At 35.6% G+C, this 141,466-nt stretch overlaps 16 protein-coding genes and 1 long non-coding RNA gene across 22 annotated transcripts in view; 14 read left to right on the forward strand and 3 right to left on the reverse strand.

The window, feature by feature from the left end:
• Positions 1-6,400: 6,400 nt before the first annotated feature.
• LOC110856396 (carbonic anhydrase 1) lies at positions 6,401-11,954 on the reverse strand. Of its 2 annotated transcripts, XR_004836303.1 has the most exons (8): positions 11,743-11,954; positions 11,641-11,676; positions 11,098-11,262; positions 10,889-11,033; positions 10,713-10,827; positions 10,091-10,315; positions 7,547-8,476; positions 6,401-6,704 (listed from the first exon to the last, which is right to left on the reverse strand). XR_004836303.1 is itself a non-coding variant. In XM_035857037.1 (7 exons), exons 1-7 carry the CDS (start codon positions 11,861-11,863, stop codon positions 8,171-8,173), a joined length of 1,113 nt encoding a protein of 370 aa, XP_035712930.1. In that variant the 5' UTR covers positions 11,864-11,954; the 3' UTR covers positions 7,546-8,170. The 2 variants fall into 2 exon arrangements, 1 of the variants encoding a protein (XP_035712930.1); XM_035857037.1 differs by lacking the exon at positions 6,401-6,704 and having other exon boundaries at positions 7,546-8,476.
• Positions 11,955-14,891: 2,937 nt separating this feature from the next.
• LOC110856285 (toll-like receptor 3) lies at positions 14,892-24,597 on the forward strand. 5 transcript variants are annotated; one of them, XM_035856840.1, is made up of 19 exons: positions 14,892-15,052; positions 15,318-15,467; positions 15,553-15,609; positions 15,680-16,344; positions 16,431-16,575; positions 16,646-16,710; positions 16,850-17,475; positions 17,659-17,834; positions 17,902-18,110; positions 18,478-18,748; positions 19,074-19,340; positions 19,403-19,654; positions 20,127-20,428; positions 20,561-20,732; positions 21,037-21,231; positions 21,304-21,526; positions 21,726-21,898; positions 22,634-23,340; positions 23,780-24,597. In XM_035856840.1, exons 8-19 carry the CDS (start codon positions 17,667-17,669, stop codon positions 24,102-24,104), a joined length of 3,264 nt encoding a protein of 1,087 aa, XP_035712733.1. In that variant the 5' UTR covers positions 14,892-15,052; positions 15,318-15,467; positions 15,553-15,609; positions 15,680-16,344; positions 16,431-16,575; positions 16,646-16,710; positions 16,850-17,475; positions 17,659-17,666; the 3' UTR covers positions 24,105-24,597. The 5 variants fall into 5 exon arrangements, with proteins under 5 accessions (XP_035712733.1, XP_035712732.1, XP_035712731.1 ...); XM_035856839.1 differs by having other exon boundaries at positions 16,431-16,726; XM_035856838.1 differs by having other exon boundaries at positions 16,431-16,710.
• Positions 24,536-26,318, forward strand: LOC110856397 (intraflagellar transport protein 22 homolog). The gene is made up of 6 exons (XM_022104884.2): positions 24,536-24,671; positions 24,742-24,920; positions 25,001-25,112; positions 25,197-25,293; positions 25,356-25,488; positions 25,572-26,318. The coding sequence occupies exons 1-6, from the start codon at positions 24,636-24,638 to the stop codon at positions 25,891-25,893; spliced, it is 879 nt and encodes a 292-aa protein (XP_021960576.1). The 5' UTR covers positions 24,536-24,635; the 3' UTR covers positions 25,894-26,318.
• LOC110856173 (3-hydroxyacyl-CoA dehydrogenase type-2) lies at positions 26,183-28,008 on the forward strand. The gene is made up of 5 exons (XM_022104637.2): positions 26,183-26,354; positions 26,427-26,591; positions 26,669-26,833; positions 26,935-27,172; positions 27,632-28,008. Exons 1-5 carry the CDS (start codon positions 26,331-26,333, stop codon positions 27,820-27,822), a joined length of 783 nt encoding a protein of 260 aa, XP_021960329.1. The 5' UTR covers positions 26,183-26,330; the 3' UTR covers positions 27,823-28,008.
• A 189-nt stretch (positions 28,009-28,197) lies between these two features.
• On the forward strand, positions 28,198-31,164 carry LOC110856171 (acidic mammalian chitinase). The gene is made up of 10 exons (XM_022104636.1): positions 28,198-28,496; positions 28,565-28,638; positions 28,719-28,745; positions 28,865-28,952; positions 29,015-29,183; positions 29,255-29,384; positions 29,703-29,888; positions 30,111-30,239; positions 30,306-30,519; positions 30,587-31,164. The coding sequence occupies exons 1-10, from the start codon at positions 28,232-28,234 to the stop codon at positions 30,946-30,948; spliced, it is 1,644 nt and encodes a 547-aa protein (XP_021960328.1). The 5' UTR covers positions 28,198-28,231; the 3' UTR covers positions 30,949-31,164.
• A 232-nt stretch (positions 31,165-31,396) lies between these two features.
• Positions 31,397-32,440, forward strand: LOC110856261. Its single transcript, XM_022104737.2, has 3 exons — positions 31,397-31,556; positions 31,626-32,025; positions 32,118-32,440. Exons 1-3 carry the CDS (start codon positions 31,478-31,480, stop codon positions 32,197-32,199), a joined length of 561 nt encoding a protein of 186 aa, XP_021960429.1. The 5' UTR covers positions 31,397-31,477; the 3' UTR covers positions 32,200-32,440.
• A 422-nt stretch (positions 32,441-32,862) lies between these two features.
• On the forward strand, positions 32,863-48,807 carry LOC118437715. The gene is made up of 9 exons (XM_035857022.1): positions 32,863-33,369; positions 36,049-36,460; positions 36,919-37,062; positions 38,106-38,390; positions 43,937-44,068; positions 45,002-45,178; positions 46,230-46,343; positions 46,426-46,574; positions 48,548-48,807. Exons 1-9 carry the CDS (start codon positions 32,995-32,997, stop codon positions 48,629-48,631), a joined length of 1,872 nt encoding a protein of 623 aa, XP_035712915.1. The 5' UTR covers positions 32,863-32,994; the 3' UTR covers positions 48,632-48,807.
• A 125-nt stretch (positions 48,808-48,932) lies between these two features.
• On the reverse strand, positions 48,933-52,705 carry LOC118437717. The gene is made up of 3 exons (XM_035857024.1): positions 52,291-52,705; positions 51,857-52,227; positions 48,933-49,253 (listed from the first exon to the last, which is right to left on the reverse strand). Exons 1-3 carry the CDS (start codon positions 52,400-52,402, stop codon positions 49,137-49,139), a joined length of 600 nt encoding a protein of 199 aa, XP_035712917.1. The 5' UTR covers positions 52,403-52,705; the 3' UTR covers positions 48,933-49,136.
• LOC118437718 lies at positions 52,614-55,861 on the forward strand. Its single transcript, XR_004836295.1, has 3 exons — positions 52,614-52,731; positions 52,804-53,091; positions 55,755-55,861. It is a non-coding gene; the product is annotated as an uncharacterized LOC118437718 (long non-coding RNA).
• On the reverse strand, positions 54,136-57,364 carry LOC118437716. Its single transcript, XM_035857023.1, has 2 exons — positions 56,582-57,364; positions 54,136-56,079 (listed from the first exon to the last, which is right to left on the reverse strand). Exons 1-2 carry the CDS (start codon positions 57,015-57,017, stop codon positions 55,748-55,750), a joined length of 768 nt encoding a protein of 255 aa, XP_035712916.1. The 5' UTR covers positions 57,018-57,364; the 3' UTR covers positions 54,136-55,747.
• A 621-nt stretch (positions 57,365-57,985) lies between these two features.
• Positions 57,986-60,429, forward strand: LOC110856398. Its single transcript, XM_022104885.2, has 4 exons — positions 57,986-58,143; positions 58,366-58,535; positions 59,066-59,502; positions 59,892-60,429. The coding sequence occupies exons 1-4, from the start codon at positions 57,986-57,988 to the stop codon at positions 60,297-60,299; spliced, it is 1,173 nt and encodes a 390-aa protein (XP_021960577.2). The 3' UTR covers positions 60,300-60,429.
• A 1,396-nt stretch (positions 60,430-61,825) lies between these two features.
• LOC110856399 lies at positions 61,826-63,394 on the forward strand. The gene is made up of 3 exons (XM_022104886.2): positions 61,826-62,303; positions 62,392-62,546; positions 63,050-63,394. The coding sequence occupies exons 1-3, from the start codon at positions 62,129-62,131 to the stop codon at positions 63,392-63,394; spliced, it is 675 nt and encodes a 224-aa protein (XP_021960578.1). The 5' UTR covers positions 61,826-62,128.
• A 5,070-nt stretch (positions 63,395-68,464) lies between these two features.
• Positions 68,465-71,035, forward strand: LOC110856193. Its single transcript, XM_022104661.2, has 3 exons — positions 68,465-69,078; positions 69,443-69,801; positions 70,151-71,035. Exons 1-3 carry the CDS (start codon positions 68,814-68,816, stop codon positions 70,967-70,969), a joined length of 1,443 nt encoding a protein of 480 aa, XP_021960353.1. The 5' UTR covers positions 68,465-68,813; the 3' UTR covers positions 70,970-71,035.
• A 12,176-nt stretch (positions 71,036-83,211) lies between these two features.
• LOC110856246 lies at positions 83,212-85,875 on the forward strand. The gene is made up of 3 exons (XM_022104717.2): positions 83,212-83,370; positions 84,164-84,379; positions 85,565-85,875. The coding sequence occupies exons 1-3, from the start codon at positions 83,313-83,315 to the stop codon at positions 85,780-85,782; spliced, it is 492 nt and encodes a 163-aa protein (XP_021960409.1). The 5' UTR covers positions 83,212-83,312; the 3' UTR covers positions 85,783-85,875.
• A 14,610-nt stretch (positions 85,876-100,485) lies between these two features.
• On the forward strand, positions 100,486-111,668 carry LOC118437726. The gene is made up of 10 exons (XM_035857043.1): positions 100,486-101,520; positions 103,608-103,669; positions 105,730-105,917; positions 106,606-107,052; positions 108,142-108,298; positions 108,387-108,563; positions 108,638-108,796; positions 109,159-109,319; positions 110,087-110,243; positions 110,316-111,668. The coding sequence occupies exons 2-10, from the start codon at positions 103,612-103,614 to the stop codon at positions 110,456-110,458; spliced, it is 1,647 nt and encodes a 548-aa protein (XP_035712936.1). The 5' UTR covers positions 100,486-101,520; positions 103,608-103,611; the 3' UTR covers positions 110,459-111,668.
• An 11,338-nt stretch (positions 111,669-123,006) lies between these two features.
• Positions 123,007-133,612, forward strand: LOC118437706. Its single transcript, XM_035856999.1, has 10 exons — positions 123,007-123,125; positions 126,803-126,905; positions 127,095-127,306; positions 127,655-128,116; positions 129,338-129,497; positions 129,585-129,761; positions 129,825-129,983; positions 130,074-130,225; positions 130,898-131,078; positions 131,463-133,612. The coding sequence occupies exons 2-10, from the start codon at positions 126,809-126,811 to the stop codon at positions 131,588-131,590; spliced, it is 1,728 nt and encodes a 575-aa protein (XP_035712892.1). The 5' UTR covers positions 123,007-123,125; positions 126,803-126,808; the 3' UTR covers positions 131,591-133,612.
• Positions 133,613-135,006: 1,394 nt separating this feature from the next.
• LOC110856400 overlaps positions 135,007-141,466 on the forward strand; it is an 8,008-nt gene continuing 1,548 nt past the window's right edge. Inside the window, exons 1-2 of the mRNA XM_022104887.2 lie at positions 135,007-135,363; positions 140,806-141,372. Of these exons, the coding sequence (XP_021960579.1) occupies positions 140,862-141,372 (511 nt within the window). The 5' untranslated portion in view covers positions 135,007-135,363; positions 140,806-140,861. The remainder of the gene's footprint in view (positions 135,364-140,805; positions 141,373-141,466) is intronic.

Below are 141,466 nucleotides of genomic sequence, written 5' to 3' on the forward strand. Positions count from 1 at the left end.
AGAGGTGATGTGGAAGTGAAGGCGGAGTTAATTTGTAGACATCTTTGTAACATAAAAGTCGTGTACATTTCCAAATGACAGTCAGTAATAAAGTAACCTTCGGACCAGCAACAACCTTCTCCTTCCTCCAGACATTTCTTATTGCCTGGCCTAACCCGCCGCCAGCATTTCATCATCGCATTATCATCGCCATCGCATCATCATCAGCATCAAGGGTCATAAGGCGAGCGAGGACTGGGTCATCGGGTAGTAAAGTAAGGGGGGACATTGGGAATGAGCCACCCAGTGAAGGGAGATGAGGTTTCACGCTACATAATTTTATATAATAATGTTCTTAATTTTATTTTTTATTCAATTAATGTACTAGTTTTTAAACCAAATGTGAACCTAAATTTCTGAAAATTACGCACTTTGCTTTGCAAAAGTGCAAACTTTGCAAAGTTAAATTGTATACAGTTTACCAGATTAAAAATATTAAAGTAAACATCTTTAAAAACCAAAACAGAGGGATGCATGACTTCTGTGGGACTGACCTATAAGCTTTTATACTAAAAATATACAGTGAATTTCTAAATGGCGTACAAATCAACTGGTTTACAATCCGTGACACTAAAAGCTAATTCTCTATATAAGCATGTATCTATATTATCTATTATTAGTAGTAAATATATTCTTCATTACGTCTAGAAATTATCCATTCACGACTCAACTGAACAAATTTAGGATAAGTTATGTTACCTTCCCAGTCGCGTGGTAGCGAGTTCCATAGCTTAACAGACCGATAGTTTATGCTTTTCTGGGAGAAAGTCGTTTTAGTTCTGGGAACAACTAACAGAGGAAAAGTACGCCTAGTTGAGGATACAGATTTAAGATGTGACAGGTTCTTAAACGCATATTTAAGTAAAAAAAGGTCTCTCCTCTCTATAACTGTTAACATATTGCACTTTGCTCGTAAATCAACGATATTTAATTTGTGTCGGAGGTCTTTGTAGTGTCGAGATTTGCGGATACGTGCTTTTTTCTCAATAATAGGCAAATAGAAATTTAATAGGTAACTGTCAACTTTTCGTTGTATAGTGTCAAGTTGTGGAGTTGTTAGCGTTGCCCATATGTCAATGCAGAAATCTGCAATCGAATGTAAATATATGACTATTCAACATAACCGTCATTACATTTTCACTTAAATAACGCTTTAACCCATATAAATAACCTAAGTTAACGTAAATACGCTTACTTACTGATTCAAAGTGTTGTTTGAAACTCAGTGTCGAGTCAAGTTCCACACCAAGATACTTAAAACAAGAAACTTGCTCGATAACATGACCGCTATCTAACACCAATGGCGAGTTTATAAATTTGTCCGGGATGGGGTCTCTACTTTTATGAAAAATTTGGTATTTAGTTTTGTCGTAATTTAGTGTCATATTATTGTCAGTATACCATTGTTGAATGCGAATTACTTGGTCTTTCAGTGTTTGTAGTAATAGGTCCAAATCTGTTCCTGCAGTGTACACAACGAGATCATCGGCATATAATAGGAACGGCAATGTAATTATATCAGCGATATCGTCCTGATAAGCTCCGTAAACAACAGGTCCGATCGTACCACCCTGAATTATACCAGTAGAATTGATGTAGTATTTATCACTATTTTTAAATCTAAATAATGTATCGCTAACACAATTATGTATTGTTTTGATATAAATGGGGTGTAACTTATACTTAAACATTAGCTTTTTAATTAATAAAGATCTGTCAATACTATTGAACGCTGATTTAGCGTCGAAATAAATAGCTACACATTTAGTATTCGGATTGATCAAATTCGAGAATTTCACATTCGCCATTGCGCCAAGAGTGGGATATTTTGTAAAATTATTATTGTGCAGTTTTATAAAGTTTACAAAGACTTGGCTGAAATATGTTTATACTAAACACAGTCTAAACTTAAAATAAGGAGAAAAATAGAAAATCTGAATTTTTATTGCGGCAAAAGTATTTCAGAAAATATTTAATGGCTTACAAATCTAACAAAAGTTGTCAAAGTCAATTTAAAGTTGACGCTTTTGAATTTTAAAAATTTCACAAACCATAAGATAGCGTGTTTTTGTAAAAGATTAACAATGCGCCATTTTGCTCGGAATGCTACATAACTTTGCATATAACGGTATTACATTTATTTTGTTATTCCATACTTTTTATAAAAAAAAAATTTAAACCTAATTTTTCCAAATTTACACACTTTGGAAAGTATAATTTTAAAAAGTTTGCACATATTACTTACGATAATCGTGATACGCTTACAAGCTTATGTGCCCTAAATATCTGTATTTTATTTAAATAAAGAAAAAAATACTAGAATTTTATAAGTGGCGTATAAACTTGACAAAATGAAAATGACTAATTTTCAACTTTCTTATGAAGTTTACGCACATTCGAGTGCATTAACTTGCACCCTTATTACTCAATTAAAAATTATTATTATTATTATTAATTAAAGTATTAAAGTCGCTTATGGATTTTTGAAGTCATACTCAAAAACACGCCTGTTAACTTTCATTCATTTGACTGATTATGATAGTGAATAAAAATGAAATTCCAGTCATTTGAATAAAAATGACCGAATGATTCCGTCATTTCAGATGAATGACTGTGAATGAAAGGATTTTTCACTCTTCATTTTTGACCCTATGCTTAAATAATACATGGGGTGAGTAAGAAAAGAAATCAGATGCAGTATAAAATGAAATGGATTTGAACGAAAATCTTCAATATGAAATCGGGATGACTGACTTTGAATGAAAACTGAATTTTTGAACAGGTATGCTCAAAAAACATATTATGTTTTTTGTTTTTCCTTATTAAGGAAATTATATTCCTTTCAAAAATTATACAAAATATGCCAAGTCAAAATTCACAATATTGCTCGAAATGCTAAATAATGTTATATATTAACGATATTTTGTAAATACGTATGTTATTAATGTCATTTTGCCGTTGTCGACCTCAAGGTGTCAGGGAGACAATGTACGCCGCTGCACGCCGTTCACGGAAATGAACATAAAAAACAACTGCTACACTCACATACTATTATGTTATTAATGTCATTTTAATGTCATAATTTTCATACTAAACTTTAACCTACATGTTCCAAATTACAGATTTTGTAATTCTGGCTTAGCTTAATTTTATAAAATTTTATAAATTGCAAATATTCCACTAACCTTGGCTCAATGCAAACTTCCTCTAAATGATTCACCTAACTTCCCGTTTAACTATAAAAATTTACCAGTATTTTCTAATGGCGTACAGACTCGACAAAATTACCAATTGCTCAATTTTCGACTTTTTTAATTGCTCAAAAATCATGCAGAAATTATATTCAATTCCAACATTAAACAAAAGGGTGCAAATTCAAAGTCGAAATGCTACATAATTTTAAATAATAATGTTCTTAATTTTATGTTTTGTTCAATAACCAGTGTGTGCAGTGCTAACCCTTTTGCTTTTTCTGCATGCCTTTTTGCCTTTTTGCCTTTTTCAATGCCCTTTTGCCTTTTTGCGTGCCTGTTTACCCATTTGATGCCTTTTTGCCTGTTTGATTCCTTTTTGCTCGATTTTTGACGATTGAACCCGATTTATGGTCGTTTATAATGTATTAAAGAAATTGCAGAATCTGCAATAAGTTTTTAAAATGTTTTTAATATTCCGACGAAGCTTCCTCAAATTTTTAAAATGGTGTTGGAGGGTTCTGACTTTCACTAAAACTTCAAATTAGTTGAATACTTTTCCCTAGATGTCTTCAGCGTTGTTTGTACACCACCATCAGCTTAATTAATCAAATTTTGACTCTAAAGCTCATAATTGCGAAAAGTATAAAGAATGCAATGAATAAGTTTCACTTTAATTTTATCACGGGGGTTTCGTCCCATCGCGCCCCAAACTAGCAAAAGGCAAAAAGGGACAGATTTTTGTGGGGCTAAAAGGCAAAGAGGCAGGCAAAAAGCCACTGCCTGCCTTTTTGTTCTGCACACACTGGTTTCAAGGATATATTTAGTTCCCCAAAGAAAGTTCGGCGTGGTTAAGAAATACTGCGGATCAAGGCGAGAAATTCGGGAATAACAGATTCGCCATTGCGCCAAGAGTGCGACTTTAGTAAAATTATGTATTCAAATAATTTGCACAGTTCTATAAAGTTTACAAACATTCGACTTACCTGCTTTAATCCACTTTAATAATGTGAAACATCAGTAATTGACGTATGACTTAATAAAGATTGTTGTGCATTGCATAATCTGCATGACTTGAGTAAGTTTATCAATTAAGGTATGATTCAAAGACTTATGTACACAAAAATAAACAGTAAAATGACGTTGTGCAACTATGTATGTTTACATATTCACATTTATTGATGCAGAATCGCAGTGATACTACTTTGCATAAGTTAATTAGTGATTATTTCACATAGATCTTTTTACTCTTTATTTTTGTACACATACACAGATCTCACACGACTGGGATACGGTCTTTTGGAAGAAGTACGACAACCTATCCTCAGATACTGATTTTTTTCTTTACAGAATATTTTTACCTAATATTTTTCAATAATGACTGACAATGGAGGTCTCCCAATGTATGCTCACATATTTGGACCAAACTGGTGTCAATCGATCGCAAATATAATTAGTATGAAATTTGCAAATGGAACTATCTGCCAATGCTTAAGTTTTGCGGAGATATTTGCATCCAAAGAGGGGAAAATGAGCAGCAAAATTGAAAAATGTAAAATTTGCAGGCCGGTGGTAGAGGTGAGTCGGGCTTGGGCTTTAATCGGGCTAGCCCGAGCCCGCCCAGGCCCAACGGGCTTTGGGCGGGCCGGGCTTTTGAGTTTGGCCTTTGAGTCGGGCCGGGCCTGGGCGGGCTTTACTTGAGTAGGGCTTGGGCGGGCCCGGGCTTTTGAGCTGAGCCCATGAGTCGGGTCGGGCCTGGGCGGGCTTTTCTTGAGTCGGGCTCGGGCTATACTCAAAAGCCCGACTAATATTTTTCGTGGAGTTAGGAGTAATATGAGAGTCAAAAGTTTGGCCAAAAGCGCACCATTTGTATTTTATACTTGCAATTCCCAATTCATTATTGTATTCTCATAGGATTCTCATTAAAAAGTAATTCCAATATCACAAATTTTCAAAATGGAAATGGTTGTTGTTATTGGTGTGAAACAAATTACTACCAGGGTTGCACATCTAAAGTGTGAAAGGACGGAGAATACAAAATAAGCTTACTGTGCAAGAGGATACATACTCAAAGAAGATGAGGCTATTGGATCAAGCGAGGTCAGCATATCCTGAAATTTTGGTGTGGCGCCACACAATTTCCATTGATGCAGAAAATTATTCCAAGGATATTATCAATCCCCGCATCACAAGCTAGTGATGAGAGAGTGTTTTAAAGCACCGGTTTAACGTTGACCGCCAGTCGCACTGAACTTAGGATTAGTGGCAGTAGTTTATCCAACCTGAGATTAGTTCATTTGTTTACTAAACATCATTGACACTAACAGTTTTGGGTTTATTTATTTTTGTACCCTGTGAAAATAATTTGTTGAATACTAAACCTTTAAAATGTGTTTGTTAAATAATTTGAACTTCTTTATTTATAAATTCGTGTTTCATCATGCGTAATTTAGAACGCTCTACAAATTTTATTTTTAATTGTATAAATTTTTAATTGTATAAATAATTTGTCACGCTATAACAAAAAAGCCCGATTAAGCCCTATGGGCCCGGGCTAAAAGCCCGATGGGCTCGGGCCTGGGCGGGCTTTCTCAACGCCAAGCCCTATAGGGCTTGGGCGGGCTCGGGCTTTAGAAATCTGGACTTGGGCGGGCCCGGGCTTTTGAGTTGGGCTTTGAATAGGGCTTGGGCGGGTCGGGCTTTTGAATAGGGTTTTTGAGTCGGGCTTAAGCGGGTCGGGCTTTGAAAATCTTAGACCCGACTCACCTCTAGCCGGTGGGTGCGTTTTCTCATCCTTTTATGAAAATATCTCCGCAAAACCTGCGCATTGGCAGATGGTTCCATTTGAAAATTTCATACTAATTATATTTGCGATGGATTGACACCAGTTTGGTCCAAATCTGTGGGCATACGTTGGGAGACCTCCATTGTGAGATGAATTTAGCGATTAGCAACATAGCTAGGTGAAAAATAAAGCTACAATTTCCTCCTCATTATCATGATACATTGGTTTATTATTGATTTATTATTATTAATCAAATAATTGATTTATTATTTCATTAATTAATGACCATTTTAAATGTACAAAAAAATGCACTTTTTCAATGTCATCAGGAAATTATTTTGTAACGCTTTTACGTAAAAAATGAGAATTATAATTCTCATTTTCTTTGGATTACGTAAGTATCACCAGATTTTTGACTTACGTTGCTCTTCGCTTGTTTATTTTTCTTGCAAACTTTCCTTTTCTTACAGCCAGAAAGCAGTAGGTTTTCGGCTTTTTTGATATTTGAAGATTTAGCATGATACATTACATGCGATTTGGTAAGATCGCCTTGTCTTCGATAGTCACTGGCCCGGCGTTTAATATTGACCGTGGCGCCGACCCTAGTCGTCTTTTTAGATTTTGCCTTCAATTTCAATTCTGCTTGGGACACGCACTTGATTACGGGTTTGGCAACTTTCTTCTTGTTCCTGGTAAAATATTGGGTCAGTCAAAATAGTTAAATCTACTTCGCAGTGAAAGTTAATTGAAGTAACTTTTGTGTATTAATAGGTGAAAAAGAATAATGCAATAATTGTGCATTATAAATAATTTTTCTGGTCATATATTTTACGATCTGTGGTAATAATTTGAAACCACTAGATTCGTTTTTACTACAAATATTACTAAAATAATAAAGATTATTACCGACTTTGTAAAAATTTATTACCAGATCTTTACCAAAAGTTAACTAACAATGGAGGTCTCCCAACGAAATTAGTGTCAATCGATCACAAATATAATTAGTATGAAATTTGCAAATGGAACTATCTGCCAATACGCAGGTTTGGCGGAGATATTTGCATTCAAAGCAGAAAAAATGCACAGGAAATTTGGAAAATGAAAAATATGCCAGCCTTTTAGTGCGTTTTCTCCTCCTTTTATGCAAATATCTCCGCCAAACCTGCGCATTGGCAGATAGTTCCATTTGCAAATTTCATACTAATTTTATTTGTGATCGATTGACACTAAATAATTTCGTCCAAATCTGTAACATACGTTGTGAGACCTCCATTGTAAGTCATATTATTATGGTTTTTGAACAGTCATATACATACGTTACGAATTCGGTAATAAATAATCTTTGCCAAATTAGATATTTACAGTATAACTACTGTTCGTCCATTATTATTAGTCGCAAAAAATTCTGACAGGTTACCTGGCAGATTATTTATTTTTCAATTAGCAACCAAATAACCTCTCAGAAAATTTTCCAAGAAATTGCGACTATTAATATTGGATGAACAGTAGTTAACAATGTTCGGGAACTTACCCTTTGTTTGTCTTTGGGGCCATTTCGATTTCAAATAATATGCTTTTCCACGGTGTTAGCTTAGATACGTATGTTTTATTACGCCGTTTAGAATCGAACGTACTTTAATACTACAATAATACTACTGTACGTATAACCCGGTTCTGACTGAGCAGGATACGTTGTGAGTCATATTTAATTTGATCACGAAAAGCGGATTAAACGTTTGCTTATCTAATCAGGTTTGAACACAAAGATATTTTCTTGATATCATCAAAGCCGTAATTTATTCATTGCAATGAAGTTCAATGAGGGTATTCATGATTCCGTCGTAACCTTATATAGTATTCTTCGTGTCGTAAAATAAGTTACGATATTTAGGAGGGCTTTATAAGCGTGGTAAGATTTTGCCATTGAAAATTAAGAATAGACACGATCAACTTATTCAGGACCGAGTAACAAATTCTGTTGCTAAATGTAAATTTTGCATAAATGTTTGCTAAATTGGTTAATATTTGCTAGTTATAAAATTTTTAAAAAGATTTAAAAAAGTTGTACTACAGAAGGCAGGAATCTTATTCTTTATAAACATAAAAATAGTCGCAAAATTATTTAATGACTTGCAAATCTGACAAAAATTGTTCCTTATATTACGAAGAAATAAGGATTAAATAAAGGAAATAATAAATTGAAAACATTTCCAAATTGACCAACTAATAATGACAAATTCCAAAAAAATTGATTTCCTAAATATTTCAGCGCATTGCTCAAAAGACTGAAAATACTGCCTCCTCCCCCGATTTGTACTAATCCTTGCTTCGTCACGGTTAATATTCTCTTAATTCCGGGAACTTTAAACCACGTAAGGCTCCTCCCATTGAGGGGTTGGGTCGGCCGGAAATTCATGTAAAGGAGACCATCAGGATCCAACACTTGTTGGAAGGACATCAACTAAAAGAAGAGCAAAAGCATGAGATCAATTTTTTGCAGTGTTTCGCTTTGCTGTTTCGGTGTAAACGGGCAAAACGGGCTAGTACTCGGATTTTTCGAGCGAAACGACAGGTTTTCTTTGTTTGTATTAAATTACTCTTTCATTGAAATTACTTGAATTTCACTACAAAGTGCACCGAATGGGATTCAAGTAAACTGCAAAATACCACTTAACCGTCCCTGGGACAGTGAATTTCTAGAAAATGATGTTAAGGGTTCATTTTGGGAGAGAATGGAAAACGGATCCGTAATTCTGTGGAGAAACCCGCATTCCCCACATATTTACCGATCCATTTTCCATTCTGTCCAAAAATTAAGAAATTATTTTTGTGCCTGCGTCCCAGGCAGCCTTAAGGTTCTTATTCTCGTTTTTTAATAAATTTTTTCACATGAAAAATTTACCTTGAGTTTTTGACAAATGTTAGACATAGAATTTTGGACGTCCAAAAGAGTAAATGAGGCAAAATGTTACAAGTTTTCAATGCTCTTATAAATGGTAATAAATTATTACTGCCCGGAGTACAAATGTGACTCTGCAGACACGGGTATCACGGTTCAGTAATCTTATTGATTTGGAAATATTTAAGTGTGATGGATTTAATTTTAATTTCAGCCCGCTCGCAATGTTAAATCAAATAAATTTAAATTCAAATAAATTTTCCAATCAATACAAATAAAATCCGTTATTTTTTTGGCAAACTTGAAAGTCAAAAATTAAGTTTCACGAAAAGTTGCATTTTAAAATTTAATTTTTAGATGATTATCATAATGATTGGAACATACATAGTTATTACGATCAAATGAAATGTCAAAGTAAATCGCTCGGAAGTTTGTAACGTAATAAGAAAAGAAATTCCTCTTCCATGTGAATCTAACTTTCTCTCAAAATAGGAATAAATACGTAATTTTATACACAGTTTACAAACAACTATTTGATTTTCGTCTTGTTTCGACACATTAATGTTGTACGGTTAGAAAGATTCGTTACTTCCGGGGTATTTTCTTTGTTGTACTATTGTTGCAAATAAATTGCACGAGTTTTGGCAAATTTTTAAGTCAAGAATTAATTTTCAAGAATATTTATAACACGAAATAAAATTATTTTTAGGTGCACATCATTTGTAGCGGAATGATTTTTAAATTTTTTAATATTCGATTAGAAAACTGGTAGTAAATCAGTACTACCAGTAAATAGTAATGAATCTACCGGGGTTAAATATAATAATACTTAACGGCAATAATTTATTTTTCATTTAACAATATCAAATTTACCTTTCGGAAACAAACTACTACCAGTCCGGTAGGAAGCTATTACCAAATCAATACCAGTGCGGAGTATATATGTATCTGACTCTATCAGATAGTGAATCTTAGAACAATCCGTTGACGTATGTGTACTTACATGAATTTGCAAAAAAAAGAACTTGTAACATTTTGCCCCATTTTCCAATGTTGGACGCTTTTGGACATTGTGGATATATTTCCAACGTCAAAAATTATTTTGGACAGTTATTTTGACCATTCCAAAACGAAACACGGATTCTTTGACTTTTATTTTGCACTTTTATTTCTCACCTGAGGTAATGAAATAGAGACCGGAGTAGTAAAAACTGTCCACACGACGTTCTCCGTGCACGGTGGGGTCGTCAGGGATCCCATATAGCGGACATAATGAAGCTTAAGTGGGAGGAGGTTTTCAACATTTATAACTTTTTGGTACGACGTGAACACTGGGTCTTCATGGAGAGAAAGCTGGACAACGTCGACGATCGGAGTCATGGCTGGATTGGCAAAACCAACCTGTGCAATTAAATGATGTAATGTACGTATTCGTTTAATTTACTGTTTCGCATGTTCAAGTCGCATCGCAGCATCAGCATTTTCAAAATTTTGAACTAAATGAAGATGCACAATAGTCTGGAAAAATCTGTCAAGCTTCAAAAATTATTTCCCCCATATTTCCCCCTGGAATTTTCGAATATTCCTGGGAATTTTTGAAAGTTTTCGAAGAACGTTTGAATATTCCTAGTAATTTTCGAAGTTTTCCGGAAACTTCAAATGCCTTCCCCAAAAAACGCACTTTCCCCCTGGGAAATTTCGAAAGTTTTTGCCAGACAAGTTCACATTTTTAAGCCAAATATTTTTGCGATTTTTTTTGCAAGTGTTTCTGACCATGTAAACTCGAATACGGCCCTACCTGAAATAATACTGCCAAAACAGCCACAGCTTGGGGATCATTTACTGCCCTCATTGCATCCATGAGGGTCGCATATTTAGCGTTGTGATGCACCATATGCATCTCGAGGGGATATCTGCAAATAATTATGGAAAAGTGTGAACAAATAGTGGTTAGGAGATGGATGAGACATTTACCTAACTCCGTTCAACGTATGTTCAGACCCCCAGTGGAAATGTAGCTGGCTAAAAAGAAATGTGTTCCCCTTGGTAGGACTGCCCCCATCCGTGAACTGTAACCCGGCAGAAGTGGGACTCGTCGCACCGTCGAATTGGATTTGAACTGGGCATTTACAAATTAAAAGTGAAATATTTAGAATTATGAGTAGTAGAATTGTCGCACTTACAAGAATGTCCCGTATTCCTGGCGAAAAATATGGGTTGCGCGACACTGTAGGCCGGATTAAGGGTGAAGTAGCTAAATTTCTTAAATATTTTGTAGCTATTGGATTGAATATCTATGGGAGACTGACGCCCACCCGAGGTGCATGTCCCTGGCCAAAATGGCGGACCTTTAGATTATAATGAGACCACGTAAATCAGTTTTGTATGTATTCCAAATAGTTTGGAGACAAATTGTCGCCAACGGAGTGCTCTATTTATTAAGGAAACGTTTTTGCCACTAATAAAACTTATGTACAAACCAGATGTAATTATAAAAAATTCAATACTTTCAAGAAATCTTATTCAGATCAAAAATGTTCAATTGTTTTAATTGCATCTGTTTAGCACATGATTTTTTTTTACTTATTTTCCTTTGGTGAGAAAACGTCTCCTTAATCAGTACCAATAAATAGAGCACTATTGTACCACCGTTGGTGACAATTTGTCACCTAATTATTCGCATTGTATGCAATCTTATATATAAAAAAATTAAAATGATCTCCTACCGCACGATAAATTTGGATCATAGCAAAATGCAGGGTCTAAAATTAGGTAACAAATATAATCACTCTTAAATAAATCGGGGTTAAAAACGCTAACCACTTTACTTTGTCGATCCTGCACCCATTCAGGATTTGAGACGGATACCACTTCCTGAACAAATAGCTTGAGCCAAATCAAGGTTAGAAATGAGAATCCACATCTCCACGTGGGTAATAATGTTCCCATTATTTGGCTTTAAATTTCTAATCCTAAATTTAAATTGGCACGAAATTCTACAAAACTTATGTACTTCATGCTCACATTGTGTTAACCCCAATGAAAGAATAAACCCAACATGACAAAAATTTGAGTCTGTCACCACCCTATATTTAAAAAGATAAACGAATGTTTTCAAGTATTTCGTTCCTATTACACTCTTAGAAATCTGGTATAGTCAGCGAGGTATTGATTTCTCGGTATTAAACTTGCTACCACTTGGAATTAAAATTATGCATGCCGGTCCATAAAAATTTGCTACCGATGTGGTAAAACTCTTCTACCGAGTGGTGGTATTGATAAGCAATACCGTGTAATAATATTACACTGTATTACTTATAAATACCACTTTGAGTAATATATGAATACCGCTTGGTACTAACTTAATACCGGATTTATACACTGTTAGAAATCTGGCATAATCCGCCAGGTATTAAATAACTTCTCGGTGTTAAAGTTGTTACCGCTTGGTATTAAAATTATACCGGTTCGTACAAATTTGCTACTGATATGGCAAAACTTTAATACCGAGCTGTTATTACACTGTATTATTTATTTGGCAGAGCCATAATATACCACCGCTTGGTATCATTTTAATACTGGATTTCTAAGAGTGTAGATCTGTCTACTTGTCATGCGAGTCACGGTACGGGCATAATATTGCCTGAAACCATGCCCAAGTAAACATCCAAGTTTACATGAGCTTGACCGATAGCAGTGAACGTGCGACTGTAAAAACGACGCAGTGACATCACGTTGGATCAATTAAACAATAAATGTCAAAAAGAGTGACAAGATCAATGTCAACAAAGGGCACGATCAAATTGTGGGTGAGGCAGAGAGGAAATAAATAAAATACGGGTCTGTATCTGCATTTTATTGTCAAGTTTTTGGACAAATACTTGGACATGATTTTTATTTGTTTGGTATCGACATTAATACGGCTACTTGTATTTATGTAGGTATCATGGTTGGCTGTGCAGAATTATTAATTTTGTTAAATCATAAGTTAAGACTTTTACTGATATGTACATATTTAGCTGACATGATTAACGTGGATTCCGGACACCAGACAAGATGTCAATTAATGCTGTCATAAATGAGAATGATGCCATGATACACTGTTAGAAATTTGGTATAGTCAGGCAGATACTGTTTTCTTGGGATAAAGGTTCACACCGCTTGGTATGCCGATCCCTAAAAATTTTCTACCGATACGGTGCAAACTTTAATACGAGCTATTTTTACACGGTATAACTTACCAGTACCACTTTGGTAGAGTCATACATTTATGAATAGCACTTGGTATTAATACTGAATTTCTAAGAGTTGATGTAATAACACGTCCTGATAAATTTCTATTGGAGTGCTGGGAACATTGTTCAGTGGCTTGTAAATCTTATAGAACTGTGGGTTTTTTTTTAATTTTAAAAATATCACTAGAAAAAAAATATATTTCTGTCAGAAAATAAACAAAATATGTCAAATCAAACTTCTACACAATATTTTTCAAATATGCTGCACTCTTAAACATAATGTTACTCTTGTCACTTGTGATAAGTAAATGCACTTTCAGTTATATATGTACATATTAAGTAAACTATATTAAATCAAGAGTAACTTTAATTCGATAAAGAGCAAAGTTTACTTAATTTAAAATTGTGCATTAAAAGTGTGCATTTACTTTTTATCTTTTTATATTATTTTTTAGAGGGTACATATTTTATGTACCTACTACCTGAATTATTATTAATAATAAGAATTATTAGTTTTTTATTCAATTTTTATTACGGGAATTGAACCAAAATTTTCCAAAATGTAAATTAAACTTTATTTTGCAAAGTTTACTCAGATTGGACTATTGGACTAGATAAGCTTCGCCAAATTCAATTATAAAAATACTTGTGGTGCTTCATTATTCTAGAATTTTCTAAATGGCGTACAATCTTGATAAACTTAACAGCACTCAATTTTCATGTTTCAAAAATCATGCAATAGAAATTAATAAATTGCTTCAAATCGAAATTTCATTCAATCTGTAACACCTTTATCTAGAATTTTAAATCTAAACTTTCAAACAATTATACACTTTACAAAATTTTAGTGTATTCACAATTTCTACCCCTTTTGTCTACGAGACAAATTGATGTCAAATAAAATCAATTCCAGAGCCGAGAAATGATTAAAATGGGGTGATTTTGAAGATATTCGCGATGAGTAATTGAGTCCTACGTTATAGTGTTCTCTACAAACATTTATAAAATAAAAATTTGAGATGCTTCATTTCATGAAAGTATTTTCTGAATTTGTTGTTATTGCGGCAGAAAATTTAACAAAAAAAATGCCCAGAATTTTAACCTCTCATATACATGCATACATATGAATATATTATCAAGGGTTTCCAAGAAGGAGGGATAACCATGCACGTGGTTAAAAATATTCTACCTATGCCGAGTAACATAAAAGTTATTATTAACCTTACTATTAGACATTACAACTCAATACATTACATTATTTGTAAGTATGACATGGTCACCATTTTATTCACATTCTGTGATAAAGTTTGGGTTAAAAACTACTCCTTAAATCAGGTCTTCGGGTAAATATGTATACAATTATGAAACCGGTCAATGTGTAATGAAATCATGTACATATGTAAAAATATTAATTTTTGTCCAAAAATTCCAGGCGTTTTTTTTTCATTCTTTGAATCCAACCCTTGTTCCAGGAAGAGTATGAGTTTTTGGTGGCATTCAAGCTTTATTCTGGTCCTTTCTAATTATAATCTACAATTTATAAATATGTACGCAAGTAGTCATACTCATACTTTCCCAAGGGGAGTTTTTCTGAAATGATAGGAAGATTAAGCGTATATGTACATATGAGATCAAAAAGGTTGACATTAATGAAGGTCCGAGCCTTTCGATACCGTCCAACACTGCACGATAACTTAATTATTTCCTTGCACTGAGAAAAAACGCCTAAATTTCCAGTCAGTACGTGGTGTTCGGGACTAACCGGATAAGACGCATTATTCTTTTTTGCTCCGACATTTTAAATAAAAGCTTCGATTTGCAACTTATTGTGGAGTAAAATTATTTAGCAGATCGTATAAATCTAACTAAACCATGGAACTAGGAGGCGAAGCAACGGTATATCGTGAGTTTTATTTAACGAATTTCCTATATCTAATAAAATACAAAGTTGAGAAATTTGTTAAAATCACAAATTCCTAATTGACCCATAAATCTGCATATGCTTATTTTTCCTGCTTATTTTGGACTTTAGTTTTTCTTACCAGAAAGTTTTTCTTACCAGAAAGTGTCCACAGATTCGGCTTGAACAATTTAAATTATTTTATACGAGAAGATGTAGGGGTATCAAAGCTTTGGTAATGTTTTTTACGAGTATTGCTTAATTTCAGGAAGCACTATCGTTCACCTTGCAGAGGAAGTTGAGAAAATGGAAAATGACGTTAGACAAATTCGCCTACGGATTAGCACAAAGAAAAATCTCATAGCTCAGCTGCAGGCCTTATACACCTCAAAAAATCACATAGAGAAAGATCTAATAGGTAACTATTATGCGACACATTTTTATGTAATTTATTATTTTATTCGTGAGTGCTAATAACTCTGATGGCGTTCTTCGTTTTACAGCGGAGGCAAATGTGGAACGTCACCATGCTGGCGCTGTGGCCAGTTCCAGTGGAATTGGTAAGACTTACAAAGTTTTAGAAACTGTAAATTTTTTGCTAAGCTATTCATCACAATTTCCATGATGTAGGAAATAATTCCGGGACGCTAACAAACTCATCAATGAGAGACCAAATAGTTAGCCAAAGCAACAATAGTGTCGCCGACAGAATAATTTTAATTTTGCATTATGCTCATTTTATCATTTTTACCCTAATTTGAAGGTTGAGAGCATTGTCTCATTTTAACATGTGTAGTATGTAAGTTTAATCTTGAGTTTTCAGTATGCAATTTTGTCTCATTTTGTCAAGTTTTATGCGGTATTCAGTCCATGTTGTAGTCAGTTCGATTTTTCAGTCAACGTGCCAGAAAGTCTGGAGTTAATTTGTAGTTTTAAGATTATTTTAAGTGAGTTTATTTGTATAAGTGAACCTTTTTGACCCTTGTTCGTGATTGGTCAGTCAGTTTTTGGGACTACAACCGTGTACTTATATTTGTATGTTTGAATGCATAAAAGCTCAGAAGCAATCTACCATTTGTACCAGCAACATTAAAACTTTGAACCGGTAGTCGTAATAAAACTTTGTGCTTCTCCATTGCAAAGTGTGGTCAAGTTTTGAAATTATTGACATAATTTGCGGTGTGTGAGAAGACTTGGAGGACTTAGTAGGGACCCTGGACTATCACATTTTTGCATTTAACTGGGTGTAGGGAATTGGAAGCCTGCTCAACTTCATCCACTACAAATAGTTACATGTAAGTATTATTTTGACGCTATGAAATATGCAGCTTGATTCATAGGATAATTTATGTGGCTGGAATTTCTCTTTAATAAATTCCAGTCCGCATTCCTCACCCCCTTCGCTTGAACCCTCCCCTGTTACACCACTTGAGCACCTTGCGATGGGAATTAGAGCCAAGTCAGGCGTCGACTTGATCAAAGAGTGTGGACTTGAAGGGACCAAAAAGGCGAAACGATGAGCGCACGTCGGTTCAAACACTTTTAAACTGATTCGAATTCCTATATTGATTTGGAGGTGTAAGTTTGTCCCTCCAGGTTCTACCCAGTTTTATCTTCTCTGCAAGTTTCCCCGTAATTTTTCCATATATACACATAAATATGTAAGTTTACACTCATGTAAGTGTGCCCCCTATCGCCTATCCAAATTTTCAAATTCTCAAGCCTTAAATTCTGTCAAATTCGTGCATTTACATATGTATATATTAGAATATTTTGGCAATAAAATTACGTGTTTTTTAGGACAATTCATCATCACCATTACTATAAGACAACCCCAACTTGATCCTCCAAGATTTTTCGACTCTGTCGCAATCAGTTAATTATTCCCGACGGGAAAAATTAAATACATTTCCGGGTAGTTACTTTTAACATAAACCTCATTTTTATAATTTTATTCGCATTAAAATGTAAAATCTGTACAATAAATGGGTCAAATTGAGTTTGCGGAAAATAAAAATATGCATGTACAAGTGCAGACAATTGTTTTGCATTCAATATACACGCATGTATTATTATTTGCAAAAATATTTTGCACATCCCAGCTTATTACGCATTTTAGTAGCCATAAACTTTTGCAGACAAAGAGAAATTTTACCTGGCAGCCACCACCACCAATCCACCTTCACTTTCTACCTGTTGCATTCACTACGTACATTAAAAACTGTATCAAGAATAACATGGGAAGGATTTGGGTCATTTATGGCAGTATTCAAGTCTTTGCTACATTTAATTAAGTAAAAATAGTAAAGAGAGAAAGTGTCCTTGTCTTATCGACGACGACAACGACGCCATGGTCATCGTCACCTGACCGAGATGTCAATCAAATCAAGACCCACATTGTCCCAGGAATCCGAAGAAATTAATCCGTAAGTCGTAAAATGAAAACATTGTAAGATTTCGCTGGATTTTAGATGTCTGTTGTGGGTGGGAGTCAAGGTTCTGCGTGGGTGTGGATTTTGGACATTATTATTTTCATCACCTCACTAAATACAGAACGGCTCTTCTTGTTCCTCTTCTTATTTTTGATAATAAATTATTATACATTTCAGTTAAGGAGATGATGAGTGAAAAAGTATTAGTTTTCGTATTACTGGTCGCGGTGGGTGTCGTGGTGGGGGTGTATATTCCCCCCGGTCCGAAATGGAAGTGTCCCCCGGCGACGCACGTTTGGCCGTGTGTTTGCCACACCCCGTCCGATTTGGGGATCTCGTTGGATTGCAAAGATGTAAGGAAAAGGGTGGACAATTTTATAAAATTTTATAGAATTTTGAATGAATTGTTTTTATTTTAAGGTCTCTCTCGCCACCCTCTCGGCCGCCATGGCGTATCCCGTGGGGCAAAAAATCCCCATCAATTTTCTCAACGTGACGAGATTAAACAGTAAAAAATTGTATGGACCGATTTTTAACGAGCTGAACTGTACTCGGATAAGGATTCAGGATTCGCCAAAGTTGGAAAAGATTTATTCTGATGTGTTCTTCAATACGAGGCATACATTGAAGTGGGTGGAGTGTTTTTTGTTCTGTTTTTTAGAATAATTGAAGGAGTTTGTTAACGGTGAACGAAAACTGTGTCGACAATTAAGTGAAAGTGGTCTTTAGTTTAGATATTTGGAAAGTTTTGATTTATTTCGAAATTATCTTAAAATTTTGAAATAAGAAAAAACTGTACGACACTTATTAAGTGAAAGTTGGTTTAGTTTAGTATCTGGAAATTCCTTTATTTCGAAAGTTTCGATTTATTTCGTAACTTATCGTAGAATTTTGGAGTAGTTGAAAGAAATTGATTTATAATTAGTTGTCAAATTAAAAATATGTTTATTTAAGAAATAATTAATCAGTTTTAATGTTTATTTATTTATTTTTAAGGGAATTGGAACTTTTTGACACCAAATTGGACGAATTTCCAGTCGAAGCATTCGCCGAGCTTGACCTGCTCGAGAGACTCGTCCTCGACGGTCATGCCATTTCCCATCTTAACGTCCCCATCAGAGGTCTCCCCCTGCTCAAGGAGTTTCGCGTGTCGAACGGAAATATTTCAGCGTTTGGAAAGGAAACATTTTCCGCTCTGGGGGCTAAACTGGCGAGACTTGACCTGCACGGGAATAAATTAAAGGGAGTGCCCAAAGATGCTTTTCAGGTGAATTTGAATTCACACAAAGTTTACAAACTTATTAAACTTATAAACAGCAATCTAATCTACATACGATTTGGAAAATCAATGTTTAATATCACGTCGGCTTTGTAAACTTTGCAAATCTGGTTTAGAAACCGACACATTTTAGTAAAGTAAAATAGCTCTTTGAGAATTTTTCTGTGGAATTTTATAAAACTTTAAACATTCTGGTTTTTGAAAATTTTAAAAATTAGCCTTTCAACTGTTTTCTTCCTAAAATCTAGTTTACAAAGTTGACGAGTGAATACCGAAAATTAAAAATTGCAACGTTTCTCTCATTTTTTTTCAGAACTTAAAAAATTTGGAGTATCTCGACGTCTCTTACAACTCTTGGGATAAGTTGGACCCCACTTATTTCGTCCATTTGAACAAACTGACCTGGTTTAACGGATCGCACAACGATATCCCCGACTTCAAACGGGGCGCATTTGCAAGAAACGGCTTCCTCCGAGTAATTTATTTGACGCATAACAAAATTACGAAAATCGATGCGGCCGCGTTTCGTGGAATGCGACTGTTGGTTCGACTTTACCTGAGTGACAACCAAATTACGGAGGTGATTTAATTACTTAATTAACGAAATTAATTAAATTATGATCAAAATTTTATCCTCGTCAGGTCGGTCGCGCCGCCTTCAACTCGCTGCAACGTATTAAAACGATCGACCTTTCTCGGAATCGTTTGACCCTCGTGGATTTCCAAATGTTTCTCAAGCTTCCGTTCTGCGAGGAGATCCTCCTTCAGGAAAATAACATTACGACAATCAAGGCTGGCGCGTTTAACGAGTTTACCCAAACGCTGGTTAACATTTCGCACAATGCGTTAAGCAAAGTGGAAAAGGAGGCTTTTACGAATTGTGTGAATATTACGGTCAGTTTTTTCATATTTTGAGCAATATTTTAACGGGGACTGGGTGACTCAACGACAAAATCTTCATAATCGTGACTTTGTAGAGCAAATTGTCAATTTATTCAACGGATATACTCCAGAAATTGACAGTTTTTGATATCAAAAAAGAAGCCTTCAGAAAAATTAGGACTCATCGAAACTGGCTTAAAAACTCACCTCAGTTCAATTAATCAACTTACTGACTATAAATTTATCGTTCAGAATTATAAAATGCATTCCCAGAGCCAAGAAATGATTGAAAATGTGCTGATTATGGTGACGAGTCAATTGACTCGTCACCATAATCAGCGCATAACGTAGGACTCGTTAACGAGTCCTACGTTAATGTTTTTCCCTCACACTATTTTGCATCACGACACAACAAGACAAATCTAAAATTTTCGACGAACAAGAATTTTTTCGAACTTCTTGATATGTTTTTTTTTGTACCCAGGTCCTCGACATGAGCCACAACCTTCTCACCAACTTTACACGAGGTGCATTTGACGAGAACAGTTACGCCGACGAGTGGCGCCTAGACTTCAACCTGCTCCAATTAACGACCGATATTCCGCTTAAGTTTATGATCCCGTTACGAATATTGAACGTGAGCTACAACAATTTACGTGAAGTTGGAAGGAACACGTTTCCGAAACTGTATGAATTGCACACGGTAGATTTTTCGCACAATAATTTGAGCAAGATTCACAGTTCCGTGTTCGGAAATATTTTTGGATTGAGGTTGCTCGATTTGAGGTGAGGAAAAATATAATTATGCTGTTCGCTCGGATTTTTGTAAAGTTACAGAATTTACACATATCCGGGCTAATTGCGTAAATATTTTTGGTCAAAAAACTTTGAATTTAATTTGTATTTCTTATCGTAAAGGTACAACAATATGTCGGAATTAACGGGATCCACGCTAGGCACGATGCCCACGCTGTTAGAACTTTACATGGACCATAACAAGCTGAAGGTCGTGAGCAATGCGGCGTTTACGAAATTGGTGTCGTTAAGAGTGCTCTCCCTCGGGCATAATAATATGACGAAAGTGTCACAGGTAAGAAAATTAGCGGAATGAAGTGCACAGAAGTTTTGTAAACTGTACTAATTTGCATAGATTTACATAATTGATTTGGGAACATGAATTCAGATCAGACTTTGTAACTTTCTAAAATTTGGACAGTTCAACAGTCTTCTCGTGAATTGTCTGCTTGTAAACTATGCGATTTTGTAAAAATCAATTTATACAAGCATTAGACACATTCGTATCTTTTAATTTGTTTTTAACTTCACTTCAAAATTTGCAAAGTTTACAAAGCTTGACGAGAATTGTCCCTTATGTAATTTATTCATGTGTCTAGATTCCTGGAAGTTTGAACGATCTCGACCTCTCCCACAATTCGATTACCAGTCTCGCCAAAGCCTGGCCACAGATGAACGCCCTTCAACGCCTCGACTTAAGCTGGAACCAGCTCGGTGGGAATTTAGAGGGGGGCTCATTTTCCGGTTTAGCCGCCCTCGCAAAAATCAACTTGGCACACAACAACATTTCCGAGGTGGGTGTGAAAAACGGAGAAAAATGAAATGTGAAATTGTTGCAGGATTTTATAAAGTCTCCATTTTTTCAGATTCCCATCGAAGCTCTATCCGACTTAAGGACGTGTCAACACATTGACCTCTCTCATAACGGAATTTCATCCCTTGAGAAGGCAGCTTTTGGTCGTTTGCCCGTCGTGTTCACCTTGCTGTTGAATAACAACAATATTTCGACCATGGCACCAAAATCGTTCGAAGGGCTGATCCAATTGTTACATCTGGACTTAAGCAGTAACAAGTTGTCGAATATTCCAGGTTGGTAATTTGATTGCGTCAAAGCGTGGGTTCGATTTGTGTTTTATTTTAAACGGGGAAAATAAATCCCGAAAAATTAACGAGATCTTAAAAAATGCGTCCCGACAAATGCGTTTCTATGTTTGTTCTAGAGATCGAACCCACGCGTCTAACGAAGATTTAAATTAGAAGTTTAACATAAATATTGATTTTTTTACAGCTGGTGCGTTAGCAAATCTGGTGTCTCTGAGGACCTTAAATCTCTCCCATAATGCGATACAACGTACGGAAAATGGGACAAATTCCTTGTTTGAGGACGCTCTCTCTCTCCTCACGCTGGACTTGTCGTTCAACTGGATTTCATCGATTTTTACGAAAACTTTTCCCCAACAGGTATTATATAAACCGAGGTCAATTTTGGTAAAAATTGTCTAGTTTTTAGGAGGAATCACAATAGAGGTATCTCAAAGTATGCTCTCAGATTTTGATCAAACTAATATTAAATTAGCAAAAGATACGTTCTTCCAATGTGCAGTTTTGACAGAGATATTTGTATCCGAAAAGGAGAACACACGCCCTGAAGTAGTGAAATTTTGCACATACAAAAATATATAGTACTGCGGAGAAATGAAATTAAACACCACACATGACATGTGTCATAAGACTGTGCAGTCTTATGAAATGGAAAACTTACATTTAACAAAACATTGAATAAGTCAAGTGCCAATAATAACTTTTGGTGGATGATTAACTTAAATTAGTAATTTAATAGATAAGACGTGTCGACTCTCGAATGTGAATTATTGTACTGATTTTAATTAACGATTAACGATATGATTTTAACTGATACGTTTAAAGTTTTTACTTTGTTACACTTTCCAAATTTAGTACGCGTTTTATCCTCCTCGTATGCAAATTATTGCAAATATCTCTGACAAACCTGACCATTAGGAGATCGTACCTTTTCCAATTTTCATATTGATTAAATTTGTGATTGATTGACACTAATTGGTCAAAATCTGTGAGCATACGCTAGGAGACCTCTATTCTCAGTTTTTGAAATTTGTACCACCATTTTTTAAGAAATTCTCCCCACAAAAATATATTTCATTTCACTTTTCTCTTCAGGAATGGACCAACTACAAACTCGCCCACGTCAACCTCTCTCACAATCGGTTACCCGCAATAACCCGAGAAATCCTGCGAGGCACGACCCGCACCCTTATCTCACTCGACCTCTCGCACAACCAGATATCCGACGTGAAGCCGAACCTCCTCCATCACCTCGCGGTTCTCGAGGACCTCGATTTATCCCACAATTCACTCCACTTTCTCGAACCGGTCTCCCTCGGACCGCCCCCCGCCATAAAAACTCTCAACCTGGAGGACAACTCGTTACGAAAATTCCCCACGGACGTCCTCCCCCTCGCGAAAAACTTGACGTTCATCAATCTCCAGAGAAATCGGATACGACACTTTGCTCCCGAATTTGGCGATAAGATTGAAACCAATGGGAGTCGAATTTTACTGGGAGGAAATCCATTAAATTGTGATTGTATGCTGATTCCGCTGCAGAGATATTTTACGAGGGAGAGGGAAGAGTTGAGTAATCGGAGTGAAGCGTTTTTCCGAGATTTTGATAACTTTGAGTGCATCTTGAGCAACAGTGGGGGTGCGGATGGGGGCGAGGAAAGAGTGAAATTGAGCAATGTGGAGGAATCAAGGTTGATTTGCGATTATAGTGATGACCCTTTAGCGAAAAGGGTGGAAATTGGGAGGGAAGGAGATGTCGAAATCAGGACGGTGCTGCAAGATGGGAGACATGTGCAGATAAGGTGCGATGACTCATCACCAAAATCGACACACTTTTAATGATTTCTCAGCTCTGGGAATTTATTTCAAAATTCTGCACCGCAGATCAGGTTGTTGCCAATCTTTTCAAAAAGATACACTCCAAATTTTGACAGTTTTCGAAAGAGGAGATTTCAAATTTAAGCAGCCTTCAGAAAAATGGGAACTAATCGAAACTTGCTTCTTAAAGAGTAACGGCCATTCTATTAATCAACTCACTGACTACAAATTTGTCATGAATTTTAAAATGAATTCCTAGAGCGGAGAAATGATTAAAAATGTGTCGATTTTGGCAATGAGTTATTGAATCCTACGTTAAAGTGCTTAATTTTCTTAATAAACTTATCAAATGGAAATTTTATAGCCTGCATTTCCTGATTTTCTGTAAATTTTGGTGTCCAATAATTTTCTACTTTATTTTAGATGGCGAGTAAAATCGAAACGCGACATCCTCGGCTTTATCGTGACCGCCGTGGGAGACAATGTCATCCTGCACACGGCCATGTTTGGCTACCACGTTCGCCTCGGGGGTATCGACATGCCGGACGGATCGCGACAAATCTGCGTCCTTCCGAACCTCTCAACCTCACAGAGTTTTGGAGCACCAAGCATCGCAGATGTCGAAGCTGTGGGGGCGTGTCGTTCAGTGGACGAGAGAGCCATCGCAGCAGCGCATAGTTCTGGACCAAGATTAATGACGAGTAGCGTGATCGTGACAGTTTTTGCGGGATGGATGCTGCTGGTTTAAGTTAATTAATTAGTTACTTAATTAATTAATTAGTGAGTAATGATGGTTGTGCTGTAAGGAATGATTTGTGATATTTTTACGAGTTGTTTTACATACGTATCGAAAGACTAAGTAATTTATTTGCGTCTTGACATGAATGAATGATGACAATAATTAAGTTTTAACTAAATATATTTTTGTAACGATTAATACACAAATTAATTAACTTTTGGTGAATGCAAGTGCCAACACAAATAACAAATTAGCATTAATTAACTAATAATTACGGTGTAATAATTTACATAATTTTAATAAGTAACCATTTTTATACGGAACTTTTATACTTTTGCAAATATTTAGCGAACATGAATTGCATGCATTTTTGCACGTGGTAAATACTGTTGTGCCCTCGTAGCCAGGTTACCTTTCTCACGGAAGAATCTCTGCCTTCTTGCTGACACGTTTTTTGTACCGAAACTTTTTACAGAAAAATAAAATAAAATTCAGACAGAAATAGAAATCGAGTTTTGAAATAATTTATTTCATAATATTATGAAGCTAAAAATCGGAATTGTGGGATCTTCCGGTGTAAGTTTGAACCTAAAATTTCAAAATTTCTTAAAAATTATACATACACAAATTCTAATTTTATTTCCAGTGCGGTAAAAGTTTCGTCGCCAACATTCTCGGCGCCGAGGGTGGCGTTGAAGGTAACAAACCACCTTATCGACCCACCCACTCTGTCCGCATCATAGAATTCACCTGCTCCTCGCTCCCCCTCCACAAGTACACGTTGGATGTGGATGTCCAACTCTGGGAAGTTGGAGGAGATCCGTCGTATGTATTTACATAATTATTAGGTTTCAAATTTTTTTAATATTTCCATTTCAAAATTTCCATTTTGATTTTTGCCCCAGAACGAAAATGGTCTGGCCCGGAGTACAGTGGGGGTTGGATGGCGTTATCGTGTTGTATGATGTCGGAAAGGAAGCCAGCGTTCGGGAGGCGTCGACCTATTACATGTCTTGGGTCGGTTTTTAATTTTTCAGTAACTTGCGCACGCTATAACATTGGCGCAAGTTGGTAAAATAAATTTTGACCCTGATTAAATAGGTGACCCATTCACCCACCGGATTGACCCCGGCGCAATGTATCCTGATCGGTAACAAATTTCGAGGATCGGCCGAACATGGGCCGCAAAGAGTCGTAGGTATGCTTCTTGGCTTATCAATTAAGTTGGGTCTTATCTTAATTAATTCCTGTTTTGCATAGGCGTCCCTCCTCGAAGTCATCACGTCGCTGTGAACATCGAAGACGACCCGACCCGATTACGTGACGAGGTTAAGACCTTCATTGCTCGCGTGGCGCAGCAAGTTATCGATTTAGAGAAGGCGAACCTTATCACGTAACCGACACGTGACAGAACTTATCTTATCATTTATTTATTTTATTCCGTTAAAGGATGCTTATTATTAATTTTTTTATTAGTCCTGATCCTTCAAAAACTATGATTTCACGAAAATTTACACCCGTTGAGTTTCACCTGTTCCAAAAACAAGGGGAACCGGAAGGGCAAAAACTAGAAAAGCGACAACAAAAACGACACGATGAATTTATTAAGCAAGATATCGTGCAAGAGTTTCAATTTTATGATGATAAGCATGACTCCAAGATGCCACGCCACAAACGCTCGTCATCATCATCTTATCGAAATCATGAACCTTCTACAAATGTGGAGCGTTCCACCCGAAGTCGAACTATTGTAAATAGAGCTATCATTAACTTAAATCCGAACGTTAATCGGATCTAATTAATTAATTTGTAAATATTTACAAAATAATTAAATTGAATGATTTGCATGCCATTTGTATGAATTTTGGATTATTTAAATTGGTAAAGTTTTAATTAGGAGATAGGGAATCAAATTATATATGTTTATATATGTTTCTTAATTGGTGTATTAAGGTTATCATGTTCATGTTATGCAAACTTAATTGTCCTCTGTTCTTATCATGTTCTTATTATTCTGTCCTGTTCTTCCGATGAGAACACAAAATCAATCCACACTGCCCCAACACACCGCCATCCAGCATTATCTACTCAGCAGTGCACAGATCATAGTCCACCACCGGCATTTAATTTTTAATTTAAAATTATCCTCATTCCTCATCAATTAATTAGTAACCATCAATTAAACAGTAATTTATCACACGTTACTTGACATATTGACGATAAAACTGCGATAAGATGAGTATGGCAGGTGCACTTAAGGTAAGAGTAAAAGAAGAAAAGAAATGTTGATTTTTGAAATATTTTAATTGGATTATTAAACTAATTGTTCAGGGGGCTGTATCCCTCGTCACTGGCGGCGCTTCGGGTCTGGGTCGCGCAACGGTGGAGCGATTTCTAAAGAATGGGGCGAAAGTGGTAATTTGTGATTTGCCAAGTTCCACTGGGGCCGAATTGGCGGATCAGAACAAGGACAATGCAGTCTTTTGTCCCACCGATGTAAGGACAATTCATATTTTGTATTAATTATTTAAGCAATAGTTTAATTTGTCTTAAAATTATAAATTTTTAACCAGGTCCGATCCGAGGCTGACGTGACCAAAGCGCTGGAAGCTTGTAAAAGTAAATTTGGTCGATTAGACGTGCTCGTAAACTGCGCCGGGATCGGGGTCGCCTTCAAAACGTACAATTTCAACAAGAACGTTGCCCACAAGTTGGAAGATTTCCAGAGAACATTAGACGTACGAGGATATTACGTTTTACTCGCAATTACAATAATTAATTATCAACTTTCATTATTAATGAATATAATTAATTAATTCCTGATTATTCATTGTTTTAGGTAAACTGTGTCGGAACTTTTAACGTGATTCGTCTCTCTGTCGGTCTGATGGGGGCGAACGCACCCAACTCGGATGGTCAACGTGGCGTCGTCATCAACACGGCGAGCGTTGCCGCATACGACGGTCAGATGGGTCAGGCGGCTTATTCCGCGTCGAAAGGTGCCATTGTCGGGATGACGTTGCCCATCGCGAGAGACCTGGCATCTCAAGGGATTCGGGTCTGTACGATTGCACCAGGTAGATGATAAGATCCACTTATCTTGAGACGTGGGCAAAATTAATTGTCAAAGTACAGTATTTTGAGCTCCGTTCTTGGATTTCCAGGGGTGTTCACCCACAATAAGACGAAAATCTACATTGAGAATACAGCAGTAGCACGAAAATAAGGTTTTGTGGTGAAATCAACTTTTTATCGCCGTCAAAATATACTGTTTTCGCTTTTTTTTGTAAAATACAGTAATTTGACACCGATAAAAAGTTAATTTAAGGTTAATTTCTTCACAAACCCTGTATTTTTATGCTACTGTTGTGTCCTCGATGTAGATTCTCATCTTTTTGTTGGTGTAACATCCCTGGAAATCCAAACCCTGGGAAGAACGGAGGTCAAAATACTGTATTTTGACCCATTTTGCCCACCCCTGCTTATCTTACCTGTAAATTATAGATACTACAACTAACTAATTCTCTATTTTTCAGGTCTATTCGAAACCCCATTACTGCTCGCACTTCCCGAAAAAGTACGCAAATATTTAGCCACCACGGTCCCATTTCCGCAACGGCTCGGCTTTCCGGACGAATACGCCATGCTGGCCGAGTCAATCGTGGCGAATCCCATGCTCAACGGGGAAACGATCCGATTAGACGGTGCAATTAGGATGCAGCCGTAAAAAATAATTAGTCACGTCACAATCTAGTTGACTATATAACAAACCAATAATTAATTTAGATTGGATATTTGTATCAATAATTAATTAACTAAGTCCGACTTATTTTTGTAGACAATTATTTTCTCCCAGTTGCGGATTATCATGACATTGCGAAATCAATAAAAAAAATAGTGGCGAACAAAATAACAGAAGTGAATTAAATTAACTCTTCTTCACTCGACCTTGGAATAATGCACACTATGCACAAGGGAACTGGATCGCTGGTGTTCATGCCCGATTAATTGGAAAAATTATCACAGAAATTGCACTCATTTGCAAATATAATACAATTTGGCGATAAACCAGACCAGACTTTCCTATAAAAGCGAGGAGTAGGCATCAGCAAGGATTCTTCTTCTAGTCGGACAGGATGCAGACATCGTTACTTTGTGTCGTCGTCGCCGTCGTCATCGCCATGATGGCGGTGTCGCCCCCTCTCGTCGCGGGGGCGGAGAAGAGGATGGTGTGTTACTACGGCGCTTGGGCAGTGTATCGTCCCGGACGGGGAAAATTCGTCGTGGAGGATATCAACCCCAATCTCTGCACTCATTTGGTTTATGGATTCGCGAAGCTGGAAGAAAATGAAATTAGGAGTTACGACCCGTGGGAGGATCTCAAGGATAATTGGGGGAAGGGTGCGTTGTTATCATTATATTTTTGATATATGTGTGACGGTTGTCTTTAAATGTTTATGGCAACGCAGGTGGATATCTTCGCGCGACGGGGTTGAAACAGCGCAATTCCAAGCTGAAAGTTCTTATCGCAATTGGAGGATGGGTAAGCATAATTTGTAACCGGAAGTGGCTTAGATAATGAAGATGATGTCAAACATATGACAATTTTTTGAATTATTGCAGAATGAAGGCTCCCCAAAATATTCGGATGTACAGTTATCACCATTATTTAACTGTCTAACAGATTTATGAACATCCGAACTCCAAATTTATGCTTATCCATCTGCATTTTGTAAAATTTTTATATTTTTTTTGTAAAAATATCTCAGATGGCGTCAAGTTCATCCACGAGGAAAACATTTATCAATAGTGTGATCCCATTTTTGAAAAAGTACGATTTCGACGGGCTAGATTTGGGTAAGTATTTAAATTCTAACTAATTATCGTCACTATTAATTAATTAATAATTAACACTTCAGACTGGGAATACCCAACGACCCGCGGAGGAAAACCGGAAGACAAAGAAAATTTCGCCACTTTGGTCACTGAGTTACGACAAGCCCTCGGATCCCGATACCTCCTTACAGCCGCTGTATCACCAAACATTGAGACGGTCGCGGATGCTTATGACGTCCCTGTGCTGGCGAGGTATGGTATGCAGTAAAACCGGAAGTGACGAAAAATACAAATGTGACGAATTATTACTTTCTTTCTCGCAGAGACCTCGACTTCGTTTCGGTCATGTGCTACGACTACCACGGCGCGTGGGAGGGTCATCCTTACACGGGACATAACACGCCCCTCTACCGTGGTCCGGCGGATGAAAAGTATATCCCGCATTTTAATGTGGTATGTAATTTATATAATGTAAATGTGTGTGGTCACGTCATTATTACACTGTTAGAAAACTGGTATAGTCAGGAAGGTATTGATGTCTCGGTATTGATTTCTCGGTATTAAAGTTGCTACCGCTTGGTGTTAAAATTATACCGGTCCGTAAAAATTTGCTACCGATCGATATGGTAAAACTTGAATACCTAGCTATTACTTACTACACGGTATTACTTACCAATGCCAGTTTGGTAGTCATGTCATATATGAATACCGCTTGGTATTATTTTAATACTGGATTATTCAAATTAATCACGACCTCTATTGTGACCGCAGAATGACACGTTGACCTACTGGCTCGAGGAGGGCTTACCGAAGGAAAAGATCAACATGGGGATGGCCCTGTACGGGCGTGGGTTCACTTTGGACGATCCAACCCTACGTGGCTTGTACGCTCCGGCCAAGGAAGGATTGAAAATGGGACCGTATACGAGACAGGATGGAACCTGGGGGTATAATGAGGTCAGGTCAAGGGTTACAATGGGCAGTTAGCAAACCCACGTTTTACAATTTCCGTAACTTCACTAGAGTTGGTCAATATTTCCGATTTTTCATATTGTCTCCTGAAACTTTGGCCAAACTCAAGTGATAGAGAAAGGTACGGAAATTTTATAAACGTAGTTGTGCTAATTGCCTACATGTTTGATTAACATAACATTAACGTGCCATTTTTTCCTTGTTAAGATCTGCGAAGTTTTCAAAAGTGAAGGATCTGACTGGCGAATTGTTATCGATCCCTACATTCAAGCCCCATATGCGTACAAGGAGAACATGTGGGTGGGCTATGACGACATGGAAAGTTTGTATGTCAAGGTAATTAATTAATTAAAACTTTCCTTTGGTCAGGTTACAAATTTTGTAATAAAATTCTGTCTTTAGGCTAAATTCGCCCGTAATCTCGGCCTAGGCGGCGCCATGGTCTGGTCAATTGAAACTGACGATTTCCGAGGTTTCTGTCACAACCAGAAGTATCCTTTGATCAATACGATCGTCAAAACTATGGCGGGCGGAGGGAAACCTTCACTCCCAGAGAGGCCACAGATCGTCGCGGGTGACGACAATACCGGAGGAAGTGACATCTTCACAACAACTGGTACATACAAATTTGCATATCTCATATCTTCCAATTATTACAACTTCTCACTTCCCTTCCCTCCCAGAACCTGACGACTACTTCGACCCCACTACCACCCGTCTTCCCCCGAAGCGAACCCGCCCCCCACGTCGCACCACGACCCTCTCTCCCGACGAGGAGGAAATCATCGACGCCGAAGACGAACCCACAACCACACGTCGCCCTCCCCCAAGAGGACGCGTCCCCCACGAAAAACCACCCCCGCCTCAATTCCCGACGAAGAAGACAACCTCATCGACGTCGACGAGCCCACCACCACCGTTCGCCCGGCACGACCCCGTCCTCCCAAGCGAACCACCACCTCGACCCCCATCGAATCCAATAACGGCGAATGCACCGGGGACGACCCCATCCAACCGAACGGATCTGACTGCTCGACCTTCCTAATTTGCCAATCCCTTGGGAACGGTGAGTACAAGAAGCACGTGCAAAGCTGTGCACACGGGTTAGTCTTTGATCCAGAAATCAAAGCGTGCAATTTCCCCAGTGCGGTACCATCCTGCACGGATAACAAGAAGAAGACCGGGCTCGTCGCCACGTTTTACAGAGACGTGTCCCTATCCAGACAATAAAAATTGTGATTTATTTTCCACTGCGTATCTATTTTCGAGAAGACTCGTGACTTATTTATTTTTTCCTATTAACCATCCATCCAATCCGCCCTCGACGACATTAATTAATTGCGTCAATTTTATACTTGTGCATGACTCGGGTTTATGTAAATTAGTTGTTGTTCATCATCTCCGTCACTTTATTGATGCAATGCGCATAAATTTTTAATGAGGATGTCCCACTTTTTTTGTACATACGTCAACTTGCAGAAATTGGCAACGGTTTCTTTCCATTTGGTGCAAAAAAAGAGGCACAGTTTGCGAGAGATCGCTCAGCAGTGTGGAGTTGATCTGAAGTCAGCAAAATGTGGTGGGTACGAGTCGTCGTGGTCATATTTTTCGTGGGGTCGTCATCCTCCTTGGTGGCGGCGTCGATAATGACCGGTAGCTAAGTTCCTTACCGTTTTTTGGCCCGATTCTCGCCGTCCTTCTCTTGATTTCGTGTGATTGCAGTTTCTCCAGGGGAGGAAGATGGTGGAATTATCGACATTGACGCCGCATCCACGCCGGGTCGTGGTTTCCTGGAGGAGGAGGATTATTACCCAGTGGAATGGGGCTATTCGACCGAGGAGGACGATGGAGAGTGTGAGGAGACACATTTTTACCATATCCGGGGAAGAATTTGTGTCCCGTATCGATGTCCGAGGGGAAACTCGCAGAGGAATTTTGACACGGGGCAGTGTCTCTTTACGACGGAGGAGGAAGGAGGTGGTGAGGTCAGAGGTCACGAGGTCAAAGGTCATGACGTGGTAAAAGATGACTTATTCGAGGGGAGAATGAAGACACCCTTTGCAGAAATGCCGTCGCGTTGGTGGACCAGTAATGGAGGGGGGTTGAAAGGGTTTGGGAAAATGTGATTTTTTTTATTTTGCAAATTTTTGCGTTTTTTAAGAAATTGTGAATTTTGCACATTTTTGTTTTGGAAGTTAATAATGTTTTTTGTAGGAGGAACGCCGACCGGATGTCGAGGAAGGTCATGAGGACGTATAAAGGGGTCAAGAATGCGAGAAATGCGAATTTAGAGTAATTATCATTGTTGTCGCAATTTATCAATTTCCATTTTCTTACTGTTGCATAAACACATAAAATTATCCGAATAATAACTTATCGAGACGATCCGAAAATAAATACCACACAAGTAATTTCTGCATGTGCAAAAATAAATTGGCATACACGTGTCAAGTATGTACATATTGAATTGAGAAAGACAGATGCGTGAGTGTATATAAATATATATGTGTGTGTAATAAACAGTTGGTCAGTGTCAAGTGGACGCTACTGCTCACGTTCTGCATATAAAAATGTATCATGTCATCTCATCATGCTTGCATAATAATGAGACGTCTGACCAAATAATGACATGGCATGACCGATAAAAAAATTGCAAATCGGTATTTTTTAAATGGTTAAAGTTCTTCCAAAGTCGGGGGAAAACGTGGGATGATTTTTTTTACCCATACAATGTTCAGTCAGACCTTATAAAATGCCAAATGACAACAGTTGTTCTCAAGTGTTACATATGTACCTGCCACAACGCTGGTGTCATTATACCTGTAAAAATGGTAATAAATTTCGCGATATGTTTATGTTAAATCCTGAGAAATTGACCACATGTCGACCCATCATGATTTACATTCAATAAATAAAAGACGGACTGACAATCTGACTTTTTGCTCAGTTTTTCAATCGCCTTCCTTCGTCCCTCCAGAAATGACGATTGTCTGTCACCCCTCCTGTCACTACTTTCTGGCCAGACTGCTTCGAAAACTATCGCACCACCACCATTCGTCCCACCGATACAGCTTTGTTTTCCTACTTGAAGATGAAGATGACCAAGAACTCGTCCACTTTGACCGTGCCGCCTGCCACCCTCTGGTATATCGTCACCTTGATAATAGTGACCATTATCATGGCTCCGTGTCCTTGTAGAGGTCACGTGTCTCTGGTTATTTCGCACTGGAACAATGTTCCCATAACTGCTTCGTCACGTGGCGTCGTGTTGTCCTCGCTGGTCACCGGGCTCCGTCAAGGAGAAGAAGATCATAAGAATCATATTCGTCTTTCTCCGGGGAATTTTCTCCATCCGGAAGACGGATTGTTTTCTTATGCAGAGAAATCTGCGAATGGCACGTGGCGGAGAGATTATTATAAATTGTGGAAAAATCTACTGTGGGACAGGCTCGGTGCGACGGCAGTGGTAATTTTTTTGGGAATGATTTTTTTTTGCATAAAGAAATTGGCAATAATTTGTTTGCATGAAGAAATTGGCATGATTTTTTAAGTGCTTTGTTTCTTGCGGATTTGTTACATTTCTTGTAATTGCAAAGTAAGAAACGGGAGAAATGCGCAAAAAATGCAACAAAGTGCAAGAAGTTTCTTGCAATTTTTTTTTGCAAAAAATCTAGCCACGCGCTGTATGAAGCACAGAATTAGAGGAGTAATACTATATTACCTAGAAGCAGTAATGGGCTACGTGAGACTGTCACTCTGGTGTAGCCCTCCTCCCATCAGCGGAGGAAAAGAACAGCTTCCAACTTCGTTAAAACTGGGAAGGTGGCAGCTGTGTAGCAGGCATGTAGTGGTGCTGAGAGGGGTGTTGTGAGACTCGGAATCTCACATTTTAAAAGTTTGGTGCTCTCACCCGATTGGCTGAAATGTTGCACACTTCGGACGAAAGTGTCGCTCACATTGACATGCTTTTGAGCTTACGCTCAAATACGCATCCCTGCCCTTTGGTATGAAGTATGCTCGGCAGGGCTAGTGGTCTCAACGGTGCGGTTCGGTTCGGTTCTTGGAAGAACCGGTTTAGAACCGAGAACCAGAATTGAAGAACCGAAACAGAACCGAACTTTTTTTAGTTGGAACCGAACCGGAACCGGACCAAACCGTGACCGAACCAGCGGTTCGGGTCAAACCGGTAGTGTTATTAATATGCAATAAACAACAAACAATGCTAATTGACGTGTTTCTGATGAAATTTCACATATAAGCCAATAACTTATCTATAGTTCCGAACAGATCAGATAATCGTGTATCTGATCTGATATCTGATCTGATCTGAAAATTTCAGATATGCAAAATCGTTATCTGATCTGATCTGAAATTTTCAGATCAGATAAATGTCATATCTGATCTGAACATTCAGATATCTGATTTATCTGTTCAGATATCAGATATCTGAAATAAAATTGTCAATATTGCAAACACTACTAAAAACATTTCAGGTTAAATTATTTATTTGCTTCTTTTATTTTCACACATTGATAAAGGAATAGTAAAGCAGTTACTACTAAAGAATATTATTATTTGAGGTTGAAATATCATAAAATAATTTTACATTAAATTACCCAAGCATCAAAATAATTATATCCTCTAGCAAATCACGACTGTTACTAATCTGAAGTAAAACAATCAGAATTTTGTGGTTAATTGCCTCGATGATTTTAAGATAACCCTATCACCTCAGTCTAACTCTACAATTTTTGTGATTATTTCAGTTGTATTATTCGAAATTTGTATTCGAACTCTGGATATTTAAATCAACGGAAACACCAAGAATTTGGTCTATTTGCAAGTTTATTATGGCTGCACGTTAACAAACATTATAAGTGCAGTTTTTCTGTTAAAACTTGCAGTTTTGACTCGATTGAATCTGAAAATTACTAACAACCAGATATCTGAAAAAAATTCAGATCAGATATCTGATTTTACGACTGACTATCTGATCTGATCTGTTATCTGATTTTTTAATCAGATCAGATATTTTTGGTATCTGATCTGACAATTATCTGATCTGATCTGATATCTGATCTGAATTATCTGATCTGTTCGGAACTATAAACTTATCTGTATTAAACAAGCAAATTCTAATACGTGTCAACAGCAAAACCACTTATGTATATATTATTGAAGTTAGAAAACAATTCCAAGTTTGGGGTGCAACCAAGTCAAAATTTCATTTTGGAAACATTGGGGGTGTGACCAAGTAAAAATTTCATTTTGGAAACATTGGGGGTGTAACCAAGTCAAAATTTCATTTTGGAAACATTTGGGGTGTGACCAAGTAAAAATTTCATTTTGGAAACATTGGGGGTGTAACCAAGTCAAAATTTCATTTTGGAAACTTTGGGGTGTGACCAAGTAAAGATTTCATTTTAGAAACTTTGGGGGTGAAAATTTCATTTTGGAAACTTTGGAGGTGTCATCAAGTCAAAATTTGGTTTTGGAAACATTGGGGATGTAACCAGGTCAAAATTTCGTTTTGGAAACATTGGGGGTGTGACCAAATAAAAGTCAAAATTTGGTTTTGGAAACATTGGGGGTGTGACCAAGTCAAAGTTTCATTTCGGGAACTTTGGGGGTGTGGCCATGTCAAAGTTTCATTTTGGGAACTTTGGCAGTGCGGCCACGTCAAAATTTCATTTTGGAAACTATGTGTATTTCGGGAAATTCGTAAAACTTTTTCGAAAATATGATTAACTTCGCTAATGTATTTATGTATGAAGTTCGGTTCAACCCGAACCGGCCGGTTCGGTTCGGTTCTCAAAGACTTGGAACCGGAACCGAACCGGTAATAAAAGTTTCGGTTCGGTTCGGTTCTCCGTATAAACCGGAACCGAACCGAGCCATCGGTTCCGGTTCGGTTCTATGAGAACCGAGAACCGTTGAGACCACTAGGCAGGGCGTAGTTTCATGCGACTTGCATTTCTTGCAGGTTAAAATAACTGCAAAAAGCTACTTTCTTACAGTTATTTCTTTACAAGTGGTTACTTATTATTGTGTTGAAAAATTTAGCAGTGAAATTGGCACGCGAAAAATTGAAAGTAAAATTTACTTATTATTGCACCTGAAACGCTGCTTGTTTTTTTTATTCCAGGCTGTGACCCACTCTGATCTTCGGATGGGGATTGACCTCTTATCCAACGTGATGATCGGAGAGAAGCTCCTTTTGTGCAATGTGGTCCACCCGCGTCCCTACCAAGTCATTCAGTGGGTCCCATTTCACACCCACGTCACCCACGAGGATGACACCGGGTTGGAATTTCTCGTTGGAATTGTGGGCATTCTTCCTTTCTTTAAAGGACTTCGAGGTCACTTGGAGGTCAACGAGGTCACCGGGTCGATTCGTGCCGTCGTTTCGGAGGCGATGCACGAATCGACCTCCGCCATAAGATTCTTCATCGTCGTGGGCGATGTCGGGGTCGAATTGGGCAGAAAAATTATGGATGCCGTGCCGCAAGTTGGGGTCATCGTGTCCGGGGAAGCGTTAGGTTTTGGAGAGAAAGGAGGTACATATTTATTTATAAGAGGTCAAAGGTTATAGACAGGGGGGGTATGTATTTACGAAAAATCACGGAAATATGTGTTTAGTATTCGTAAAAAAAAACGGTAAAATATTTACGGGTCGTATAAGAACAAAACCATAAACTTAGAATTTTCACAAAATTTGTATTTCTGAGCATAATTCTCTGATTTTTTTTGTGGTAAAATTTCTGTTTTTGTGGATAAAGATTTCGTCCCACATGCACATCCTTGAAAGATTTACCCATCTAAATCTTGTTCCATGGATTTATCAAATATTTGCGTATTTTTGAAACAAATGTGTAAAAAGTTGAATTAGAGAACACACTCACAAAGCTTGACCGTCCGTCGTGATCAAATGAAAGCGTTGAAAATAAATACATATCCGCCCTCTGGTTATGAATAATATGTTAATTAAGTAAGTGTGACCTATTAATTTGCATAGGTCACGTTCTGTACAAGGGTGGCGTTATAGCGTCAGCCGGCGTGGGTGGGGGCACGCTTGGTCGAGTGCACATCCAAATTGACCATGAGACCGGAAGTGTCATCAAAGTGGAGGCATCCCTCGTGCAGAATGAGTTTGACCCAGGTAACGAAATTTACCATTAGTTTGTACTAAACACGGTAAAAATATTTGAAATTTAATAATTTACAAAGATCCGACTTAATTTAAGCATTTAAACTTTTCTTTTTCAAAGTAAACCAAAATATTCTTTAAAATGTCACTAATTAAAAATTACATAATGAGGCAATTCAAGCAGTTATTTCTAAAATGCATATTTAAGTTTTGTAAAATAATTTTACAAACTTTTTTACAAAATAAAAACACGCCCTTAATCTGAGTACGTTTACAAAAATTTGGAAGCTAATTTTCTTTCGAAATATTTATAAAAGTTTGTGAGTTTACATAATTTACTGAGTTGACAATGTCACAAAGGTTTGCGTGATTACTTACAAAAAATCATTTCTCATCAACAACCAGTGGGAACGACCTGCATTGTAAATAAACATTCAAATCTGCATAAATATTTTATGCGACGTGTTACTCTTACTTTTTAACTTTAATATTATCACATCACAATTTATTACGCCCGAGTATTTAAATCCGCGCGTGTTGTGCGTGAAATTTTAAAATTTCAATTTTTCATAAAATTAGTAACTTGATTTTCCTTCGTAATTAGTCTTTGAGGGCAAAGTTTTTAAATAAGTCGCAAATTTACTGCGTTGCAAAAATCCGGGTTAATGCAATACATAAATAAATTTTTAGCACACTTTTTAATTGTCCTCTAATTAAATAAGTTAAATATCATTAATTAAATGATTAAATTAAATTAAATTAAAACATTGATCAACAATATCGTCATATTAAAGAACCTATATAATAGTCTAATAAACATGCTCAAATACGACTATTTTACACGGTATTCAACCCAATTTTTTAAACACGATGTTTTAAACAAGATGAATAGAAAAATAAGATTTCTGAAAAAATTGTAAATTTCAAAAGTACAAAGTTCAATAATTTACAAAGTATGCATGAAAAAGCAATTTTTTTAGCAAATTTCAAAAGTACATGATTTACGAATTTTATTTTATGAGGTTGAAAACATCCGAATGCATTCTTTTGCACAGACCCTGAAACTGACCGGACACTTAACGCGATTAGAAATCTCACCCAAAGCAAAATCGTTGGTCGGGTTGGATTCCGTCTCGATGAGAGTTGTCGCCACGACGAGGATGATAAAGTCTCATCGGGCCAGTGTCTTATCGGGAATATTGTGGCGGATGCGATGTCTCGCTGTGTCGATCGTTCCTCAGTCATCGCGAATAATCTCGGACTGAAAAGTTACGGGGACAAGGCTGTCCTCGGTTTGTGGCATGAGGACGGATTGACCCCGGATAAAGTCAGCCTGCCAGGTGGGTATATATTATAGGAGAAATTGTGAGCAAATAATTAACCCAAATTTTGTAAAGTGTAAAATTTCTGAAACTGGGACGAAATAATTCACCCAAATTTTGTAAAGTGTAAAATTTCTGAAATTGGGACGAAATAATTCACCCAAAATTTGTAAAGTGTAAAATTCCTGAAATTGAGACGAAATAATCCACCTAAATTTTGTAACGTGCAAAATTTCTGAAATTGGAAGGAAATAATTAACCCAAATTTTATAAAATATCTAATTTTTTGAAAGTTTGGTTGTAAAATTTGTTATACAAATTATTATGCAGATTAAATGAAATTTACGTTCCGAGCAATTTCGAGATTTTCATTAATGCTCGACCTAAATATAATTTCTGCTTGGTTTTTGAGATATTAGGAAAATTGAAAACTGAGTTATTGTAATTTTGCCAAGTTTTTACGCCATTTACAACACTCCCGCGTTATTGCGAAAACGAAAAGTCACGGCATTTATAAAACCACCCCCACCCCCACCCAAATCCACCCCCACCCCCACCCCCATCAAATCCACCCCCACCCCCACCCCCATCCACCCCCACCCCCACCCCCATCCACCCCCACTCCCCACCCTCATCCACCCCCACCCCCATCCACCCCCACCCCCATCCACCCCCACCTCCATCCACCCCCACAATTTTTATGGGGCAACGTGAGATACCTTGGGGCAAAGTGAGATTCTATTTCATATTGGGGTATCATTCGTAATTAGCGAGCGAAGCGGGCAGGTTAGGTTAGATCAACTAGGTACGCGGAAACCCTGGAAGGCTGAGCTAGCAAACCTAGCTAGCTAGGCTAGATAGAACCTAGGTAGCTAGGCTAGATAGAACCTAGGTAGCTAGGCTAGATAGAACCTAGGTAGCTAGGGTTGCTAACCTAGCTAGCTAGGCTAGATAGAACCTAGGTAGCACTTCTAGCTAGCTAACCTAGGTAGCCTTGCTAGCTACCCTAGCTACCTAGGTTCTATCTAGCCTAGCTAGCTAGGTTTGCTAGCTCAGCCTTCCAGGGTTTCCGCGTACCTAGTTGATCTAACCTAACCTGCTCGCTTCGTCGCTAATTACGAACGATACCCCAATATGAAATAGAATCTCACTTTGCCCCAAGGTATCTCACGTTGCCCCATAAAAATTGTGGGGGTGGATGGGGGTGGGGGTGGACGAGGGTGGGGGTGGGGGTGGGGGTGGATTTGATGGGGGTGGGGGTGAATTTAGGTGGGGGTGGGGGTGGATTTGATGGGGGTGGGGGTGGGGGTGGATTTGGGTGGGGGTGGGGGTGGTTTTATAAATGCCGGAAAAGTTAGGTTCTTAGATTTTCCAATGTTTTAGGTCGGTTTTGCTTGTGTTGAGTAAAGTTTAGTCGGACGTTTGTAATCTGTTAAATTTTTAATAAAGCTCTACAAAGTGTGTAATTTTAAAAAATTCCGTATAAAACTATGACATTAAAATAAAATTAATAACGTAATTATGTCAAATTATGTAGAATTTCGAGCAATATTTGGAATTTTGAGGTGGCATATTTTGTACAATTTTTGAAAGAAACATAATTTCTGTGTGGTTTGCGTACAGCTCTGTGGTGGTTGTTTAGTATGAGTAAGATTTTCAACATTCAACAAGCGACAATTTTGTCAGATTTGCAAGCCACTAAATAATTTTCCGAATTTTTTTGTCACCATAAATAGTTAGATTAATGATGGTTCTTCCAGGTGCAGGTTACTCGAACCTTTGTTTGCAAACCTTTATAAAATTGCTCAAATTACTCTTAAAATTTTACAAAATGCCACACTCTTGGCTCAATGGTGATCAGTTATTTCTAAATTTCTCGTCTTAAATTGACGGAAATATAAGTAATTCTTTTATGGGTTTTGAGTGATATTTTAAAAAATTAAAAAGCGACAATTGCAAGCCATTAAATAAATTTCCCAATATTTGTATTGCAATAAATAGTTCAGATTTATTTTTTGTGCATGACTAACAAGTTAGTTGTTTAAGAAGTGAAAATTAACTGGTGCACTTCAGTCGAATGTTTGTAAACTTTATGAAAAACTATAAATTATTTTCTAAATTTTACAAAATATTCCACTTTTGGTACAATGGTGGATCGGTTATCTCAAAATTTCTCGTCTTTTTTTTACCTACGGCGAACGTTGGTTAGGGAACTATTTAGGTTCTGTAAGTAATAAAACGCTTTACACGAGGCAATTAACGCAGTCATTGGTAACTTTGTAAAATCTAAAGTTTTGTAACATAATTTTGTAATTTTTATAAATTTATAACTTTAGAATTTTTGTAAAATAAAAATACCCCTTGATCTGAGTAAGTTTACAAAAATTTTTAAGCTTATTCTCCTCAGAAATATTGCAAGACTGCGTGAACTGGATCTAAATGTGTAACCGATTAGCTTGAGAATTTACAGAGATTAACGCATTTCAATCAAATGTTTGTAAACTTTATAAAACTGCGCAATTTATTTTATAAATTTTACAAAGTATACGACTCTTGATTCAGATCTGGAGAATCAGTTTTCGAATTTATTGATAAGCACTATGCAAACAACAAAAAAGCTTCGTTTCACCCGAATCTTTGTAACCTGAGCTTGCAAATTACAAATGGTTACAAATCTATTTCAAAAAGTACATAGACGTCTCTTTTTCAAAATTTGCAGTTTTCTGAATTGCAAAGTCTGTAATACAAACCCAGTTATTTATGAATCTTAATTTCGAAAAACAGACGGTGTGACCTATGTTTTAGGATATGTAATTTGTAAAAAAAAATAATGTCCAGTTGGATTTCGTCTCAATGAAAGTCGTCACCACCATGCATGATGATAAGGCCTTATCGGGCGTGCCATGCCAGGGATAAAGACAGAAATTGTAAATTGTGAAATAATTCACTTAAATTTTTTAAAGTTTATAATTTTTGAAGAATTTAGATTTAAAATCGGTATAAAACGTATGACAAATTGAGTAAAATTTGCATTTTATTCAATCAAATTTATTAATTTAGATTTTGCACCAATTTGTTTCATATTCAACCTAAACATAATTTCTGCAGGATTTTCGAGCAGTTAAGAAACTTGAAAATTGAGTAATGGTGATTTTGTCGAGGTTATACGCCATTTACAGAATACCAAAATACATTTTAGTAAATACAGCGAACAGATAGTTTGGTCGTTCTTATCGAAGTTTAATCTAGTTTAATTATTTAGCAAACATTTGAAATCTGTGCAAACTTTATTAAACAAATTAAACCAAAATGTGTCATTTTTGAAACTTTGTTCAAATTTTGTATAAACATGAAATTAATAACATAATCATCAAACATTATGTAACATTTCGAGCAATATTGTGAATTTTGAGTTGGCATATTCTGCTTAATTTGTGCTTACAATTTCCGTATGTTTTTTGAGTGAGACTTCAAAAACAAGTCAAAAAAGCGATAATTTTGTCAGATTTGTACGTCATTAAATAATTGTCTGAATATTTGTGTCACAATAAATACTCAGATTCCTAGATTAATTTAATTTTCCTCTTATTAATTAAAGATGTGCTTAAGATTAACGCATTTCAAATTGAAATTTTCAATCGATTGTTTATAAACTTTATAAAATTGCGCAAATTACTTAACAAATTTTACAAAATGTCCCACCCCTAGCTCAATGGCAAATCTGCTATTTCCGAATTTCTCTTCTAAAATTAGCACCCTGTGGAAAATAATTCTTGGCGATTGGAAAATTACGTTTCCAACTAATTGACCCTAAATAGCAATGAAACGTGAAATTATACGCAGACAGTGACCAGTGTTTTTAGCATAACTTTTTGTACATGGCTAACGGTGATGTTTCTGAAAATAAGATAAACTTACGATGTAAAATAACTTTAAAATTGTACAAACAGTTAACGTAGAGGTTTGCAATTGGATAAACTAAATTTACAGTTATATTTTTTTCTTCATTTTCACGACTTTACAAAAGATTACGAGCGAAATCGGTTTGGTTGCAAACCTTAAACAAGTTGTGGTTGTCTCCATATTTTGTGAAATTTGCAAACTAATTTTTGCACAGTTTTATAAAGTTTACAAATTTTCTTTATAATTAAATTATATATATTATAATTATAATTATATTATATTTAATTATATTATAATTAAAGTGTGACAGATTGAATGAAGTAATTTTGGAATAGTAAGGCAGATTTCGAGTTTGCAATTTTTTCATTAATTTTTGCCGAAACATAATTTCTCCATGAATTTTTGAGCATTTAAGAAATTTGAAAGTTCAGTAATAACAATTTTGTCAAGTTTTTACGCCAGGTACAAAATTCCAGGATATTTTTAGTACGATAAAACGCCATTCAGATGATTTTTCCGTCTATGTGTTTGTACGCGAAATTCATTCAAATATTTGTAATCCGTGTATTTCAAAAAATTAAAGTTTGGTAAGTGTATAATTTTTGGAAATTTGGGTTTAAATTTCGTATAAAAATTATCACATTACTGAATTATAAAATGAAAATAATGATTTCGAGTAAAACGGTAAATTTTGAATTCTGTTTAAGTTTTGACAGAAATATAAATTTCTGTACGGTTTTTGAGTCAGATTTAAACACGACAATTTTGTCCAATTTGCAAGCCATTAAAATATATTCCAACTATTTTTGTCCCAACACAGAGTCAGATCCGTTTTCTCTACTTTCGCATTTTTTAAAATTAAAACAGTTCACTCGAATGTTTGTAAACTTTATAAAATTACGCAAATTATTTGAGTAATTTTACAAAAATATCCAATCCTTAGCTCAATGGCGAATCTGTTATTTCTGAATTTCTCCAGTCTTTCTTAACTACGCCGAATATTCTTTGGGGAACTAATAAATATTTACTTTAAGAAAATAATAAAACGCTTCACGCGAATCTTTGTAACATAAGTTAGTAAATTTATAAAGGTTGCGAAGTAAAATAGAGTAACAAATCTATTTCAAAACGGCACAAAGTTGGCAATTTTTAGGTAATTTTTTTCAGAAATATATTTGTTGAATGATTTTTGAGACTTCCAAGTCAGTAAATAATTTTATGACTATTTTTGTTACAAGAAAGAGTCAGATTCGTCCTCTCTGATCTGAAAGTCGATAAATCAAAAATTTGTAAACTTTATAAAACTGCACAAATTATTTCGCAAAGTTTATACAAGATATGGAGATACCCACGTGTTAAAGTTTCCAAATTTTTTGCAAATGCAAACCCATTTTGTAAAATTGTGAAAATTTGAAAAGTTTATAACCGTAAAAATTTAGTTTATCCAATTACAAAGCTTCTCGTTAACTCCAAGTAACAATTAGTCCTATTTTGCAGTTACTTAATAAATAATAAGTAAATAATTAATAATTAGGCTTAAATAATTAATTAATAAGCTTCTAAAGTAAAGTTGACTGACATTTTGTCCAGAATTTCGTAAAATTTACGCAGTTACAAAGATTCGCATATTAATTTAAAATATTTTCTAAAAAATATTTCAGCATTTCACGACATCCGTGAGATCGATGTGCATCGCTGGATGCCATTTTTGGACTCGGCGTCCCTCTGGCGCATCACGGGTGGGGCTCTCATCAAACTATTTGAAACGCACTCTACCCGCTTGTTCGTTTCCGGTACTGTTTTTTAAAAATAAATTTATAATCATTTGCATATTATGCAAATAAGGTGTCAACTAATTTTAGAACGACACGGCAATATTTAAGATTCCAAAAAAACGACTTGAGCAAATTTGCACTACAGACTTTAGCTTATTTGGCATACTCAAGTCAAATATATTTATTATTAAGAGTCACAACTTGTTTAGCTAATTGTTCCTGATATAGTTTTAATATTGATATCTACTTTTAATAAGTTTCTAGAAAAATAATCTTAATTCCGAAAAATCGGAAGAAAAATAAATGATAAAGTTTTAAAATTCCATAAAATTTAGAAATTGAAATTTCGAAAAATCTATTTCTTTGACGAGAAACATCTACCTATCAATATGTCCATATCTCTTTATACTTTTTATTTTTTAGTCATACCGGCGTTTAATATTGTGTAATTTTGTTTGTAAATTTCAAAAATTTCAAGTTTTTTCATTAAAATTTTTTCTTTTCCGATAAGTAAAATAAAATATTTATGAAATAAAAAGATGCAAATTTCCTCGGTAAATTTGCGAGCAAAAATCCTCTTTTTGTACAAAAAAGTATTTCTAATCGTTTAGTAGGTCAGCATAACTTATGAAATTTTAAGATTACTGATTTGGTAAGTGAAAGTGTCGCGTAAAATGGTAATAAAAAGTTATTAAGTTAAGTAAAAATTTAAGTAAAAAAAAAATGAATGTAAATTTTCTTACCAAAAAATGCAAAAACAAATTGCAAATTGTAACAAAAATACGATACAAATAACTTTTAGAAGGTCGCAGAAGAATCTTTTACACGTTACAATATATACAAAATTATCGACATTTTTATTTTCGGCACGATACGTACGCAAAAAAAGTTTATAATTAAAATTATTTTTTAATATCGTTTTGCTAATTTTTTTAAGTTTCTTTTATGCAGACCAACTTCGCGTCGAATTTGCGGGATCTAAACTTCACAGCGTGTCCCACTCTTGGCGTAATGGCGACTCTGTTATCTCCAAAGAGGAAGAATTTCTCGTCTTAATTCCGTCCTTTTTCATCACGCCGAACGCAACTGCAACTTCCGGTTGGTTGGAGGAGTACAATGTTCCAATCGGTAAATAAGATAATGACACAATTTACGCGAATCTATATATACCTGTTCAAACAAATTTTTTTCATTCAAAGTTTAGCCATCCCGTTTTTTGACTGATGATTTTCATTCACACTCCTCAGTCATTTTATTTCAAACTCATTTCATTTCACTTCATCTGGCTTCATTTCGTATTAAGCACAAGGTGCAAAATGAAAGGATTGAGAAATCCTTTCATTCGTAGTCACTCATCTGAAATGACTGAATCTTTCAGTCATTTTTCATTCAAATCACAGGAAATTCATTTTCATTCAATATCATTCTCTATCATAATCAGTCACATGAATGAAAGTGAACAGGTGTGCTTATGAGTTTACAAAGATTACGAAAAATCTCGATTTCTTTGTGAAATCAAAGTTAGGTTAGATTCCCGTTAGACGTGACATAATTCGGATTCAGTAAGATGTTTATAACAACTTGGGATATTTATGTAACTGACATTGTTTTATAGCTTATCAGATTTTTAAATATGCATGTATGAATTTGTGTGTAGTTTTCAAAATTTTGAAAATTTACTCCAAATTGAAGGGAACTATATCAATATATTTTCTTAATGAGCAATTATTTAATTGATGTAGGTAAAATATATTATAAATTAATTTATGGCATAATTTCAGAGTGAATTTCAAAGGTCCATATAAAATGCAAACCTTAAAACTATGGCGCTTTATGACACACTGTCCAAATTAATGATCTTGTAAACTATTTACATTTTATGTTTTGCTTAAATAAATTAAATGGATGCAACACTACGCAATTTCACAGAAATCTCTAAATTTGATCAAATTTTCCAGATATTAAAAAAAATATATTTATTTTAAAAAGTGGTCATTATCAAGAAAATCTTGGTTTATACATAAATAGATCTTACAAAACCAAATACAAATCACTTATTTCGTGAATGTTTGCGACATAATTTTTTACAAAGCTTACAAACATTGTAAATATGTACAAAACTTGCATTTATAAATTAGCACATTTGCAAATTCGTTATTATTATTAATTTTGTGCACAGTTGACGTCCGCTGTTTACTTCGTCTATTCAATGAGACGGAAGGTTTAATCAGTTGGGGTGGCGAGACCCGGCGTATCGTGGCGTCGGCGTCGTGGTCATGGTGGATCAATTCGGGTAAACTTAACATTACATTTTGAGGTAAATTGAGACTCACGATGGGATTATTTAATTTGACAATTTCTACTTTTGTATGTAGTGCTCCTCGTGGTTATCGTGGTGTTGATAAGCCTCCTACTTTATGGAAGAATGAGGGGGGATGATAAAGGTGCCAAGAGAGGGAGGAGTGATACCACGTGTCCATGGGGTGGCTTAACGAGGAGTAAAGTTATTCGAGTTGCTGATGAGGTAAGTTGAGACATATTTTTTCCACTTTAAAATTAATACTTTTAAGTTTCTGTAAAATAATCGTAAGTTCAGAAAAAATCAGAGTAAAATAGTAAATCACAGTTTAAAAATTGCATAATATCGAAAGTAAGACAAACCTATTATCTATATGTTTCAAGTAATACATATTTATTTTTTTCCATTTTGAGCCATTTCGGCGTCTAATAATTGCATAATTTTGTTTGGAAAATTTCAACATACTTATTCCATGTTGGAACATAATGATAAATTTGGAAATTTTTGCACTTAAATTTTTATTTTTCGAAATAAAATTCAATTTTTTAATCATTAGTTAAAAATTAATTAATAAATTTGACGAAGGGTGTCCACTCGATCTGCGTATAAACAGCGTATTCAAATTCACAGAAATATTTTATACGACGCTTACTTTTTGATCTGAATTTATTATCCGCTTGTTTTGAGGGAACTTATAAAGTCGCAAAGTCGCAAAATTCAAATTTTTCATAAAATCTCTAACTTGACATCCCTTCGTAAATTTTGAATAAGAAAACTTTTTGAAAAAGTAATCGTAAATTACAAAAAGCGTTACAAAAATCCGAATAAATTCAATCCCTCATTAGCACGCATTTTAATTTCCCGTTAGTTAAATAATTTAAATAAATATCATTAATGAATTAATCAAGTACACTGTTAATAACCCGGTATTTATCGTCGCCTAATGGTGATAAAATTATCATCCATTAGTGACAATTTGTGACACTATGCGAGCAAGATTTGTCACTCTACGGTGAAAAACATTGTCACCATTTGGTAACAATTTATGTACACCTCCCGTGACAATATTAACCTGGGTTTTTATAAACCTGGTAATGAATCTAAAGTATAATTAAACAAGTTTAACAAATAAACCGTAATATTTTATATGGCGTTCGTCCCCGGCAAAATGACAAATTTGGGAACTTTTACTCTAAAAAAAAGTGCAAATTAATTCAATCCTTAATTAGTACCGTTTCAATTTGCATTTAGATAATTGCATTTAATTTCAAATAATTTAAATATCATTAATGAAGTAATTAACTAACATCCTTCAACCTATTCATCCATTCTACAGCATGATTAAAAGCATTCAACAAATACACCACACTATGTTACACCGTCTTACAGAATGATAAATTCGGAAACTTTTACGGTAAAAAAAGTGCAAATTTTTCCATCGCAAATTAATTTACTATGATCCTTATCTTTTCTTTGTCATGTCATTTATTTCGACTTTTTCACTGGATAATGCAAAAATTTCAAATTTTGCACACGCACACGTGTTCCTAACCTAGGTATTATAGATTACCAAATTTCAGAATGATTTGCACTATTTTTCAGTATGTATGTTTCCATAAAGTTTTAAATCGTTATTCAAATTTAACTGATACTTTTGGTAATATATTTTTTTTAATGTCATCGCAATGGAATATTCACACCTGAGGTACCTGATTAAAACCAAGTCATCACTAATATTTATGCTGAAATTAATTTAACGGTTTACAAGCCTATCAAAATCTTGAAATTCTTCCCCGTTTGCTATAATTACACAAAAAAAGTGAAAAAATAGAAATTTTAAAAGGTAATTATTTATGTTTGTAAACCTGCGTCGGATCATTTTATGAAATATGTATGTTTATTTTTTAAACAAAATTAACCACAATTAAAAATTGAACAAAATATTAACAAATACTATGCATTGAAAAATCTGCACTAAATTTATGATTCCGGATAAAATAAAATTTCAAAAAGCTTATTCAAGAATTTACATGAATCAAAAACCCGATAAATTTTGACTCTTTATTATATTCGAAAAACCACTCGAAATTCGAGTGGATGGATGGATAATTTTCTTAACAACTGAACAAAAGCTTCTCATTGTGCAAATAACGGAACTAATAATAATTTCGCCTTTGTTCTCATTTTTTCCTGAATAGCACGAAGCAGAGGGGACGACCAGCAGCTGGCCTTTGATTGAAAGACGACCCTCGTTACATCATCATCAGAACATCCACGACTAAAAAAATCGGAGGGGAAGAGAACTCCACTCTCAATTTGTGCCTCTCCATTCATTTCTTTGTGAAGGATCAGCCCTTATTTTATTGTTATTTCTTTCTATATTCGTATGTGTACGTGGTGGCCAAACATTTGTAGAAATCCGTAATATAGTAATAAATGAGACGAGATGAGAATGAGAGATTTGGTGACACTTTGGGAGGAGTCTTCGTCCCGGATGACATTTTTTTATCCATGTCGCTCAAAATCTCTGGGTGACATATTTGTTATTCATTTTAGTTTTTGGTTTGTAGGAAATAATCCGAGGTTTTGGATTCATTTTCATAAATAAATGTTTCTTTCAATTATGGTCACTTGGAATTTCTTCTCTTCTTAATATTTACATTACAACTTAATGATTATGACTTGCACAAAATTAAGAAAACAATTATATTTAGTGAAATTTGACTAATTTTTCAAAATAAAATTTCATAAATTTCTGACTTGTGTACTATATTTTGGTTGATTTATTTATTGCTGATGACTGATATTGCTGATTTCTTCTCCTTCTCCGTTTGTGGGGGGTGACGATAACGCCAAGATTTTAAGTCGAGAGGCCACCTGCTCGAAAAATTGAGCTGGTTTGAGCTACGGAAAAAAGTAGGAAAAAACTATTTAAATGGAGAGTAATGCATAATATTTTGCATTTTGTTGAATAATTTGATAAGTTGAGAACACAAGAAAATTATAATTATTTAGTTAATTAAAAGTGTGAAATGTTATCAATGTGCACAATTTATTAACTAAATTTTAGCACTATTATATTCAATTCGGGTCATCCATTATCTTATATTTCAATGATGTATTCAACACTTCAACGTTTTAAAATCGGTGTAAAACTTTTCATATTTTGCAATCAGTTAAATTCGAATTTATTGTATTTTGAGATAATAAAAAATAAGTTTTTAATTAAACTAAAATAACTAATTTTGCATTTTAAAAAATAATTTGATAAGCTGAGAACAAGAAAATTATGATTATTTAATTATTTACCTTAAATGAAATGTTATTAATGTACGAAATATTAGCAAAATTGATCATTATTTAATTATTTACCTTAAATGAAATGTTATTAATGTACGAAATATTAGCAAAATTGATCATTATTTAATTATTTACCTTAAATGAAATGTTATTAATGTACGAAATATTAGCAAAATTGATCATTATTTAATTATTTACCTTAAATGAAATGTTATTAATGTACGAAATATTAGCAAAATTGATCATTATTTAATTATTTACCTTAAATGAAATGTTATTAATGTACGAAATATTAGCAAAATTGATCATTATTTAATTATTTACCTTAAATGAAATGTTATTAATGTACGAAATATTAGCAAAATTGATCATTATTTAATTATTTACCTTAAATGAAATGTTATTAATGTACGAAATATTAGCAAAATTGATCAATTAGTAATTGTTAATTTAAATTGAACAACTGTAACATCTTCGTTTTTCAATCACATCTAAAACCCATAAATTTTATAAATCGGTGAAACTCTTAATCAATAAACTCTTACAATAAATATTTTTTTTGCAATCTAATTAAACTCGATTCTATTTTGATTTTTTTTACTTTTGAGATAAACAAAATTTAATTAAACTAATATTTTAAACTTTATGACTGAATTTTCATAAAACTTTAATATTGCAAACTACACAAATTTGTTACCTTAAATATTATCAAGGCTAGAACTATTTGATAAAATTTACACTTTAATATTGCAAACCACACAGATTTGTTACCTTAAATACAATTTTTTTGTATTATCAAGGCTCGAACTATTTGATAAAATTTACTTATTAGTAAAAAAAATTGTTTCAAGCCGCAATTGTTATCTGGTTTATTCTAATACATATAAAACTCGTAAACTTTACAAAATCGGTGTGAAACTCTGACTGCCTTTATTATTTTATTTCCATTTTTTAAAATTGATCAAAATGCGAGAAAAAATTGTTACTTTTTTGCATCAGTAATTCCATTTGAGGCGTGTAATATATATCAACGTATTATCTACGATAAGATGAGTACACTATTCAATTTGCAACCGAAAATGTCGGCGACGTTGAAATTGATAACAGATCAGGAGAAATGGACATGATGTGGTGATATATAAAAATTACTGGTACTATCTGGATTTATGATTAGCTAGTAATTATTATTTGACTATTTTTGTGCAAATTGACTCGTTTTTTTAAATTTAACAAATTAAAAAAAATATTCCTAATTTGTGTTAAGAAAAATTACAAAAATAATTAATTAAAAAACTACAAAAATTAAAAAACTCCTTCATTTCTGTGTTGCAAGTTAGCAGCAAATTTGAACCTTGATTACTTAAATTTGTCCAATTTCGGAAATATATACTGTTAATACAACGTCAAGCTCTTACTTTTTTAATTTTTTTTTGCATAATCAAATTACTCAAGAATAACTCAGATGAATCTTCAAAAGTTTGGCAAACATCGACACAGAAAATTTACATTATCAATAACTCGCAAAGCTGTATTCAAAACGTTGGCAAAACTCGTTTCTATATAGAAAACGATGCACTTTAAAAAAAAATATACCAAAAAATCGTCGTTTTATAACTTTGAAGATTATTTTTAAAACCGAAATTTGTCAAATAAGTTGTGACGCGAAATGACACGTTTTCATCTAATATTTAACTATTTGACTTGCATAACCTTGAGGAAGGTTACAAACCAAGGCTTTAAAAAAATATACAAATGACAGTTTGACCAGTCGAAAATTGCTTTGTAATATTTTTGTTTCTAAATTGATATTTTGGAAATTAAAATAATTATGATTAAATAATAAGTTGAAACAAATTTCACGAAATGCAGGATTTAAACGACTTTTTCCATTTTGTTGTATAATCAAATTATGTACTCAATGTAAATGCATATATTGAAGTGCAGATATAGAAATGATTATTGATTAATAGAGTATAGATAGAGCTTGACGATAAATAATTTTGAATTTTGAGTAAATAAAATGTAGTATTACTATTTACGTTACTTTCAGATACTTACTATTACACATAAAGATGAAAGAAATATTTTTCAGTAAACTCAATTTTAAGAGTTTAGTTACTAAAATGTAAATGTAATTTCATGTCCAAAATTTTTGCACAATTTTCCGTCTTAAAAATTATACCAATTTAAAGAAATTATGTATGTACCTCTGGTGGCTGAGGTGGTCGGCAGGGTACGTTTGGAGTACCAAGGTCATCGCGTCCATTAATTAGGAGGTCACCTCCTCCAAAATTGGGCACCTTCTTGTCCCGTCGGCTCTTCTTCTTCTGAAACTGTGGGATGAACTCTGACCTCAAATTTGAATGGACGTGCCCCTCAATTTCCTCCAGGATGGCGACATGCTCCTCCAAATTTGTCAAACTTGGCGGACCCAACCGAAGCAGATAGCTTATCGTCGTCCTTAAAGTTTCCTTCGATAAGTTCAACCCACTCGGAGGAACGATCCACTCGTGATAAATGCGAACTATGAGACGAGGCAGATTTCCGAGGCCAGGTCCACCACTTCCGGTGGTACGAACTTAGTGCAAAAAATAATAATTTGCAAACTTTTTTAAGCAAAAAATAAAAAAAATATACTTACGCAAACTTCTCAATCCGTGACATGCCCAGAGGAAGTGGAGACTTGTGACGTGTCCCTTGTTTGCTAACCATGGTTCGAAATCGGGATCAAAATAAGTAGTGTGCTCCTCCATGAATTTGGAAATTTTAAAATTTTGGAAATAACCAGAGATCCCGTTTTATTGAGGTGTCAATCAAATCTGGGATAAAAATGTGGGAAATTCTCTTCCCATCCGGGTATATTCTCATCCATTCTCATCCATTCCATTGCCATGCAGATCGGATGAGGGATTTGAGAATCTGATGCGTCGACTCTCCAGAGTTTTTTTCGAAAGAGGAGAGAGGGTTGGATTTCAATCTGTGATTTGGGTGTCAACTGAATCTCTCATTGGTTCAGAGTTTAATCTGATCCGAGCTGATCTTTTGGGGACAATTTTTTGTTTGAAAAGTTGGAAAATTTTAGGTAAGTTTTAGGTTCTTGGTGTTAATTCGGATTTAGTGAAATTTTTGAAAAAAATAAATTTTAATTTTTTAGTACAATTTGCACGTAATGAATCCTACTCCCCTGTGGCGTGGATCTTCACTTTCGGATGCATTTTAATTTAAAATTAAAAATCCTAATTGGCTTAAAAGTTTTTCACTAAATTGGAAAAATAAGTTTTCGTGTTTTTAAATTTTTCAAAAAGAAGGTCACAAGTTAACTTCGCATTTTTATTACAATTTATTTCACACAAAATTGTAAAATCTCATTTGTGCAGATTTTATTCTGATCCGAGCTGATCTTTTGGGGAAACTTTTTGTTTGCAAAGTTTGAAAATTTTTGGTAAGTTTCAGGTTTCTGTGTTTACTTGGATTTAGTGAAGTTTTTGAAAAAAATAAGTTTTCGTTTTTTAGAACAATTTAATTTGCACTTAATTAATAAGCCTCACACATAAAAAATATTTTGATGTTTACTTACGGATTGGTTTTAATTAAAAATTAAAAATCCTAATGGGGTTTAAAGTTTTCCACAAAAGCGGACAAATTATTTTTGGAATTTTGGAATTTTTCCAAAATAAGGACACATTTTAACTTCTCATTTTTAATAAAATTTATTTGACAAAAAACTGTAAAACCACATTGCTTCAGATTTTAATCTGATCTTGGCGACAATATTATGTTTCACAAAGTTAGAAAATAGGTAAGTTTTAGGTATTTATTTTTGCTCGGATTTATTGAAATTTTTGGAACAACATAAGTTTCCATTTTTTTGTAAACTTTAGTTTACACGGAAGTAGCGTGTTGTTTAAAATGCTGATCTTCACACCGGCATTTGTTGAAAGTTACTTTAATTTAACCAATTAAAAAAATAATCCTCCTTGGTGCTTCATCATTCTTAACAAAATAATCAATAATGAATATCCTCATTATTTTGCATTTTTTAAATAATTTGATTACTTAGGAGCACAAAAAATTATAATTATTTACTTGTTTAACATAGTGAAGTGTTATCAATATGCGATTGTGCGAAATATTTGGCAAAATTTAGCAATTACATTTTAGCACAATTAGATTGAAGTACTACAACATCTTCGCCTCTTAACAATATATGAAACTCGTAAACTTTATAAATCGGCGTGAAACTCTTAATTAATAAATTTGTTTTTTTTGCAATCAATTAAATTCGATTTCAGATTTACCGAAAAAAGTAGTAAGGAACTATTTAAATGGAATGCATTGAACTTGAATTTTATTTTTATTTTAATATTTTAGATCGTAATATTTTAATTTTATTTCAAAAGTTTTGTTTTGCTCGAATTTATTAAAGTTTTTGATACAAAATGAGTTTCCATTTTTTTAGTAAAATTTAATTTGCTAGGAATTAATACCCAAAAAAATAAAATTGTATCCACACATTTTAGGATGTTTAACTTAAATTCTATGAGACAAGAATTTAATCTTTCAATCTGATGCGTTGTAAATTAAATTTAGATCAAAATCTACATCGGATTTAGAGTATTTCATATTTTTTTCGCAAATTTTTGAAAATACAAATTTATTCGTAATACAATAACTTTACAAGTTTGAAAACAAGTTCTAATTTTTACCAAAGTTTATTAGATACATAATATGTATTATGCACAATAAATTATTAGGGACATTCATAAGTTGACAAGGTTTTCATAAAATTTCGAAAATAAGATATTTTTATTCTAAAAAGTAACATAGGTAATAAATAATTTCCTCCTTCAATTTTTCAAAAGTTCACAGAAATCTGCCCTCTCTCCATCCGCAAACAAACATTTACGTTGTAAGGAACTAGCAAGAGCGCACATCTAAATATTTAATGCTTTCTAATTAAATTTAAATTAATATACATAGGTCTCAAAGTATATCAAAAAAGTTTTTTGTAAATTCAGAAAATATAAATTAAGTTTTAATAACTTCGTCACAAGTATGGGAAATTTAGTTCCCATTTTGATTAAAATTTATTGCATACGTAGAAAGAAGTTTGAAATTTTTCAGGCAAGTCTTTCATAAAATTTTGAAAATAAGTCCCCATCCATATTTTTATTTTAAAAAGTAAGTTTTTTCTCCTTAAATTCTTTAACAGTTCACAGAAATCTGTCCTCTTTCTATCCACAAGGAAATTATTTTGTAAGGAATTAGCAACATCAGGGTGCAAGATCTTAATATTCGATGCTTCCTTATTAAACTTAAATAAACCTACATCGGTCTCAAAGTATATCAAAAAAGTTTTCCGTTAAATTTAAAAAAAGTATATAAATTTATTCCTAATAATTCACAAATGGGATACTCTTTTCCCACTTTTACCAAAATTTATTGCATACACAAAAAGAATTTTAAAATTTTCCAGGCTCACATCTCAAGTTTTTCATAAAATTTCGAAAGTTTCCATCCATATTTTTATTTTAAAAAGTAACATAATAATTTCCTCCTTCAATTTTTCAACAGTTCACAGAAATCTGCCCTCTCTCTATCCGCAAAAAAATTATTTCGTAAAGAATTAGCAAGAGCATGGCCAGAGAAAAGTGGATAAGCCTCCTAAAGGAGACCTATGAATGTATGTTCAATGGAGCATGGCGCAAAATCTAAATAGTTGATAAGATTAAATTAAGTCTAAATAAACCCACCCACAATTTCCTCCTTCAATTCGTCAACCGTTCACAGAAATCTCTCTTTCCAAAAAAATATTTTGTCAGCAATGAGAACGAGAACCTTAATAATTGATTCTCTCAAGTTAAACTTAAATAAACCTACATCGGTCTTAAAGTATATCAAAAAAAATTTCGCAAATTCAGAAAACATAAATTTATTCTTAATAACTTCACAACTAGGAAAATTAGTTCCCGTTTTTACCAAAATTTATTGCATACGCAGAAAGAATTTTAAAATTTCTCAGACTCACATTTCTCAAGTCTTTCATAAAATTTCGAAAATAAGTTCCCATCCATATTTTTATTTTATTGTAAATTCCCTCAACAGGTGACCGAAATCTGACCTCTCTCTCCATCCGCACCTCTCCTCTGCGTCATCTGGTCTCTAATGTAGCCCTCCATCTTGCTCGTGTGATGGTTGTAGGGGTGTGGCTGCCCGCCTAACAGTGGCCCCCGCACTTTCGTCATCTCGTCCAAGGCGGGTTTTTCCTCCTCATCGGCCATCACCCCGCCCATCGGAAAAATGTGGTCGTACCGAATCACGGGAAGAATCACGTCACGCCACACTTCCGCAAAGGAGGACGAAGTCGGCGTCGTCGGCGACCGGGGCGAAATCTGCACCGCGTTCCCTCCAGAGGCGAGGGAGATCTCTTCTGCATAAAATTAGAGGTCGGTTTTTGAGGTCAATTATTACCAGAGGGCGGATATGCATTTCTTTTCATTTGATGACGACCAACGGTCAAACTTTCTGGGTGTGTTTCGTAACTCTTATTGATCACAAAAATTTGTAAAAATTTTTACATATGTATCGTTACATATTTCAAGGTTTTCAAAAATATAAATATTCAGAAAAATTTATACTGTTGCGTAAAGATTTTCGATATTTTTTTCAGAAATACATACATTCTACATTTGTAAAGATTAAAATGATGAGAGACGATTTTTTTTACCGAAATAAACAAAATCGCAAAATTGGAGCATAAAAAGATCCAGAACATTATTCTGAAATGTGTTTTTTGCCAAAATTCTTGTTTTTTCGTGTATTAATTTCGTAAATATTTTGTCATTTTTTCGTAAATGTTGAATACATTTTTAAGCAATTTTTCATAAATATATATTCACCCTCTGATTATATAACCCGCTTATGTTACCCACCTTTCGGGATACCGACCAACAAATTAGGAAAAAATATCCTCGTGTTTCTCAACCATTTCGCCGTAGCGGCCCCACCCGCACTGAGCACGTTGTATTGACACGTGGGTGGCGCGAGGAAGGCCGTATTGTCGACGGGAAGGGCCCCGTTTGGGTATGAGTCTACATGCCAGACGTAGTTGGCCGTCCGTTCCGTGGCGAACCAGGCTTGGATGGAGGGGTTGTAAAAATCCGGTTCGTCCAGCTCGATCAGGTTGACGGAACAGGTGACGATTCGCAGCGTGGGGGATGGACCAAGGCAAGAAAAGAGGAGGGCGACGAGGTGGGCGCGGTGGTGGGTGGGGGATGTTTTGGCGTGAGTACGGGCGACGAAGAGGACGGCGAACAGGATGGGCGCCAAGGGGGTGAGGACGGAGAGGGAGAGTTGCTCGTGGGACATGGGACAACGAATTTAGTGGACGATGAGATCACTTCACTACTTTTACTGGACGATTAGATGGCTAGTTTTTTGGAAAACTTTACTATTTTACGGGACGATTATGGTTTTTTTTGCCAAATAGGACCATGTCGTCGTAAATTATGCGGTGTGAGTCTGGGCGATGGGGGCGATGATGACGAGAGAGATTTGGTCGACGGACATTTAGTGGACAATGTCACAATGAGATCACTTCACTTTCACTATTTTATTGGACCACCCAGTCACGATTAGATGATTTTTTTCGCAAAAATTTGACCACGTCGGAGTAAATTGCTGGATAAGATGAAGATGAGATCACTTATTGGTGTCACGTGGTGTCGTTACCCCGTTATGATCAGATGGCTTGTTCTTTTCCGGAAAATTTGACAATATGTCGTCGTAATTACTCGGTTAATGACAATGTCACGATGAGATCACTTATATGGGTCACGTGGCGTCATCCGTGTACTTTCTGTGTTAAATCTCTTATTTTTTGATAAGTGCTTGACCATCTTGCTTGACCAATTAAATTGTAAAGATGACGAGATTTTACTACTGGCGTTTTATACTAAAGTTTTTACTTGGTTTTGCAACCCGATGGTGTGATGATCCTGTTTCAGAGTGACTAATGAGTACCCCACTTGTACATACATAAGACGACGTGGACTACATATTTACCCGTCTCACCTCACCTCAAACAACAACCCCATTCGGAATTAATTATTCACACCATTTCTTTTTCCCTATTGTGGCCAATTTGACAGTGATATGAGGACACGCAGCTATCAGGTACACGAACGAAACACCGTGTCAATCATTTCCGGTTAATTGCAGACAATGTAACTGCAGGCAAGAGAAAGAAATAGGGTAGTCTCACCTTGCCTCTCCTATCATATTTTAACAAAAAATAGCGTGCAAAAAAAATTTGCACACTACTTCCATAGTTATTTATGCAAAATAATAACAACAGGATTTTTTTAGATCAATTTATAAAACAAATTGAGTATTTTCAGAAATCTACACATTTTTCCCCGCGTGTCCCCGTTTTTGCAAAGATTGGCGATACCTCCGACACCATGAACCCTTCTTCTGAACGGAACCCGTGTGGGTAAGGGAAAAATTTTGACCTGCAAGAAATGAAAAGCGCACGAAACTACGGCGTGTGGCTAGAAGATGCATATTTCTTGCAGTTTCTTGCACCTCGAATTTCTTGCGTTTCTTGATCTGCAGTATTACAAGAAATGTGGAAAACTGACTTTGACAAAATAAATATTTAGCCCACCCCTGTTTTCATACATAATTTCAAACATAATTTCCTAAATTTTCCCAGGACAATCCCATCTCTACCACCACCCACGACCGCATTTGATTCTACCCTTCGTAACTGCTCAATTATGGAAAAGCCGCAAAACCGACGCTGTCCAGAAGGAAATTTGGCTCAAAGAACTACCCCGATCTACCCAAGATCATCCACTTTTCCGAAAAACAAGCAGCTAAATTGTAAGTTTAATTAATGTGAAATTTGCATGAGAAACGATCTCAAAATCGTCACGTCTGACAAAGATATTCGCATTGGAAGAGGAAAAAAAGCGCCTTGAAGTCGACAAAATTTTACACTTTCAAAATTTTCTCCGAGTTTTCTCTTCTTCGGATGCAAATATCTCTGCCAAATATGATCGTGTCTTTTGTAAATATCTGTTTTCCAATCTGTCAATCAATTACAAATTTAATTAGTATGAAAGACGCGAAAGACACAATCTCCCAATGGTCACGTTGGGCAGAGATATTTGCATAAAAAGTGGAGAAAAGGCACAGAAAATTTGTCAAATTTTAAGATTTCCAAATTTACTGCGTATTTTCTCCTTTTCGGATGCAATATCTCTGCCAAACGTGCCTATTGTGAGATTATGTCTTTTGCAAATTTCATACTGAATTTGTGATTGATTGACACTAATTTTGTCAAAATCTGATACCATACGCTGAGAAACCTTCATTATTTGCGGATTCAATCTTATCATTTTTCTTATCAGGGAGTTCCACCTACCGAAATGATTTCGTCCCTCGGAAAGGTGACCGTCCCGCGCAGATGAGACCGTCCAACACCCCGTGGCGCACGGAAGTCCAATTCTACTGGGATTCCGTGTACCGTTCCGAGTACAAGGCGTTCCCCTTGAGCAAAAAGGAGGCCCGACCGCCAGACTGGGAATATTTTCCGCCCTGCCAACCCATGAACGGTCAAACGTCGTACACTCGAGATTATCCCAAGAAGGAGGGCGCACCAGCGAAGACGACGAAAAAGCGGTTTTTTCTCGACCCCTGTCCACCCCCGTTGGATGACCAGTCAACCTACAGCATCGCCTTTGTTCCCCACGGACTGCTCCCTCGCGACGCAAAAAAGACGCAGAAAGAGTTGCAACTGGAATATGGATCCATTTGCGCACCATTTGAAGGGATCACGACGTACAAGGTACAAGAATTGTCCACTTAAATTCTGGGCGAAATTTTCCCCGAATTCTGGGCGAAATGACCCCCGAATTCTGAGCGAAATGACCCCCGAATTCTGGGGGAGTCGAAGAGAATTAGTAACCCAACTGCCAAAAAGTTTATGCCTGTGTTCCACAACTCATTGAAAAGAGGACACAAATGTCAAAATAGTTTTCATAAATTATTTAAAACATTTTCGTAAATATCAAAATTTTCTAAGTATTATTCAACTATTTTTCAAAACTACACAAATTCTGACAACATTTTACACCCCAAAAAACTCTGCGCCTCTCAAAAAATTCGCACTTCGCTCAAAATCCCTGCACAAATCTCTTCCCCAATTACAACCGTTCTCCTCCTTCCTTTTACCAGCGCGACTTCCTCCCCAACAATCGCCCGGATCCGGGCAGGTCCATGAAACCGAAACTGTACGGGGCCAAACCTCAAGGGAAATTTGACGACAGGACGGTCTACCGGTGTGCCTACGAACCCTTCTACTACGACGATGAACAGCTCGAAAATTGCATCCCGTATCCCGAGTACGACAACATGTTTCCTCCCAAAGACAAGTGCGCGGAGGTGCGCTGTTTTCCCGAAGCGGAGCGAACCCCGCCGCTCCAGCCGCCGCTGCCACCGTCGCCACCGTGTCGACCGCCTCAGCCGGGATTTGTGTGCCCGTCGTCGCGCGAAGTGAGGTGCGGGGGTCGCGCGCCGCTGACCGGGTTTCGACCCGCTCCTCCTGCGCCACAACCGATTTGTGGACCTTGTGGGATGCGGTAGAGGGGGCGAATTTCCATATAATTCAAATGATATGATACATGACAATTTATGATAAGATGATACGTATCTAATTAATTTTTCATATGAATCTCTGGGTTAATTAATTATCTTCTAATATTCGAACCCGACAAAATTGTGATGGATGATTAAAATGAAAGAGTATAATAAAATATGGACAAAAATCACGATTTTTTGACAGTTTTTGTAGCTAATGGATGAGTTACAAGTAAAATAATTATTTTTAAGTCGTTATTTGAGGTCAGAATTCATCCCACAATTTCAAAAGAAGAAGAAGAGGCGAAGGGACAAGAAGGTGCCCAATTTTGGAGGAGGTGACCTCGTAATTAATGGACGCGATGACCTCGGTACTCCAAACCTACCCTGCCGACCACCTCAGCCACCAGAGGTAACAATTTCTATCAATTGGTATAATTTGCAAGGCAGAGTTTGCAAAAATTGAAGATTTTAGTATAATTAAAAAATATCTTCTTATCTCAAAATGTAATATATTAAATATGGAACTTAATTTAATAGATTGCAAAAAATAGTAATAGTTTCACACCGATTTTTATAAAGTTTACGAGTTTTTCTTAGTGAGGCAAATACCTGACAACGACAAAAATTTGCTAAGTATGCATTTACCCCACCCAAAAAAAGTGACATAAGTCGATTTCTCAACGGATTTTGATGAAATTTTGCACAGATCATTGTTAGATAATTTAGAAAAGATGTGCTAGTCGACTTGGCGAATTTTTGATTTTTACCCAAGTTATGTGCCAAAATGTGCAAAAATTTTCCCCTGAAAGCATATTTATTTTTATGATTCATAAGTGGTGTATCTCAGCATGCTCGCTTATTGAAAATATTTTAGTTAAAGTCATTCCGGACATTTTAAGCGCAAAATGACCTAAATCGGTTGAGAAATAACGGCGTTATTCAAGTTTGAAAATCAAAAATTTAATAAAAATATTCAGGGTGCCGATAATAACGGCGGTTGTGCAGTAAAAATAATGTCTTTGACAACCAATTACAAGTTTTAAATAAACAAGGCCCCAAAAAATGGGAAATCTTAGTGAGTCAGCGCAATCACAGTTAATAAATAAAATTAGATTGAATAACTTTTGCATCACCGCTCTCGGGATAATTTTTACTGGGTCCACTGTAAATTTAGTTTTGCATAAGCATGAACTGTTGCATTCATTAAATTAATTGAGATTACAAAATGACGTTTTTACTATTGAACGAGAAGTTGGCTAAATTAATCGATATGAAATATAATTGTGAACTGCGAATTTTAAATTTAGAAAGAGTCGAAAGTCTACAATTTCGATATATAAATTTGGATATCCAATTAATTCCTATTCTGATGAAATCTCCAGACCCTTTGCGGGGGGGGGCAATTATTCTAAATGATTAACTAATGCTTCCAGGAAAAATTATCCCGAGAGCGGTGATGCAAAAGTTATTCAATCGAATTTTATTTATTAAGTGTGATTGCGCTGACTCACTAAGATTTCCCATTTTTTGGGGCCTTGTTTATATATGTAATTCAAATATGAAGATGGAAAAAACAAAAAAGTGTTTCGAATTTAATTGATAAATTTTACCAAAATTTCGCACATTGATAACATTTCACGCTACAAAATAATTAAATCTTTGATAATAATGATAATCAAATGCAGACAGCCGTGACATAAAATTTGATAAAATGCCAACAAATCGCTTGGAGACAAAATTTCCAAAAATAAAAATAAACAAGCAAAAAAATATATTCCCGAATTTTGTCTACTTATTTTTTTGGCAGGAAGATTTCGCCAAATAAATTAATCATGGCGCACGCCGGGGTGCTCTCGGTTCTCGAATTGGTGGCCATTGTTTCCTGCGGCTATGGATTGTTCGCCCTCTCGTCGGGAATCCATCTCTTTGGCAGCCTGGGTTTGGCGTATGGATCTCTGTGGTTTTTGCTCGGGGCGACGTCCAACATTTGCGGGTTGGTGGGACTGTGTAAGGCAATATATTTGCATTCTTCTATTACTTTTTTGCAAGGTTTTTTGCAAAAATTTGCGACATAAAATCATTTTTCCCATCTCAGATTTGATGATGTACGGTCCTGTGGAGCAAGCCGCGCGTGGGTCGCAGCCCTGGATTCAGTACCATTACTTGCTCGCCTGGCTGACCATTGTGCTCGGATACCCGACTTTTCTCACGATGATTTGGCTCGCTCATTATCCTTCGCCGTATGATCAGGTAAGGTCAACTAAAGAGTAAGGGTGGGATCGATTTTGGGCAGATTTTTATGTTTCTTGGTGTCGTGTGGGTCAAAATTTCTCGAAATTATGTTCCAGTGTCGAGTTTCTTGCGGGTTTGTTACATTTCTTGGACTGAAAAGCTAGAAAAGTAAGAAATGCTGGGTGCAAAAACCTACAAAAAATGTAAGGTGCGAGAAACTGTATGAAATTTGTGCCATGTAGCGACCCACCGTCTGAAAACCGGAAGTCGTTTCTTGCGCCTTGCATTTCTTGCAGGCCAAAATACTTGCAAAAAACACTTTCTTCCCGTTATTTCTTGCATTCAGTCTATTTTTGCAAGTGTTTACATGCACTTGAAACCCTGATTATGGCCTTCGGTCGATTTTAGTCCATTTTTCGGGGTCACGTCGCGAGAAATAGGGTCAAAATCGATGCCACCTTCACCTATATTTCCTCTCTAATTTCTTTCTTACTGACCTTTGACCTGTTTTCCACCCCCAGCTCAACCTGGTCCTCGCCCTGCTTCCGCTCCTCGCCTGGGCAAAACGCCGCACCAAAACGATCGTCCTCACCACCCAGATCGTTTCCGGGATCGCGATCCTGTCCCACATTTGGATTTGTGTCGTCGCCTCCCAAATCTACGGTTTGATCGGTGCTGGGATCATGATCATCAACGTGACCGCGCTCTCCATCCCGACCAAGTACAACCTTTGGGGGTTTTCTTCCCGAGAAATGTATGTCATCGGGCTGTCCATCACGTCCGCCATTTTTGCTCAAGAGGTCTCAACCATGGTGAAAGGGGGGGTCGTCCATGTGTCGGATGTTTTCAAAGTTCCCGCTTTTTAAAGGGCGAAGGGGAGGAAATGAATGAATGAAATTTGAAATTTTGAAATAAGAAATTTATCCACTAAAATTGTAAATACAGATTAAGTATAGAGAAAAAATGGAATTGAATGGACCTTGCAATAAAAAAAGTATGGTAATGATTAATAATTACTGGTAATTAATTACTAATTTTCGTATGTAAGATTTATGAAAAATAGGAGAAAATATTTGCAAAATAATTCGAAAAGAAACGTGAAAATGTAAATTTTCAGGCAATTTGTGTGCAAAATTAGTATCTTTAATTCATTCATTCATTATCTTTAACTCAAATTTTAACGAAAACGTTGCCAAAATATTGAAAATCTGTGCAGCAGAAATATATGTACTGATGCATATTTACGAAACTCCAGGAACATTGAAAAATATCTGGAAATATTTCAAAATTCTATTACACGTGTATACAATCGAGTTGTGTCTGCGTTGTGGAACACACCTTCAAATTTTGACAGTCATACCTCATCAATTGGTAATAAATTACTGCCAAATTGATAACGACTTATCTAATTCTAAATACAAACTAAAAATACTACGACGTATTTAAGTAAACTCAAACATCTTATCCTGAATCTTATCATCTCTTTTCGCGTGATAACTATGAATTAATTTCCATTTATCATCACCACCAGTTATCATCCATCTCGTGGTGTGGATTCGATTTATAGGTACATACGTATAAAAATATATGCAAACATACGTATTTATTTTCCACAGGATTACGTGCACATTTAATATTTTAATTCATACGCAAAACCGAATTAGGTATGTATAAAACCGTGATTGATAAGATTGTCGTGGGTTAAAGTGTGCAAAATAATATTGGGTGAGCCGTTCCCCTCAATATGTAAGTAAAGTGATCACATCATCATAAACCACCACCATCAAACCACATATTAAGACCTCAATATCCGCCAGTTATGGGTACATATCTACATATTAAGTAGTTTAATAATTATGCAAAATATATAGTGCATCTCAACCTCAAAGTTGGGTGACAAGTTGTGAAGTGATCTTGAAATTGGTTGGTTGGTGGTTATTTTGAAGAGCGAAATATACCATAATTCCATTCGTGTGAAGGTGAAGGTCGTAAAATTTAATAAGTAAGTAAGTACCAAGAAGTCATAAATATGTACATTTATTTGCGTGAATGTTATTACTTTTGCCACGATCAGCACTATTTGTTGGGTTCAAGAAGAAGAAGCTTCTTAGAAGATGGCAGGGTTTCGTTTTTCCAAATTTTTTCAATTTTATTATGTATCACAATTTTTTGCTAGGTAGGAAAAATTGGAAGAATTGTATCGCCGAATGTGATAAATTATGGTTTGTAGGAATTAGATGTAGAATATAGATATCGAAGCTGCTCTCTTTCTATAATTTTTTGTACATGTGTCCAAGTTATAAAAAGTCTAAAATATTCGAGTTCTACAGAATATATTTTGCTCAATTTTGGAAATGCTAAGAAATGTTCAGAATTGACGACCAGGCCAAAACCGATATTTTCCCATGAAACGAGTAAACGAGACAATTTCCTATCTCATTTTCCCCATTAAAGTTTGAGTTCGGGTATAGTCTGTGCATCCTAGTGAGCGAGTTGACTTTTCCTGCTCGCCACTTACCAGTAATGTAAATGATTGTTGTCACTAAAACTTCTAATTTGCAGCTAATACAAAATGGATTGATTTCGTTTTGGTGGCAATAAATTCCTGAGTTTGTGCTTTACAATTTCCATTGGGCAAAAATTCCATAATAAATCTCAAAGAAAAGTATTGGACTGAAACATGTAAGTTATCATGTTTTTAGTCCAATACTTTTCGTTGAGATTTATTATGGAATTTTTGCCCAATGGAAATTGTAAAGCACAAACTCAGGAATTTATTGCCACCAAAACGAAATCAATCCATTTTGTATTAGCTGCAAATTAGAAGTTTTAGTCGGGATTGTTCTCCCTTTCTGGTTCGCGATGCCCCGTTTGGAGTTTGGGAACGGTCACTCTCAAAATCCAAAGCAACTTTTTACATGCAACTGCCTGCCTTGTTTACATGAAAATCAGCTGCTCTCTTCGCCCCGCCCCCCTCCATAGAAAAAAATCTTTCGGTACACAAGGAGACGCAACCGTCGTCTCTGTCTTTTAGTTATGAGATTTTTTCAACGTATATGCATTCTTAACACAATCATCCACGTACTTATTGAAAGTGGTATCTGTCTCATTTTTCCCGTCTCATCAATACCACTTACCACCCCGAAACCCTGCTAAAGATGGTAATTCCACGATGAACTGTGTACTTGTGCCATGTCACAAAAGTCAAGTCAATTGATATCGATACATATTGATAAATATTTATTGGTTATTGATTGACACTTTATCAATCACGAGGAAGTTACAGTATGTCAAATAATGTAATTCCTCCATCTTTTTACCAAAAATGTTACAAAAAATTTCAAAATTTTTCACAATTTCTCAAAATTTCAAACCTCCATCTGTCCTTATTTCTAATTAAATCCAACTCCACTCCTACTTAAATACCCGACCTTGATATCGGTCAATCCTTCCCCGATGAAGTAATGTTGTTTGCCCATTGCGTAAAAATCTCTGCTCGGTCAAAGGTCACTCAAATATATAAATACATACATACAAATTTGTTCCTCCTCTATCCAATCACCCAAACGAATCTCATTTCTCCAAATGAATAAAATAAAGCCAATGAATGAATGAACTCCCGGTTTGGCTGACCACGACCACCATTTGCCGGTCACTCACTTAACTCTCTCTCTCTCTCGACTGGATCTCGGTTAATTAATCAGTGGAAGAAAAGAAATGCTGAGAATGCGAGGGCAAGGATCGGATGTACTGGACTGGACATAAGAAGACTAACGGTCTCGAAGGGGGCGATGTTCTCAACAAATTCTGAGAAAGTTGTCCCATAAAAGTTATCCATACAGAGAGATATTCCGAGTTGGTTGCACTTTTGTACTCACCTGGATGGCCTTGTCGACGTTTTTCTTCATCCATTCCAGTTTCACGACCCCATCAACCGCCTATTTCCACGTCGTCTTAAATAAATATCTACTTTGTCCCCAGCACATAGTACAAATCTGGTGGGGTGATGAAATCACAGGATTCTTTAGGCGACACTGCGGCGCCCCAATTGCTTCGCTTTAGTGCTGACTAATCAGTTTTTTTCTGAACAAGATGCAATGACCAGTCCAGTAAAACGACCAGGCCACGCGGTGGATGCCATGCCGAATAAAGTGACACCACGACCAAACCACAACCACGATTTTGAGGTGACATGAATTTTTTGTGGTGTGGTGGTGGTTACATATTTCGTTCGTTGGTCGTGGTTCTGGTTTTGATCTTGAAAATGTGGATGTGGACTGAGATTTATCAGCAATAACAAGCTGAAGATGATGACGTATCCTCCTGTTAGACCAGTCTACTTACTTACTAAATACACGTATGCATTGTTGTACTACTACTAAATACTACTAGTAAAAGTGGAATGAACTGGAGAATTGTTGAACGTTGGACGCCCAAATCGTGGTTTTGTAAGACTGGTCTTTTTCGTCATCAAGTTGCACTCCTCAGATTTAAGATCGGGTTGCACTGACGAGGACGAAATGCAATGTTAAATCAGCATGTTCATGACGCGTTAAGCGTATTCAGCACACTTTCACTTTTCGAAATATGTGCAAAATCAGGATTTAGTAGTTGGCTTTGTTTGGGTGGGTGTCAAGTTCAAGTGCGTCACTAATTTTTGCATGAATAGTGTTTATGGATGTATGTAAATTTTTGCGGAATTGGTAGAGTCGTGGAGTTATCGCCTTGTTTACGTAGAGGGGACGATGCATGCGATGCTTAGTTCTTGGCCTACGTGCGAGGCAATGTTATACAAGCGATGCATATGTAAGAAGGCCAATATCATGGTCATTTTAGCCTCGCGTCAATTGTATGGCATGCTAAGTCACGTTCTGAGAAGATTCACTTTCGATTTCAACTCCAGTCAACAAATCCGCGAAACGAAAACAAAGCTATCTGTCAAAAGTTGAAGGCGGAAAAAAATGGCAAATGTGACGACGACGTCTAAGACGACGAAGATATGAGAAAACGTCACCCGGTTACATATTATGTACGTTCAGGGAAGGAAGGACCGTGCAGAAGGGGTGTCATTAAGGTGGTGACCTTTGACCCGTGTTAATAAATTGGTGCTAAAAATCTGCGAAAAAATCTATCTGTGATTTCGCAGAATCCGATATCAAATTGTTCCATGAAGTAATTAGCAATTTCTACAAATCGTACAATCCATAAATCCTGAAATTTCAAGACCGTGCAGAATAGATGTAACTTAAACTGTGACCTTTGACCCCTGTTATTAGATTGGTGCTAAAAAACATGCGAAAAATATCAATACCCTTGATTTCGTAGAATCCGATCTCAAATTGCCCCCTGAAACAACTCGCAACTTCCATAAATCGCAAAATCCATAAATCCATGAAATTTAACCGTGCATCTCGATAAAAATGACATTTCATGGTGATGACCACCACTAAATTGCACTGTGTAATGGGTTATCTCTGCATTGTGGCGAAAATTGGGTCATTGTCACCCTAATTGGAACAAGGGGCAAGCAAGGACAATCCTGAAGAGATAAGATTTACAAAATTTTGCACACTTTTCCATAAATTTCTCTCCCCTTAATTTGCAAAATTTTTGCAAAAAACTACTTCCTTCTTGCACTCCCCCCAGACAACCTTTACCAACACCCACCTTGCCGACCATCAAATCATTTCCATGTTCGTTCTTGGACAGAATTGCTTTATTTCGCGTGAAGGTAAAGTAAAGTGAGATCGCATCATCATTTTGCATGTGCAAAAATTGAGGCAAGTTGAGACACGGGATGTAAATACATAAATTCCCCTTCCTTCGGGATATAACAATAATAATAACAAAACAATTAGTGACGTACTTGCACATTACTTAACTGGTGGGCAGTACGATTAAAAAATTCGCAAATAAAATAAACAAACCCGGCTTAAGGAATAATTTATTCGCGAAAAGTAAGCACACTCCAATACACGACATGTTATATAATCCGTGCAATTATAAAGATGTGTACATACATAGATGCATAAGTATGATGTGCGAATTCGCGAATATATATGCATGTATTGCAAAAAACTTGCTACTACTACTATTCCCAACTTACTACGAGTACGTATTACTGGACTGGTTGCGAATAAAAGGATGGAAAACTTGTCCATTTAGCAACACTCGATTCCAGACACCTGCTCGGTACACACATACTGCAAGAAAAGTCTCAATTTTCCCAAAAACCCAAAGTCTCACTTCACCTCGTTACATTACAAAGTTACACAAAAAAGAGACATGTCACTCCCGAAAGTTCCGCAATCCCGGGCGGAAATTAATCTGGCCTGGATGCAAGAGGCCTTAAAACAAGCTCCTTTCCAAATCCTCGACATGGCGTGGGCGAACGGTTCCGTGGGCGACGGAATTGGCGTCATGTCCTCCTTGGAACGTGTCACATTGACGATTCTGCCAGACGATGGAGGGGAGGCGAAAAAGATTTCCGTCATTGTTAAAACTCCACCCAGTGGAAATCCAGATTTGAGGAAGTTCGTCCTCAGCGAAGGTAATTAAGCAGTGATTTTTATGTTGTAAATTTGGGGGCGATTTGAGATAGTTTTGTAAACTCTCGTAAAGTGAGAAGAACTTGCTAAATTTTTGCACATTTCTTCCCTTCAACTGAAGACACATTTGTTCCCAAATTTCAAATCCTGAAAATAATCAATCCATTTTCATTTTTCTCAAAATTAAGAGATTCAGATACAGAAAATGCTAAATATTGTGAAATTTTGCACATTTCTTCAAACTCTTCCTGTAAAATGAAGACAATTTTGTTCCCAAGTTGTAAATCTTGAAAATCAGCCCGAAAATTTTGATTTTTTTGCAAAATTCGCCAACAATTTGCTAATTTTTCCCTTTGTCGTCTCCAGGTTTCTGCCAACGCGAGTACAAAATGTACACCAAGATGTTCCCAGCCTGGGCGAAATATCAAGATGAGCGCAACACACCCGAGAAATTCCGTTTCCGCCACCCCCACTGCTACTACGCGGCTGAAGAAGGGGTCTCCCCCACCGAGTACAAGATGGTCCTCGTCTTGGAGGACATGGTCGCGTCCGGGTATTCCGGATGGGGTCAAGGCTACCGGGGAAAAGGGCTCCGATGGACCCAGGCGAAACAAGTGGTTAAAGAAATGGCCCTATTTCACGCCGTGGGGATGGCCTACAAGGAAGAAATCGGTCTCAAACATTACTCTGGACCGGAATATGACTGGCTTTATACGCATTTCAAGGTAAATTTTTAAGACTTTGTAAACCTTGTAAAATTCCCGTGAGGCGAAATGATACCGAATAAAAGTATCGCATCTTAGAATTAGGATCAGAAAATTTGCACCATTTTGAGACAAAGTTTTGCAAACTTTACAAAATTCAGAACCACTTTCCCCATAATTTTTACCCAGTTTACAAAAAACCATCCCCATTTTCACAATTTAGAAACTTTGTACCATTTCAAGACATATTTTTCCACAAAATTTCCAAAATTCTGTTTACCATTTCTCCCCCAAATTTTTTACCAACTTTACAAAAACCCTCCCCAAATTACCAAATTACTAAAAAATACCTTCTCTCTTCTTCTTCCAGGACCAATCCCTCCTCGACACCTACCTCCGTTCCGGAATCGACTCCACCACCCAATTCCTCACCTCCCTCCCCCCCTCAAAATCCATCCCTCCCCAACTCATCTCCGACCTCTCCTCCTTCACCGATATCCACCGTCTCGAAGAACTCTCCTTCCCGCGCGGCTCGCGCGCCGGGACGATAACCCATTGCGACATGCACACCCACAACGTCCTCTTCTCCGCACAAAATTCCGTAGCCCTGCTCGACTTCCAAGGCTGCTCGTACTCCTCACCGATGACCGACTTGACCTTTTTCCTCCTCCTGTGCTGCGACTCCGCCATTTTCACGTCGCCCTCCCGCCTCCACGAAGTCTGGACGGTGTACGGCGACACTTTCGCCGCCGCCGCCCGCGCCATGGATTCCTCCGTGAAATATCCGCTCCACGAAATTGTCGAGGATTATCACGCCTCCCTCGTCAATTCCGTCATGCACATCGTGCTGGGGAGTAAACAGTGGTGTTTTAGTGAAAAGTTGACCTCTCCCGAGACCCAGGACAGATATGAGGCCGCGCTTATCGATAGTTTCACCCGATGTGGGGGCACCTTCAGTCTCGCCCTGGTGGAACAGTGGGCGGATTACTTTGAGAGGGAAGAGAGCGAAGAAGAACAAGTCAGCGATTTTTTTAGCGATGACGATAACTATTATTACGATACGGATAAGATGATTGCCTTATCGTCTTCACCGCCACGGGAGAGGAAAAGGATGATGACGGCGACGGATAAGATGGTTGTCTTATCGGGTTCACCGCTCCAAGAGAAGAGATGGGTGAGGGCGGCGTAGTAGTTTTTTTGGGAGGAGAAGAATCTGAGAAGAACAAGACAAATATTTTTGTATTATTAATTAATTCAACAGTTAAACTTCCTTAATTAGTTATATATTTTTTTGAGAGACGTGACCTTTAAGTAATAATAAGTTATGTATTTAATTTAATTCACTTCACTAATTAATTTAGTATGTTAATTACACAAATATTCTATATTTATATATTTACTTACCAGATGAATTTTATTTACAAGTTTCCTCAAAAGAAGAATAAATAAACAAAACGAGTTTTTAAGCAGAAAAAATGAAAATGTTTCAAGTGTTTGTTTTGGTTTTGGTTGGAAATTGATCTGACTGACCTTCAAGTGGTCGAATCAAGGTTAACTTTAAAGAAGAAGCAGGAATTTTATTCATCTCTTTCCTCTTGAGAAACATTTAAGCATATTAATTAAATAAGAGACATTATTTATTATTGAGTCAAGCAAGGCAAGATTTGGTGTTGGTTTTATTTTGCAAAGTAGTTCAACTTGGGATGACATCCATTGAATAACATGTCGACTTGAACTTGACGTAAACACGGGCTGAGGACGAAAACCACTTTTGATTGAGATGTATGTGTATTGTTATGCAATCGATAATAGGATTGAATTGATTGAATTGATGGAAAATTAGTTAGAGAGAGAAGGACTTACATTTTTATTTAGGTACAGAGGCCCACCACAAGAGAGTTTTCCCAGAACCGACAGCGAAACAGCAATTGCTATTCGTGGGGGGTCATGCATGCAATCTTGATCAAAAAGTAAAAGTATTTTTAGAAAATCACTCAAGGGGAGAGAAAGAACTGCCAATTGAAAAAAGTTTTTAACATCAACTTTTTCGCTGCTAAAGTTCAAAAAAGGGGAAGTAAATGTGTTTTTTGTGGTAAAACAATAATTTTATGTGGCGAAAAGCATTGACCTGTATTTCCCCTAAGTATTTATACATTTTTGATGTGTAAGTCAAAATTTTGAAATATTTTGAAATTAGTGGTTGACCCTTCTCATAAGCCGGATTGAGTAAGTTATGCACGGTGCAGTTGAGGCCGAGATGATGAGAAACTCGCGGCCTCTTTCACTCTATGGTCTGGAGGTAAGGGTTTCTAACTCATCCGCACCATGCATAACTTACTCAATCCGGCTTATGAGAAGGGTCAACCACTAATTTCAAAATATTTCAAAATTTTGACTTACACATCAAAAATGTATAAATACTTAGGGGGAATACAGGTCAATGCTTTTCGCCACATAAAATTATTGTTTTACCACAAAAAACACATTTACTTCCCCTTTTTTGAACTTTAGCAGCGAAAAAGTTGATGTTAAAAACTTTTTTTCAATTGACAGTTCTTTCTCTCCCCTTGAGTGATTTTCTAAAAATACTTTTACTTTTTGATCAAGATTGCATGCATGACCCCCCACGAATAGCAATTGCTGTTTCGCTGTCGGTTCTGGGAAAACTCTCTTGTGGTGGGCCTCTGTAGTTAGAACAAGTTGAGGTTGGTGAATGCATGACAAGTAAAGTAAAGTAGATAAGACGGGATTTCGGTAGTAAGAAACATCATAGTTCGGCATAATTTACGGATAACAAGCTAAAATTTAATACCAAATTAATCCAACAAACGAAGAGGTGACATGAAATCTGTAGAGAATTTCCGAAGTAATATATAAAATAAAAATAACATAAAAAGCGTCATACTTGTTCAAAATTCTCAAACAAATTGGTATGAATTGTTTCATTTTTTCTCCAAAAAATTACTGAGAATCAAATCAAGAATTATTCTTTACAATTTTTAATGCAGTTTAAATTAGTTAGACCGAATGTCGAAATAATTTTGGCTCCACGCCAAAGTTTCTGACTCATTTTTTTCGCGTCCTTTAATTTTCTTTTCCGTCTTTGTTCATGTCATGTCAAAAATTGTTGTGTCCACAAAAAATTCCCACGGGTGGGTCTCTCGTCCTTGCCGATCTATGGACATAAATATGAGAATGAGGTAATTTGCACTAAACTAAACTGGTAGTCAGTAATGGATGGAATGGATCATGCTATACCGAAACCGCACCTATTTTGCACTCTAATATTTAAGCGTGAGATCGTATAATAATAATGCCACTTTGGCCATGTAATGAAAGATTAATGAGAGAAGAAACCTTCCTAAAAATAACAAGATATGTAAATTTCTTCATGGATAACAAAGATCAGTATCACAACATCGCCGGTCACATAATAATGTCATTTAACTGCGTTGTACTGCTCGAAAAGTGAACTGGACTGGACTCTGGAATTTTTTACGCATGGGTCGCGTCGTGGTCTGATCACTCTGATCTCTCAACAGGCTGGGAATATTTTACGTGCTCGCTTAATTCATAAACATGATGATCAACAAGAGCTTTATTGTGACATTCGCTGGAAATTTCGTAATTTACACAGTAATTTATTTACTTTAATGACGAAGCATTGTAATCTTTGTACCTAATCAATTTCTACGACATTAAAGTTTATAATAATTTCGGACCAAATCGGGTTGCAAATTTGTGTATGAGATTCTAACCTACATAATATTGCAGTAAAAAGCTTGAACTTTTGCTGGCCATTTTTTCCAAGTGCAAAACATTAAATTGCAATCACAATTGGTCATGAAAAGGGGGTAAATATAGAATACATGATTTATTCGGGATATTTTGTTAAAAGCTCATTATGATTTATGGTGCAAATTTCGTAAAGTTTACACAGTTTACACAATAGCATACGTTAATGGCCTAAAGTTTGTAATCTCTGTAATTAATTTCTACATTAAAGTTTCAACAATTTCGGACCAAATCGGGTTGCAAATTTGTACAAGATTTCGACCTGCAAAATTTTGCAGTAAAGCTTGATTTTTTTGCTCGAGAGATTTTTTTGCAAATACAAAATTAATTTGCAAGCACAATTGTCCATGAAAAGGGTTAAGTACATACATGATTTACAAACGTATGAATGCAAAATTCTGTTAAAAGCTCATCATGATTTGTGGTACCAATTTCGCAAAGTTTGCACAGTTTACTTACACAATAGCCTACAAAACTACATATGCACGCTCTCCACAGACAATGGCCTTTAATTGGCACATTTCAATTTCGCTCCGAAATCGGAGACATTGTTTTGTAAACATTTAATTTAAAACAGTTTAGGTCGACGCTCCGGCAAGGACTTGGCTGTCGGATGGATGAGTATTAACACATTTGCATACGTACGAGTGACATGACACTCGCCATGTGGACAAGACAACAATTGCATTGTGTGTGACGAGTCATTTTCATAATAATTTATTTATGGAGGCAATGCCATCGCTCAATTTCGGGTGACGGGTGCACATGTCCCGATCACAATTTTAGTACTTACTAAATAACTTACTTACGTACGAAGGAGGAGGGGTTACAAGGTTTGCAATACAGGCTTTTTGATGTGCATGCATATTTGCAAAATTAAGCTGAGGTTCTAAAAAGTGTAGTTGTTTTTCGTAAAACTATTTTACACATTTTTGCAAATTAAATTTGCAATATTTAGACGTCCGTGTAAACTTTTTAAATATTTGATTAGCGTGAATTGTTAAAAAAATAGATGTTATATATGCTTAGCGATATTTGGCATACCAGATTTTTTAGCTATATTTTATCCACCACTCTTACAAATTTAGTTTTGTGCAAAGTTTGTAAAATTATGTACATAAAAACTAATTGGGAATATGCATTTTTCAAAATCTAATTTATTTTTTGCAATTTCCAGAAAAATTAAAGATTGAATTTCCGAATGTTGAATTTGACATGCCTACTAGTATTATTATTTGGGGAAAAAATCTGCAAGAATTATGAAAATCATAGGAAAATTGATTAAGTGAGTGTTTGTAGAAATTCAGCAAATTAGCAAGATTTTTGTGTCTTCTTCAAATATTTAAAAATAATAAATATGTATGTGCAAGAGCCAGATTATAAAGAGATGGAAGTAATAAATTGTAAAGTTTGATTTTAATGATTGCATTATTTTAATTAATTGAAACTAAAGTTTCTGGTGAGATTTTAAATGACATAGATAAATTTAGTAAATGGAAAATAAAGAAATATCATTTTTATTTAGTTTGTACGCCGTTTGAATTTTTGAAATGTATTTTGATGAAACGCAAAAAAACTCAGATGGAAAAACTCTTCCGCTCCTAATTTACGTATGTAATTTGCCGAAATTACCCATTTACAGAAAATACCCATGTTTTCGCCTTTTACTAAAACCACGTGGTCATTCTTCTAATATCTCACATAATTTCGCAAACTATAAAATCAAATGCAAAAAATGCCATTTGCAATGGCAAAAGTATCAAGTTTAAACTTCGTATTTTATCATCATTAATAATTTCACTACCTAAAATTAAAACCAAACAATTCGTACGAACGATATAAATAATTAAATAACTCATCGATAAAAAAGAATCGTTCCATTGTTTACTTTTTGATTCGATTGCATGTGCCGATTTTTTTTACGCTTGATTTTTACGATTTGTAATCTCGAGACGAATTCCATTCCGGATCAGAGATTGTTGCGAATTCAATGTCGACCTTGTCATGCCTTAAATAAATAAATTCTCTGCTCCTCGTGTACTTTGCTTCGTGTCAATGTATAAATAATGGAATGGAATTCGAGTGAGATATTGCTTTTTGTTTGCAATTATTAATTGTTGATTGATCCATTAAAATGGGAACTATACACTATTCAACGGGTTGTTCAGAAATTGTGTTCATTTTGCAAAAAAAACTATGCAAATTTTTAAAAATGTTTTTATGAAATTTTGATTTCGAGCAAGAGTTTACATGCACAATGAAGCAATTCACGAAGTCTTTTGTAACTTTGCAAAATCCGTAATTAATTTTAACACTTTTATAAAATTTTACAAATATTTCTGAGGAAAATTAGCTTCCAAATTCTTGTAAACTTGCTCAGATCAAGGGCATCTCTTTATTTTACAAAAGTTTGTAAAAGTATTTTGTCAAATTTGCGGATTTTACAAGTTACCAATGAATGCGCGAATTGCCTCAGTATTGTGTTAAATTTTCAATTTTCGAAATATATTTCTGGGTGTTCTCGGGAAATTTTGTAAATTAAAAAAATGAGTTTGAATCCACAGAATAGATTGGACCAATCTGAGCTCTTTTGAACCCTTTAACAACACATTACGAAAATGTACAACCGGCGTACAAACCTGTCAAAAACTGTCAAAAATGACATTTCATAATTTTCAATTTACTAAATTTACCCAAAAACATCCATAAATATATTTCTGTCGAAAATTAGCTAAGCAATAACATGTTCATCAAGATTGTACGTCATTTTAAAATTTTTAATGTACTTATGGTGCAAGAAAAGCTCAGATATCAGGCCACCGACGTGGATTTCATTAAAATAGAAATACTTCAACAATTAAATTTCATTAAGGCAATTCACTCAAATGTTTGTAACTTTGTATTAAAGTTTATAACATTAGTTTCATTAATTAATTAATTTATATTAATTTTTACAATATTTCTCTAACTGTTTGTGAAAGCTTCTACGAACTTCTACGTGGACTGATGACCAAAATATTTAGAAAATATTTATATTTAGGAAAACAGAAATATTTTAAAAATATTTTTCGTAATTTTATTAATCTATGTAAATTTCACCACACAAATTTTCAAGCCATGTCTCAAAAATCGAAATTGCCTAATTATCCCTCGTACCCTGCTAACCTTTATCCCCACATAATTTTTGCACATCGCCCTCCATCCAAATTCGCATGCCCTTGGATAAAACAAATATCAATGGGGAAGTAGTCGCTCGAGTTCATTGGCAAGCACAAGGTCGCGTGCCAACATGGAATCCCAAATCGAATGATGTTGCGAATTGTTGTGCTATTTTTTTCGCACATTTGTATGTTCATAGTATGCAAATTATTTACTCGTGGTACCGATAATCCTTGTTATTTTTTCAACATCACATCATATCATAGTTACGCAGCAGATCGCAATTTTGGACGAAAAATACCGTACAAATTAATACTGTATGTACGAGGCCGACCGATTGCATTCATCACATTTCGTGGTGCTCAATGTCACTAGGTCACTGGAGGACATGGGACACGAGGAGGACGTAGCAGACATAAAATTAATACGCAGGCAGGCAGGACATTGAATTCTGACGAGTCGATTCATTCCTCTGCCAACAATTTCGTCGTCGTCACTTTATTTTATGCAAATTGGATGTCCTTCCAGTCCAGCCAGTGCAAAAAAAAATTGCTTCTTCGTCTTCTTCGTCACAAATATTTTTGCATGAATGTTATTGCACAAATCCTTGAGAAATCGTAATCTTGTCCGGTGTGTGTGGTAATTATTATTGTGGCGAAAGTGATTTTTTTGCAAGGGGGGTCCATGCAAAATGGGATGGTTTTTTTGCAAAGTATAAATTTGACCCTGGATTAAATTGGGGTCAAAGGTCAGGTCGGGGGGGTGTAGGGATGAGTCAAATTTTGTATGCATGCTCCATAAAAAGTGAAATGAAACGTGCCGTTTGTATGAATGGGTTGCTGGATTACACAATTTGCGACACGTTTTCACAAATTTGTACATCCCAGTTTCGGGATGAATACTATCTGTAACGTAACGTAAAGTAACGTAATCTTTACTTTTACGTTGTACGTACACTACACAGAAAAAAAGTGAATCTGTTTAAACGAGTCAAATGTCATGGCAATGAGGTAATTCATTCACGCTTGCATTGGCAACTTTGTAAAGTCTGTAAATTTTGCAAAATAATTTTACAAACTTTTACAAGACTCGCTTGATCTGATCTTGTGAGTAAATTTGCAAAAATTAAGGGGCTAAATTTCCTTCGAAATTGTTTGTAATATTTTGTAAAAGTTTGTAAAGTTTACAGAATTTACGATGTTACCAAGGCCTGTGTGAATTGAATTGTCTCAATATTTTACAGAATTTGCTACATAAATTATTTATACAAATTACAGGCTGCTTTAACATATACATATTTAATCCCCTCGTCTCCATATGTCCACACGAAATCATTTGTAACTTTGTAAAATCCGCAAACTTTATAAAATAATTTTACACCCTTTTACGAGATAAAAAGACGCTCTTGACCTGAATAAGTTTTAAAATAAAAATTTGGGAGCTAATTTTCCTCAGAAATATGTATAAAATTGCTAAAGTTTGTAAGTTTACAGAATTTAGGGATTTTACAATGTCACAAAGGTTTGCGTGAATTGTCTCAACATTCGCATTCCATGATTTAAACGCATCTACAATGCAATTAAATTTTTCAAGTTCGCAGAAATATTTTATACGACGTACTACTCTTACTTTTTAATTAAAATAATAAACCCATCAAAATACTCTTACTTTTTAATTAAAATAATAAACCCATCAAAATTAAGTAATTAATACTAAATCCGCTAGTGTTGTGAGTGAAGTTGCAAACTCGTAAAATTCGAATTTTTCATTAAATTTTTAACTTGACTTTCCTTCATAGTTAGTCTTTGGTAACAAACTTTTTGAATAACTAGGCTAAATTTACAGCATTACAAAAAAACCCGAGTTAATTCAACCCCAAATAAACAATTTAAATATCATTAACCACGCATGGACTACTTCTGTACATTTTAAGTTACATTTTATAAAAATATGTCTAAACATTTCATAACTGGCGAGTTAGATACACAAATTTTTAACACGTTCATTTTACAACTTGTTTAAAATTACGGAGGTAATTCACGTCAACTTTTGCAGGTTCGTAATCATGTAAGCTCACGAAACTTTTAACGAAACTTGGGAACATCTCGAAGGTAATTTTTGCTTATGAACTAACAAAACCTTACGAAGATGAAAGGCATGTTTTTCGTTAGTAAACTGAAGTTTACGTGGTTACGGACTTACGAAGGCCGACGTGAATTGCCTCATCCGTTGACAATTTGACATATTTAGGTATTTCATTTAAATTTAGGCGTGATTTTAATATCGGGTTGAATTTGAGGAAATACATAGAAAATGGAGAAATAACAATTTGTCGGGATTTTAACGCCATTTTTTCGAATTTGGATATATTGAGGGTATTCATTACGAGTTCGCATGTTCGCATCGCAACATAACTTTTTCGAAATTGCGAATTTTGCGAAGCAACGAAGTGAACACATGAAAGTTTTGTTCAAATATCTCGAATTTTGTAATAAGAAAAATTCGCAAATTACCATTAGTTACCGAAATTTTGCATCTGAAATTTACCAAATAAGAAATCTCTAAAATTCAAAAGGCCAAACTTCGGTAACCAATAGAGATTTATGGACTTTTCCCATTGAAAAATTTGCGAAAAATATTTTGCGAACTAAATACTAGCCCTGGAGATGCGCAAGTTCGCAAATTGATTTCCAAGCCAAATTTTTTTGCGAACTTGCGAACTTTATTTTTTTGCGAACGTTGCTAACGATGCGAACTCGTAATGAATACCCTCATTATTTACTATTATTGGTAATCCAAGATTCCAGGTACGTCAGAGTTGTCTTTGTAAGCAAATCGTTACCGCAAATAAATAAGTTATTAACAAATAAGTTACGAATTTTACGAAGTTTACAAACTTATGAAACAGAAAGGTCAAATTCTAGCTTGATTTGCTCAGACCCTGAGACTGATCGGAAAATGCGAAATACTGAAAATGCGAAATCTCATGCAGCCAAAGCCGAATCGTTATAGTCGGGTTGGATTCCGTCTCGAGGAAAGTTGACGAGAATGATAAGGTCTCATCGGGCCAGTGCCTTATCGTAGGATAACAAGAGTTTATAAATTTGCGAATTTTACGATGCCTGCGTGAATTGAATTGCCTCAATATTTGACGGGATTTGTTACATAAATTTAGGCAATTTATTACTGACTGCTTTTATACATATTTAATGCCCTCGTCTCCATCTGTCCATAAAAGGGAGGAATTAATTGCGATTAATTGTGAACTAATTAATTTACAATGAAACGGGCTGTGCATAAAGAATTGCGAATTCCGAACGTTGCTGATTCGTCACGATTTGAATAATCGCAAATTTAAACGAGTCACCTAATTACTTATGAATATTTGAAAAATGGATTAGATCCTTTTCGCACAGGGCTGAAATTTCCACTGAAGGGCGAGCACGTGAAGGATGTGATCAGGAAGTTTTAAGGGGACGCACATGTATGAAAATTTCGAATTTTACGACTTTTGGACATCATGTTCATTTTCATGTTCGAAAATCGCAGGGTACAAATTTGAGTACAAAATTTTGCATATCCTTTCTGCACAGCCACAGTCTTGATATACAAACAGAGGGCGGATATCTACTTATCTTCCACTTTTTCATTTAATCATGACCGACGGTCAAGCTTTGTGGGTGTGTTACCCAACTCGTAAAGATCACAAAGATTTTAAAATGTTTTTACGCATTTTCACATATTTCTAGGTTTTCAGAAATATTCATAAATATTTTATATTTCTGCTATTATTTGAAAAATAAAAAAACTACGTTTTAAAATTTTTATAACTTTTCATAATTTATATTCTTATTCTTAAATTTTGCGGGTTCAATACAATTTTTCTTAAGATTTTCATTAATGACCATATTTTGTGCCATTACAGAGTCGAAAATAAAACATTGCAAACAGAAATTGGTATAGTTCCGAACAGATCAGATAATCGTGTATCTGATCTGATATCTGATCTGATCTGGAAAATTTCAGATATGCATAATCGTTATCTGATCTGATCTGAAATTTTCAGACCAGATAAATGTTATATCTGATCTGAACATTCAGATATCTGATTTATCTGTTCAGATATCAGATATCTGAAATAAAATTGTCAATATTGCAAACACTACTAAAAACATTTCAGGTTAAATTATTTATTTGCTTCTTTTTATTTTCACACATTGATAAAGGAATAGTAAAGCAGTTACTACTAAAGAATATTATTATTTGAGGTCGAAATATCATAAAATAATTTTACATTAAATTACCCAAGCATCAAAATAATTATATCCTCTAGCAAATCACGACTGTTACTAATCTGAAGTAAAACCATCCGAATTCTGTGGTTAATTGCCTCGATGATTTTAAGATAACTCGATCACCTCAGTCTAACTCTAGAATTTTTGTGATTAAGACGGCGTATATGCTGAAAAAATCACATAACTAAAATACAGAGACGATGGTTGCGTCTCCTTGTGTGCCGAGAGACTTTTTTTTCTATGGAGGGGGGCGGGGCGAAGGAGCAGCTGATTTTCATGTAAACAAGGCAGGCAGTTGCATGTAAAAAGTTGCTTTGGGTTTTGAGAGTGATCGTTCCCACACCCAAAACGGGGCATCGCGAACCAGAAAAAATGAAAATTCCCGACTCTAGCTTCTAATTTGCAGCTAATACAAAATGGATTTATTTCGTTTTGGTGGCAATAAATTCATGAATTTGTGCTTTACAATTACCATGTTGCATAAATTCCATAATAAATCTCAGAGAAAAGTATTGGACTGAAACATGCAAGTTTTACATGGTTCAGTCCAATACTTTTCTCTGAGATTTATTATGGAATTTATGCAACATGGTAATTGTAAAGCACAAATTCATGAATTTATTGCCACCAAAACGGAATAAATCCATTTTGTATTAGCTGCAAATAAGAAGTTTTAGTGACAAAAATCATTTACATTACTTGTAAGTGGCGAGGAGGAAAACTCAACTCGCTCACTAGGATGCACAGACTGTACCCGAACTGGGACGTTAAGTATTTCAGTTGTATTATTCGAAAATTTTATTCGAACTCTGGATATTTATATCAACGGAAACACCAAGAATTTGGTCTATTTGCAAGTTTATTATAGCTGCACGGTATTAACAGACATTATAAACGCAGTTTTTCTGTTAAAACTTGCGGTTTTGACTCGATTGAATCCGAAAATTACCAAAAACCCGATATCTGAACAGATATCAGATAGCTGAAAAAAATTCAGATCAGATATCTGATTTTACGACTGACTATCTGATCTGTTATCTGATTTTCGAATCAGATCAGATATTTTTGATATCTGATCTGGCAATTATCTGATCTGATCTGATATCTGATCTGAATTATCTGATCTGTTCGGAACTATAGAAATTGGCAACCTCGGATTAAGATGAAAACTCGATTTTTAAAGGAGTACCTATACTATATTTTTTTAGTAAAATGAATAGAATTGAAGAGTTTACAAATTAAAATTTTTCACGCAATTGCACTATTTTTTTAATTAAAAAATTGCACACTTTATAAAAAACTTGAATCAAGAAACGCAAGAAATACGAGGTACAAGAAACTGCAAGAAATCAGTGCAAAAAATCAGTGCAAAAAAATCTACGCAGTCTAGCCACGCGCTTTATAGCGACGCAGTTTCTGGCGCCATGCATTTCTTTCAGGTCGAAATACATACAAGAAACCACTTTCTCGCTGTTATTTCTTGCAAGTGGTTTGGTTACAGGCACCCGAAACCCTTACTTCGGTCGGTTTTTGCCAGGTTCAAAATTTCAAAAATTTCAAAAATTTCAAAATTTTACGGGTCAAAATTTCCGACACTGATCTTGAAATCACTCTTAATTGACTCTCCTCTGAACATTTTTCATATTGTGTCATGAAATTTTGACTTAACCAACGAAATAGACATGGAAAGTTACGGACATTTTAAAAACCTCAAACCTCCTGCTAACATATAATAATTTACGTGGAAAACATGACTCTTGCCTCACAAATCGATCACATCCTTTATGCAAAAGTCCTTTACATAATGCCAAATATCTATATAATTGCTATATAAATATAATATCCAAAGTTATTAATTAATGGCGACCTAAATTGCGATAACCCCGGCGACACCATCAAGATCACAACCACCACTCCTCGTTCATCATAAAAATTAAGTTCTGGATAATCCAGTCGTCTCGTTGGGATAATTTCGAAGCAATAATTCTCATCGAATCCTAATTAATTATCCATGCATGCCCCAATTAGCAGAGATTTCTGCACACCCTGAATTTTTTTACGAGGAAATTCATGTCATGTAAAATACTTATATCCTCGTCTGGATAATTATAAATGGATATCTCTGTTCTGAATTTAGAATTGATGAATTGCACGAAAAATTCATATATGGTTAATTTTCGCCATTCATTTCATTTCGTCATCCCGTCCACGCGTGGTGCTTTTAAGTCGTCGCCATTTTAATTTTGCAGAGATTATTTGGAAAGTTAAATTTTTTGAAAAATTATGGGGCCCACTAAAATTTTCTTAGTTCTTGGACTCGTCGCAACTTTAGTGCCGGCAGGTAAATTGATTTAGTGAGGGGGTTCACGCAATTATTGGTAACTTTGTAAAATAATTTTGAAAACTTTTACAAAATAAAGAGACGCCCTTGATCTGAAGAAGTTTATAAAAGTTTAGGAGCTAATTTTCCTCATAAATATTAGTAAAATTTTGTAAAAGTTTACAGAATTTCTGGGCCAAGGCCATTTCTGGGCCAGACGTTACCAAGGCCTGCGTGAATTGCCTCAGTTTTATAAGGTGCTTGTAAAACAGTAAATTACACAAATTCGCGGAAACGTTCCCACAATTGAACCCAACGAAAAATCTCGCTGGTGAAAAATCTATTGTCAACTTACAGACACCGATTGATTTTGCAAATACGTAATTATAGAATAAAGTAATTTAATGTGAGGAATTACAAATTTCCAAAAATTCTTGCTAAATTGAAAATGTTTTTAGGTAAGAATTCAGTTTTCTTGAGATTTTCACCCATAATCATATTTTGTGCCATTATGGAGTCGAAAATAAAAAATTGCAAACAAGAATTAGCGAGTTTTGTTTAATAGATGAAAACTCCCCGTTGACAGAATACATATTTTCCCGTAAAATGAATTAAACTGCAGGTTTTTACAAATTAGAATTTTTCGCTTAATTGCACTGTTTTTTTATTTTACAAAATTTGCATAGATCATAAAAAATTTGAATGGCGTTGCTCAATTTATGTAGCTCCGTGCAAACAAGTGAGGAAATACTAGTCCAAAATAATTCGCAGTGACCAAATTTAAACGAATTTTGGCAATTTTTTTTTCGCTCAGGTTTCGCACTGCAATGCTTCATTTGCAACAATTTTGACAACCCGACCGGTTGTGGGCACGGGGACGAAGGGAAAGACCAACAATTTCTGAAGGACTGTGACGACCCGCAACAAAACCCGGATTACGATGAAGCCTCCCGAGACCGAATTCCGCTCGGTGCAAAGTACGAATTTTGCAGGAAGATCGTCACCTCGATCGAGTTCGATGTCAACACAAGTAAGGGAATCAAATTGGGTCAAGTTTGGGTTGTTGATTTTTTTTCTGAAATTTTGAAAATTTCTATGAAGATTGTTCAAATTTATGAAAATGTACTGCTCGGATAAGAATCGACCTAAAATTGTATTATTAAATTATATATCGAGAAAATTCACAAATTGACGAATTAATCGTGCAATCAGAAAAATCCAGATTTAAATTTGAGTAGATTTTACAAGCATTATTTGAAATTTTCTAAAAATTTCATTTACCAATTTTTTCAAACTTTTTTCCGAATTTCCATACACAAATTCTTGGTTTTCAAAGTTTGTTGAGAAATTTTGAAACGAAAATTACTTAAAATATTTATTGTTACTTACGCAGTAGAGAAGGAAGACCTAAAATTGTGTACGTGTTAAGAATCTCGACAAAATTCAGAATTGACGAATTAATCCTGCAATTATAAAAAATATAGGCTTAAATTTGACATAAATTTTTCACACATTATTTTCAATTTGCAAAATTTTCCAATAGTTTTTTCGAACGTTTTTTCAAATTTCCAAACAAATCTCATATTAAGATTCCCGAAAATATTCAGAATTGATGAATTAATTGCACAATCTTAAAAAAATACGGACTTAAATTTTACAAACATTACTTTCTATTTTTACAATTTCATAATAACTTTGATCAAATTTTTCCAACATTTTCCCGAATTTATATATACAAATTCTTAACTTTCGAAAAAAATATTAGCTTTTCCTGTTCAAATGGATTAATGTGTGGATGAATGATACCTGAAACTACATGTAAATCAAGAACTCTCGAAAAAAATCAAAATTGACGATTAAATTGTGAAAAAAATATACACCTAAATTTTACAAGCAATTTTTCAATATTTTCCAATTATCAGTACCAATTTTTCCTAACACTTTTCCAAATTTCCTTCAAGTTTCCTTTAAAAAATTTTGAAACTACGATAATTCCTGGAAATCTTTATTTATTTTTTCATTGACAGACAATTAACTTGTGGAAAAACCTAATTTTATTAAATTTTACTTTACAAACTTTATTTTTAATTTCTAAATCTTCTAATTATTTGTGCCAATTTTTTTCAACAGTTTTCCAAATTTCCTTCAAGTTTATTAAGAAATTTAGAAACGAAAATAATTTCTGGAAATCTTTATTTATTTTTTTACTTGACAGACAAAGCAACGGAACGTATCACCCGAAAATGTGGTTATCTTCCGTCCCAAGGAGGGAAATATGACGAGGAATGTTATTATCGGGGTGGATTTGGGGGTCGCCAGCGGACCTGCACGTGCAAAGGGAACGCCTGCAATGGCGCCTTCAATCTCGGCGCGAGTGGCGCCCTCCTCGCGGGCGCGGTCGCTGTGGTTTACTCCGCCACCAAATTATTCTAATTCAAATTGTTCCAAATTGTTCTAGTTCAACACAAAAATATTAATCTGATTAAACAAATTGTGCAGTTAATTAATAAAATATGTAAATCTATATTAACATTTTATTCATACATATTTCAAAATTCGTAAAAAAAGGAAAGTTGACATTGCGGAAATTCGCGTAGATCTTGGTAACATTGCAAATTTCGTAAACTTACAAACTTTATGTATATTTTGAAGGAAAGTCAGTTCGAAAATTTCTGTAAACTGAATTCCTCAGATGAAGGGCGTCTTTTTACTGAGATCAAAATTATGTTACAAAACGAATGGATTTTACAAAGTTACAAAGGATTGCGTGAATTACCTCAGTGTATATTTAGGCCACATATAATGATTACTTTAATCTAATGCTATTATCCTCATCATAGACCATACTCCTCATCTGATTCATGAAATTGTCAAGTTAAATAATAAAATAAATCCATATTAACGTTTTAGCCATAAAAATTTCAAATTTCGAATTTCGAATTTTTATTAGTAAATAAAAGAAAACTTATGTATTGAGGCGGTTCACGCAATCCAAAAGAAAATTTCATACTTGTTTTAACATCAAAATGAATTTTAATTAGCCTAGAACTGAACCAATTGATACATATCTAATAAACTTTAGATAAGCAACTTTAGATTTGCAAATTTTTAAATGCGGCGTCTAATTTCGCGTATAATTACTAAGGGTTTTCGTTATTTCTTTGCATCGTTATTTATATCGTAGAATATGTAGTTTACGAAAAAAATAACTTAAATTTAATATTTCGTAACAATACAACACGTAATGTGAATCAGTTGAGAAATTGTTTATATTAAAATTACAGATTAAGTCTTTGAAATTTATTTTTAACATTGAACCATTTCACGCCAGCCTTTGCAACTCTGCAACTACATACGTAAACTTCCGGAAATTACGAACTTTTGACGAAACTTGGTAACATCTCGAGAGCAACTTTTTGCTTACAAAACATTACGAAGATGAAAGGCATGTTTTTCGTAAGCTGGTTACGGATTTACGAAGACGTGAATTGCCTCATTGTAAAGTCCGTCAATTCTGTAAAGTTATAAACTTTACAGAATTTCAGAAATATTTCTGAGGGAAATTAGCTTACGTATTTTTGTAAACTTGCTTATCGTATCGTAAGATCAAGGGCGTCTTTTTATATTGTAAAATACTTTTGAAAGACGCACGGATTTTACAAAGTTATAAAGAACAGCGTGAATTTCCTCAGTATATTTAAGCCACAATTTAGCTAAGTGATTGCTATAATATAATCAATGTTATTTTTATTGGGGTGCATGTACTTTATCTGATTCAGGAAGTTGTGTATTTAAAGAATAAAAATAATCCATATTAACGGATTAGTCATACATAAATCAAAATTTGTAAAAACGAGGAAAATTTATATTCACGCAGGCCTTGGTAACTTTGTTAATTCCGTCAATTCCGTGAAGTTAAAAACTTTTACAAAATTTTACGAAGGAAAATTAGCTCCCAAATTTGTGCTCAGATCAAGGGGGTCTTTTTATTTGGTAAAAGTTTGTAAAATTATTTTGCACGAATTTTGTAAAATTACCAAGGACCGCGTGAATTACCTAATTATATATTTTGATCAAGATTTAGCTACATAAATCACACATAATGATTCTGTATATAAAGTAGTAAAAATTGTAAGGAAATAAATTAAATACAAAAAAACGAATGAATGAAATTTTGTGTTAGGGTTTATTTTGTTACTTTAAATTTACACCAATTACAAAATATTTGTTTTCATCACATTTTAAAGCGTCTCTTTGTTTTGTAGCAGTTAGATACACGACATCAAAGATCCGACGGGATTTACTAATTTTTTCGAATTTCTATAGTTCATATGGACCTTTATAATGAAGTAAAGTCCTTAAATAAATAAAATTCGGTAATTTTGCAAAGGTTACGAAAAACACTGATGCCTAGAGTACTAATTATTGTAAACTTACACAACTCCGATCTATACTAATGCTTACTTTCTTGTCTAAAGTGTGTAAAATAAGGTTATAAAATTTGCACAGGTTACGCAAACATTGGAATAAGTTTCATTAATGAAATGCAATTATCTAATTTCGAAATTTGATTCATGATTTATATTTCTCCGGAGATTAGTGATCTCAACGGTTCTCGGTTCTCATAGAACCGAACCGGAACCGATCGCTCGGTTCGGTTCCGGTTTATACGGAGAACCGAACCGAACCGAAACTTTTATTACCGGTTCGGTTCCGGTTCCAAGTCTTTGAGAACCGAACCGAACCGGCCGGTTCGGGTTGAACCGAACTTCATACATAAATACATTAGCGAAGTTAATCATATTTTCGAAAAAGTTTTACGAATTTCCCGAAATACACATAGTTTCCAAAATGAAATTTTGACGTGGCCGCACCTCCAAAGTTCCCAAAATGAAACTTTGACATGGCCACACCCCCAAAGTTCCCGAAATGAAACTTTGACTTGGTCACACCCCCAATGTTTCCAAAACGAAATTTTGACCTGGTTACATCCCCAATGTTTCCAAAACCAAATTTTGACTTGATGACACCTCCAAAGTTTCCAAAATGAAATTTTCACCCCCAAAGTTTCCTAAACGAAATTTTTAACCCCAAAAGTTTCTAAAATGAAATCTTTACTTGGTCACACCCCAAAGTTTCCAAAATGAAATTTTGACTTGGTTACACCCCCAATGTTTCCAAAATGAAATTTTTACTTGGTCACACCCCCAATGTTTCCAAAATGAAATTTTGACTTGGTTGCACCCCAAACTTGGAATTGTTTTCTAACTTCAATAATATATACATAAGTGGTTTTGCTGTTGACATGTATTAGAATTTGCTTGTTTAAATACAGATAAGTTATTGGCTTATATGTGAAATTTCATCAGAAACACGTCAATTAGCATTGTTTGTTGTTTATTGCATATTAATAACACTACCGGTTTGACCCGAACCGCCGGTTCGGTCACAGTTTGGTCCGGTTCCGGTTCGGTTCCAACTAAAAAAAGTTCGGTTCTGTTTCGGTTCTTCAATTCTGGTTCTCGGTTCTAAACCGGTTCTTCCAAGAACCGAACCGAACCGCACCGTTGAGACCACTACCGGAGATACAAAATCGCACTTCGCAAGACCCGAGAACAGAATAATCTAAGGTTTCTGAGAACTACAAATATTTCGAGATTCTTGAAAATGGCGTATAAACTTTGAATTTTTTTACGTTCAAATTATGATCTGTGTAACTGATCAAAAAACATCAATAAACCATATTTACGTCAAAAGTACAAAAATACTAATCCAACATTCACACATATTGGTCGATATACACTCTTAGAAATCCAGTATTAAAATAATACCAAGCGGTATTCATACACTCAAAATAAGGTAGTAATGAATCATTACCATGTGGAATGACTATGTAGCTCTACCACGTCGGTTACGATTTGTCGTAGAAATGGTAATAATAAATTCAGGGAAATTCAAGTTTAATACATAATGGTATTCACTTCCTTAATATTTGGTAATGAATTTGAATTTCCCTGAACTTATTATTACCATTTCTACGACAAATCGTAACCGACGTGGTAGAGCCTCATAGTCATTCCGCATGGTAATAATTCATTACTACCTTATTTTGAGTATAGATAAGTACCAAAGCAATACCGTGTAGTAATATCTTAGTGTTAAAGTTTTATCATATCGGTAGAATTTTTTACGAACCGGTATAATTTTAAGTGATACCTAGCGGTAGCAAATTTAATACCGAGAAATCAATACCTGTCTGACTATACCAGAAAGAGTGTAAATGATCAAAAATAATAAACAAAGCATGTTTACATTGAGGGTATTCGTTATTTCTTCGTATCCGTAGTATCGTAAAATAGTTTACGAAGAAAAAACAAGGGGTCAGGTTTCGTAAAAATCGTAAGCGTAGTAACGTGATTTTCGATGACAAAATCTTACGACGCTTACAAAATCTCGTAAGCGTCGTAAGTTATTTTACGATACGAAGAATACTAAGGATACGAAGAAATAATGAATACCCTCATTGAAAATAAAAAAACTGCATACATTTGTAAACTGATATAAATTTCGTACATACATATTGCCCTATGTACAATCAGCTTAAACGGATTGTAAGTTTATGAAGATTGCAGCATTCTCTGATGGAACTAACGCTAACGTTTGTAACCTTCGCAACCGGGTAACGTTACGAAGTTTTAGTAACTTTTTTAAGGAAGATTGACTTTTACGAAACTTCAAAAGCATGTTTTTGGTTCGTAAACAAAAGTTCGTAAATACATAATTCGAATATTTGATATTTGTATTTTTAGTTGAAATCAGAGTTTGCTTTTGATTGATCACGTCGACGAGATATTATTTAGCAAAGAAAAAATGTGTACGAAAATGTTTGCAAAGTCAACATAAATTTTACCAATTTGGCACCAATTTTTCATCAAAGAAAGAAAATTTGATGAAATTATTGCCGGAGAAAATTCATTATGCAGATTACTTTGCAAATATGAGTGTAAATTGGTAATTTATTACTACAAATTCAAAGTGCCTATGAAGTACTGGTTTATATTTTGTTATAAAATGTTACTATTTCACAGAAATGAGTATATGTACTATGACTTGATAAGTTCACACATTTACGTGACAAGTTTCAAAGTTAAAGTATCTGCAATTAAGGGTAGCGAGGCGTATATAGAAATTTATTAAATCTGGCGTAAAAACCTGACAAATTAGAATTAGAAAAATTAGAAAACTGGTATGAAATCATTACTGAACGGAGTACATATATGCACGACTCCATCAACACTGGTAATAGTCAGCATTACGGTTCAGTAATGTTGTGATAATGGAAAATTTGCGACTCAGAAACAAACTATTACCAATCGGGTGGGAAATTATTACCAGTATTATTACCAGTTAGAAATCTGGTATAGGTTAAGCGGTATTGAGATCTGAGTATTAAAATTGTTACCGTTTGGTGTTAAAATTATACCGGTCCGATTTGCTACCGATATGGTAAAACTTTAATAGCGAGCTATTTCTAAGCGGGATGACTGATCAGTACAACTTTGGTAGAGTCATATATGCATGAATACCGCTTCGTTCTATTTTAATACCGAATTCCTAAGAGTGTAAATGGGACTCAGATTTTTAATAGTGCATAATTGCTCACGAATAATCCAGAAATTTTAATTGGGTATCTAGAAAATGAAAGAAAGTATGTACGTATGTACGTATTTAAACAGCAATTACATTTCTCGATTTTTTTACAAATTATATAATTTGAAATTATGTAATTTCATTTTGGAATTGGAGAAAAGATAATTTGTCTAATTAATTAATTAATTAATTCACAAGTTAATTAATCTTTTTCTACTTTCCTGATTTTACTATGCTAAAATTTTATGGTGGCGTCGAAGGCCGTATGAAAAAAAATAACCTACCGTACAGACTTGAAATTGTGCATGAAAATTTATCGTAAATGTGTTATGTTTAATGTTTTTCAAAAAATTTAAAAATTTAAATTGGTTTTTCCAATTTAAAATCACATTCTTTGATTATTTAATACCAATTCGCAGGCTATTTAACAAATTTCAGCTCGATACGAGGATTTCAAAAACTTTCTTTTTAGTCCAACGTTCAGTTAGCAAAATAAGGTTATATAATTTACACAGGTTACGCAAATATCGAAATAAGTTTCATCAATGGAGTGTAAACTAAATAATTTAAGAAATCGATTAATGATTTCTATTTCTTCTGAGATACAAAATCTGCTTATGTATTTTGATCCGAGGAATCTAAGTTTTGTGAGATCTTATATATTGAAATTTTTCTAAAGGCCATACACCTTTTGCATGTTTAGATGTAACTGATCGAAAAAATCGTAAATAAACCATATTTATATCGAAACTATAAAAAAACTAATCCGACATTCATACATCTTGCTTTATACGTATGGAGTCTTAGAAATCCAGTATTCAAATAATACCAAGCGGTATTCATATATGACTCTACCAAAGTGGTATTGATAAGTTATACCATCTAGTAATAAATAGTTCGGTAGCAAATATTTACAGACCGGTATAATTTTAGTTCCAAGTGGTAGCAATTTTAATACCAAGAATTCAAAAAAGCAGCCTGAGTATACCAGATTTCTATAACAGTAGGGTGTGATTTTTAATCTTAAGACCACTATGATATTTTTAAGCAGCTCAGTTCGTGGTTATTCAAATCGAATGATATTATGCATAGTGATGAGTTATATCACTACCAGTTTTGGTGCGAAGTTTGGGCTGAATAAGTTTGGAATTACCGGAGAGATGGAGGAATTTCTGAAAAGCAGGTGAGCCAAAATGATAAGACCACCTTCGAATTTTAATTCTCACTCATTTCTCCTTTTGTTCAGACGGTAAAACTAAACGAATTCCAGGATAGGAAGGTGAAATCATTCAGGTACTGTAACTTGACGTCCAGCAAAACACCGAAAGAGAGATTTCAAGGCGTTCTTCCCAATCAAAAACGGCAATTCATGATTATATCAAACAAAGCACAAATTACTGGACCAGAAAAATTGGTATGTGTCCAGAAGTCACACTGGACCTGACAAACGGTAAACTATGAAGTTTGCCTGCTCTGAATAGCCATTAGCCCGAGCTATAAAGCAAATTTTCAATGACAAACTCTCCATTTGCACATTTTGACGTGTTTTATGGAACTTTCCTTGCCTTAAGTAGTACAAATAGGTCGGTCAGCCACCACCAGCGAATATGCATAAGCGGGCGAGACCTGAATTTGCTCGATAACATATTTCCTGGGGCACAGAGGGACGTAAGGTCATTTGCACTTGTAAATAGAAATGAAATTTTGCCGGACCTGCCGGGTACAAGTTTTACTGGCACGATCTGCGATTAGAACCTCCATATTTCAAGCATCGACAGATGGAAAAGTGTTAAAAAAACTTAATACCAAATTTTAAACCGTTAGTCACACGTCTATGCTACTCTGCATTCTTATAATAATGTACAAAATTAAAGTAGCTGATTAGCGAAGGTTTATTATGTATTGTAGCAATCCCTATGCAACTGTCTGTCCAAAGAAGTATGTTATCGAGCAAATTCAGGTCTCGCCCGCTTATGCATATTCGCTGGTGGTGGCTGACCGACCTATTTGTACTACTTAAGGCAAGGAAAGTTCCATAAAACACGTCAAAATGTGCAAATGGAGAGTTTGTCATTGAAAATTTGCTTTATAGCTCGGGCTAATGGCTATTCAGAGCAGGCAAACTTCATAGTTTACCGTTTGTCAGGTCCAGTGTGACTTCTGGACACATACCAATTTTTCTGGTCCAGTAATTTGTGCTTTGTTTGATATAATCATGAATTGCCGTTTTTGATTGGGAAGAACGCCTTGAAATCTCTCTTTCGGTGTTTTGCTGGACGTCAAGTTACAGTACCTGAATGATTTCACCTTCCTATCCTGGAATTCGTTTAGTTTTACCGTCTGAACAAAAGGAGAAATGAGTGAGAATTAAAATTCGAAGGTGGTCTTATCATTTTGGCTCACCTGCTTTTCAGAAATTCCTCCATCTCTCCGGTAATTCCAAACTTATTCAGCCCAAACTTCGCACCAAAACTGGTAGTGATATAACTCATCACTATGCATAATATCATTCGATTTGAATAACCACGAACTGAGCTGCTTAAAAATATCATAGTGGTCTTAAGATTAAAAATCACACCCTAGAGCAGATATCAGGGAATAAGGTTCCAAGTTTTCCGGATTTCATACAAATTTTTTCTCAAAAATATGTTTCCAAATTTTTTCTCAAAAATATGTTTCCAAATTTTTTCTCAAAAATATGTTTCCAAATTTTACAAGATTATGTACTTTACAAACAATTTGCTAAACTGATTGCGATCGAAATAAAACATTTACGTGAGTACCCCCATTTCCAATAAATTCATGCCAAACCATTTTGCAAACTATTTAAATTAGAAGAAGAATTAAATTTATTTTTAAAATAATGTAAATCTTGTAAATAGGCAAATTGCCATAAATAAATTAGCTGTGCATCTCATCGAAGTCAAGTAAAATCGAAAATTTCGAAAAATTCATGACTTACATAGGTTTACAAATCGACAAATTTTCCAATTTTTTTCGATATTCAACGCCATTATTAGTTTTTGTCTAAAATTTGTTTACAAAAAATGTCGTTCATAGGTACCCATTTTAGCACGAACAGTTAAATTAAATTCTGATTTCTCAACAAAATATGATTGAAATCGTAAACTCTGTAAAATCTCGAAATATTGAAATTATGCAAATAAAAGGGGTCGATACGGTTATGGAAATTTATATAAAAATTTGCTTCATTCGTCTTTCTTTGACGTGTTAAATGTCCCTATCAGTTTTCATGGTAATGAAACCTTACCACTCAGAAACAAACTATTTATTACCATACCGGGAGGAAATTATTTCCGAATCTATACCCTACCCCAGTACGGAATGCATATGTGACTTGACCAGATTTTTAACAGTATGCAGTTTTCAAGTTTTTTTTCCATACCCACAACTTTTGCGAAAAAAAAGATCCTACCGAAATTTTGCAATTTCTATACATAATACAATTTGCAAGGATGAAAGACTCTTGATTCGAGAGTTGTAAAATAATTGTAAAGTCTTCAGTTTGCTTGTATAGAGGGCAATATTAAGTATAAAATCCTCATTTCGCTTCATCCTCATCTCAAGTTGGTCTTCATCATGTAGCATATCGACAGTTCGACACCCTGATATGTGCATACCGACATATCCGACATGGAATTTGTATCACTGGAACATATGTATGTACATATGTATGTACAATGTACATTTTTTTTTTTTTTAATATGCAATATGTTTATTCATTTTAGTATAGATTTTAGTATAGATACAATGTACATTGTACATACATATGTACATATGTTCTCCTGCTACGAAATCTCCATACACTACTTCGGCTTAAATCTGGGTTAACAATGGTTGTTTTTAACAGTCACTTATCTAACAGTAGGTTATCAAATTAACGAGGTAAAAAGTAGGTACTTGTACATGAATTACATCACTGATACAACTAATTTTACACGCGAGGTAAGATGAAGAGTAGCTCCACTAGCTCCAGTCCATAATCGGAAATACATTTTAGTAAAATGATTGAATGAAATCCATGTCTTTCTCATTACGACAAGTTGTGTAAATAATAATAATGATCAATAGTATCTGGTTTCTGTTATGTATTTAATTTACATTACACATATTGCGTGATGTTTATTATATGTACATACATACCTACATATTATGTATGTACATATTTGCATATGTTCACATTTACATATAATGTATGGTGAAGTTGAAGTTTCGGTGCCGGTTTGTTTTGCAAGTTACGCATTTAATGCAGTGCAAGTGTTGCATGGTTAAGATTATTACGCGTTAATGACGAGGAGATCTTTAGCCAAGTTGGCAACATGGTCATAGTCGATTATGCTCTGATTCGATGAAGTTTTAAAGTTTCACGGCACATTTACTGGGTTAGCAGCACGCATTTATGATAATCACACCCACAACTTTTTGTAAAAAAAAAATCCCGAATTTTGGAAATTCCTACATATTTGCAAGAATCGAGAGTTGTGAAATATTTGAAAAGTGTTCAGTTCGATTGTATACGTAGATGCCAATATTACCTAAAAATCCTCATTTCGCGTCATCCTCATCCATATGTCCTCGTCATGTCATGTTCATAAGGATAAATGTAGCACATCGATATGCTATAGTTTCAAAATATGTGCATGAATTGATGTACACAATAATTACTTAACCGTACTTATTGCTACATAGCTTCAGTCTGCTGAATGATAAATATGATATGCTTTTTTCCTGTTCCTTTTGGACTGACGTGGATTTTTCGTTGTTATTTCTCGCATAATAAAACTACTTGATTTTTATGGAGATTAAATTAATGGGACATCCTTAACCAGAGTCTTTATTTCTAGTTTGATGTGTGGATTTTGAAATTGGGGATATAATTCTATGTATTACACAGTCAATTGGCTTGCCCTGCTGAGCAAACTGACTGAATTTATGAGTTCTCATAGTCACTAATAATGGAGGTCTCTCTGCGTATATGCTCTACGATTTTAACCCAACTAGTCTCAATCGATCTCAAATTTAATTAGTATGAAATTTGCAAAAGACACGATCTCCCAATGGTCCGAATATGCAGGTTTGGCGGAGATATTTGCATCTAAAGAGGAGAAAAAGCATCGTAAAGATGATAAAATATTACAGCTTCCAATTTTACTGTGCGTTTTCTCTTCTTTTCATGCAAATATCTCTGCCCAACCAGACCATTGGGAGATGGTGTCTTTTACAAATTTCATACTAATTAAATTTGTGATCGATTGACATTAATTTGGTCAAAATCGGATAGAATACGCTGAGAAACCTCCATTACCAGTGTTGAAGGAATGTGAAATACCTGCCTGACTATGCAAGATTGTGGATATGAATTGTGTATAATTCACAGATATGTAGGTGAGTTTAATTGAAAATGTGTATGTACCACGTGGTATATACCACGTGGTACATACTTACTTGCATACATAATCTTGGTTTTAATTCAGCCCTAATAAACCAATTATGTATTTGAGTGGCACAGATTTTTTGTAGGTCCTTTCGAACTCAGCACAACTTATAAAGTGTAAGTTTGTAAGTGAAATAAAATGCGTGTATGTATTTTATTTTTCATACGGCTGCCCAACTGCTTAAGCATCTAGTCAAGTACCTGGGTTGACCTGATTTGCATATTTTTGTCGTTCAAACTGAATATTTAATTGTGACAGAGAGTGAATTGGAAGAGGCTGGAATGCACAAGACATGTTTTCAGCAGGGCTAATGGCGTATGAAGACGTGAATGGAAAGGGAATAAAACAGCTTCTTGTGGTAGGAAGCAAGAGACAAGATACGATTTTTTGTTACGTAATCGAACAGGCAAACGAAAACAAGAACCAATTCAAGTTGATAATTTTAAGGGTTTAATTTAGTGAATTTTATTCTCTAAAAGAACAGATTAATAACAGAATGGAGACTCAATTTTACGTAATTTGATATCATGATTGCCATATACCCTTTGATAAGTGCATTATCATCCATCTACGCGAGGCAGGCAGACACCCACTTATTTAAAATGAGAGTCATAGCATTTAAAGATTCGCCAAGATTTCAATGTTTATAATTTATTAACGCTTTCCTGGCCTCTAGTTTATTGGGAAATCATTTTTTTTCGAAAATTTCCACATTTTTTATTCATTTTCTTAATTGCGTAATTTTAGAAAACTGGTATTAAATCATTACTGACCGGAGTACATACATATGTAACTCTTCCGGCAGGGTAATAGCTGGCATTACCGATCAGCCATCTGTTTACTGTTTACTGTTTACTGTTTACTGTAGTTTATTCAAGTGTCGCGAATCATCAGTTATACACTGCTTTTCAGATCAAGACACAATAATAAAAATTTGTACTAATCTACATATAACTATATATAAATTTGTTGTCATAATATTATAATTATAAATTGTTAACATCTGGTCCATTGTGATTTATTTGACCAGTTACAAACTCACGTGCATTTGATTGAAACAATCCGTAGGACATGTTGCATAATTCCCAGTCTTTGGGTAAAGTATTCCATAAACAGTATCTTCTAAACAATGTTGAACGCTTAAATACTTCTGTTCTATGGGTCGGGGCGCACATATTCGGGCGCTTGTTGTTCAACGTTCTCTCGGAGAAAATTAATTTGTTACTTTTGTACATCTTATACGTGTTCTTTAATAGTACGTATTTCGATCGCTGTTCAACCGTAAGCATTTTGTTATCATTCCTGATTTTTTGAATATCGATATTTTTCCGCAGACTTTTTAAAGTGATTTTCTTAGTTGATAGTAATTTTGCGAGCTTAGGATAATAATAACTTAAGAGGAAGTTGTCAATGACTTCCTGAATCTTGCTAAGTGACAGGGATGTCTGTACCGTCCATATGTCAATACAGTAATCAATAACCGAATGTACCTGAGTGTTAATAATTACACGCATTGCCTGCTCACTAATTGAGCGTTTAAGACCATGCAGGATTTTTATCCGTTGACAGACTTTTGAAAATACAGTTTCATCATGTAATTTAAAATTTAAACTAGGGTCAAGAGTGATTCCTAGATATTTAAACGACATAACTCGCTCTATAATGTGATCGTTAACAATTATCGGTTTAACATCGCCCTTTATCGGTACTCTTTCATTGTGGAAGTACATACACTTAGTTTTGTCATAATTAATATTCAGATCATTTTCAATACACCACTCACTAAATTTGTTAAAGCAGTTTTGTAGTTCTTGTACAATGTTATCAATGCTATCCGATCCTACATAAATTATGACGTCATCTGCATAGCATAAAAAGTTAATAACAATGGCTAATTTTACATCATTTAAAAAAGCCGAGAAGCAAATTACAAAGCAAAGTACAAAAACCTTTCAAATATTTTGGAATACGCATTGAGAAGCACAATTGGTCGATAACTCTTGGCAATATTTCGACTGCCTTTACCTTTGTAAATGGGTACAATAGTTGATGTTTTAAAAATAGTAGGTACATACATAGTTCCAAGTATGAAACTGAATAATACTGTTAATTGAGCACTAAAAGGTAAAGTACATTTCTTCATAAGCCATACTGGTACATACTTGTTATCATTCTTGTTCTTATTCTTAGTTTCTGCAATCATTTGAGATACAGTGTCAACATTAATTTGTAATTGTTCATCATTATCATTATTTAGTGTTTCAATATAGTTACGTATTTCAATATTGCTTACTAAAGTGTCTTTGTCGCAATGAAAAAGTTACCACTCAGAAACAAACCACTACCAATCCGGGAGGAAGTTAATACCGAATCGATACCAGTACAGAGTATATATATCACTCCATCAGATTTTTAACAGTGCATATTTTAAAATGCATTTCTTAATGAAATTGGAAGTTGTTTTTTTTACGTATGAAAATCCGTGTGCCACGTACGCGGTGAGGGTATGACCAGACCGTAGGTCTTACGATTAGAGATGTTCAAGTTTTAATGAGTCATCTTATGTACCTAATTGGCTTTTATATACGTCCAGTAAAAGTTCCAAAAGCTTGTGTCCTTATGGGCGGAGTAGTACTGCGCTATGTCCAACCAATAACTTGAAGAAAGGCGTGGTAAAAAATGGGTACCAGTTGTAAAGATCAGGTAAAAATAATAATTGTCATAAGAAAAATATTCTGGCCAGTCAAAAAATCGAATCGGCCGAGACAAGTGGTATGAGCCATAAACACGCCTATTACATGACATTCATTAGGAAGGATGTAGTTAACTTTCCCTGATTCAATGCGACACTCCGACTTCTTAGGATTAGCTGATGTCATACATACGAGTACAGTTTGTACATACACACAGATATTATTGTGTCCGTGTAAAATTGTTTTGCAGTATAAAACGACTGGAAAACTGGGTCTCTGGATGCTCATTTTATTCCAACTTTCGTGGACGAAGACTAGTCCTGAGGTTGAGCAGCTTCTTCTCAAAGAATTTACTGTAAGAAATAGAAAGATTTCCTGTGTATGTGTGCTCTTCGTTAAGTTGTTTAAGTCTGGTTGGTTGGTAAGCCGGTTAAAGAGTGCATGTGTTTGATAACTTAACCTTGCTAGAACGGGGTTATCAAAGTGCGGTGAGTAACTTAAACTTGACAGTTTCCATTTCATTTAAGCAAATTAGCTTTAAGCCTCGCTCTTCACGAGGAGTAAGTATTTAGTGTCAAGTTTATTTCTGGGTTCTGTTACACGCATCAACTCAACACCACACTTTGTATGATTGTTTGCATAGTTAAACTTGAAAGAGCCAAGTTATGTAGGCATTTATTGAAGCGGAAATTGTGCCAAATTGGCAAACACAAAAATTGCGCTGACTACTAGCGACACGCTGCATTTGAATTTGATACGTATAGCTCTGATTTTTAAGATGGCACAAATTAAGCGTGAGTGAGACACATACATAAACACTGGGCTACCTGGATGATAACCCAAAAAATGTCTGGAACGAGGAGAAAAGGGTGTGGTCGTCATGACAACGACACATAGTAAAAGAACTCTTTAAACTGTTTGTTCACACTGAATAATTCCCCCTATTTTGGCCATATTTTTGTACGAAATCACTTTTTTTTAATTTGCGAAGGTTCAAAAAAGTGCACAAATTTTGATAAACCCTTTCACATCTCCTCGCGAGGCTAAAACCTGGTCCGTACTTACGTAACTTGCCCATTTTACTGTTTACTGAAGTTTATTAAAATGTCTCCAATCATCAGAAAAATCATTATTTTACCGCCACGGTTCGTACGCAAATTACGTTGTGCACGAGTAATAAATATCTTGGTGACGGTGTTATTAATACGGCTGGATTTAACGTAATGTATAAACGACCCTCAGAAAAATCTTTGTCTCACGAGCGTAGAATTTGTGTTTCATGGAAGTAGGAGTAAGATTTGGGATGGATTAGTCCAGTGCGAATTTTTGATGATGAGTCAGTCAACATCTTCAGCTCGACTCATCCACGACAAGATAACGTAGGAAAGATTTAGATTTTTTTTCCTCTTTGTGTACTTAAAAAAACTTGATTTTTATTATAATTATTTTTTAACGATACTCTGTAATGTCCAGTTCAGTACTTGTAGAAATTTGTTAATTTGTGTTAATTAGGTTGTCATTCTTCTTTTAAAAATAGTCGACTTATTCCCATCTCGTGTAACAAAAGTTTTGTTTTTATTCCTTAGTGACACTCTTTTAAGATTTCCGTATTTGTGGGAATTTTCGAAGTGTTACGCTTGGCAAAAACCAGATTGGCCAGACCGCCGGTCAAAAGCGGCCAAAAGTGGCTTTTGGCCACTTGCCAAAATAGGTGACAAATGGTCAAAAGTGGTCAAAATGCAAAAATGGGGCATTCTGCGACAAGGAATAATGATAAGTTAATGATTTTACTAAGGATATTGAGGATTTCGCCAGTATCTTGCAGAATAAGTTGCCGGCTATTTATATGTGACATCGCTGTTTGATTGGATCTAAAATTTTAAAATTGGTTATTAACTCTACAAATAAGCAATAAATTACACATTGCGTCTGATGCAATGCATCATTAATTGACCCAGGAATAGCTACGAATTGATCAACGAGCCATTATAATATTCTAGTATCAAGCAAATGTATACATTACTTACTATATTTGTCCACGTTGAATTTATTAGAGTGATAATTATTACAGATTATTTCAATTACTTTGTCAGAACTATAATGTACTTCGTGCAAAGAAAGAATAAATAATAAGGGACGAGAGTCTTTTTAAACCCACCTCGCAAATTATTAGCCAATAGAATACTTTTGACCACTTTCGGCCACTTTCTACCATTTTGGCCACTTTCGACCACTTTTGACCACTTTTGACCACTGGCCAACAAAAAACGATTTTAGCCGGCAAAAGCGAAACACTGGTTATGAATTTGAAAAAATAACTTTGTGGGAGCGGATCAAAATCTAATTTGACGAAAAAACCTAGTGAATTCAAGGTAGGAAGTACGCAGAAATTGAGAAAATTCACATAAAGTGCTTCGTAACTTTATAAAAGTTTACAACTTTTACAAATATTTCTGAAGAAAATTAGCTCACAAATTTCTGTTAACTTATTCCGATCTCTATTTTCTAAAAGTTTGTAACATTGTCTTTACAAAATTTACGTATTTTACAAAGTTATTAAGGACTGCGTGAATTTATTTATCGTATTTCTGAAATTAATTTTAATTTAGGGTATTCACGTCAATAATACCAAGAGCTTAAATTACAAACCATTTGACGTGAAATTCGAGCAAAATATTATGCTAAAAAAGATCAATTTCAGAACGAGAGAGGTACATTTTGAACGTAAAATTCGTACAGAAGATTTCGGAAATTTAGTAACGCAACGTGGTCCCATATCTTGTGAGGAGTGAGGTTAATTAACGCGATAATTATTTATTCCAAACACTAAAATTGTAAGTGTAGCTAAAACCTGATATCCTTTTCTACACTCATGAACAAATATTAAGGGAGTGAATACCATTATGTATTAAATTTGAATTTCCCTGAACTTATTATTACCATTTCTACTACAAATCGTAACCGATGTGGTAGAGCCACATAGTCATTCCGCATGGTAATGATTCATTACTACCTTATTTTGAGTCTATCTGTAAATTTAAATAGATAGGACACTTCGAATTTGGCAATTCATTGGTAACTTTGTAAACTGCGTGGGTTTTGTCCCATAATTTTACAAAATATGAGACGCCGTTGATATGAGCAAGTTTGTAAAAATTTGCACGCTAATTTTCCTTAGAAATATGTATAAAATTTTGTAAGTTTGCGGAATTTACGGGTTTCACAATATTGCCAAAGCCTGTGCAAGCACATTTCCTCAATATAATTCACAGGGATGTTTGTAAAACAGTAACACGCTTATGTACGCCTTTTCTTAAATATCTATAAAATTTTGTAAATATTTCGAAAATTGTAGACTCAACCACGTCTTAATTTTGTGTATCGATTATTGATTCAATTAAAAATCCATATTACAGTAACATTTTTGTCTAGTTTGAACGTCGCTTTTAATTTTAAGTTATCACGCAGCAAAATTCCTTATAGTCCAAGATCCTTTAAATATATTAGGATTGCATAGTTCTTAATTTACTAAATTTTCCATAAAACACTCAGAAATAAATTTTGAAAATCTAAAATAAAACCAATATTACAATTCATGTAGTCCTTCATAACTTTATAAAATCTGTAAGTTTTATGAAATAATTTTACAAACTTTTACAAAATAAAAAGACGCCCCCGTTTTGAGTATACAAGTTTACAAAAATTTACAAGTTATTTAATTTTCCTCGTAGAGATTTGTAAAAGTTTACGGATTTTACAATGTTATGCTACCAAGGACTCCATGAATCGCCGCTGCTTTCATTCACAACTTTGTAACTTAATGTATGTACGTATGTATGTAAACTTTTATTCAACTCCAAATTCAAATTTGTCACCAAATATCAGCTAATACAAACTAGTCGCCAATTCATGACAGAAATTTTGTATAGTGAATACATTTTGGACAATTAACCACAGTTATGTAAAGATCTTATCCAAAATTCGATAAGAATTACAAAAATAGTACCCTAACAATGGAGGTCTCTTAACGTATGCTCATAGATTTGGACCAAACTAGTTTCAATTGATCACAAATATAACTAATATGAAATTTGCAAACGGAAATATCTGCCAATTTGCAAATAGAAGTATTTGCCAATGCGCAAATTTGGCAGAGATATTTGCATAAAAGGGGGAAAAAGAGGAAAGTTGACAACTTTGATCTCGTTTTTATGCAAATATCTCCATCAATCTTGCCATTTGCAAATTGCATACTAAATTGTATGAAATATATTGTACTTTGTAACATATTTAATAACATATTTAATTGAATTTGTGATTAATTGAAACTAGTTTGGTCCAAATCTGTCATTGTACGTTGGGAGCTCCATTGCAAGTAATACGAATGTAGGGATTTCAATTAAATCAAGATTAAATGCGAGTTACAAGTATTATTACTAAAAAATTGGTCATATTGCAGAACAATGTTCGTCCTGTTCGTCCAACTTATCGGCTTGGCTGGTCCTGGTCCTTTGGTTGACCGTAAGTCGAATTATTTCGTAGCTTCAGCTCTGAGTTTGTCCGTCCTTCAGCACAATAGTAACTTTACAGCGCATCAAGATAATGGTGAAATGATATCACATATGGAAATTAAGGACCACACCCCCTCGCACTGTGGAAAGTATTCCGATTCAACCCATTAATGAACCCGACCGAGAACTAAAATTATGTTGATGCACAATGAAAAAAACGTTTGCCTGCACTCTTAGAAATCCAGGATTAAAATAATAATACCAGGCGGTATTCATATGTTTATGACTCTACTAATCTGGTATTGATAAATAATACCGTGCAGTAATAACCCGGTATTTCTAATACCATACAGTAGCAAATATGTTTAGGTGTTCTGAAAATACACTGTCAGTCTAGGGATTGGCAGTGAATTCACCTGCTTTGGCCGTGAATTCACGGGCCTGAAAGGCTGCAGATTCACGGGCTTCAAGATAGGAAAAGCTGTGAATTCACGGCTAGGAAAAATACAATTTCCAGAGCCGTGAATTTCACATCAGAACAGTCAGTTAGCACGGTTGGCTGTCGCTGAATGGTTATCTTAAGTCATATTACATACTTAACGTTTTAATTGTACTATCTGTATATTGTGCATAATGATAAAGATTTTCGAAATCTTCATCATTTTGAACTCCGACCACTCCCCTTTCAAGTGGGGGTGGTCATATGCACAAATTTAATTTGTGACGGTTTTACACATTCTTTGGTGTATAGATTTCGAAAATCCTCATCATTTTGAACTCCGACCACTCCCCTTTCAAGTGGGGGTGGTCATATGCACAAATTTAAATTGTGACGGATTTGCACATTCTTTTGTGAGTAGATTTCGATTCTGACCATAATCTCACTTTGCCCCATACCGGGGGTGTGGTCAAGTGGGGTCAATCTCCGACACAGTTTAAACTTAGTATTTTTTCATAATGTGCTGATTCTGACCAAAATCTCACTTTGCCCCGCAATGGGGGCGTGGTCAATTGGGGCCGCATTTTAATTTTGTGTCAACAGTTCATTTCAATTAAAAAAAATGCATGAAATTCAAGATACGTTCAGGGTACTACTTTGTATTGTTGTTTGCGTCTGACGTGCCAGCGTGTGCATTACTTGACAAATTTAATTTTTTTGAATTGAAATTGAGTTATTTCGAATTTCGCATGGATGAATTTTTTTTATAGATAAACCATTAAATTCATAAAAAAATTTACTATTTTTTGAGTCCCTGCGTTTGTTTTTAAAGTTTTCAGAAAAAAATAAAATTTTCGAAAAAGAAAATCAAAAATTTTGAAGCCCGTGAAATCACAGCCTTGAAGATAGGAAAAGCTGCAGATTCACAGCCCTAGAATTATTTTTAAATTATTTTTTTTCCGGGCCGTGAATTCACAGCTTTTCCTATCTTGAAGCCCGTGAATCTGCAGACTTTCAGGCCCGTGAATTCACGGCCAAAGCAGGTGAATTCACTGCCAATCCCTAGACTGACTGTTAGAAATCTGGTATAGTCAGGCAGGTATTGATTTCTCGGTACTAAAGTTTCTACCGCCTGGTATGCAAATTATTATACCGGTCGGTAAAAATTTGCTACCGATATGGTAAGACATTAATGCCGAGCTATTACTGCACGGTATTACATATGTATCAATACCACTTTGGTAAATTCATACATGAATACCGCTTGGTATTGTTTAAATACTGGATTTCTACACTCTTAGAAACTTGGTATTGAAAAAAACGTAACGGTATTGATACGTGACTCTACCGCCTTGGTATTAAACGGTTATACCATATTGGTATAGAACCGGTATTGAAATTATACCTTATGGTAATAATTTTAATACTAATTGGTATTAAATTTTTTACCACGTAGTATTAATTCAATACCGGATCAATACCACGCGGTAGAGTCACGTATCAATACCAACGGTTATTGATTTTTTTAAGAGTGTAAGAGTGTACAGACAGACGGGCGAATAAAATGATCGCAATTAACAGTTGACCCTACATGATCAAAGTCTTTATTTCGTCATGGTTGGTAAATCTAGGATACCTTGATAGCAGCAGCATCACAAGGGCAGTTACCCTAGGGAACGGTACCTACCCCTTTGACGCTATACCCGCACGCGTACCGATTCGGTCCCGCATAATAAACGGCGAAGTTGTCCTGGAGGAGCCAAAGGTCGTTGCGTCTTATCCAGAGCCACGTATAGTATTCGTGCTCGAAGATAACGAGGTAAATAAACATTCAATACATTGCTAAAACTCTGGTAGATTCGCATACATTGATTTATTAATAACTTCCTCTCCGCTTGGTGGTAGTCTGTTTCTGAGTGGGAACAATATTACTGAACGATATTGCTCGGTATTACCGTGTCGGTAGAATAATATGTGCTCCGATCAGTAATGATTTAATACCAGTTTTTTATGTACATATATTTACAAAACTGGTATTAAATCATTACTGACCGGAGCACATTCGTACAATCTTCTTATTACAGTCGTATGGGATATAAGGTAGCAACCCAAAAAGTCCTGTTTTGATGGAAAAACGCCAGCGTGCACGCTCGCTCACCTGCTCGAGTTATGTACATGACTCCGTGCAAAAGCAGGTGAGCGCGCGTGCACGCTGATCAAAACAGGACTTTTTGGGTTGCTACGTTATGGGCCATAGGACTGTAAGTTGTAAGAATCAGGACTTGTATAAGTTCCGTTGGGAAATTGTACTTTCGAGATTTAAAAAAATAAAAATTCACCAAAAATTCAAAATTATTATAAAAAATAGATCTACCACTTAAAAGATATTGAATGTTAAGTTCCTGCTCACAAACAGACCAAGCGGTCACAACAAGCGGCTGACGCCATTTAATAAATACTCCAGTCTATTTTATAATTGTGTTTTTTCTTTCTTAAATTTTCCTCAGACCAACTTTGCAAGTCTGCTCGACCACAAGATTTGGTGGACGGGACGAATGCAAAATGGGAGCGCTCGTTACGAATACACCATTCCAATTCCAACGTCTTTTAACCATTCGCAAACCTTTGTCGCGTGCCCGTTAGTGGAAATTCAAGGAAGTAAATCCGCCTACGATTTAGCCTCTTGCGACGCCATCCTCGTCAACATGATGTCCATCAACGACACGGATGAGGAGGCCGACCTATACACTGAAGGACATTCGCACGTTTCATGGGGACAAGTGGACGCCACCATCCCCTTTTCAGGACGGGAAACTGTGCTGAAGACCTGCTATGACTGGAACGTGACAGAGTCAACATTCTCGATCTACTCCGCCTCAGAAACTTTACAGGAATTCGTTCCTGTAAAGGATATTTTCCTGTTTTTTGCCTTGAAGTCACGGAGGAAATTACTGGTGAGTAAATTTGCTAGAGTTTGGGATGAAATTAGGGAGAGTGAAATATGTACATACATACCCTGTACTGGTATTGATTTGGTAATAATTTCTTACCGAGTTTGTAGCAGTTTGTTTCTGAGGGTACATGATCAGTAAAAAAAAACAGTGAACGGTAATGCCTGTTATTACCGATAGAAGAGTAATATATGTATGTACTCCGGTCATTAATGATTTAATACCGTTTTTGTAAGAGTGTACTCACGACAACGTGGTGGAAACTTATTTTTCAAAGCATAGACTGGATTCGAAAAATATTATTTCGCAAAAAGCTGTAATACCCCATTTTGTTCAATTGGAATTTCAATCACTTAAGAATCTCTAGTGATTGAAATTCTAACTCTAGTTGATATGGATGGAATATCGTTGAGAAATAAAACAGAGAAAAATGGTTTTGAGGAAATAATTTGCAAAATTTCGCAAGTTGCGATGTCATGCTAAATTTATATCTAAGACTGGCGGGGGTTCAAGCATTAATTGAGAGAAAAATTAAATCGGTACGAGATGGTAAAAATATGTATGTCCATACTTTAGAATAGAAAATTCCATGTATTTTGTCCTGGAAAACTTTTCCACCACAAAATTTACCCATACTCGACAGCTTTACATTTTCATGTTGGTTGACGTGAGTACGCCCAGCCCACTTTGTTACTTAACTTATAACGGAGGTCTCCCAACTCCCAACGTATGCTCTCCAATTTTGACCAAATTAGTGTTCATCGATCAAAAAGTTAATTAATATGAAATTTGCAAACGACACTATCTCCCAAGGGGCACGGATATATAGCAGAGACATTTACATCCCAAGAGAAGAAAATGCGCAGAAAATTTAGAACGTGTAAAATTGGTCAATTTTATACTGCGTTTTCTCCACTTTGGATACAAATATTTCTGCTAGACGTGACCATTGGGAAATCGTGCCTATCGCAAATTTCATACAAATAAAATTTGTAATAGATTGACCCTAATTTGTTCGAAATCGGAGAGGGGACCTTCATTCTAAATTAAAATTTCTAATCGAGGAGGAAATTTAAAAAATTGAATTTTCAGGACTCCACAAACATTCAGACATGTCCCCGTGAGAAACACAATCTGGTGGAGACCGGAATTCACTATTTACACCATTCCGATGGAACATTTGCCATGACCAGTGACGAATATTTGCTTTTGGTGACGCTCAGACATTCTGAGAATACTTGGGAACCAGGTAAAAAATACATTCCTGGTCAAAATAGTTTGTCAAATTTTGAAATTTTGAAGAAATACAGAATTACTAAAAAAAATATGATTTTCAGAAATTATTGGACACCCTGGACAAGAAGTGGTCCCAATTTTACAAATTGTTGATTGCAAACAAATCAACCTTTCCATCAGATGTGTCGCGTTCCACGACCCATTTTACCTCCAAAAAGGATTTCAATTGGATTCAAATTCTGTAACCGTGGAGGAAAGCGATGGAGTAGTGTTGAAAGGTATATTATTTTTTGCAAAAATTTTGCAAAAATTTTTGCAAAATTTTTGTCTACAAGAGTTTCGCAAATTACAGGAGTCTCTTCCGAGACGACTGAGTTCGAGAGGGCTTCCCACTTTATTACGTTATCTTTGGATGGCGTTCCTTCCCCCAAAGGGACGCTGCTTCGCATCACGGCAAAGGCGGTGGCCCTATCTTTTCCATCTCCAATCACTATTTCGTTTTATTCTACAGGTATTCAAATTCAAAATTTTAGTTTGTACACTCAAAATAAGGTAGTAATGAATCATTACCATGCGGAATGACTATGTGGCTCTACCATGTCGGTTACGATTTGTCGTAGAAATGGTAATAAAAAGTTCAGGGAAATTCAAATTCATTACCAAATATTAAGGAAGTGAATAGCATTATGTATTAAATTTGAATTTCCCTGAACTTATTATTACCATTTCTACTACAAATCGTAACCGATGTGGTAGAGCCACACAGTGATTCCGCATGGTAATGATTCATTACTACCTTATTTTGAGTGTACCTTATCATTTTTGCAATATTTTTTATTACTTATTTATTCTTGTTTTTAATCTACCAACCAGTCAGAGGGGTACCGCTCATCGAGCTCTTTGAAATGAAGAAGATAAGCAATGCTAACGCGACTGAAAACGTGGTTTACGACTTTCCCCCTGGAGTTCACAGCGTGAGAGGAATTCTTTCTGGTGACTTGCATGCAAAATTGGTGTTATACGAAAACACTATGGTGAGTGAACTACATTTTTAATTGTGTGGATATTTATTTATCTGGGGTGGCGAAAATATTTTGAAATACGGTATGTATTTTGAGGTCCGTTGTTCGAAGGGGGTTGATTTCTGGGGGTGTTAACGTAGGATTAGGTGACTCATCGTCACAGGTCTAAAAATCTTAACATTTTTACGCATTTCTCCGTTCTGGGAATTTATTTTTAAATTCTATCAGATCCATTTGTAGACCAGATCAGTACCAATTTATTAAAAATATGTACTCTAGATTTTGACAAGTTTTGAAGGAGGAGACCCAATTTTTCTGAAGGTGTTCACTCTTTTTGGGTCTCCTCCTTCAAAACTTGTCAAAATCTAGAGTACATATTTTTAATAAATTGGTACTGATCTGGTCTACAAATGGATCTGATAGAATTTAAAAATAAATTCCCAGAACGGAGAAATGCGTAAAAATGTTAAGATTTTTAGACCTGTGACGATGAGTCACCTAATCCCGGTTTTGAGAAGAAATTAACTTTTTATCGGTGTCAAAATACTTAATTTTTTTTAAATCGTGAAAATGAAATATTTCGCCAGTCTTTTCGTATGATTGCTTCCTTCTCGGCGTATGTATGTAGATTCTCGTCCTTTTGTGGGTGTAGCAGCCCCGGAAATGCAAACGGAGCTTAAAATACGACACAGCATTTTCGCCATGACCTATTTTGATATTACATTATTTTAGAAAATTTGACATTTTAATCAGTTTTTCTACCGCATTTATTCATCCAGAATTCCACGGAAGTTCCTGACTTCTTAGTTAACGTAGGGGACGATGGAGGATTCAACTTCACCATAAGTTTGAACCCAGCAATAACTAATCAAAGTTTTACACTCTTCGCCCAAGGGGACGGAGGTGTCTCGAACAACGTGACCATAAAGTTGGCGGGTTAGTCATTAGTAATTAGTAACAAAATTTCTTATTGGAAATCGTAGTAAAAAACGGTTTTATTTTCTTTAGAACCCACCGGAAGCATCTGGATTTCTGGTGTAGTAATAACTGTCTACGTCGTGATCACCGTGTTTGCCATCATCTTGTGTGTAATTGGTTGTTACAAGTTACGATTCAGGCAAGAATGGAAGACTGATGTACAATTTGACTAAATAATCACGATTTTTTCCAACCGATGCAAAATTAGGTTAAACTATTAAGGTTAAAATATTATTATCTGGAAACTTTTGAGTTTACTGAATCAGTGATATTTTTCATGACTTTTAGTATGACGCGTAACCAAAATCAGCACATTTTTAATAATTTCTCAGCTCTGGGAATTTATTTTATAATTCTGGACGACAAATTTTTAGTAGAATAGGGTTGGGTTTTTAAGGCAGTTTGTTGATATTTATTACAAATTGGTATCGACCTGCTCTACAAATTCGTCCAAACCAAACAATGCCAAAAACTATCCAAGAAAGCTTTAAATCCAAAAGTCCAGTTTTTTGCGCCCAGAAAAATATTTTCCTTTTAAGCAAAACAAAGTATAAAGATGGCTCAATTAGTAAGTGATACAAAAATGACGTTAATACCTCAATTAATAATGAGGAACGAAAATTATGTACTGATTTTGAAACGGTGCCCTTAACACGAGTAGGAAACAATGACAAACAGTAGCTAGTCCATTCACTTTATAGTCTAAATTCCGCAATTCGCAAACAAATAGGGTCACGATTATATTTGCAAATTTGTAAAACTGGAAATAATGATGATATTAATTCCATTATGATATTATCACACGTATTTCATTGCTTGTCAGATAGTTCCATTTGCAAATTCCATATTAATTAAAATTGTGATCGATTGACACTAGTTTGATTCAAATCTGTGAACATACGTTGGAAGACATACATTGTAAAATTAAGAAACAAATAGATCTGTAATGAATCTTATTGTCGACTGAGGCTTAATTTTCACTTATTATTTTTTTGCAGAATGTATTTCGTTAAATAATTCAGTATTCTTGATCTTTGCTTTAATTACTCAGTTAAGAAAATGCGTCAGGGTTTATTTTATACTTGAAATGCGCTAGGTTTTACTTATCAATCTTTTTTTTAAAAATGAATTAAGTTATCTCATGTAATTGGCAAATATTTGGCGAAATATTCCGTCAAATTTTTACTTTTCCAAAGTAAATTTGATCTTGTGTATGTATGAAACAGTTTCATCAGAATGTTGCTCACTTCGCGAAAGACCTTCTGAATTTGTGAAGTATGTAAAAATTCTGAAAAATGGAATCTCTCGTTTCTCGTCATTTTTTAAAATATTAATTTCGTTCTTTCCAACCCTTTACATGTTTTTTTATGCACTCAAAATAAAAATTTGTCGAATCAACACCGCTGGTGTCAATATATGACTTAACCGCCTTGGTTACAATGTTGAATCCGAGTTATGATGATTTTGATACGGGTAGTTATAATGTTATGACCGGACGGAAAAAATTCATTACTACTCGGAATCACAATTGCAACCAACGCGGTTAAGTCATATATTGACACCGTTTTGTTTTGAGTGTGTTATCTATTTTACTTATTTAGCTATGACACATATTAGTCTAACGACAGACACACGTGTGAAGACACGTGTCCTATTTTAATAAAAAAAATCAGATTGATCTTCATAATAGACAAATTATGTGTACTCGTCGCTGGCCTGAAAATTTGCTCGAATGCAAGCGGAAGCCATGGGTGACAATAAAATTGTAGAATTGGGAAAAGAGGGGTTTCAAATGGTCGGGCCATCGAATAATCGTTGGGACATTGTACCTTTGTCCCCACGCTTCCTCGGCCACTGCTCGAATATATGTACGTACATATCTCGTGAAATGTATGGTTTACTAGTAATAAAAATGAGACCAAAGGTATTCCACTGCAGCAGGGTAGTAATTATTTTGCAACTTAGTCATATGATACAATGTAGTTCGTAAAGAGTTATGGGTTTAGAAATCTTTGACTACCTATTTTCCCCGTGTCCCAGTAAAATCATGTCTATGAAGCTTAAAAATGTAAATACATAGATAAACACCAAATTATATAAAAATAATAATTATTTGTAATCTGTTAACTTAAAAGAAAAAGTTATTGAAATTCGTATACAACTCCATGCAAAATGTTGGTTCGGTTAAAAAAGTTCTTGTAAATATTTCCTTATGTTTTATATTATTTGCTTGAATTTAAAATATTTTGATTACAAAATACATATAAAGGAAATATTATTTCATATACGTCTCCGTCTTAAATTATTTTAGTTACTAAACACGCTGAATTTGCATTGCTCAGCATGTACATGTATTTTACCCAAGATTTCCAAAATAAAATAAAACAAAATAAATAAATAAATCACAAAAATGATGTGTTTACTTTGTTGTGCGATTGTTATTTGCGACCGTAAAAATTAAAATAGTGAATGGAAAAATGGTTAACCTTTAATTTTGCAAAGATTACGAAGAACAATGATGTTTAAAATTCTAATTATTTGCAAAGTTACACCAACTTAATTTATGCATCCTTATTTTCTCCTCTAAGGTTCGTAAAATAACGTTATAAAATTTGCACAGGTTAAGCAACAGTTTAGTTAATGGAACGCAATTATCTAAAGATAAATAATTTCGGAAATTGATTAATGATTTCTATTTCTTCTGAGGTACAAAATCTGCTTACCTATCTCGATCAGATTAATCTAAGTTTTATGAGATCTGCATACAAATATTTTGAGATTCTACTAAAAGGCATACACCTTTTGCATTTTTAGATGTAGGTAACTGATCAAAAAAATTATCCATAAACCATATCGAAAGTATAAAAAAAACTAATATGACATTTACATATACATACATCTTGCTCGGTATGCAATCCAGTGTTAAAATAATACCAGGCGGTATTCATGTATGACTCCGTACCGTATACTGTTGTGGTAACGAAACCTTACCACTTACTATTACCAATCCGGGAGGAAGTTATTCCAAAATCTATACCAACCGAGGGTATATGTGTATGTGACTTTAGCACAATTTTAGCAGCGTACATTTTCCAGATTAGCACGCATTTATAATAACCACACCTACTTTGCAAAAAAAACTCCTCGGAATTTTGGCAATTTCTACACATTTGCAAGAATCGAGAGTGGTAAAATCTTTGTAAAGTCTTCAGTTTGACTTTGTAGATGGCAATGTTACCTATGAAATCCTCGTTTCGCGTCATCCTCATCTCAAGTCGGTCTGTGCAGCATATCGATAACCTGACTTATCCTCTACGTACATACCTACTACCTACATATGTTCCCGTTCTACCAAATCACTACAGACACTACTGGGATTTTTAACAGTCACTTATCCAGAAGTAGGTTATCAAATTGCCAAAACAAAAAAATAGTCGGTTATGCATATCTACAGTCAACAGCAAAACTTTACGACATATGGAAGAGACTTTTGGGACATGTTATTCAAATGGGGAATTAAAGGCCGTAAAGTTTTGCACCGCGTACCTTTCCGAATAATTTTTTTAACGCTGTGATATAATTTTTATTGAATAAAGCGTGCAAAAGTAGGGGGTGACGTGGTAGATTATTTTTGTCGCCGAATTTTTTTCAAGGAACTACAAGGAATTGAAAGAATTAATTTTGGAAGAGACTTTTGGGACAGCCATAAGCACAATGTGTTGTCCCAAAAGTCTCTTCCAAAATTAATTCTTTCAATTCCTTGTAGTTCCTTGAAAAAAATTCGGCGACAAAAATAATCTACCACGTCACCCCCTACTTTTGCACGCTTTATTCAATAAAAATTATATCACAGCGTTAAAAAAATTATTCGGAAAGGTACGCGGTGCAAAACTTTACGGCCTTTAATTCCCCATTTGAATAACATGTCCCAAAAGTCTCTTCCATATGTCGTAAAGTTTTGCTCTTGACTGTACAACATGAATAAGTTTTCACTAATGCAGCCTCATCAAAGTCTTGTCTAAGGAGTAAAAGAAGCAGCTAATTTTACTTACATGCGATGTATGTAAGATGAAGAGTAGTTTAATGCTCGGTCATTCCATATAATCGTTTAAACATTGGCCGCGGAAGCTGTGGGGACATCTGGGGGCAATAACATTGTAAGATTTTTGGGAGGGAGGGGTTCATACGTATAACATGGGCAAACGATGGGGACATCGAACAACCGTGGGGACACTGTCCCTCTGGCCACGCTTCCGCAGCCGCTTAAATGAATTACGCTTAAATGAATGAATGAAATCCAAATCTTTCTCATTACGACGAGTTGTGTAAATAATATGTATACATATCTGGTTTCTGTTATGTATTTACACATGTTGTGTGATGTTTATTTATATGTGCATACACATGTGTGCAAAAATTTGCATATGTACATACATATGCAAATTTTGCAGTGAAGTTGAAGTTCGATGCCGGTTTATTTTGCAAGTTACGCATATAGTCCAGTGCAAGTGACATACATATTTAGACTCGACTGCATTTTGTGCATATTCATTTTTTGCACGGCTGCATGGTTAAGGTCATTGCGACAAGTTAATGATAAGAGGAGGTCTTTAGCCAAGTTGGCAATGTGGTTAGAGTAACTGTGATTCGGTGAAGTTTAGAAGTTTCATGGTACATTTGCTGGGTTAGCAGCAGGAATTTATGATAACCACACCCACAACTTTTGCAAAAAAAATCCCTGAATTTTGGCAATTTATACATAAATATTTGCAAGAATTGAGACTTGTAACATGTTTGCAAAGTATGCAGTTTGATTTTATAGATGGCAATATTAACTAAAAAATCCTCATTTCGCGTCATCCTCATCTCAACTCGGTCGGTGTCATTTGTAGCATCTCAGTATCAAGACGAATCCGATATGTGCATATTTATATGCTCATTCTAAGAAATCATCAGACACGATTATGGGCCTAAATCAGGATTAACATGCATCTTAAAGAATCTGTCACAGCTTTGTGCTTGTCAATGAATGGCTTTATTGTTTTTATTATTATTCATTAACTACGCAATTAGTGGAATTTGTCAGTGTTTTGGTCGTGGACAAATCTTTTATTTGACGTGAATACATATTTATTAATAAAAAATTTTATTTATATAAAATTAGTATTATTAAATACGTGTTGAAAAAATGGAAAGATATGAAACGTGGTAATTTACACAACTTTCAAAAATATGTGTACAATTCATGTGCACACACATTCTTGGAAAACTCGTATTAAATCATTACTACTCGACCGACACAGTAATAAGGGCCATTACCCTTCAGTAATTTTGTGATCATATAAGAATTTAGAGGTCTCCCAGCACCATATGTTCTCCGATTTTAACTAAACTAGTCTCAACTAATGAAATATCTAACTTACGGTAAAGTTCATAAAGAAATATGTCCACTTTTTTGACGGACAGCTTTGTAATTTGGCATTTCTTGCCAAGAATAAGAGTTTAAAAACAGATTAGATTAGATTTATTGCCGCCTTTGTGTAGGCCTTAAGGCCCATAAAGGTACATGAAAAAAACTTTACATCGGTAACATGATAGAGTTTAAGAACAGAGTCCGTCACTACTTGACCCGTGCAGAATTATTATTCGCAAATGCATGACATGAAGATGTGACTCAAGTGCTACGGTAAGATTTAGAATGTAAAACGATCCCTGGATAAATAATCTGACGCAATAATTAGGTAAATACATATGTATGTACAATGTATTTAATACATAATGGCATTCACTTCCTTAATATTTGGTAATGAATTTGAATTTCCCTGAACTTATTATTACCATTTCTACGACAAATCGTAACCGACGTGGTAGAGCCACATAGTCATTCCGCATGGTAATGATTCATTACTATCTTATTTTGAGTGTACATATCTGTCGACGAGGTCGAACTTACTTACTTTCGCAGTGTATGAATTTTTGAGAGCAAATCCTCAAATCCTCAAAGCCGGATGTGTCATCGTGTGCAAACCAAAAGCCACCACCAGACGTAAAAGCAGGCAGGATGGTTGGCTTTGATGAGATACATACATAACTATAAATGTCATGCAACAAACCAGCCGAAGAAAAAGGAAAGGAAAACTTTCATCGTACTTACGACAAAATATTATTATTGCGTAGGACAAAATATCCAAGTAGGTATGCATCAATCGGCTCTACATATTGTTCCATGGGCTCGAGTATGTTCTGGAAATGCTTCGAGAACAAGTAACCAGTTACACGAAATAACGGCAAGAAAATGTTTTTTAACCTTTAAAAAATGCAGTTTTTTGCACCTCGCATAGCATTTTTTTCTTTGCAGTGCAAGAAATGTGGCAAACCTGCAACAGTATCTTTTGCTGGCAACGAGTGTATTTTTTTACCAAATAATGAATAAATTGGATTACAGATTTTACATAATAACGAAATGCAAACTATCGCAAAAACTGGGTACCCAAAATAAATAAGTCATCACAAGCTTTGCTTCCTACATATAACCGTATTTCTCCATTCAGTTGTACATTCTAACTAAAAATATTGACACAAAAATGGTTAAAAGTGGAGTAGAGTCATCATCATCATCAGTTGCTGCCTTCTGGAAAAGTTGTATGGCATTGAAAGCAGGTGAACTTCTTCAGCAAGTTGAAACGCAGAGAGAATGAGAGATACATTCTCTCTGGTTGAAACGTATGCAATGCAATTTTGTTTGAGCAAGTTGAGGGCTTGGCCTGTTTTACAAGTATTTCTCATTACTACAGACTCTGTAGGACAGAGTATTTAATTGGATTTGAAGGCTTATGGAATTAAGGAAGAAAACCGACACGTATGACCGGATATGACACAAAATGTCGTATTTTTATGGGGACCCAGGAGATTTATGTGATTTAGTAGAATGATACTGGACATTTACTAGTGATAAGGAATGAATAACGAATTATGTTAATGGTGATGCAAGTATTATTACATTATAAATTTGTATTTGTGACGTTAAACGTGCTGCTCCTGGTTTAAAAAGTACCTAACAAAGAATTCTGAAAAGGAACAAAGTTTCCAGTTACTGGAAACTTTAGCGTCACAACTTGTGACGCCTCTCTCTCCACCTCGAAAAGTCATCCGATTCTTGGACAGTTCACTTTTTCGGGGGTGTCAGATTGCACGATTGGTGCGAAACTCATGTTTAGGATTAATTATATATAATACGTAGTGGGTACCGTCATAGGGATTGTGCAAAAAGCATGTGATCGATTTAAGGGGCCAGAGGTCAAATAGGTTACGATGACCCCAATTTTGACCCCTACCAGGGAGGTAGGGGTCAAAAGTACTCTAAAATGGGTTAAATACTTTATGTACGGCCCTTTTCCAATTTCTGCTACAGTCGAGCATCCCTACATGAGTTTGGTCTCTTTTCTATCTGTTGTAAATATGTACATGCATTTCTTATGTGCAGAAGGGACCACGTAACGTCGAGAATAACATACCGTGATTTATTCAAAATAATATGAGATGCTCGCCAGTACTATGGAATCAATAATGACTTATTTTTAATCGTGATGTATGTACTACGTTGTAAATATGTGTGTAATGTAAAGCGTGGAAATCCTCCTGGTTTAAAGTGTGGCTGCGGAAGTGTGGGGACAAATTATCCCCACGGTTATTTCATGTCCCCCCTAATCTTCCCATGTTATATACACCCCTATCTTCCAATGTTAACGGTCCCCCCCCTAGCTTCCGCGGCCACTCGTGATAAATAATTTTATGAATGAACAAGCTTTATGCACATTGCACTCGTTCCATCTTTTCACCTTGATTGGCCATTTTGAGAAGTCGTACGATTTTTGGCTTTCTCGGGGGTGTGAGGTCGAGATTGTGGTTGAAGGGATCTTCCTACTACGGGGCAAATACGTAGAGAGGATCCGTAGTTCGGTATGAGTCATACGCACGTATACATTGTCACGCTTTTCTTTTACACTCTCTCAACTTTTCCAAACCGGGCAGAATATCTACGGCGATAAATACCGAGTCTATATACCGATTCTAGACGCTCAGTAGTGCCTCGTCCTCGCCCCGGAAAAGCTATGGATTTTGTTTCAGTTTTTTCATTTTTTTTTAATACAATACAAATAGAGGAATAAAGTTGTGCCGGCAAAAAAAAACAGTAAGTAAAAAAAACTTGAATTTCTCATTTCATAAGATCAATTGGGTGATAACAAAAAAAAATCATGATGTATCGCGTCATCCTCATCTTTACTTGGTCTGCGTCATGTAAAGGATAATATCCAACCATGACTTATCCGATATGTTCACTGTTCAAAATCTGAGATAACTGATTTCTCGGTGATAAGCCGGTGAAGTGAGTTATCTCGGCTAAATTCACTTTTTTAGCTTGTCGATAGAAATCTGTTTAACGTGAGGATGCGGATATTTATTGGGTTATTTTCTTCATTATGTAATTATGTATATATGTACTGCTCAAAAAAATTGGTTCCTAAATTTCGAAATATGTACATAATTGTATTGTGAGGTGCTCTCCTCTACATCAATTTTCGATGTTGGTACAGTCGTTGAGGGACTTTTCGAGGGCAGTTGTGCAATAAACTTGAGTAGACGTTGACGCCGTAGACTTTCCATCCATACCACACATTTCACGGTATACGTGCATACTTATGTATGTGGGATGATATGCTATATGTGTATATGCACTTATCCAGAAGTAGGTAATCAACTTGACGAGACCAAACTGTGGGCAGTTTTGTACAGTTCATGAATAACTTTTCGCTTATGCAGCTTCATGCAAGTTGGAGGATTTAGTTTTGCATGTAAGCGAAGATCAAGAGTAGTTTTTAACGCTTGAGCAGACCACTATCCAGCCCATTACGTTTAAACAGTGGCCGCGGATACTGGGGGGGGGCATCTGGGGGCATTCACACTGTAGGATAGGGGAGGGAGGAGTTTATAGAATATGGACAAATGATGGGGACATTGTCCCCCTGTTCACACGCTTCCGTGGCCACTGCGTTTAAATGAATGAATTTTTCATTCGAGTTGTGTAAAATATCTGGCTTCTGTTATGTACACATGGTGTGTCATGTTATGCCAATATTTTTGCAAGTTACGCATTCAATGGTGTATTTTGCACATATGTTCAATTGCACGCTGCACGGTTAAGGTTATTGTGACACATTAATGACGAGGAGATCTTTAGCCAAGTTGGCAACATGGTCAGAAAGTGAGAGTCGTGATGACGCTGTGATTTGGGGGCATTTGTTTCAACGGTATATTTTCCGGGTTATCGAGCATTTATGATAACCACACCCCCTCAAAGGGTCTCTCTTCCTTGGTAACTTTTGCAAAAAAATAGAAAATCGAATTTTGCCAATTTTTATTACAATTAAGTATTTGCAAGAATCGAGAGTTTGCAAAGCAAATATTTGTAAAGTGTTCAGTTTGATTTTCTGGATGACAAAATTAACTAAAAAAATTGGTCATTTCGAGTTATCCTGATTCGCATCTCGGTCTCGAACCAGTTTGGGTCATATGTAGAATAATATCCAAATCCATTCCTTCACTTATCCGATATGTACACTGTTCAAAAACTAGTATATATAGTGAGTAAGTCAGGTTTTGATTTCTCGGTGTTAAAGTTGCTACCGCTTGGTATTATTTTAATACTGGATCTTTCTAGAAGTGTATACAAGTGAATTCATATAATTGTTCCTCATCCTTAGCTCCAGTCTGAATGACAAATATACTGCACGACTTTTTTTATATTTCTGGACTCGTGTATATTTTCCGTTGTTATTGCTCGGATAATAAAACGGCTTGATTTTTATGGAGATTAAATTAATGGGGCATCTTTTAACAGAGCCATTTATAAGCAAAAACGTTATCCACTGTGAAGAAGTGTAGTGTGTGGCTTTAACTCGCGATTGCTTCGCCCTGCTGACGATAAGATTGAGAAAACTGAGGGGATTAGAGTGACAAAACTGCCAGCGCATATTTGGCCAAACTATGAAATTTTAAAAAAGACACCTCCATTCTCCGTTTGTAAAATTATAATTCGCAAATCCTGGCAAAATTGTATTTATCATCATTTAAAAAAAACCTTTGCGAATTTTTAATCTATGTATGTATGCACTTGGTTTACTCTGGTCCTTGTCAGCCAAACGTCTATAAAGTAAAATTACAAAAGTTTGAGTGAATCTCTTATTTATCGAATTAGTAGATAGACAGTCTCATGTATTGACTAATTAAATGCCTGTGTCGTACATACGAAATCTCCCGTTTTTATTAATTATTCATTACAAACTATGTACATGTAAATTGTAGAAATATAATTCCTCCACGAACGGGGAAAGGATTGGTGGCGTGACTTCTAAATAAATTCAGGCAAAACTATGTATGTGCATATGCATAGTAGGCGACCATCTGCAGCTCTGCAGTCATAAAAGAAACTCAAGTGGAGGGATTAAGGCTGTCTGACGTGAATAAAATGGGAAAACTATGTACATAGTTTTGTACGCAGTTATGTGTGTCTGCAAGGCAGACACACAGCGCGTTGGTTTAGTAATGTTCTCGTATGAGAAAATATTGGATTCGAAATGTCGTTAAAATGGGTGGCGGTGGTTGTTTATAAAGTTTATAAAGTTTATAAAAAGTAGCTCCATTTTTTTAAAATCATGATTACTCACCAGGATTTCTAATATCACGTGAAATTGTTGCAAATAAATATGTATGTATGGAACATTTTATTTAGTGAAGTATTTCAACAAGAAAATTATACCCGGTACTTTTAGGAATTCTGTCCTAAAATAATACCAATCGGTATTCATAAAGTGGTATTGATAAGTAATACCGCGTTATAGTACATAGCTCGGCATTAAAGTTTTACCATAACGGTAGCAAATTTTTTACGGACGGGTATAATTTTAATACCAATCGGTAGCAAGTTAACACCGAGAAATCAATACCTGCCTGACTATACCAGATTTCTAACAGTGTGGATATTATTATGCGTGTGTAATTCACAGATAGAACAATTTAATAGAAAATGCATGTATACCACGTGGTGGAATTACATAACCTGTGTTTTAGTCCAGACCTAATAAACGAATGATTTTAGTGGCACAGATTTTTGTAGGCTTTCGAACCCAGTGCACAATTCTTATTAAAGTGTAAGATGCAATATGCATGCGTGCACGAATGCATTTTATTATTTCTCATTCGGCTGCCCAACTGCTTAAGCATCTGGTCAAGTACAAGGGTTGCCCTGATTTGCATATATTTGTCGTTTCAATTGAATATTTAATTGGACGGAGAGTGAATTGGAAGAGGCTGGAATGCACAAGACATGTCTTCAACATCGCTAATGGCGTATAAAAAGCCAATAAAACAGCTTCATGTGACAGGAAGTATGTATGAGACAAGGTACGATTTTTTGTTGCGCAACAGCAACAACCAAACGAAAATAAGAATCAACTCAATTTGATGATTACACGGGTTTAATTTAGTGAATTTTACTCTTTAAAAAGAGAATGGAGATTTAATTTTATTTGATTTTGTATCATGATTTCCATGCCTTTTGCATTTTGAGGAGGTGATTGATAAGTGTATTATCGTCCATTTTACGGCAGGCAGACACATTCTTATTCAAAAAGAGGATAGCTTTTTAAGATTTTCCAAAATTTTTTCTCAGGCTTCTAAGTTTTTATACTTTAGCCAATTTCACCGGGATGTTGGATAAGAAACCATTTTTTCGAAGTCATTTAATTTAATGGATAACTCTCTTAGAAAACTGGTATTAAATCAGCACTGACCCGAGTATTCATATGACTCTATCTGCACCGTAATAACGGGCATTATGCTTTAGTAATGAAAAATTTACCACTCAGATACAAACTACTACCAACCGGGTAGGAAGTTATTACCAAACCAATACCAGTACCGAGTACATATCTCACCCTACCAGATTTTTAACAGTGTACGCAACTCAATATTTTAAAATGAATGTCTTTCTCAAGAAATTGCGAGTTGTTTCCACGTATGAAAATCCGGATGCAATTGTGCCACGGACTACGGTGAGGGTATGGCCTGACCAGCTCTGAATGACTCATTTGTATACCTAATTGGCTTTTATGCCAACCAAAAGTTTCAAAATTTGTGCGTCCCTACGGGCCAAGTACGTATGTATACATACGTAAATAATCTGGTAATAAACATTACCGAAAAGCACAAGTATATGACTCTACCAAAGTGGCAATGATAAGTTGTACCGTGTGGTAATGGCTTGGTAATAAAGTTTTACCATCATGGTAACGAATTTTTACTACCTGGTAAAATATTACTACCAAATTTATTACCGAGAAATCAGTAACTGTGTGACTTTACCGGATTACTAAGAGTACTACACTCTGTCCAGCCAATAACTTGAAGAAGGGCAGGGTACAAAAATGAGCATTTGGAAAAATTGCGCAGAACAAAACAAAAATCAAAAATTCAGAAATTCTAAAAAAAAAAAAAAAAATTGGAGGGATGATGACGTGATTGCATGCAATAAACACTGGGGGTGAAGTTAGTGAACTTTGTCTGATTCAGTATGGCATACATTCGCACTCTGCGTTTTTATTAGTTGATGTGCATTCAAGTGCAGTTTAGTATCATAATTTTTGGCAGTATATAAAACCTCTGGAGAACTTGGTCCGACGTTTACTTTGCTGTCGCCTTCGTGCTGAAAAAGTAGTCGTCTCGTCAGTTCAAGTTTGCACTACTCGAGGAGAGGATCATCTACTGTGCTGGGCTGTAAAAACAGTAAGATTCCTTTGTATGTATCTCTCTTCCTCAGATTATTTAAGTCTGCTTGGTGGGGTTGATAAGCCGGTGAAGTATTGGTGAAAGAGTGCATCTCGTAGCTTGGTAAGTTAACCTTGTGGGTTATCAAGTTGTTCGAGCAGCAGCGTAAACTTGACGGTTTCCATTTCATTTAAGTAAATGAACTTTAAATAAGCCTCACTCTTTATTACGAGGAATGTTTATTTCTGGTTTCTGTTACACGCATCAAACCGACACCGCGATATGTAAAGGGTGTTAATAAAGTCCGATCCCATGCATTTTTTGGAGCGTGGTTGTTACAAATTCAGCTGGAACTTTTGAACCAGTGAAGTTATTTATTTCAAATTTTTACCATGGGAGGAACAACTAAACGTGTAAGTCATGAGCATCTTAGAGTTGAGATACAAACATTGCATCAGCAGGGGCTTAAACCTACAGAAATTGTGCAAAAATTGGGCTGCAGCCGCAGAACTGTTTGGAAATGGAAGAATAAAAATTTTGTCCACGACAAAAAGCGACCAGGGCGACCCAGAAAGGTGTCACCTACCACAAAAAGAATGATTAAAAACAGACTTTGCAAGAAAACCGGTAGTTCATTACGTAATTGAGCAAGGGAGTTAAATGACTCAAAACGCTATAAAGAGAAGAAGAAGCAAATTAACTGTGTGACCGTGCAAAAATTTGTGAAAACTACGAAGTGGGGTCACACAGCTTACAAACTAACCAAAAAAACCTCTCATGTCACAAAAATATATCGATGACCGTCTGAAATTTCAAGAACTCCTTCAGAAAAGTGCCCATTTGAGTGAAAAAAGACTTGGTGAAGAATTGCGCAGTCACATCCTTTGGACTGACGAATCTATTATTGAACTATATCCAAAATTGAACCAACAAAATGTTCGTTACAGGACAGAAAACAAATCGGATGTACCATCAAGAGCGATCCCAAAATTCGGGCTTAAAGTTATGGTAGCGGGTGGATTTTGTGCACGTTGCGTGACCCCTCTACATATCATACCAAAAGGCCAATCAGTCAATGCAAAGCATTATATGGAAAAAATATTACCTATCTATTTCGATAGCATGGGGAACAAGGAAATATTTCCGAATGAAAGAAAAATAGTTTTCATGCAGGATGGTGCTATAGCCCATACAGCAAAAGCGAGTTTGAGTCTCATCAAGACGCAAGTTTCAACGGTCTGGAGCAAGGGGGTGTGGGCCGCTAACGGCCCAGATTTGAATCCCCTGAAGAACCAGTGGTCCATACTTAAGGAAAATGTATACAAAGAGCCACAACCCCGGACGAGGGAAGAGCTAGTAAAAAAAAGTTCAAGATGTATGGAATTCGATTTCCAGAGGCACATTGGAAAAATTAGCACAGAGCCTTAAACAAAGAGTTGAGGGCATGGTTAAAGTAAATGGTAACAAGACCAAATACTAAGGTAAATATGTCGAACATTTTTTGTAAGTATCACGGGTAGTTTTTTTTTATACTAGCCTTCACTTTTTTACAGGAAAAATGGGATCGGACTTTATTAACACCCTGTATAAGTGTTTAGTATTTAACTTTATGATATTTAGCTGTTAAACTTGGATGAGCCAAGTTTTTGACAAGTTGTGTATCTAGCTACTTATCTACATACGTACGCATTTATTGCAATAGAAATTGTGCTGACTAGCGATACGCTGTGTTTGAGTTAGGTATAGGTCTGATTTTTAGGATGGGATAAGCCATGTGCATGAGAGACAGTACATAAAGATAGTTGCTGGGTTATCGGACGATAACCCAAAAAATGTATCTAGGTGCGGTCGTCATGGCAACGACACCTTGTCAATAAGACGTCTCTAAATTGTTTTTTTTTGCACCAAATATGCAATTTCTCAAATTTGGCATATATTTTTGTAGGGAGAAACATGCTTTTTTTAATTTTGCAGAAGTTCGCAAACTATTAAAAGTGCGAAGTATTTATAACCCGTTTACATCTCTACACGAGTCTAAAACCTGGTTCGTACTTAGGTAGTTCCACCATTTTAGCGCCACGGTTCGTACGCAAGCTACGTGGCGTAGCAGGGATAAGTATCGTGGTGACGGTGTTATTAATACGGCTGGATTTAACGTTATGTATAAACGACCCGTAGAAAAATCTTTGTCTCATGAGCGTGGAATTAGTCTTTCATGAAGATGGTGGACGACGTCACGAATTTTTGACGATCAGTCCGCCAACATCTTCAGCGGTGAGTCACCCACGGGAAGATAACGTAGGAAAGATCTTAAATGTTTTTTCAACTTTGGGTTAAAAAAACTTGGTTTTTATTACAATTATAATTTTCAGCGACATTCTTTTATCGAAAATTTCCAGTATTTGTGACAATTTAGTGTTGATTAGGTTAATTATTCTTCGCTTAAACTATAAATTTCCAGCTCATGCATGTAACAGAAGTTTCGTTTTTAAGCACAATTATTTTTCGGTGACACTGTAATATCAAAGATTTGGAGGATTTTGTGACAAATTTTCGATGCTTTATGACCCTGTGTTAATTATTGTTCATCTAAAAATAAGGTGCGCCGTTTTTTCCTGACATTTAGCTTTTGGAAATCTATTAGGAATTTTCATACCTTTGGGAAACTTTTGTTAGCTCAATTTGTTCCGGTGATGTGTGTTAGTTTGTATTTTTTCTGCGCGACGATTTGCTTCGTCTTATTTCTGGAAAGTTTCTACAATTCGGAATTTTCAATTCGGTTAAAGTTTCCAGAAATTGGAATGATTTAGTCTTCAGTTTTACATAGACTAATTAAACTACGTACATACATACTAATAAGTTCGTGATTGATTCTGTGAGTCGTGGCGATTGTGGTTTACTTTTAGAAGTGTAAATTTGAAACGATTAATTTTCTGGGAGGAGGTCAAAATTTTTTTTAACGAAAACCCTGGGAATTGAAGGTAGCAAATAAAATATGTACGCAGGAAATTCACACAGTCGTTTGTAAAGTTTGTAAAATTCGAAAAATTTTGCAAATATTTTGGAGGAAAATTGTTAGTTTGCAACTTTTTGCAAACTTATTCCGATCAAGGGCGTCTTTATATTTTGTAAAAGTTTATAAAATTATTTCACACCAGTTACGGATTTTATAAAGTTACCAAGCACTGCGTGAATTTATTCGTCACATTTCTGCAATTAATTTTTTAATTTAGGGTATTCACGTCAATTACATGCAGCCATTGACAATTTTGTACTATAATTTTACCAACTTTTACAAAATATTTAAAGAGACGCCCTTGATCTGAGCAAGTTTACACAAAATTGGAAAGCTAATTTTCCTTCCAACTGGTAGTAAAACTTTGGAATTAATAGTTACCAAGGCCTGCATGAATTGCATCAGTATTCACGCACAACTTTGTAACCTTGTAAAGTGAATATATTCCGAAAATTTGACACACTTATGTAACGATGTAACCCATGAAATCAGAATACAAAAGGCTTCATTTCCCACGGGAAACTTATCCACAATTGGTGACTCCTTCCGTAAAGAATTACAAAAATAGTACACCAAGCTTAAAGTAAAACAGCGGTGGAGATTTCAATTAAAATATCTTACTTAAATTGCCAATCACAAGTATCATCTAATGTTGACTAAAAACTTGCACTTATTGCAGACAACGATGAGGAAAAAAAACGACCTTATCGGGTACTTCTTCCTTATCGGGTACGTCTTCCTTATCGGGTTACACTTAACGGGTTCCCATCCGATAAGCGGTGGTAAGTTAAATTATTAACTAGTTTCAGCCACTTTAAGCGAATACTTCGTCTGTCCATCCATCCGTCCGCGGGATGCATCAATATTCTAATTTTTAGTCCAGGGACGGACGGACGGACGGACAAAACGATCACACTTATTGTACATAAGTGGCTTATCCAACTTTATTGTAATCAGAATCCTTTTTCTAGTAAATCCAGGATGGGGGGGATACAATGAAAGCAGCGGGATCACAAGATTCGTAACCCTGTATGAAGGTAACTACAACTTCGACTCTGCACCACAACGCGTCCCAATTCGAGAGATTCGACCCAGTGACCACATTGTTCTGGATGTGCCAAACTATGTTTTGACTTATCCTGAACCCCGAATTGCAATCTGGATTGAAAATCCGCTGAATGAGGTGAGTGTAAAACATTTTAAGCTGGATTGCGTTAGTGAAGTATGTACATATGTGCTGTGAGGGTCTGGTAAATTTGCGAAAAAAATCCTATACTTATGCAGCAAAAGTTTTGAAAATCTCGTAAATTTCGCAAAAACTTGACAAGTTACATATCTTGCTATGTGAGGGCTTTGTAAATTTGCTATGCTTATCCAGCAAAAATTTTGAAAAATTTCGCAAAATTGGCAAGTTACATATGTATTTGCTATGCTAAATTCGCGAGATATTCAAAAGTTGACGTGAACATGGTCAATAAGTATTCCTGCTGGTTTGTAAATGCAAAATACATTTTTTTCAATTTTTTTTCAGCCCTGGACAGTAAGTCTTGTCGACAACAAAATTGGGTTCAGTACGCTAATGGAAAATGGCGTCGCACGCTACGAATATGTTATTCCAATGACGCCGACCTCAATTAGTTTCAACAAGTCTCAACTACTGTTCATGTGCCCGTTAGACGTAGTTCATGCCGATACGTCTGGGTACAATTTATCCTCTTGTGATGCCATCCACTCAACAATTGTGGCCGTAAACTCGACCGATGCTAAAGCGGATATCAGCGCGCAGGGATATGCGGACATTTTTTGGAGACAAGAGGACACAAGTATCCCCTTTTTGCATGCAAAAAGGGGACCACCGCTCGAGACGACTTGCTATGACTGGAACGTGACCGAGTCAACCTTTACGACCTACTCGACCTCCTCAACAATGAAATTTCGTCGAGTGATTAATATCTTTCACTATTACGCTCTGAAGTCACAACGGAAGTTGCTGGTAAGTAAATTATCTAGGGTTTCGCATAAAATGAGGTATAGGTGGTATTAGAGATCGTATCGCAACATAACTTTTTAGAAATTGCGAATTTTGCAAAGCAACGAAATGAAGGCACTTCGCAAATGAAAAAGGGAGGAAAATTTGGTTCAGTCTAGAATTTTGTGGTGGGAAGAATTCGTAAATTTTCATTTGTTACCGAAGATTTTCGTCTGAAATTAACAAAATAAGAAATTTAATAAGTTTAAAAATGATGCGCAAGTTCGCCATAAATTGTGAAGGCAAAATTTTTTGCGAACGTAGTAGTTTGTTTCTGAGGGGTAAATTTTTTATACTCACTAAAAAATCACCACACGCCCGTTATTATCAGTTGGGCCAAATATGTACGTATGTATGTATTTACTCCGATCAGTACAGATTTAATACCAGTTTTCTAATCGTGTACTCACGACAACGTTATGTGTGGAAACTTAATTTACAAATTTCCCAGATTCGCAAAGCTAATATAATTTCGCAAAGCTGTCCTGTAACCTCATTTTGGTTCTATTGAAATTTCAATCATTTCTGATGGAATACGATCACTTGATAAAACCGTTGGAGAAAATATTTCCAATGATTTTAAGGGAAAGTCTTGCGAAAGTTCGCAAATTGCGATGTTATGCTAAATTTATCATCGGTGAACGGATGATAAAAATTGTCCATAATTAGGAAAAAAAATACATTTATTAAATTTTGCACTGGAAAACTTTTCCAGCACAAAATTTCCCAGAGCTTGGTAACTTTATGTTCCCGTTGGTTGACGTGAATACGCCCAGTCCACTGTGTTAACTAACAACTTATAACTCCAATTTTGACCAAATTAGTAATTAGTCCTAATCGATCACAAATTTAGTTAATAAAAACCTTGTAAAAGACACGATCTCCCAATGGTCACGTTTGGCTGAGATATTGATATTTGCACCCGAAGAGGAGAAAATGCAAAGTAAATTTGCAAAGTGTAAAATTTTTGTATTTTGTAGAAAACTAAGCCCGTTTTCTCCGCAAATATCTCAGCCAAACTTGGGCATTAGACATTTTGAAAATTTCATACTAATTAAATTTGTGATCGATTTACACCGGTCGAAATCGGAGAGTATGCGTTTGGGGACCTTTATTGTCATCGAGTAGGTAGTTTTTTTTAAAGATACCCGTATAAATTTTAATGTACAAAATTTTATTTTTCAGGACTCTACAAATATTCAGAGATGTCCCCGGGAAAAAGACAATCTGGTGGAGATCGGAATTCACTATTTACATTATTCCGGACATGGAACATTTGCCATGACCAGTGACGAATATTTGTTTTTGGTGACACCCCGACATTCCGAGAATACTTGGGAGCCAGGTAAAAAATACATTCCTGGTCAAAATAGTTTGTCAAATTTTGAAATTTTGAAGAAATACAAAATATCTAAAAAAACATGATTTTCAGAAATTATTGGACACCCTGGACAAGAAGTGGTCCCCATCTTGGAAATTGTGAATTGCACTCGAATCGACCTTTCCATCCAATTTGTCGCATTCTACGACCCGTTCTACCTCCCACGCGGATTTCTATTGGATAAAGACTCAATAACTTTGGAGGAAAATGAGAGATTAGTGCTGAAAGGTATGTTGCTTTTTGCAAAAATTTTGCCAGTTTTTTTGCACACACGTGTTTCGTAAATTGCAGACGTTCGGACCGGATTGACCGATTTCGTCAGGGCTTCCAAGTTGGTGACGCTATCCTTTGATGGCATTCCTGACCCGAAAGGGACTGTGCTTCGCATTACGGCAAAAGCGGCGTCCTTATCTTCTCCAAATCTAGTCACAGTTTCATTTAACTTTACCGGTATGCAAAGTAGGCGTTGTTTTTTGTTCGTGGCTTACCATTTTTGCAAATTTAATTTTTATTATGATTTTTTAAAAATTAACCAACTAGTAAAAGGAAAACCCAAGATTGATCTGGATGGAATGGTGGAGATAAGCAAGGATAACGTAACTCGACACATTTTTCCGCTCGGACAGCACACCGTAAAAGGGAGACTTTCCGGCGACTTGCACGCGAAATTAGGGTTATACGTGATAACCAAGGTTAGTTTAGTAAACTATTTATGTGGATAGGTACAAATGTGTCAGGGGTAGCGAAAGTATTTGAAATACGGTATGCATTTGGAGCTCCGGGGCGAGGGCGGATTTCCGATAAGACGAATGCTGATTCGTCGCATATTTCTTGCACCTTAAATTTCTTGCGTTTATTGCTTTTTCAATAAATGTACACTGTCAGAAGTCATAAAATACAGGTTTTGTGAAGAAATTAACTCCCAGCATCCTTCTGCATTTTTTTTTAAATCGTGAAAATAAAGTATTTTCCCAGCGATAAAAATAAAAAGTAAGACTCCTATCATGTAGGTTCAGGCTTAAAATCCGCAAATTCTGTAAAATTTTGCTCATATCTCAAAAATTAGCTTGCAAATTTTTATAAGCTTGTTCAAATTAAGGGTGTCTCCTTATTATGTAGAAGTTTGTAAAATTATGGTACAAAACGAATGTATTTTACGAGTCTCAAATAACTGTGTAAATTGCTTCTTTATTTTCCAGATTTTTTTTAAATAAGAAATTTTGACAGCGATGAAAAGTTAATTTTAGATTTTTCACTTTTCGTGGGTGTTAAACTGAGGTGAAAATACTGCCAAGTACTTTCGCTACGGCCTGATAAATTATTTAATAAAACTTTAAGTGTTTCTACTACTTTTATCCATTTAGAATCAAACTGAACCCGTTGAAGTCAGCGATTTCTCCTGGACCCGAGGGGACGCTGGGGGGTTCAACTTCCCCATAATTTTGAACCCTGGTCAGAGTTTCATCCTTCTCTCGGAAGGAGATGGTGGAGTCTCGGACACCGTGATCATCAAGCCGGCTGAAAAGACTACTTCTGATCGTGCTGGTGAGCAGAATATATGTAATTAGGGAACAAAATTGCATGAGAATTACTCAGCGTGATGGAATTGAATCTAAGATCATTGAATTGAGCTTGCAAAATTTAGTTTTAAATTTTGCGAATGTGTTGGAAATTACCAGTGGCCGCGGAAGCGTGGGGACAGAGGGACAATGTCCTCATCATCCCCCCCTTCCCTTATTATGAAATACTAATGTTCCCAGATGTCCCCACAGCCACTGGAAATTACCATAAGAAACAACAATCTGAAAATAATTATTTACCCCAGTTGTCACCAACTGTGGTCAAACGATCAAAGATTTTCCATCACGCTTAATTACTTTTCAATTAAAAGTATTACATCATGGTAACAAAAAGTTCTCTTTTCTTCAGATTTCATCATCAAGCCACTCGGACTCTGGGGGGTTACGGATTACCTCGTGACGGGTTTGGTGCTTTTCATCGTGGCTGTGATTATATATTATGGACTGAGAAAAAAATGCTGCCCTAATCGACCTTAAGCTGGACTTATTCATGAATATTAAGATTCTTCCTGTGGCAAATTTGCTGTACAAATTTGTAGTTCAGAATTTTATAATAAATTCCCAGGAGGACGTGGAATGATTAGAAATGTGCTAATTTTGGCGAGTCATGTCATCAAGGCCTACGTTAATATCTTACTTATATAGCTATTAATTAATTTATAAATAGAGAGAGAAATAATTATACTGGTTGATTTTAGTTTTGGACAGGGACAGGGCAAAATGAAGGTATACATTTTGCTAGAAAAGTGAGAATTGTATATGGAAAAATCAATGTTGGCATTGTTTTATTGTTACTGTAAGCAATATTGTATTTTGCTTTGATTTGTTCTGTATTTCGCTTGAGTACAAACAATAGAAAGTAAACAATGCCTTAACTGAAAATTTGGTCCAGTTTTTGCTCACAGAAAAATGTGTTCCTTCAAATAAAGTAGAGAAATGGCTCAATCAATCCTTACAAATGACGTAAATATCTCAATTAATAATAATATGAGGAACGGAAATACGTACTGATTTTGAAACGGTGCCTTATAAAACGAGCAGGAAACATTGACAATAGCTAGTCCATCAAATTTATAGTCAAAAGTGAAATATATTTATGAAAATATTTATTACTGTAAGCCGCAAATCGCAAACGATTTGCGAATAAAATCGCAAACGATTTGCGAATAAAATCGCAAACGATTTGCGAATAAAATCGCAAACGATTTGCGAATAAAATCGCAAACGATTTGCGAATAAAATCGCAAACGATTTACGAATAAAATTGCAAATTTAAATTTGTATGCTTTACAAATTTGCGATTTTATTCCCGTGGCGACTGGAAATAATGAAAATATTAATTCCATTATGACATTTCCATACTTGTTTTGTTATTTGTCCTCTTGTTAACAATAGTTTTTCATGTATTAATTAAGTAAAAAAAAGATCTGTAACGAATCTTGTTGTCGGCTGAGACTTTTTACGGAATAATGTATTCCATTAAATAATTCAGTATTCTTATTCTTCCATTTAATATCTCATTCTCTCAGTTAGGAAAATTCTTTAAGGTTTACTTATTTCAAACTTAAAATTGATTAGTTTTTCTGTATCAATAGTTTTTCTTCCGCAAAGTAATGGCATTTGCAACCATTTACACTGCCTTTTCCCCAATTTTGTACTTACTTAGCTATGACTCAAATTAGTGTAAGGACAAGCACACGTGGCTCGTATTTTTAATAATTAAAAAATCGGACTGATTTTCATTTCCTGACAAATCATATATACTCGCTGGTAGTCTGAAAATTGCTCGAATGCAGAAGCCGCGGATAGGCTTAAAATTGTAAGATAGGGGTTTGTATAATATGGGAAGATGGTGCATGGCGACATCGGATAATCGAGGGGACATTGTCCCCACACTTCCGCAGGAATTGTTCGTATCTCGAGAAATGTATGGTTTACTGGTAATAAAAATGAGACCAAAGGTATTGCAGCAGGGTGTTAATTTATTTTGTGTAATTTTATCACTTAATGTAAGTAGCTCATAAAAATTTTAGAAATATTTCGACTGTTTTCCACGTGTCCCGTTAAAATAATGCCGGAGAGGCTTGAAAATTATAAAGAAAGCTAAATTATAAAGAAGTATGTAATTATTGCGTTTAGTGTTAAAATAAAGGAAAAACTTAATGAAATTCGTGCTATGAGAAAATTATTAAAATTAAAATATTCCAAGTATTTGTACGTTATATGAAAATATATTTATGTATCGCAGAAAATGTGATTTTGCTCTAAAGTTACTGCCGGTATCCGAGAGTTTTTCCAATGGAATTAATCTTTAATATTTATAATAATTATCTTAAGGATGTTCTGTTATTAATTAATTATTAATTATGTACTTATTAATTGTTATTAATTAATTCTATTATTAATTAGGTGATCAATCATTTTCTTGTGATCTCTTCAACTGTATTGACGAGAGTTTAAAGTTGTAAATAAATAAATATATACGCATCAAATAATGTACAATGTTGCTGTGGAACAGTTATTTCCGACTGTAACTGTAAAAATTTAAGTATTGCATGAAAACTTGGTTAATACTGTATCACAAAGTATCGCAGCAATTATGGAAAGCCAAATGTGTGTGATTCATTCGTATAGAGTTATTTTACTAGTCCAGTGAATCTCTTAAGGATGAAGAACACATACTTTTTGTAATATTTTGTTTTCCATTTAGGACGAAATACACAAAAATGTGTACGGCATGAACCTAAAATTTCTCAAAAATAAGAGTATTGCTTCTGTAATTTGTGGAAAACTTGATGGTAAAGAGTTGATCTTTTTTTTGATATTTTTCTTCTAAAATTTAGATATCTTCCATGTACCGAGCAATGTTAAAAAGCGGATTTTTTTATATATATTTCGCCAAAAAAACTCAAGACTTTGAAACTGGTTGAAATAAATATTTCATTTTTTATAGAAAATCATGAAAATTTTAATTGCTTGCTATCAGGTGTAATTATGAATCAACATCGTACCCAAGACAAATTTTATTTAAAAAATCAACAATACGAAAGCGGCATAATTCTTCACCTTGGACTTGTTTAATTATAATTATGGTGCGTGAATAATTAAGTGTTTTTTAGTACCGTCTCCAAATTTTCTCTGACGCTGCTTTTTAACTATAAAATCGAATTTTTGTAAATATGACCTCATGCTGTAAATTTGGAGTGAAGTGAAATGAAAACTTGTTCCGGAATTGTGTAAGATTTAAGAAATCATATTTATTGATTGTGTCACATTTTGAATTCATGAAAATTCATTTGCATACCCAAGTATGGAGTAAATTTTGAGTGAATGCTGTCTACACTCAACATTGATTTAGTTTCACGCAGTGATTTAAGAAAATGTCGCACTCTGACCTGCCTTTATTTTTAAGCAATACCAGAAATATCTATGTATGTATGTGCATATTAGTGTTGATACAAAGGGTCACGGAATAAACGAGTGAATTGCATTCTGAATCGATGCTAGAGCTTATTTAGCATACATGCGAAAGACGTAAAGACAAATTATGTCACTCATTCATCATCTCCATCAAATCCCACGAATCATGCAAAATCATGCAAAATATTCCACAAATTAGTGCCCATCTCAGTCCATCCGTGAATCCGGATAAGTCAAGAAGCACAATCATTCATCATTACTCGCTCACAAAAATTGCAAACTTTGAATTCCCACAAGTCCAAAAATATCTACATACATACGTACTAAATTCTAAAATATTTCTGCATACAAAAATTGCACACTTTCAAAAATTTTGCGAAATTTTGCACATTTACACATCACCTACTGCCCACAAAAATTGCAAACTTTGAATTCCCACAAGTCCAAAAATATCTACATACATACGTACTAAATTCTAAAATATTTCTGCCCACAAAAATTGCACACTTTCAAAAGTTTTGCAAAATTGCACAATGACTCCTTCGATCTACATCCTCTTGACCTGTATAACCACCCTGACCTCCGCCACCCTTCCACCAGCACCTCTCCCACTACCCTCACCACCACCACCCCCCACCTGTCCCCTCTCCAACCCCATCGACCCAGCCACCATTGTCCTCTCGGGACACGGTCAGCCCACCTCCCTCCGAATCAGGACGCCCTACACGGTTACCAACCTCGCCACGAATCTGCCCTTTCTTTCCTCCATCTCGTCACACCTTAACCTCCTCTCACCCTCCGCCTATTGGGAACTTGTCCCCTCCAGCAAGGTAACAAAGCAATATTATGTTCATGATATATCCCAACATAAGGGCGACACTGGCAGTGTAATAGATAATAGATTTTCCAAATAATTTGTGTATATTGTAGCTCTTATCATCTGTTGTATTTGACATTTTTCGAAATTTCGACCTTATCTCCAGTTATCGAAGAGCTTTCCATTGATGTGCAGTACTTACAAGGGGTCATTAGCTAATGGATTTTCAACCTATGGTCGTCGATAACTGGGGTTAAGTTAAGGTCAAAATTTCGAAAAATGACGAATACAAAATTCGATCCCCATGATGCGTGCTACAATATAGAATATATAAAGGATTAAATCGGGTTTAGCCCATCTTTTTGGGTGGGTCATAAAAATAATGAAGACCTCCAACGATTTTGCTAATTTTTTTATATGTTGTGATACAAGTATCGAAGTGTCATCTCCGTGAATTTCATGAAAGAGGCATGCCTTAAACTCCCGTACTAATTATTTTAGTGGTGGGGGTTTTTTACATGCATTTAAATGGGAGAAATACATGTGCTAAAATCATGATAGGACAAAGTCGTGGAAGACCTCCAACGATTTTCTTCAAACTTTGCACACTTACTTATTATATAAGTAAGCATGTTTTAGCAAAGTTTGGTGAAAGAGGCATGCCTGGTTCGGGTGCAACATGCATAAATACAAAAAAAAACATGAAAATCGTCATCATTTAAATTAAAACTGCTAAAATAAGGTAACCATGTCATCAAAATGATGACATGTAAAAACAATGGGGACCAAAAAGTGGAAATAAATAAAAATAACCCCCATCTCTTCGAGTTCACTCTTGCAACCTTATCTGGTCGTGGATTTCATCATCTTAGCCTGGATTTGGAGCAGTTTTCACCATTCTAACCTGGATTTGGAGCCTATTTTATGAACTTCAAACACGGTAAGTGGTGGTTTTGATATTTTGATGGGTTGGGAAAGGGAAAAATCCTACTCTGGGCCGAAGTGAGCGTCAATCAGGGGAGAAATCTCTTTATTGACGTGAAAGTAAACCGCAATGCACAGTTTTTTTTCTGCCAGCTTTCTCCCTTTCTGTGCATTGTCATGATCTGAGGAGTAGGTGGGGAGGAGCTGGCTACTTTTTGATGTTGTATTGAGTACAACAATTACATTTCTCTGTTTGTCTCGCAGACATTAACGGAGAAAGTCGTGGTGCCGGTGGACTTCGGACTGTGTGAAGGAGGTGCAGTGATAGTTTGAGGTAATTATGCCAATGTTCTTACAATGCTGTTAATATGAGTTTATATGTATGACTATGATGAAATGCAATACACTTTCTACCAAACTATTTCAAATGCTAAAAATAAAAAATAATGCTACATTATTTAATGCATGTTGGTTTATTAATTGATAATTGAACAGGTGTCCAGCTCATTGATCAACCAACATGGTGAAGTTTACATGTGCAGTTTGTGACTCACACACAAGTGTCCGGAGAAGCATGCGTCCAATATCAGGGCAACAAATGTGGACAGTACTACCAAATGCCATGCTAAAAGTCGGAAAAACTGCAAGACTCGATCATCTCATCTGTAGTGGATGCCATGGTTTCATCAGGGGCAGAGTGAGACGAGGATCAAATGTAGACCTGCAGGTACGTCTGAACCAAGTACAGACTTCCAGATCTCGTAATCTTCAATCAAGACGTCATGTGGAGGAGGATTTGCAAGACCAGAACGATGAAGACATGACGAATACCAGTAGCGATCATGAGGTGCCACATGATGAAGAGTTAAGTCAAGCTATGGTCATCGATGCACAGGTCCCAGATGATTCTTTTGAGCAAGATGCGCCCCAAATCCAACATCACGATCCAGTTGTAGAGGTGCCGGGTATTCCATCAGCTACGTCCAACGAGAATAGGTGCCTTATTTGCAAGACATCAGTTCGGACCCGTATCAAGCGCCGAGCCATTATTGAAGTCTTCTTGAGACGAGGAATCCTAATTCCTGAAAACAATAGATGCTGCAAAGACCATCTGGAGGATGAAATATTGAAACCGGAGGACATGGATGCAATTGAAGTTGAAAAGCCTTATTCGACGCTTACAGGAAAGCAAGTGGCGAAATGGTTGACTACCTTAAGACAACTTGCAACAGAGAAAAAATTGCCCATTGATTTCTCCAAAAATTCGTCACTCACCAACTCGGATTACGAGATGTTGCTAGGAGTATCGATAGCCAGTTTTGAAGTCCTACTCAAACATTGCGAAGGTCCCTTAAGGAATAGTCCAAATCGTACTATTCGTAGTGCATTGGCCATATTTCTTATGAAACTTCGACTCAACATTTCTCAGAGAGTTCTTGCATTCTTATTTGGTATTAAGAATCAGTCCACTGTATCCGAAAGCATCTCAGCTGTCCTTGACGCCCTTCTCTCCACCTTTGTTCCACTTCACAGCGGGTACAACCACATTACAAGAGAAGACCTCCATGAGAAGCACATGAGAAAATTCTACACAGAAATACTAGGAGTACCGCCCGAATCCTTGATCCTTATTCTCGACGGTACATACCTTTTCACACAGAAAGCCTCAGACTTCAAACTCCAACGTAGAAGCTACTCAAGTTACAAGAAGAGGAATCTTTAAAAGCCGATGATGGTTGTTTGTCCAGACGGATACATAGTTGAAGCCACAGGACTGTTCTATGGAGATTGTGGAAACAATGACGCGAATATTTTGAAGAAAATGTTGGAAGAACATGAGTCCATCATGGTAATATTAGAAGATGGAGATGTCTTAATCTTAGATCGTGGTTTTCGAGACGCCATTGAAGAGGCGGAAAGCCAAGGACTTTCTGCCTATATGCCAGAATTGATAAAGAAACACCAATCTCAATTCACGACTTCTGAGGCTAATCGTTCTAGGCTTGTGACAATGCTCCCGACTTGAAGCAGAAAATGCTGTCCAAACGTTAGTAGAAGAGAATAATTTACAGAGGAAGAGTGTTCTATGGAAGAATGCGGATGAGGATTGTGTACTCGAGTTCCCTCAACTGTCAATGGAAGAATTAAAAATTATTACTCTGGGCCCTTATCAAATAAAGATTGGAGCCCTGTACAACATTCAACATGCACCATCTGGATCCGGTTATGAATTTTTGTTCCATGAAGAAATGAAGGATTTGATTCGAGCGAAGTTGCAATCTAGATTCAACAAGCGTACTCATCACACCTTATGGATTAAATTCACCCCATGGGGACGCGGACCGGAAGCAGTCATAGGCTGGTACTGTCTCTGCAAGAATGGAGCAAGAACCCTTGGGTGTTGTGGACATGTAGCTGCGGTAATTAATTCACCATAATTTAAAACTTGCTTATTATCAGCTTTAGCATAACGTGGCTTCAGGTTCTTCGTTACTTGTCTCTGAATCGGTTTGTTCCGCCAACTCACAGAAGACAGTTGGACTTAGAAGAATACATTGACGCCACTAGAAACCAACAAGTTCCGTCCTCATCCCAACCTGGTCCTTCTCAAGGTGCCTTAGTAGAGGATATCGTCGAATTGGTGGAAGATTCTTCCGATGAAGAGGAGTTCTCGGATTTCGAGGAATTGTTAGATCTTTAAAAGTTATTGCCGGATATTCTGAATTACACATTCTGCAGTTATTTGTATTAAACCTGTTTTTTTGGCTCGTCAATTCTGTTGCATTTCTCTGTGTACTGTTTCCGATTTTTGTAAAATGCTGTTTTGCGATTTTGTCACAATAAAACTGTTTTGTAACACACCCGTAACCTCTGTGGTTCCAAACTTGATTATAGATGTATGAAAATATTAATTAAGTTACAAAGTACCCTTCTTCAATTGAGGAGAACCTTGACCTCCACTCAACTCAGCCGCTATTATTTCCGCTCAGTTTTTTTGCCCAATAACACAGTTCCCAATTTGTTTCGAACTTATTTTCGTTTTAGCTCACTGTAAAGTATTTTTGAACAAGTTTTTAATAATTTCGAGAACAATTAACATGTCACACAGTGATTGTGAAAGTGTCACAACCAATAAAAATTTGTCCATCGGGACAAAACTCACACCGTTTACTACGTTAGAAACAAAATTACTACAGAGGTCAACGCCGACCAACTTGGAGGGGGCGGCGCCAAGTTTGGAGATTTTTCGGCTCGGCGCGGCGCCTCAATGTTGAAGGAATAGGGAATTAGCTTTATCAGCGGCGGCGGCGCGTAAAATTCTATCGGCGTATGGCGGCGTGGTGCGACGCGGCGTCCCAATGTTAAAATTAGAAATCAGATTTATCGGCGGCGCGTAAAATGCTACCGGAGTTCGGAGGCGATCATGGGTGGAATGTACTCACCTCTGGACTTATCGGAAAGATAAGTCTGGACTGATGAGGTCCGTTAAAAATAGCTATTTCCGTGTACATATGATACCGTGTTTTTAGCTTGACAGCATTGTACTACTCGAGAGGATTGTGCATATCTCGAAGTCTGGTCAGAGGCATTTTGCGACCCGAATTTGTCATTCCGGACGATAATTAAAATTTACAAACCATAAAAGTGATTTTTCGGCTAATAATACTGCTTTAACCACAAAAACAACGCTAAAATTGTATGTAAGTGGCCGTTAAGGAAGGTACATGAGGTACCTTGAGAATTGAGTGAAAAACTCAAGTTTTGAGGATTAGGTCAACCTTAAGTTTTCATTGTTTATATGGAGAAGTTGAGGTGAGGTTGAGGTTAAGGGTCACTTAAGGTCAAGGTGAGGTTGAGGTTGAGGGATCCCTAAGTTTTCATTGTTTATATAAATTAAGGAGCCACTCAACCTTTCCTCATCCTTAGGAAGCATTATTTATAGGGCCATAAATATTAACATGTACATATTTACAAATACATGCATATGTAGATGCTTACATATATAGATACATACATATGTAGATGCATACTTATATAGATACATATATATGCAGATGCTTACATATATAGATACATACATATGTAGGTACATACGTACATATGAAGATGCATACATATAGTTACATAAACATGCATGTATAGATTGCCTGAGGTCACAATACCTCAAGGGACCTCTCTACCAAGTTTTAGTTCCATCGGAGTCGATTTAAGAGAGATCAAAACCAGTGGGGGTCAGTCAGTGTGGGTGTACAATTTTTCTGCATATCTCGTGCATAACAACACTGAAATACTTGCATCACAACCAGCATATATTGCTTGGAAACTCTTCAGAAATTGGTAATTATTCACCACCCAAAAAAAGCCCTTAATTTTCCTGGGGAATAAATGAAAAAGGGAGAAAATTCCACCCAAAACGATAACCATAGCAGATACCGTTCTTTTTCGAAAATCTGCGTTTACACCGGGTGTGTCGCCCTTGAATACGTTTGGATACAACCTTAACACATTTATTTCCTCCACTATCCTCCAGTCCGCCACGAGCAATGTCTACAAACTCGTCAACTTTGACCCCCCGTGAACACGGCCATGACACGGGTTCACCGCTTCGTTAAACTGCACCCTCTCCCCGGCACGCCCGACGTGTTCACCCTACGCCCAGAAATTTGTCGCGGTCGAAATTCCACCGGGGACGGGTACATCTACGTCGAACAGATCGGTCCGGGTGGTCTGGATTGTCACGCTTTTACCGGAATCCTCGAGGAGAAACACAAGTTCAAATTCGCCTCTTTTTTAGACGCCTTATCCTCACGGGGGTTGCACATTGGGGAAAAAATCGTGGGGATTGTGGACATCCCGAGGGACCTCAGGGACCATTTCGCGACCTCTTTGTCCCCTCCCGACGCCGTGAAGGTGAGGACGACGCAGATTAAGAATTGTGGGAGTGGGTGGGTCGAACAGGAAATTGAGGTCAAGTCGGAGACCAGTATCACGTCCAGGTTGGAGGTGCAGGATACCTTCGTTGTGGGGGAGGAGGTCGGGGAGAGGACGTTTTTCGGGGGGAAGGTTGGGGTCAAGGTGCTCGGGTTGTTTAAAGCGGGTGAGGAAGCTTTTTTTGTGGATTTGACATTTGTTTACGTATTTCTTTGTAATGTTGGAAAATTAAGGGGTATAAATTGGTACTGAGGTTATTC

The sequence above is a fragment of the Folsomia candida genome, unplaced genomic scaffold (genome assembly GCF_002217175.1).
Source record: "Folsomia candida strain VU population unplaced genomic scaffold, ASM221717v1 Fcan01_Sc015, whole genome shotgun sequence".
Classification (NCBI taxonomy): Eukaryota; Metazoa; Arthropoda; class Collembola; order Entomobryomorpha; family Isotomidae; genus Folsomia; species Folsomia candida.

Excerpts from the sequence above, each read along its gene's own strand:
- LOC110856396 (XM_035857037.1), bottom strand. The coding sequence starts at position 11,863 with ATGGGAACATTATTACCCACGTGGAGATGTGGATTCTCATTTCTAACC. Across the intron at positions 11,263-11,640 it reads TGATCCAAATTTATCGTGCG|GTCCGCCATTTTGGCCAGGG; the intron begins GTAGGAGATCAT and ends TATAATCTAAAG. Across the intron at positions 10,316-10,712 it reads TTTTGGCAGTATTATTTCAG|GTTGGTTTTGCCAATCCAGC; the intron begins GTAGGGCCGTAT and ends TTAATTGCACAG.
- LOC110856285 (XM_035856839.1), top strand. The coding sequence starts at position 17,667 with ATGATGAGTGAAAAAGTATTAGTTTTCGTATTACTGGTCGCGGTGGGT. Across the intron at positions 18,749-19,073 it reads TGCCCAAAGATGCTTTTCAG|AACTTAAAAAATTTGGAGTA; the intron begins GTGAATTTGAAT and ends ATTTTTTTTCAG. Across the intron at positions 21,527-21,725 it reads CAAGTTGTCGAATATTCCAG|CTGGTGCGTTAGCAAATCTG; the intron begins GTTGGTAATTTG and ends ATTTTTTTACAG.
- LOC110856397 (XM_022104884.2), top strand. The coding sequence starts at position 24,636 with ATGAAGCTAAAAATCGGAATTGTGGGATCTTCCGGT. Across the intron at positions 24,672-24,741 it reads GAATTGTGGGATCTTCCGGT|TGCGGTAAAAGTTTCGTCGC; the intron begins GTAAGTTTGAAC and ends TTTTATTTCCAG. Across the intron at positions 25,113-25,196 it reads CGACCTATTACATGTCTTGG|GTGACCCATTCACCCACCGG; the intron begins GTCGGTTTTTAA and ends CTGATTAAATAG.
- LOC110856173 (XM_022104637.2), top strand. The coding sequence starts at position 26,331 with ATGAGTATGGCAGGTGCACTTAAG. Across the intron at positions 26,355-26,426 it reads GTATGGCAGGTGCACTTAAG|GGGGCTGTATCCCTCGTCAC; the intron begins GTAAGAGTAAAA and ends CTAATTGTTCAG. Across the intron at positions 26,834-26,934 it reads ATTTCCAGAGAACATTAGAC|GTAAACTGTGTCGGAACTTT; the intron begins GTACGAGGATAT and ends TCATTGTTTTAG.
- LOC110856171 (XM_022104636.1), top strand. The coding sequence starts at position 28,232 with ATGCAGACATCGTTACTTTGTGTCGTCGTCGCCGTCGTCATCGCCATG. Across the intron at positions 29,184-29,254 it reads GACGTCCCTGTGCTGGCGAG|AGACCTCGACTTCGTTTCGG; the intron begins GTATGGTATGCA and ends TCTTTCTCGCAG. Across the intron at positions 30,240-30,305 it reads TGGAAAGTTTGTATGTCAAG|GCTAAATTCGCCCGTAATCT; the intron begins GTAATTAATTAA and ends TTCTGTCTTTAG.
- LOC110856261 (XM_022104737.2), top strand. The coding sequence starts at position 31,478 with ATGTGGTGGGTACGAGTCGTCGTGGTCATATTTTTCGTGGGGTCGTCA. Across the intron at positions 31,557-31,625 it reads GGCGGCGTCGATAATGACCG|TTTCTCCAGGGGAGGAAGAT; the intron begins GTAGCTAAGTTC and ends GTGTGATTGCAG. Across the intron at positions 32,026-32,117 it reads TTGAAAGGGTTTGGGAAAAT|GAGGAACGCCGACCGGATGT; the intron begins GTGATTTTTTTT and ends TGTTTTTTGTAG.
- LOC118437715 (XM_035857022.1), top strand. The coding sequence starts at position 32,995 with ATGAAGATGACCAAGAACTCGTCCACTTTGACCGTGCCGCCTGCCACC. Across the intron at positions 36,461-36,918 it reads AGGTTTTGGAGAGAAAGGAG|GTCACGTTCTGTACAAGGGT; the intron begins GTACATATTTAT and ends TAATTTGCATAG. Across the intron at positions 38,391-43,936 it reads GGATAAAGTCAGCCTGCCAG|CATTTCACGACATCCGTGAG; the intron begins GTGGGTATATAT and ends AAAATATTTCAG.
- LOC118437717 (XM_035857024.1), bottom strand. The coding sequence starts at position 52,402 with ATGGAGGAGCACACTACTTATTTTGATCCCGATTTCGAACCATGGTTA. Across the intron at positions 52,228-52,290 it reads TCACGGATTGAGAAGTTTGC|TTCGTACCACCGGAAGTGGT; the intron begins GTAAGTATATTT and ends TTTTGCACTAAG. Across the intron at positions 49,254-51,856 it reads GACCACCTCAGCCACCAGAG|CTCAAACCAGCTCAATTTTT; the intron begins GTACATACATAA and ends TTTTTTCCGTAG.
- LOC118437716 (XM_035857023.1), bottom strand. The coding sequence starts at position 57,017 with ATGTCCCACGAGCAACTCTCCCTCTCCGTCCTCACCCCCTTGGCGCCC. Across the intron at positions 56,080-56,581 it reads GTTGGTCGGTATCCCGAAAG|AAGAGATCTCCCTCGCCTCT; the intron begins GTGGGTAACATA and ends AATTTTATGCAG.
- LOC110856398 (XM_022104885.2), top strand. The coding sequence starts at position 57,986 with ATGCAAAATAATAACAACAGGATTTTTTTAGATCAATTTATAAAACAA. Across the intron at positions 58,144-58,365 it reads TCTGAACGGAACCCGTGTGG|GACAATCCCATCTCTACCAC; the intron begins GTAAGGGAAAAA and ends AAATTTTCCCAG. Across the intron at positions 59,503-59,891 it reads AAGGGATCACGACGTACAAG|CGCGACTTCCTCCCCAACAA; the intron begins GTACAAGAATTG and ends TCCTTTTACCAG.
- LOC110856399 (XM_022104886.2), top strand. The coding sequence starts at position 62,129 with ATGGCGCACGCCGGGGTGCTCTCGGTTCTCGAATTGGTGGCCATTGTT. Across the intron at positions 62,304-62,391 it reads TTGCGGGTTGGTGGGACTGT|ATTTGATGATGTACGGTCCT; the intron begins GTAAGGCAATAT and ends TTCCCATCTCAG. Across the intron at positions 62,547-63,049 it reads ATCCTTCGCCGTATGATCAG|CTCAACCTGGTCCTCGCCCT; the intron begins GTAAGGTCAACT and ends TTCCACCCCCAG.
- LOC110856193 (XM_022104661.2), top strand. The coding sequence starts at position 68,814 with ATGTCACTCCCGAAAGTTCCGCAATCCCGGGCGGAAATTAATCTGGCC. Across the intron at positions 69,079-69,442 it reads GAAGTTCGTCCTCAGCGAAG|GTTTCTGCCAACGCGAGTAC; the intron begins GTAATTAAGCAG and ends TGTCGTCTCCAG. Across the intron at positions 69,802-70,150 it reads GGCTTTATACGCATTTCAAG|GACCAATCCCTCCTCGACAC; the intron begins GTAAATTTTTAA and ends TTCTTCTTCCAG.
- LOC110856246 (XM_022104717.2), top strand. The coding sequence starts at position 83,313 with ATGGGGCCCACTAAAATTTTCTTAGTTCTTGGACTCGTCGCAACTTTA. Across the intron at positions 83,371-84,163 it reads CGCAACTTTAGTGCCGGCAG|GTTTCGCACTGCAATGCTTC; the intron begins GTAAATTGATTT and ends TTTTTCGCTCAG. Across the intron at positions 84,380-85,564 it reads CGAGTTCGATGTCAACACAA|ACAAAGCAACGGAACGTATC; the intron begins GTAAGGGAATCA and ends TTTACTTGACAG.
- LOC118437726 (XM_035857043.1), top strand. The coding sequence starts at position 103,612 with ATGTTCGTCCTGTTCGTCCAACTTATCGGCTTGGCTGGTCCTGGTCCT. Across the intron at positions 103,670-105,729 it reads TCCTGGTCCTTTGGTTGACC|GATACCTTGATAGCAGCAGC; the intron begins GTAAGTCGAATT and ends TGGTAAATCTAG. Across the intron at positions 110,244-110,315 it reads CGTGACCATAAAGTTGGCGG|AACCCACCGGAAGCATCTGG; the intron begins GTTAGTCATTAG and ends TATTTTCTTTAG.
- LOC118437706 (XM_035856999.1), top strand. The coding sequence starts at position 126,809 with ATGAGGAAAAAAAACGACCTTATCGGGTACTTCTTCCTTATCGGGTAC. Across the intron at positions 130,226-130,897 it reads GGTTATACGTGATAACCAAG|AATCAAACTGAACCCGTTGA; the intron begins GTTAGTTTAGTA and ends TTATCCATTTAG. Across the intron at positions 131,079-131,462 it reads GACTACTTCTGATCGTGCTG|ATTTCATCATCAAGCCACTC; the intron begins GTGAGCAGAATA and ends TCTTTTCTTCAG.